The sequence below is a fragment of the Dromiciops gliroides genome, chromosome 4 (genome assembly GCF_019393635.1).
Source record: "Dromiciops gliroides isolate mDroGli1 chromosome 4, mDroGli1.pri, whole genome shotgun sequence".
Lineage (NCBI taxonomy): Eukaryota > Metazoa > Chordata > Mammalia > Microbiotheria > Microbiotheriidae > Dromiciops > Dromiciops gliroides.
The window spans coordinates 189,514,628-189,649,790 of record NC_057864.1 but is presented as its reverse complement, the minus strand read 5'-3'; the positions used below and the strand labels follow the sequence as shown (position 1 = coordinate 189,649,790).

The window sequence follows — 135,163 nt, the reverse complement described above, 5'->3', positions numbered from 1 at the left end:
ATATACACATACAAATTTGTGTCTAATGTAGCTCTCTCTAGGGTGGAGCGAGGAGGGAAGGAGAAAAAGAAATAAAAAGGGTACAGCAGAGAACAAAAGAAAACTTAGAAGGAGGAATAGAAAAGCAGTATAGCTTTGAAAATTATGTCTAGTATTTATTACATATTTTTTTAAAGTAATCAGTGTGAAATGGAAATGCATGGTTTTCTATTGAATCCTCTTTTATGTTGTGCTGTATACATGGAAATGTTCTCTTTTTTGTCTTTTTGTATTTGAGTTCAAAATGAATAAATTTTTAAAAAAGAAGTTTATACTGAGTCAGTAGGTGACAGGAGTCAATGAAGATAATTGAATAGAGGAATAACATCACCAGAGAGATCTGAATTAAGAAGATTGCCCAGGTAGGCAGCAGTGTGTAAAGGATGGATTGCAGAGGAGATAAGCTAGATGAAAGAAGACCAATTAGGAGGCTATTACAATATTGTAGCCTAGAAGAAATGAGTTCCTGGGTAGAGGTGCTGCAGTAGGAATTAAAAGGAGAATCTAGCATTGAACTCTGCAAATGCTCAATACTCACTGGTTGACTGAAACAACTGAGACCAACCATGTGTATGGTTGTGTGTATATGAGTGTGTGTATATGAGTGTGTGTGTGTGTGTGTGTGTGTATGTGTGTGTGTGTGACTATGTTTGAGGAGAAGGAGATAGAATAGAATAGAGCAGGGCTTCTTTTTTTTTTAATAAAGTATTTTATTTTTTCCCGTTACATGTAAAGATAGTTCTCAACTTTTGTTTATACAAGCTTTCCAATTTCAGATTTTTCTCCCTCCCTCCCCTCCCTCCCCCCTCCCCTAGACAGCAGGTAATCTGATATAGGTTATATATATACAAACACATAATTACATTAAACATTTTTCTGCATTAGTCATGTTATAAGAGAAAAATCAGAGCAATGACGAAAAACCTCAAAATAGAAAAACAACAGCATCAAAAACAAAAGAAATAGTATGGTTCATTCAGTATCTATACTCCGCAGTTCTTTTTTTTTTTTTCTTGGATTTGGAGATCCTCTTCTATCATGAGTTCCCTGGAACTCTTCTGTACCATTGCATTGGTGAGAAGAATATAGTCCATCACAGTAGATCAACACACAATGTTGATGATACTGTGTACAATGTTCTTCTGGTTCTGCTCATCTCACTCATCATCAGCCCTCGCAGGACCCTCCAGGTTTCTCTGAATTCCTCCTGCTCATCGTTTCTTACAGCACAATAGTATTCCATTGCATTCACATACCACAACTTGTCCAGCCATTCCCCAGTTGAGGGGCATCCCCTCAACTTCCAATTCCTTGCCACCACATACAGAGAAGCTATATTTTTGTACATGTGGGTCCCTCTCCCTAGAGCAGGGATTCTTAAACTTTTTACTTTTGCAACCCCTTTTTGTCAGAGAAATTTTTTTTCATGATCTGGGTATCTAGGTATATAAACTAGGTGTACATAACCTTTTACCGTTGCCAAACTTTTTGCAATCCCCACATTCAGTTATACGACCCCATATGGGATCATAACCCACAGTTTAAGAAGCTTTTTATTTTTCTGGTGAGGCAATGAGGGTTAAGTGACTTGCCCAGGGTCACACAGCCAGTAAGTGTTAAGTGTCTGAGGCCAGATTTGAACTCAGGTCCTCCTGATTCCAGGGCCAGTGCTCTATCCACTACACCACCTAGCTGCCCCTAAGAAGCTTTGATGTAGAAGGTTAAAAAAGATAGAGTCTAAAGATTTTCCAATATCCAATCAGTTGCCAAGTCTTGTCAATTCCATCTTCTCAGCATTTCTCACATCTACCCCCTTCTTTCTACAAGGCTATCACCCTCCTTAAGTCCTGCATTAAATCTCACTTAGCAGGGCAGCTAGGTGGCACAGTGGATAAAGCACTGGCCCTGGAGTCAGGAGTACCTGAGTTCAAATCCAGCCTCAGATGCTTAACATTTACTGGCTGTGTGATCCTAGGCAAGTCACTTAACCCTCATTGCCCCACCAAAAAAAAAAATCTCACTTAGCTCAAGGATTCTTTTTTTTTTTTCTGATAAAAGTATTTTATTTTTTTCCAGTTACATGTAAAGATAGTTCTCAAGCTCAAGGGTTCTTAATGTAGGATCTAGGGGTCTGTGGATAGATTTCAGGAGGTCTGTGAACTTGGATGGGAAAACCAAAGTATATCTTTATTTTCATTAACCTTTGATTTCCTTCATAACTATGTATTTTATTTTAGTTATTTAGATATTTAAAGACATTATTCCAAAAAGAGGTCCATAGGATTCACTAGACTGCCCAACCAGAAAAGGTTAAGAACTTCTGCATTTGCACTAGGGCAATAGTCTCATAGCTGGGTGGTGCAGTGGACAGAGTACTGGAAGTAAACTCAGGAAGATTCAACTTTCTGAGTTCAAATTTTACCTCAGACACTTACTAGCTTTGTGACCCTGGGCAAGTCACTTAACCCTGTTTGCCTCAGTTTTCTCATCTATAAAATGATCTGGAGAAGGAAATGGCAAGCCACTCCAGTATTTTTTCCAAGAAAACCCCAAATGGAGTCACAGAGAATCAGGCATGACTGAAAATGACTGAATAACAACTAGTTGCATAATTTGTCTCCCTGCTTCAAGTCTCTCACCACTCCAATCTGTTTTCCACACATCTGCCAAACTGATATTCCAAAACACAGCACTGACCATGTCACTCCTCTGCACAACATACTTTGATGGCTCCCCATTCATTTCTACCAGAAATACACACTTTGTTTTACATTTAAAGGCCTTCACAACCTGGCTCCAGTTTATCTTTTCCTTTTTATTCCTTCTTATCATGCACTAAATCAACAAATATTACAACATACAAAAAACAAAAAAAGAGAATTATTTAAACAATTCTAAACTTTGGCTATATAGTTTTTTGGTTTTTTTGTTTTGTTTTGTTTTTTTAGTGAGGCATTTGGGGTTAAGTGACTTGCCCAGGGTCACACAGCTAGTATGTGTTAAGTGTCTGAGGCCGGATTTGAACTCAGGTACTCCTGACTCCAGGGCTGGTGCTCTATCCATATAGTTGGTTTTTTTAAAAAGAATATATATCTTTATTTCAAGCACATAGGGGGTACAGTGGATAGAGTGATGGGCCTGGAGTCAGGAAGACTCACCTTCTTGAGTTCAAATGTGACCTCAGACACTTTCTAGCAGTGTGACCCTGAGCAAGTCACTTAACCCTGTTTGGCTTTGTTTCCTCATCTGTAAAATGAGCTAGAAAAGGAAATAGCAAACCAATCCAGTATCTTTGCCAAGAAAAATCCAAATGGGGTCATAATGAATTAGACAGGACTGAAAAATAACTGAAATACTTTTATACAATTTAAAGAAATGCATTATGCAACATTTAACAAGGTAGCCACAAAATTCCTCCGTCTATGCTTCCTTCCACACATTTTTGTTTTCCTTTATGCTTTTTACTCTTTTATTTTTCTTTGTGGGGCAATGAGGGTTAAGTGACTTGCCCAGGGTCACACAGCTATTAAGTGTCAAGTGTCTGAGGCCAAATTTGAACTCAGGTCTTCCTGAATCCAGGGCTGGTGCTTTATCCACTGCGCCACCTAGCTGCCCCTCCTTTATGCTTTTAAAGGAATGTTTCAGGGGCAACTAGGTGATGCAGGGGATAGAGCGCTGGCCTTGGAGTCAGGAGGCCTGACTTATTAGCTATATGACCCTGGGTAAGTCACTTAACTCTGATTCCCTCAAATAAAATAAAGAGAGGGCAGCTAGGTATCACAGTGGATAAAGCACCAACCCTGGATTCAGGAGGACCTGAGTTCAAATTCGGCCTCAGACACTTGACACTTACTAACTGTGTGACCCTGGGCAAGTCACTTAACCCTCATTGCCCTGGGGTGGGGGGAACCCAAATAAAATAAAGAAATGTTTCAGTGATGCTCTCTTTTGATTGCATGTTTATCACTGCCCACAGAGAGAAACAATTACTTGTAACAAATATGTATCATTAAGAAAAACAAATCAACATATTAGCCATGTTTTTAAAATCCAACCTATCTTTCCCCAGATAATTGCTTATTAATCTTTCTCACTCACATTACAGGTAGAAGCATTCCATCTCCTGTACCTACATATGGTACGTGGGCTCTTATCTAGACCTGGATACTCTTCATCCTTCTAAAAGACTTTCCTGATTTCCTCAGTGCTCCTGGTTCCCTGACTTCATCACTTTGGATTTATTTTGTATATGAAAGGATAGCTGATTAAGCTCAGAGGTGTTTGCTGTCTTGCAACCTGTTTATGAGAGCTGATGGTTAAATTTTCGATGTAAGTATTTATGCCTCGGCAAAATGCTACTGATATATTATTTGGTTCACTATTTAGACTTAAGAAAGTGATGGAGAAAATGTTAATAGTGCAAACTAAAAGTGTGTCACGCCTTATATTTTCCCCCGGAGAGCCAGTTGTTAAACATTGACCAGAACACACATAATTAAGTCTATGATGAACTTGATGAAATTCCCCAGTCTACTTGATAAGATTATGGGGCATGAACTATGCCTGTGGACATCTGAGAAGCATCTTCCATGGAGGGAGGCATACAAACTGTCAAGATACTTAGAGGACATAGGAAACCCTTCAATTCTCTCTCTCTCTCTCTCTCTTTTTTTTTTTCGGGGCAATGGGGGTTAAGTGACTTGCCCAGGGTCACACAGCTGGTAAGTGTCAAGTGTCTGAGGCTGGATGTGAACTCAGGTACTCCTGAATCCATGGCCAGTGCTTTATCCACTGTGCCACCTAGCTGCCCCACCCTTCTAATTCTTTACCAGTTATTGGGGCTGCCTTCAACATGATTGGCGACTTGGAATCAGGAGGATAGACTCTTTTTGAAAGAGTGGAATTCTCCCTTCATGGACTGTCTCTCTCTCTAAAGTAAACCAGTGGTAGTATTTTCTCTCTCTCTCTCTCTCTCTCTTTTGGGGGGGATAAGTGATAGGTAAGAGGCAATGTGGTTAAGAAACATGCTTCTGGGGGGCAGCTAGGTGGCGTAGTGGATAGACCACCGGCCCTGGATTCAGGAGTACCTGAGTTCAAATCCGGCCTCAGACACTTAACACTTATTGGCTGTGTGACCTTGGGCAAGTCACTTAACCCCAATTGCCTCACCAAAAAAAAAAAAGAAAAAAAAAGAAACATGCTTCTGGACTTGAACTCAGGTCCTCCTGACTCTAGGGACACTATAACTTTTCTCTGTCTCTGTCTCTGTTTCTTTCTCCCCACCCCTACCCCCTCACCTTTTAGGACTTTCCTTTTGATTTTCCCTTGTGTCTCCTGAAGTATGAGTGGAGGGTGAAGCAGATTTCCACACATACACTAGCAATTAATGGAGATCCACAGGAAAAATTTTACATATGGCAAGTTGCATGTATTTCCTTTCTGGACTCTGACCCTGACTCTCTGGTCTTCTTTCTTCACCATGTCACAATTGACTTTTCACCCTAGAAGGTCCCTCTTCCTAAAGCTCCTTATTCTTATTGGTTATTTCCTCCCCCAAACCGCCATTTTAAGGAAGTGCCTAGGCCAGCCATGCCCACTCCTTCATTCCTCTCTGTGATTCATTCCTAATTTACTGAACTTCTTTCTTTACTTCCCCTAGCTTTTTAGCTTTCTTTTATGGGTTGTCTTTCTCTTTTAGAATGTAAACTCCTTGAGGGCAGGGGCTGTCTTTTTTTTTTTTTCTGGCTTATATTTGTATTCCCAATGCTTAGTACACACTGCCTGACACATAGTAAACAATTAACATATTCCTGTTATACTGGGAGAGGCAACTTGGTCTAGTGGATAGTTACCTTTAAACTCAGCAAGATCTGGGTTTAAATCCCAACTCTGTATAAACCCAAGCAAGGCCTCTCCTGCAAGATTATAAATTGCAGAAAAGTTGTTAATCTGCCTTACAAGAAGTTCCTCTCTTTTGCTAATGCAATCACAAGTACTGCTGGAAAAAACCCAAACAAACCTCAAAACAAATGTACAAATCTGCTTTCCATGGAACTAATAATTTGCCTCATACATATGTAAATTATGAATTTTCAAATGTATGTAAATGGGGGCAGCTAGGTAGCACAGTGGATAAAGCACCAGCCCTGGATTCAGGAGGATCTGAGTTCAAATCCTGCCTCAGACACATGACACTTACTTGCTGTGTGACCCTGGGCAAGTCATTTAACCCTCATTGCCCTGGGAAGAAAAAAAGGTAACAAAAAAAAAAAAAGAGGAGGAAGTTATAAGGCCATTCAGGTAATAATAATAATAATAATAATAATAATAACTGACATTATGATCATAAATTTAAAGCTGGAGGAACCTCAGAAGGCTGTTAGTTTAGTTAGTGGTCCCCAAAGTGGGGGTCCTTAAACCAGTAATGGGCCATGGCATGACTCCAAGGGTAACCAATCCGAGGATAAGAAAATGTGTCCCATCCCACCGTCCCCATGATAGCTAGTTGAAGGGTTTGTCTTCAACTCAACTCCACCTAATCTTTGGATATTATTTCCCCAGATTTTCACATTTCACCTTCTCCTGTCATTGGCCTCTAATGAATGGCTAAGCAAACTCTTAACCTCTCCCCTTCTGCTCCGGGCCCTTTAGGGCATTTCTAACCTAACCTTTATCAGATACCTGCAGCATCAGCTAAAAACCAAAATTCCCCAGGATCCATCTCAGCCACCACCCCTGTATCCCCCCTATCCCCAATCACTTGGTGAAGGCATCAGGCAGCCCCCAGCAAGCATGAGCAGTGACTGATGAGTAAGAGCCTTGACCCACCCCTACATCTTCCTTTCCATTTTTTGGTGGATCAGAAGGAGTGCTTGGATGAGCACAAAGTGAGTAGGCCTGGATAGGTTCTCATGTTTTTCTTTTCCCTCTCAAACCCAGATTTTTTCCAGAACTTCCCTGTTTCTGTCTGGGGCATCCCCATCCTTCCAATCATCCAGGTGCCAAATGTCAGTATCATCCTCGCTGTTGATTCTGTTTCCATACCTCTTCGTACCCAAACCCTTCTCTCCACTCCCCTGGACTGTTGTAATAGTTTTCTAACTGGTCTCCCTGCTTTAAATCTCTTCCCACTCCAATACATCCTTTTCAAAGCTGACAAATTGATACTCCTAAAGCACAGGGCTGACCATGTCAATCTCTCCTCAATAAAGTCCAGTGACACTTTACTAATTCTGGGATCAAACATTATTTCATTCTTTTCTAATCCTTTTAAAATATCTATTTTGTGTACATTTTTACAATGTGCATTACTTATATAATAGCCCATGTATATAATTTATAAGTAAATATACACATACACATGTCCCAAAAAGTCTTAGTGAAGTTTTAAGCTTTAAAAGCTTAAGACCCTCGAGTCATCCTGTTTACTGGGGGGGATACAAGGAAATGTTCCATTTTTGTTTGTGTGTTTGTTTGTTTTGGGTTTTTTGCTGGGCATTGCTTGGGCAATGATTTGCCCAAGGTCACACAGCTAGTGTCAAGTGTCTGAAGCTGGATTTTGTAATGATCGGAATGACGCCACCTGCTGGAGACTTACTGTAGCAAAGCTCTACCATGAGGAGAAGGCGTCTGAGGGCAAGGCTCTTTGGCGTAAGGAAGTGACATTTGCTTGTGGGAGGAAGAGGGGGGGAGGCTGGGGCTCTCGCTCTCTTTATTCAGGACTCTGGTGGAGAAGGGAACTAGAAATGTGCTCTCCCTTTAATAGATAGATGAATCTAGGCCTTTTTCTCTCTCTTTACCAAATTCTTATTCTCCTTAATAAATGCTTAAAAGTCTAACTCTTGCTAAAGCTTATAATTTATTGGCGACCACTCATTAGATATTTTAGACAGACTAGCTAGAATTTTAGCCCCTTACAATTTGAACTCAGGTCCTCCTGAATCCAGGGCTGGTACTTGATCCACTGTGCCACCTAGCTGCCCCCTGTTCCATTTCTTTTTTAACTGATAGGGGTATGTGATCAGAAAACATAGTCAAGATAAGAAACCAGAGCCAGTGTCCTTTCCAAGGCATCACACTGCTACCTACTGGAGTGAAGACCCCAGACCTTGATCCTAACCCTTGCTGACATTACTGCTATAGGAAGCATGAGGGTCAGTGACTGAATTCTGGCTTCTTAATTTCTAGGAGCTGGGGCTAAATAGTGACCAGCAGTTCTGTTCTGTTCTGCCGCCTCTGTTAACTGCTTTCTTGTGGTCTGCTCTGCCTTCACTCAATACTGGCACTCAATTACTCTTTGGAGACCTGGGATCTGGGGGACAGGGTTGCTGAGGCTATCCTTTGCTTTATATATTTATGCTGGATATATATTTTATTTGTCCTTGTTATCTACTCCATTAGAATGGAGTGTAGAGATTGCTTGTAGTTGTTTTGCTAACACTCAACACAGTGCCTGGCAGATAGTTGGCACTAACTGAATACTTGCTGATTGATTTATATGAATTATGCATAATATGTATATGTATATACACACATATACATATATACATATATATACATACATATATATATATATATACAGATATCCATGTATACACACAGACACGTGAATGTATATGTATGTATATATAATTTTGCTTTTCTCCCCCCAGGGCAATGAGGGTTAAGTGACTTGCCCAGGGTCACACAGCTAGTGTCAAGTGTCTGAGACTGGATTTGAACTCAGGTCCTCCTGAATCCAGGGCTGGTGCTTTATCCACTGTGCCACCTAGCTGCCCCCTATATATATAAAATTTTAAAAGCTATCCTGAATATCCAGACCCAGAATAGATTTTATTTTTAAACAAATTCACAAACTTTTCTGGAAGCCCAATTGAAAAGCAGCCTCCTTTTCATCTCTGGGATGTGGATGGTGAGTAAGGTAGATAAGCTTGGATGAAGCAAGCATATTGGTGAGTAAAGGACTTGCGTAATGATTCCTGCTCCTGCTCCACTCTGTTGTTTGTCATTAGTAATTTCAGATATATAGAGATAGAAAGGATCAAATATTCCCAGGGTTCTTAACCTGGGGTTTGTGGACCTCTAAACTTGGTTGGGGGTAGGTGGGAAATGACATCCTTGGTCTCTTTTGTAATCCAATATATTTTATCTGATACATTTAAAAACATTCTTCTGAAAATTACATGTAATAAAGAGCCACAGAAAGACCGAAAATTAATTGGAAACAAAATAATCCCATCCTAAAGAATGAGTGGGTCAAACAACAAATCATGGAAACAATCAATAACTTCATCCGAGAGAATGACAATAATGAGACAACATACCAAAACTTATGGTATGCAGCCAAAGCAGTTCTTAGGGGAAATTTCATATCTCTTACTGCTTACATGAATAAAACAGAGAAAGAGACCAATGAATTGGGCATGGGACTAAAAAAGCTAGAAAAAGAACAAATTAAAAATCCCCAATTAAATACTAAATTAGAAATCCTGAAAATCAAAGGGGAGATTAATAAAATTGAAAGTAAGAAAACAATAGAATTAAGTAAAAATAAGAGCTGGTTTTATGAAAAAAATCAATAAAAATATTCTTCTGAGAAGAGGTCCATAGACCTCATTAGATCATCAAAGGGGTCCATGACATACAAAAAAAAGTTAAAAACACTTGTTTCTAGTCTAATTTTCTTGTTTTTCAGAGAAGAAACCAAGACCCAGGGAATGATAGGAACTTCCCAAGGTTTTAAACCAGGACTGGAATTCAAATCCTCTGACACCGACTTCCCCATCCCCCTACTCCAGGCCAGTGCTGTCCCATTATACTAATTTTGCCCTGAAGGTTCCTACCGCTGGGAAATAGCTGAAGAGGGAAATTTCAGACTGGTTGAGGAGAAGCAGTAACAGCATCTGGGAGTGAAATGCCAGAGCTGATGTGTTTCTGCTTCTAACCCAAAGATGATCTTGGGTAGTGGTCCTATGGTGGGGACAGACATAAATCCTTGCTGACAGTTCATCATTGAATGATCCCCTCTGTTTGTTCTCCCCCATCCCAATGTTGCCCAGAAAAAAATTTTCATTATGCCAGGCTTAGGCCACCAGATAGAATCTTCAAATACTGTCAGTCACTGTTGTTCCCCTTCTTTACCTCTCCTTCCAGAGTCCAAACAGTTCAGGATACCTGGCAAGCCACAAGTTAAATACCAGATTCTCCTGTGGCAGTCTCTGATCCACCAAAAAGCCAAATTCACCCATTGATTTCCAAGGTCAGAAATTCTCCAGCCAAACAAGAAGTTCAATCTGTTGGTCTTGTCTTTAGATGCAGGAGTTCTTAAGCTGGGGATCATTAAACTTGTTTCTTAAATAGTTTGGTGACTATTTCCATATGATTGGTTTCCTATGTATTTTATTTTATGTATTTAAAACATTATTCTAGGGGCAGCTAGGTGGTGCAGTGGATAAAGCATGGGCCCTGGATTCAGGAGGGCCTAAGTTCAAATCTGGCCTCAGATACTTGACACAGGGTCACCTGTGTGACCCTGCGCAAGTCACTTAACCCTCATCACCCCTCAAAAAACCAAACCAAACCATAAACATTCTGAGAAGAAGCTTCATCAGACTGACAAAGGAGTCTATGACACAAAATGTGAAAAACCCTTGCCTTAGAGGTTTTTTTTGTTTGTTTTTTTGCAGGCAATGGGGGTTAAGTGACTTGCCCAGGATCACACAGCTAGTAAGTGTCAAGTGTCTGAGGTCGAATTTGAACTCAGGTACTCCTGAATTCAGGGCCGGTGCTTTAACCACTGCGCCATCTACCTGCCCGTGCCTTAGAGTTTTTGAAGGAAAAGATCCAAGTTATCAATAGCTATATGAGAACATGCTCTAAAGTACTAATAATTAGAGAAATGCAAATTAAAATAACTCTGAGGTACCACCTCATACCCATAAGATTGTCTAAGGTGACAAAAATGAAAAATAACAAATGCTGGGGGAACTGTGGCAAAACAGGTACACTATTGGAGTAGCTGTGAACTAGTCCAATCATTCTGAAAAGCAACTTGGAACTATGCCCAAAAAGCTATTAAATTGTGCATACCCTTTGACCTAGCAATTCTGCTACTAGGCCTCTATGCCCCACTCCCCCCAAAAAATCAAAGAAAAAGAGAAAGGAGACGTGTACAAAAATATTTGTAGAAGATCTTTTTTTGTAGCAGCAAAGAACTGGAGCCTATCAATTGGGTAATGGTTGAACGTTATGGTAAATGAAATATGATTTAATACTATTGTGCTGTAAGAAATGATGAAAAACCTGAAAAGATTTATATGAACTGATGCAAAGTAAAAGGATCAAAACCAGGATAACAATCTATGCAAATGATAGCAATATTATAAGGATAATCTACTTTCCTTTTTTTTTGTGGGGCAATGAAGGTTAAGTGACTTGCCCAGAGTCACACAGCTAGTAAGTATCAAGTGTCTGAGACTGGATTTGAACTCAGGTCCTCCTGAATCCAGGGATAGTGCTTTATCCACTGCGCCACCTACCTGCCCCAAGATAATCTAGTTTCAAAAACAGTAACCCTGATCAATACAACCGACCACATGAATTCCAAAGGAACCCACAGATAGCTGATGGACTCAGATTGCAGAATAAAGCACATTGTCTTCTTTTACTTTTGGGGGGGGGACTTGCTTAATGTGGGAATTTATTTTGCATGACCATATATATTTGTAATGGGTTTTGTTTTTCTTGACTTCTCAATGAGTGATATGACTTAAGAGGAGGATTTCATTCAGAACTGAAACTAAACTAAAATTGAATTTAACAAAAAGATCCCCCTGACTTAGAATGTGGAGACTGAAGTTTTTATTGGAAATGCAGACTTTTGTAGTACAAAGTCAGAGGAGGGGAGGCCTTGTGGCTTTGGATGGTCACTTAGCTACTCTGGCCCTCATTTTCTTCATCTGTAAAACTAGATCTGTAAGATTCCCCTTCTTCTATAACTCTGATTCTATGATATTCTGACATAGAATAGGCTTTCATTTTGCCAGAGGTTGTGGGGAGAGGGACTGTTATGATATGTACAGAGATAAACATAAGACAGTACAAGAGCTAATAATAACATAATTACTAGCATTTATATGATATTTTAAGGTTTTCCAAGACTCATTTGATCCTCCCAATAACCCTGGGTGGAAGGTGCTATTATTTTACAGTGAGAAAACTGAGCCTGACTAAGGTTAAGTGACTTGCCCAGGGTCTTAACATTAGTGTCTTACAAGGTTAATCACCAAACCATTAGTATAGACAATAGAGGCCAGATGGACTGACCATTATAACTGAAGTGAACTATGAAGGCTTCATGGAGGAAGTGGAATATATTAGTTTACTCACCTGTAAAAGGGGATAATACTATCTCCCTTAGAGAGTTGTTCAGGAGGACCAAATGAGATAACAGATGTGAAACTTCAAAGTGCTATATAAATGCTAGCTATTATTATTATAATAAAGACTTTATGTCCCATTCCCTTTAGGAAGTAGTTTCCTGAGTATTTATTTCTCTTTGTATCTTAAACTCCTTTCCTTTTTTTTTTTCCTGTGCTCTGTGGAAAGGGAGAAAGCTTACAGTGTCAGAGAGTAAAAGCCGTTTTTAATATTGGGAGAGAGAGAGAGAGAGAGAGAGAGAGAGAGAGAGAGAGAGAGAGAGAGAGAGAGAGAGAGAGAGAGAGAGAGAGAGAGAGAACGAGAACTTGGATTGGCAAATTCGACTTTAACTCTGGCTAACCTGAAAGCCTTGTTTCTTTGGGAGGGTCAGGAATGTAAGGGATTGCAGACTTTGCTGATTCTTTCAGACTGTTGGTCAATGTCAGGCTAAGGCTAGGGCTTAGTCGGATGCATAGAGGATTCAAAACTGGGTGGCGATCCCCCCTCCCCCCAAGTCACACAGGATGGCAGAATTTAAGGGATGGAAGTTACTTCGGTGGCCATCCCACAGCCGAGGCTCCTCAGAATCTCCAAGCTTTCATGCTATAGCCTTTGACTCTATTTCCTTCATGAGGGGGTGATTGCAGGTTTTGCAGAGAGGGCTGAGTAGACAGAAAAGGGGTCCGGACTTGGGAGTCAGTAAAATTTGGGTTCAGATCTGGGTTCTGAGCAACTCCAACAATTCTGTGATTTAAAAAGGGAGTGTGGGGGGAGGTGCAGGACTAATGCAATGATCTAGTCCTATGTCCTCATTTGACAGTGGAGGAAACTGAGGCCCAGAGAACTTCAGTAGCTTGCTTTAGGTCATGCAGCTTGGAAAGAAGCAAAGGCGGGATTCAAAACCACGCACCCTCTAAAGTCTGATTGTACCCCAAAGGAGGAGTCTCAAAGGCAGGCCCGTGAGTCCCGCCCTCGACCTCTGGGCCTAGTCCTTTAAGAGCTCACTCCTCTCCCCCCCCCCCCAACCCCGCCTTGTTGCCTACGCAGGACCGTGGGCTTCTGGACCTTTAAGAAGCTGTCCCGGTGGCGCCCCAGGCCCCGCCCGACGGCGAAGGGGAGGGGGGAATGGAGGGTGGAAAGGAGAGCGGGTCTATTTTTAGCTCGGGGCCAGGTCACGTGACGGGAGTGACGTCTCCGAATGTTGTTGTTGGTGGCGGCGGCGGCGAGCGGAGCCGGAGGAGCCGCCGCAAAGATGGAGGAGCCGTCGAGGAGGAGCCGCCGCCGTCGCTGCTGCTGCCGCTGCTGTCGCCGCCGCTGCTGCCACCGCCCGAGGAGCCGGAGCTCCTGCCCCTGGGGGTGAGCGCGCCCCCTCCCCTGCCCCTCTCCACGACCTGGGGGAACTAGGCGATTTTCCCCCCCTTTTGCCCCCCCCCCCGCTTCCCGGGCGCGAGACACGCTCAGCCCTCGCTCCCTCCCCTGCCCGGCCCCCGTTCCCTTCCCTTCTCTTCCCGTTCTTTCCCCTGCTTCCCCCCCCTGGCGCTCGGCCCCTCCCGTCCCTCCTGCCGGCGCGGGGCCGCCTGCCCGCGAGCCCGCGAGCCCCCGGCGCGAGCCCGACCCTAGGGGGAGGAAAAGAGGGAGGGGTGGGAAAGGGAGGACCAGGAGGGGAGGAGAGCTCCTCTTGGGCGCGCGCCTCGCCCCGCCCTTCCGCAGCCGCCGCCCCTGCAGGTAAGGGAGAGGACCCCCCCCCCCCAGACACACACACACACACACACACACACACACACACACACACACACACACACACACACACACACACACACACACACACACACACACACACACACACACACACACACACACACACACACACACACACACGTAACCAGTACTCCAAGGGGAGGCTGCCTGACCGGCTGGCTGATTTGCGAAGACCCTCCCCGCCTTGTAGTCAGCTGGAGCAAGTACCTTACAGCATCCTTTCCTCCTGCCCTGCACTCTCCCCCTTCCCAAGCGGGGCAGACCTTTCTTGATAGCCTATGGGGGGAGGAAGAAGAGATATTGCCGTCCCTGGAACCTAACCTCAACAACTAAAGACAGTCTCAGTTCTGTGCTCCCTAGCTTGTGCATGGGGAGCCTAGCCTAATTTCTGCCCCTGTCCATTAGACTGGGAACTCCTTGGGAGTAGGGACTGTTTTTTTTGCCCCCCCCTTTTCGGTATCCCCAGTTCTTTGCCCAGGGCCTGGTACATAGTAGGTGCTTAGTAAGTATTTATTGACTGATTGTCCCCAGTGGGTCCCCCCTTCCCCTTCTCCAACTTGGGGAAAGTTACAGTCTCCATTCGCACTTCCCATCCTACCACTTCAGGGAGCTGGGATGAAATGTAGACACCCCCACTCCCCGTTCTGGATTGGGTAGCTTCAATCCCCATATTCCCCTTGGTACTTGACTCTATCCTCTATCACGAACCCAGAGAATGGGTTGCCTATTAGCCTCACAGGTCGGAAGTTCCTGCATTGTCTAGAGTTGGGGGGAGACGGACAACTTTCCTCCCCAAAGGCACAACTAACTCAACCAGTAGAGAGTAGCTAGTATATAGTCCCTGGGGTGGGGAGTGAGAGGAGGTGGGCTTGGAGAGCTTTGTTGGGAGGAGAAGGCAACTGTGACTTAAGTGATTCCACTTTCTGAAGGGAGGTGGTTAATAGTATCTCTTTAAGGGGAAGAGTATCAGGCTCTGGGGCTACTTTAGGGGTTATCCCTTTCCCCTTCAGATGCCCACCTTGCTTCTGGGGATCCAGAATTTGCTCTGGAGCATTCTGGGAGGCCATAGGGGTAAATAGGTATGATGGAGGAGGGCAGAATCCAGCTTGTGACCCTGGAATAAGAGACACTGGGATCTTTGTCAGAAAGAAGGCCCTTGCCTTCCTTATGTGCAGGTGGGGGATAGGAGGCCTCTGTACAATGTGAGAGATAAGAGGATGGCATTCTTGGGGGACCCTGTCAGCCTGGGCACCTTGAGCACAGGCTAGCAGGGAAATCCATTGAGGTGGGGCATATTGGTGTGCTTGGTAAGAGGCCAAAAGGGTGGAATTGAGAAGGGGGTTATTAGGGGCAGTGGCTCTCCATTCCCCTGTTAGAAATGGTTCAGGTAGTTTGAATCTGTTCAGCATCCATTCCCACCTCTCCCCCTCTGTTTCCCCAAATGCACATAGCTTTGTGTGTGTTGGGGGGAAGCTCATCCTGTCTTTTCATTCATTGCACCCACTTTTCCCATGGAACTGGTTTGGTTTGTCTGTGTGCTTCAGCTGCTGAACCAGCTTGGGGAGATGGGAAGGTACCTTTGAATGGGTGGGGGGGCTCACCTCTTCTCCCTGTCATGAGTTGAATCATCACAGAGAACAAGGAAGCCCATATCTGGTGGGACACCTCCCCTTAGGGAAAAAGGATACACTCAAGTGGGAGTGGGAAGAAGCTCCAAAAAGATCTCTCCTTACTTAGGTCCTTGCCTCCTAGTATGCCCCAGTCACTGGGTCACCTTTTTGGTAGTCTTGGTAGGGGAAGAGGGAAAGAGGGAAGGTACCATGAGCTGTGTTATTGCTGAGACAAAGGTTTGCTTTTCCTGCCCAATGGGGGATTTGTTAGTTGTGCATTTAGAAAATGGGGAGGGAGGATGGGGTGAGGGTAATTCATGTGTATGTGGGGGAGGGGGCTCAGTCCTGAAGTACCAGCTGCTCTTTAATAATGAATTCTTCCTACTCACATCCTTTTGAGGCGGGATGTCTGGAACACTGCAATGGGAGCAGCCAGCTTGGTAGAGGATACACTCCTTGCTGAGGGCTGGGGGGGGGGGGAGAGGGAAGAGACAGAAACAGAGATGGCAAGGACTGGGGGTGGGCGATTCCTGACAGTTTGGGAGCCATGTTTCTTGCTCACAAGTCATTCACTAAAGCCTAGGCTGGCTGCCTGTTGTAGCTGACTTTGATTAATTCAACTTTTGATGCTTTTTCAATTCCTCCCCCCACAGATTGGTCCTTATTGTTATTTTATTGTGCATCTCTAGGGGCACTAGGAAAGGTGAGGAAGAGAGGGTATTTTCCAAGCAATTTCAGGGCAGAAGAATCCAGCCTTAGTCCCTCCTCCTTCCCCCTCCCTTAACACCCCCCCCCTTTTTTTTTTCTAGAAATAGCAGCCTCCTCCATCTGGCCCATGCAGATGCCTGGATCTGCATTTCAGCAGACAAACAGAAATGGGCTTGTTGCAAAAATGAACTTGTCAGCCTGGTGCCTTCTTTTCTCTTTTCCTGTGTGCCATTACCCCCACCCCCCAGCCCCAAGATGAGGAGGAATTATGCCATATCAGTTCTAACTATCTCTGTTGGTGATCGATCCCCGGTTACAGGGCAAGTGGAGGGACAAGAAGGGAGTCTACTGTTGGCATAGGGCAGGAGAGTTCCACAGGTGCCCCTGTAATCAGGACATTTGCCATTATGGCCTTTCGAGGGTGATGTTGAGGTTCCTGAGTGTGGGGGAGTGGGCAGAGGAGCATCTTGAGTCTAGCTGTAGCCTTCTCAGTGCCCTCCTGTGTGGGACCCAGGTGATTGATTATCTTTTGAATCTCTTTCCCTGCTGTGAATGACAGCCTCCTCCCCCCAAGTACTTTGAAATCTTCCAAGGGCAGAGTCCTTAGCTGATAGCTTGGAGGGATAGGGAGGGGAAAGGAAGGGGAACCTGTGCAGCCTGGTGCTGGATAGCAGGTCTAGTGATGGAGACCAAGGTGATAGATTTAGGGCTCTAGGGACTTTCTTTGGAAAGTCTGCCTCCTCTGAAATCCAGGGTTTATTGTTTAAGGGGGAGGAAATCACTATAGGGCTAGATTTGCATTCAGAGTCATTGGTTTCTTTCTCTTTTGGGTGAGGCAATGGGGGTTAAGTGACTTGCCCAGGGTCACACAGCTAGTAAGTGTCAAGCATCTGAGGCTGCATTTGAACTCAAGTCCTCCTGAATCCAGGGCTGGTGCTCTATCCACTGTACCACCTAGCTGCCCCAGAGTCATTGGTTTCTTATTTGTAGAAGCTGCTGTTTTCATTTTTCTGGTTTCCTCTTCCTATCTTCTCCTGGAGTTGTCATTGTATGAGTTGGGCGTTTATTCAGGGATCCCCCTCATCCCTTCCAGGCCTGCCCAACAACTTGAATCTCTATTGATGAACTATCCCCTCTGATGCCCATGTGTTGGTGGAGCTTAGAGCTGAGGTTATATCAGGGAATATGTATATTCTTAGGCTAGAGTGCTAGTGAGAGGTGGGACTCTGGGATTCTGTACATCCATTGACTTAAGACTCAGGAAGAGTCTCTCCCCATCTGGTTTGGTGTCTGAATGTTGGGTTCCAACCGGTTGGCTACTCTGAAGGTGTAGCCTGGCTGCTGGTCTTGCCTTCTCCCTTTCCAGCAAAGATTGGCATAGTTTTCCCTCAGAAGGGCTTTGAAACTAGCACAGGTCCTAACCATCAGGCAGCCTTCTTCCTATCCTTTCTTGCCTCACCCTAGACAGGAATCTCCACTTGATTCAGCCATGAAAACTGCTGTGTTTCCCAAGTGAGGCTCTGGCCAGTGGCCCTTATTCATTATGGAGACTTGCTATTGAGTGCTAAAGTGCTGTGTGTGGGAGTGGTCAATACTTTACCATTTGTTGGTAAAGTAGTAACAGTAGTTTATATAGTGCTTTACAAGGTTACAAAGTGTTTTTCTCATAACAACCCCATGAGATCTGTAGTGTAAACACAGTCCTGATTTTACAGATGAGGAAACTGAGGAATAGAGAGGCGATGGCCCAGGGTCATGGACCTAGTAAGTGGCAGAGTCAGGCCTTGGATCCAGATTTGGACTCAAAAGTTCAGGGTTCTTTGTGCTTTATAACATTGCCTCAAACAAAGCAGCAGCAAACAGGTAAAGAAAGGCTAAGATACTTTACTTATTTCTGCAAAGCTGAGGGACACTGGAAAATATACAAAATGGGTATTTAGTCTCGTAAGCACACCCTGCCATAGGATAGGGGGGTGATTTTAGTGTTGGCTTGGGGGCAAAATTAGCCAGTGATGGGCTGCCCTTACTAACCCCAAGGGAATCCATCCATCATGGCTCAGGTTGAACTCCAGGGGAGGGGAGTGAGAGAGAACAATTGCTCACCAAGGCTTAAGTTCATTGATGGGATGACAGCTGTGTGCCCCCAGTGGATGAGGAATTGTGCTTTGAAGTATTGGGGGGCAGGAATGGGAATGGGTCCATACATAGTTTATGGTAGCACTGAACCTTTAGTATCTCTTGTCTTCCTATCTTCATGGTCTTTGGAGGTCCTTTTAATTGAGAGGGAGCCTGATACATTCAAGTGGCTGAGGATCGTGGGAATTTCTGAACTTATGTTCCTCAGCCCACGGGAAAGGGTGTGAGCAGGACAGGACGCCAGTCCCCATGTGGGCATAGGCTGTGCTACCTTCCCACACAGGCCTCTGCCAGTGCCCCACCAGCCCCACCTGCAGCATTCCTGGGCTCTTCCCCAACGCTTGCTTAGGCCTTTATCTCCTTTCCCCACTCATTCTAATGGCAGTTTGATGCCTTCCTCCACGCCTTTCCCTCATTATCCCTTTCCTAGATTCAGTGTTATTTTTCCTTTAGCCTTAAGGACCTGAAATGCCTAAGGGAATGAAAAGGGTGAGTGTAGAGCAGGCTGGGTCTGAGATCCTTGTGCCTGCAGTCTTAGCTTCTCTGTGTACATTCGGGGTATCTCTGTCCCGTGCCTCCAGCTCTTTTCCTAGCCTTCCTTGGTGCTTCCACTTTCTTCAGATATTTTTCACCCTAGGTACTCCTTGAAAAGAAATCAATACATTTTACTTTAAAATAACACTAAGAGGTAAGGGTTATCTAAGGAATGGAGTGAATTTCCTTGCTTAGGTTTGATGAATGAGGTTGGAGCTTAAATTCCTGTATTATCTCTGCAACTTTTCCTGTGGCATGACTTAGCCTGATCTCATTGCTTCTCACTGCCTTGGTTTCCCTGGTGTCAGAGCATCTGTTTTGTTGTGGAGGAGGAGTATAACCAGGTCTGGGATGGGTTGGGTGGTCAGTGTTGGGGAGCTAAGAACTAGCCAAATCAGTAGAGAACCAGATTCTAGGTAACAGAAAACTCATAGTATTATGACTATAGCTTGTCAATCATGGTAGCAACATGTGTCTTAATTGAGAAAATGGTCCCCTTCTTGCCTTCAGCCTGTTTTGGCTTCAGGAAGTCATGGCAAGGACATGTTATGCTTATATACTTGTGTATGTAGCTAAAGCTATGTACCTGTCATTGGGCTCAGCATAGAATGTTTCTATCATAGAAAGATCCCTAGGGTCTGTCTAGGCCAACAAAGAAATTGACGGATGGGGAAACGATTGGCTCCAGGCCACATAGTTACCTAGTAGAAAGGCTGGGGTTGGAAAGTGTGGGGCAGAAAAGTTGTTCTCTGCCTGTATGTCCTGATGGAGCTTTCTTCAGGTGAGCTGGGCCAGGGTCTCTGTCCTTTAATCCCTGACCAGTGTTTGCCAGAAAGTCAGCCTCCACATGGAAACCCTGCTCAAGGCAGAATGGGATTCCTTGGTCAGTCAACAAGCATTAATCACTCACTGTCTGCCAAGCATTGCACTAGCTACATAGAGACAACCTGTAAAGGTATATGGAAGATAGCAGGTAGACGAGTGGGACTTCCAGAGTGGAAGGCACCAACAAGTGGGGGGGCCCAAAAGGGCCTCCTTCAGAAGGTGGGATTGGACCTGAGACCTGTGCTTAACAGTCATTTATTCATGGCCAGCTGCTGATCTGGGTACCCTTTTGGTCTTGTCTCCTCATTCTCTCTTCTTCCCCAAAATGAAAGATTGTTACCTACAATGGAATTTGTTTAGGGGTGACCCTGATGGCAGCTTTGGCTCTTGTGCTTTTAGGATATAGCACAGCATGGGGTCAAAGCTGAGTTCTAGACCCTGATCTGCCACTAGCTGGCTTTGGGATTTGGGGTAAGTCACTTCCCCTCTCTGTGCCTCAGTTTCCTCATCTGACAATGAGGAAGTTGAGCTAATTTCTCGGGTCCTTTTCAGACCTAACATTCTATGAGTCTGTTAAGTGGGTGGAGGGTTGGCTAACCCCACCTTCATCTCTTCCCCCAGGGATGCTACTCTGAGTGCCTGACTGCTTCACCTTGAAGGATGGCTGCGGACGGGCGGTAGAGTTGTAGAAGTCCTGGGCTCCGTCTGTCCATCTCTTTTGACACTTCTACAGCTCCCCATCCCTCCCCCCCCTTGCCCCAGCCACCAGCCCCTAGTGCCAGCTTCCCACGGGGCTTAGAGCCGGCATGAACTCTCCTAATGAGTCTGGTAAGAGGCTGTATTCCTTGTAGGATGGTTGGGGGTGGGGGTGGGGCCCTTAGGTTTATTGTGCTCTTATGGGGTAGAGTGATTTCTGAGCCAAGCTGAGCAACTTTCATGGCCTTGGAGCCACAGGGTGACTGGGGTTTGGGTTGGGTAGAGGAATGATAGGGTAGAAAATGTGGAGGAAGGGGAACATAAGAATTTGACTGAATCATTAATTTGACCATCTTTATGATCAGGTCTTATGGAACTGCCAATAAATTAGTCTAATCCCTGTCCAACAGAGGGTTACTAGTCTCTACCTCCAGTCTTGTACTGTGTGTGTGTGTATGTGTGTGTGTGTGTGTGTGTGTGTGTGTGTGTATGTGTGTGTGTGTGTGTGTGTGTGTGTGTGTGTAGAGTAGTCGCATCCTACCAGCTACAGAGCCTAGCCAGAGTCCTGGACAGATCTGGAGAATCTAGTGGACACTAACCACTACTATGCTCCTCCTCCCTCCTTACCACAATTACTCCCCTACTCCAGCCTCCTGGAGATGTTAGATTCCTGATCTGGGGTCTGTGTGACTGAGGTTTCCTGGTACTCCCTGCCCCCACCCCAGATCACCATGGCTTGGCTGCTTTCACCTGTGGGAACCTGGGTGTGTCTGCATGTATCCTTGGGTCTGTGTGCATGTTTGTGGGTGTGTAGCCATGTGGTCTGGGCTGGTCCCCTAGAAGTTTCTCAGAAGGGTTATGTTTCACTGTGGTCAGAGTAATAACTGCAGTCATTCCTTGGCTGTCCCTTGTGCCTTCTGTAGAACTCGAAAGCTTATGAGAATCTTGCTCAACTTCTCCCTTGTTTCTCTTACTTCCTTTTCCCTGTAGAGAATGGGAATTCCATTTCCTGTGTGCCAGGCCTAGATGTGAAGTCTCTTGCTTATGGTTTTGCAGAGACAGGTTTAGGAATGAACCCAGCAATCTTTTTCCTCCTCCTTCCCCTGGTTTCATAGTTCCAATTTAGTCTAAGAAATGGGAGGTGAAGACACCTATTTGAGTCAGCTGGCAGGAAGGTGCTCTGGGAAAATGGCAGCATGCTGGTGGAATTCCCTCAGCTTATTACAGAACTATGCCATGAGATGATGGATGTGGTGGGAGGCTGCTTATGGTAGGATGCAGTAGAGTCATTGGGAGCAGAGGGAGGAGTGATGCCTGCCTTCCTCTTCTGGGCATGTGAGGGTCTTAGTCCCTGAGCACTGACTCCAGCATAAGGAGGTTGTAGGCTCAGGGGTGGTAGTTGTATTTCCTGATGAGGGATGGAACTCCTCTATGTCTAACACTTTCTGACAGCCTTTTGGCTTTCTTTCTTTCTTTCTTTTTGGTGGGGCGGTGAAGGTTAAGTGGCTTGCCTAGGGTCACACAGCTAGTTAAGTGTCAAGTGTCTGAGGCCAGATTTGAACTCAGGTCCTCCTGAATCCAAGGCCAGTGCTTTATCCACTGCACCACCTAGCTACCCTGTCTTGGCTTTCTTTCTACCAAAACTGAACTCCCTGAAGGGGGGTGGGGTTGATGGAATCAGCTGGGGGTTCCAGTTATCTGGCCTTTTACTTCCTCCCCTCCTGGGAAGGGGTAGAGAAGATCCATTGTTTTCTCTGGATTTGATGAAGACCTGATCTCTTGCTAGGGAAGGGGAATGCCAGTGTGGGAACTGTCAGATTTAAGGTGGTATCTGTGAGAGTCCTCCCCATTGGTCAAAAAGCCTTACTCATATCTCCCTATAACTCCCACCAGAGGCTTTGCTTGGGTGAAAGTTTCTTTTTGGTTCCTGGACAGCATTGGCATTGTGGCTATGATTAATTGCTCTGGCCCTGCAGAGAAGGACCCAGCACTTCTGCCTTTTGTGGAAACCTCGAGGTCCACTCTTACCAGAGCCTCCTCTGGCATTTTGTGGATAAGCTGTTAATACCCACTCTCTGACTTGTCAGGGAATTCCAAGTCTCAGTTTCCTCATCTATGAAATAAGAAGAGTGGGCTAGGGGATCTTTAAGGTCCCTTCCAAGACTGGCATTCTGTGCTTCTATGATTGCATAGAAATAAAATGAGATCACTCAGTTGCTTTAGTTTTCTCAGTACCTCTTTTTCTATCTGCCCCCAAATGGAGCAGTTTATTAAACAAACAAATAAGTAAACAGGCATTTATTAAAACATTTCCCATGTGCTAAAGGTGCTAGATACTATGGGGCAGCTAGATGGCGCAGTGGATAGAGCACCAGCCCTGGAGTCAGGAGTACTCAGTCTCAGACACTTAACACTTACTAGCTGTGTGACCCTGGGCAAGTCACTTAACCCCAATTGCCTCACTAAAAAAAAAATAAAATAAAATAAAATAAAGATGCTAGATACTAAATGTCCGCAGTGTGTAGGGTTTCCTGAAGAGTAGTCAAGCAGTCACAAATGCCCGAAAGTCCTCTTTTTCATTGAAGTCCCATTTTTTCCTCTGAAAGATTAGACTCAGTTTTGCTGGGTAGGTGATTCTTGGCTGTATTCCTAGTTCCTTTGCCTTTTGGAGTATCATATTCCATGCCCTCTGGTCCTTTAATGTAGATGCTGCTAGATCTTGTATTATCCTTATTGGAGCTCCACAGTATTTGAATTCCTTTTTTCTAGCTGCTTGCAATGTTTTCTCCTTGACCTGTGAACTCTGGAATTGGCTATAATATTCCTGGAGGTTTTCCTTTTGGGATCTCTTTCAGGAGCCGATTGGTGGAATAGTCAAGCCATCAACAGGTATTCATTGTCTGCTTTTTATCAGGCACTGAGGATACAAAGACAAAATGAAACAGCTCCTGCCCTCTAGAAGCTTACATTCTATCAAGGGAGTGAACATGTCCACAGACAAAATAAAATCCAAGCCATTTTTGAGGAGGAGGTGCTGGTAGTTGAGAGGGTATGGGGCAGTAGCTATCCAGATAGGCCTCATGAGGAGGTGGAATTCGAGTTGAGCTTTGAGACTCAGAGGTGACCTTAATTGTGCCAAGCATTTGGAAGGGGAGAGGAATGGGGGGATGGGCTGTTAAAAGAGCAAGCTATGATTTGACCCCTGCCTCAAGGAGTATATGACCTTTATAAGAGGTAGACCTTTATTGTACTTAGAGTGGGATGGACTCCTAAGTTTTCTGTTTTGGTTGCCTCCCCTAGAGCATTTGAAAATAATCTTTTAACCTTTGGGCTCCAGGAAAACCAGGGTCTCAACTCCATTCCCCTAATTGCCCTGTTTTCTGGGCCTGGCTGAGAGGCAGCAAATAAAGCCATATGTGCTTCTTTCAGGAGCCCCCCCTCCCTTTGGGAGTACATCTCTGCCTCGGGCAGCCAGGGCTCCAGGATTTAGCTCTCCTTTGAGGATTTCAGCTTGTTATTGAAGCGGAGATTCTTAAGGGTCAGTACCTGATCCCCTGCCTTATGGGTTTTGATTAGCAGAGTTGAGGAACTCAGGGTCAGTGGAACTGAATCCTGACCTCAGGCTGGTTCCAGCTTCTGCCCTTTTCCCTCTAGCACTGCCCAGAGAGGACAGGAGCCAGGCCTTTGTAGTGTGAGTCAGCCCTAGAACTGGGAACTTGGGGGAAGGAGGTGGACAGGGCTCTCTGTCCCCTGTGGAGGCGGGAGACAGGCATCACAGCAACACCTTGTGTTTATGCAGGAGGCCTCTCTACTCAAGCTCCTTGAGCACTGCACACTTTCTCTCCTTCCTCCTCCCAAGAGTCAGGGATGGAAGAGCATTCCTCTCTTCTCTTTTGGACAGCAAGAGAAACTGGGGCATGAAGGTAGGGTAGAGTAGAGAACCTGAGAGTCTGGCTTCCCTACCTCAGGCTCTGCTTATTAGGCCTCGATGCCTCTCCTGGAAAAGGAAGCCAGCTGCATGGCAGAAGCAGAAAGTGGCTGGGCATTGTGGTTGAGCAGGGGTCTGCGAACCTGGGCTCCTCATGTTGGCTGCTAAACACCAGCATCTTCCTATGTTCACAGCAGATGAGAATATGCCTCAGTCTTCCTTTCCCTTCTCTAACTTCTACACTATTGGAGAACTTTCTACCCAAAGGCTCTAAGACCACTATGGCCTTTGTGTGCAGGTGTATGTGCTCGTGAGTGGGTTGTGTGAGCGTGTGTGGTGCCTCTTCAATTATTAGCTTCTTTGGAATAGACTGAGCTTTCAGATCTCTTTATTTTTCCTTGGATTTAACATCACATAAGAATCTTAAGCCTAGGTACTGGGCATGATGCTGGTGAAAGGTAGATGATGTAGTGAGGGTAGGATGTTGACTACCTCAGGGACTGTAAAGGAAGAGCCAAAATCTCCTAGGCTTCCCTGCCTGGAGGGGGGCGGGGCAGGAGGGTGGGGAGAGAGAGAGAGAGTTAGTGAGTGTGAGAGTTCTGACCTTTTTTGTGAAACACAATTGTGGTTTGATTACTTGCCTTTGAGGTTTAGGATATATTGCATATTGGTGTTCTTACCCCTTCCTTAGTCCCATTCTCCCTTTCCCCCCTCTTCCCCTGCAATGTTTCACCCCAGGAATTTGAAAACTAAAATTCCTTGGAGAGCTAGGCTGTAGATTGTTCCACTCTACATTCCAAAGTGGAGGGGCTGATGGTGCCAGAACCTCAGATGAGGGGGACTAGAGCAAAGTTGTTTTTGTCTGGGAGGGTGGAGCCAGCGTGGGCAGCTTCTTGAGTGGGAGGTAGGAAGACTTATATGGCAAGAAAGAGAAAACACCACATGGACAAGTGAAGGGGTGAAATTAGACATCAAGAACTTCCAGCTTTCCTTGGAGATGTCTGAAAAAGAGAGCTTTGTCCACTCAAATGTCTGAATTGGGTTAGATGGGCCCCCTGAAAGCAGGTGGAAGGAGAATGACCTCCTCCGGGTTGTCCCAACTCAAGGATCCAGAGAACTGTACTTGGCTTAAGTAGGATCCACCTTCCCCTGAAATAGGGAGCATCAGGGTGCTAGCCCCAGGCCTCTGGGTCCCACTTCTTTATTTAGTGGCCATGTGCTTGTGAGAAGACCAGTGGCTACTGCTAGAGCAGTGTTTCCCTTCTCAAAGTGGGAGTATTCTTACTCTTTTTTTTTTTTTTAGTGAGGCAATTGGGGTTAAGTGACTTGCCCAGGGTCACACAGCTAGTAAGTGTTAAGTGTCTGAGGCCGGATTTGAACTCAGGTACTCCTGACTCCAGGGCTGGTGCTCTTATCCACTGTGCCACCTAGCTGCCCCTTCTCTTACTCTTTTTTTCTTTTCTTTTCTTTTTCTTTTTTTTTTTTTTTTTGCAGAGCAATTGGGGGTTAAGTGACTTGCCCAGGGTCACACAGCTAGTAAGTGTCAAGTGTCTGAGGCCAGATTTGAACTCAGGTACTCCTGAATCCAGGGCTGGTGCTTTTTATCCACTGCGCCACCTAGCTGCCCCCCCTTCTCTTACTCTTGATAGTAAGCTGGACAAGGTTGGAGTGGGATAGGGGGATGAGAACTGGGTGACTTGGCATACCTTTTGAGATGTGGAAATTCATCCAACTCTCCTCCTCCCCACTCCCCTGAATTAGTAGAGATTCCCACTTGGAAATTCCCTTGGCATGCAGCACCCAGCTCTTCCTTGCTCCCAAAGCAGGGCAGGGGATAGCCGGCTCTTCTGGTTGTTCCTAGCTTGGGTGGGTGGAGTCCTGGGTTGGGAGGCAGGACTTTTTTATTTAGGTCTTGCTTAGTGACCTATAGTTAACTCTTCTTTCTTCTGTGTTCCTCATATAGGGGGACATTATGCTGCCCTCCCTCTTGTCCATACAGTGAGGGATATTATATTAGGATAAACCTTGAAGGGAGGACGTGGAAAATGGGTGATGAAAATTGAATGCTTGGTATCTTTTCCCTTTTCCTTTGCTGCCTCTTCCCTGTCAAGAGAGACCTTAGACATCTCTTTTCCTAAATCGGCAAAAGCCAAGGAGCAGAACCAGTCTCCAACTCCTCAGGAGACCAGGGAAATTGACTTCTATCTCATATCACGTGTTAGTTTCCTCTCTTGAGCCTCTTTCTCCATCCTCTGTCCCAGCTCTATCCTAATGTCAGGTGCCTTCAAATTTCCAGATGGTGGATTCTGGAGCAGGGATTTATAGGTAGTACAGAGCAGGTGGGCCCTGGGGATTTCTCCTTGGCCTTGGTTGTCCAGTTCTCCCTCCTGGCCCTTGACATGAGCATGAGGTCATTCTGTCCAGCAGGGAGGACGGGTGTCATTGGCCTTGTGCCCAAGGGGGGAGGGGGCTTAAAATAGCAGCAGTGACATCAGGCAGGGGGAGGGGGCAGCCCAGAAATAATCTGGCTATTAAAAGGCCTCATCGAGGTCAGGGGGACAGAGCGGCCGGGCACATTGGAAGGCACAAATTGAGGGGAAGGGTTGGGTTGACAGGCACTATTCCTGACCATGCCTCGGGCCCTGCCATCTCAACATCTGGCCAGCTATATGACATCTATCTATGACTGTCACAGCAGAATAGTAGACTCTGCTCTGCCTGATTTTTGCCCTGCTGGACCTGGCTGGTGCCCCAAGCTAGGGCAGTGGGCTCTCTGCCTGGGAACCTCTTGTCTATGTTCTGGGAGGGGAAACTGAGCCCTCTGCTGCCAGGCACATCAAGGGATCAAACCAAAGGATCCTGGCTACATCATCTGGGTCCTTTCTTGGAGACGAGGGAATGGCTGATGATTTTTGTCTTTTTCTGGGACTGTTGCTAGAAGCACTAAAGCATGTGTGTAGGCCCCTGCTCTCAGGGAATGTGAAGCTGCCAAGTTGAGTGCCTTCCTTGGGACAAAGACCTTAGGATGAGTTGGGGCGATGGTGCTGGGGTAGGGTTGCAGAAGAGGACCCTGTGAGGAGCTGGGGAAGATGACCCCATCCTCCTTCGCTTCCCCTCAGCCCTCTTCTCTTCCCCCTTCCTTCTCCAGTGGCTTGGGGTGGGGAGGAGGAGCCACTGAGCCCTGAAGGGCAATGAAAACCAAACAGATCTAACCCAGTCAGTCTCCCAGTTGTTGGAAACTGGAGCAGTTGTTGCAGATGTTCCCTGCAGCCTCCAGGGGAAGCCTCGTATTCCTGAGCTGGGCTGGCCAGGCCCTACCTGCTGCCCTTTCTCCAGGCCTTTTCAGTTTCCTTACCTGTTCCATCTTGGGGGCGGGGTAGGGTGAAGGAAACGTGGTAGAGGATCAAGTCTGGCTTCATTGTCTTCAGCGTCACTCCCACCTGGAGAGCCAGACAGGGAGCCAGACTTGCAGACACACACTGCACACAGGATCCCTTCTTCCTGTTCCTTTCCCCATCTCCAGCCCACCCTCCCAGCCGAGCTGAGCTCTTTGTGGTCTTAGCCTTCGGCACTAGGCCCTCCCCCCTCCCCCATTTGGTGCTTCCTCCCAGAGTGGAACGCCTCCCTTCCCCCTCCCCCCCTTGGGGCCTCCGCCAGGCCCAGGCTCCTGGCAGCCGGCCTGAGGCTCCCTGAGCATGCTCCACCTATTTATAGCTTGGGCCCTCCCCCCATTGCTATTTCAGTCTTCTGCCAGCTGCCGGCTCATTTGGGAAGGAGCGGGGGAGCCGGGCCCAGAGCTGTCACCCAGGGACTGGGCATGCAGAAATCCCGGCCCCTGAGCTCCCCTCCTTGCCCCGGAGCTCTTGGCTCTCCAGCCTGTGATATTCCTGTTCTCCAGGCTTGGGAGTGACTGACTTTCCCTGCCTTTCTCTCTCCCAGATCCATTCCCAGAGTCTGAAAAAGGGCTAGATAGGGTCGATTGCTAGTTTTGAGTTAGGCTGACAGGATCTGGAGCCTCCTGACTTCTGCTGGATGTGGTAAAGGAGCTGGAGGACCACGGGAGCCGTGGAGCAGTGAGGGCCTTAGTTTGGCCCGTGTTTTGGCCCACTGCTTCCCCCTTCCCACAGCCTTGGCATGCTGCTGATGCCCAAGGCCCAGGGGCTGGTCAAGATGCTGCAGACCATATATGAGACGGAATCCTGTTTCTCTTCAGATGGGATGTCGGGCCGGGAGCAGTCCTTGGAAATCCTGTCTCGGACTCCTCTCCACAGCATCCCTGTGGCAGGTAAGCTCCATGGCTTGTCCAGTTGGCTTCTTGTTCTGGGAAGGTAGCCGAGGCTCGTGGCTCCGATGCCTGCCTCGGACTTCATATCTGACCTTGGGGAGAGGTGCTTCTGGACCTCAGTTTCTTCTTGGCAGACATTCGGGTGAGGGGTGGGAGGGGCCTGTAAGCCATAGTTTCTCCTGGATTTGGTTTCCTTTCTTTGTGTTTGTTGGAGTCTTCCAGCTGCTCCAGTGCAAGAGAGCGAGGGGAACAAAAATGCCCTGGATTTGGGTTCAAGTCCTGGTTCTGGCACTGATTGATTAGCTGGGGGATCTTGGGCAAGTCCCTTAAGTTCTCTGGGCTCCAGTTTCCTCCCCTGTAAACTGAGGGTGACACTTGCACTGCCTACTTCACAGAGTGAGGATGAGGAAAGCCTTCAAGCACTTATATATAAATACAAGTTGTTGTTATCCCCTGATCTCTTCCCTTCCCCACTGCCTTCCAGAGTCTGTAGTATCCTGGGGGAGACTGGATCACTGGGAGAGGCCAGGGCCAGTTGGCACCATCTTCCTCTGGGATTGCAGGGGGCAGAGAGAGACAGAGACAGTTTTGGGAAAATGGGAAGAAACACTGCTTTGCTGTCACTTAGCTCTTCTGTATGGGTACAGGTGAGCATGCAGTATGCTGGCATCTGGCAAGGGGAGGAGGCTGAGCAGTGTGGGAGTCAAGTGAGAGGACTGGCATCCGAGGTTCCTGGGCTCTGCTGGGTCAGCTTCACACTCAGGATGCTGCCATCTCTAGTTTCTTCCCTCTTCAGTTTCTTTCTCTTTAGGGACCAGAGGATGAAACGGTTATTCCCTTCTGGTTACATGGGAGTCTATGTGCAGGGATTTCATAGATAGTCCTACCATCTAAGTACATTTTGGCAACAGGAAATTATTTTGTCTTTGGTTAGCCACTCCCTCCCCCACTCTTAGGTACCGGTTGGCAGAGTCTGGGGCCTCCCTGGCACAGCCTTCCTACCAGTCCGGCACCACAAGATGCTTCCTTCAGGGAGTGGCTTTCCTGGCACAATGCCTACCCCACCCCTCCTGGCAGTGGCTTGGCACTCAGGAGTGTGTGTGTGTGTGTGTGTGTGTGTGTGTGTGTGTGTGTGTGTGGTGGTGAGGAGGACGAGTGTCCTTGTTTTAGGATGTATGTGTTTTGAGAGGAACATCCCTAGTCACAAGAGAGGTGGTTGGAATCTGTGCATATGTGACTGGCATTGAATTGTTGGGCAGGGCACCTAGAAGAGGGAGGCATGGGGCCATAGGGTTATCTTTGTTGTGGAGTGTGGGAGGGAGGACTTAGTGCTTCATGGGGAGTTGTTGGGAAAAAGTCGTGGCACAAAACTGCCATCTGCCTAGATAAGGAAGCCCTCATAGTCCTACTGGGAGCCCTGAAATCCCAGATGTTACCATCCCTGAAGCTGCTAAGTGCAGCTGGGTGTGTGGGGACTAACCTACTGCCTGCAGCCTCCTGGGCTTCTCTGCAGCATGCTGTTCTAAAAGTGGCCCTTGGTGATCTTGCTCCCCATGGCAGGGGAAGGGGCTCCGGCTGGGGCAGGCCCCTCTGATGTCTTTGCTGCTGTGTCTTCCTTCCCTTGCCACCTAGAGAGTGGCAGCCAAACCAGGTACCTCTGCAAGTCTCCTTCCCGCAGCCTGGCCTGGGCCATTTAAAAGGTCAGAGCCTCTGCATATCACACCCTCAGTTTCCTAGAAAATCCCCATAGTATTGGCCCTGTTTCTCCTCTTGAAGTTGCCTGGTCTACCCAGCCCCCTATTCCTAGTTGTGCTACCTTAGTTACTCCATTTCTCCTGGCCCCTTAAAAGTGTGGTCCATGTGTTGGCAGTCTGGAGGTGTGAGTCACCTCAGCAACCCAGCGAGAGGGTTAAGAATGTTCCCCCTGCAAGGCTCTGGTGTTGTCGCTGTGACGTGGGCTGGGGACGGATATAGGACTGGAGCTTGGGGTTGTTTTTTTTTTTGGACTCTGGAATGTAAACAGATGTTTCAAATAGAAACGCTTTAACCTTCAAGTTTGAAAAAAAGACTCCACTCCAGATAAACATGGGTCTGCAAGAGCCTGCTGTTCTCTTCCCTCTTCCACCGAGCCCCCTTCCCTTTCCCCCTGCCCCATATCCCTTCATGTGCCTCCAGACATGAGCAAAAGGCCTGATTGGAAAGAGGTTGGGGAGCTTTATTGGGGCAGCCTCCTCAGGCCTTTCCTTCTCCTTGCCTCTTTGCAGTGATAGCCTTTTCTGTCTCCCTAGGCTTTTCAGAGCTGGCTTATCTGTCAGCCTCCCCTCCAGGCAGCAGGACTTCAAGTTTGATTCAAGTTTGCTGACCTTGATGGATTCCACAGGCTTTTTTTGTCTGCTTGCCCCATTAAAGAGGGGGAGCATCCCCTGCTTTCTGACTGGAGCCTCAGGTGGATGGGGAAGGCAGGTAGTGGTGAGAGGCCCTTCCCAGTGTATAGCCAGAATGGGGTGGGGGGAAGGAACGCAGCCTGAAAGTGCTGGCTGAAAGTCAGATAGACTTTCTGCTATTCCTATTTGGGGCATGGCATCTTCATTGGAGCTTGTGGACAGAGTCCGGACGAGGGATTTGTGCATCCTAGGCAAGGTTTCAAAATTGCCCACAGCAGATGTGTCTCTTCCCCACCCCCCCCAAACAACCATCAGGGATATTATAAGTACAATTTAACCTCTTAAAATAGTCCATGCATTGCTGTCCTACAGGGGCTTTTAGCCTCCCCTCTCTCTCATGTGACTTGTCAATAAATAAATACCTACATGCCAGAGAGGAGACTTTTTACAGCACTTAGGATGTGTGCTAATATGGAGGTAGCCCTTGTTGTGCTCTTCCTGCCTGGTGAATTCCAGTTGTCTACTTTGCCTGTCCCTAGTCCTGCTTCTGCTAATGTCTCTTAAGTGGCTTTGTCTCACTGCACAGACAGCTCTATGGCCCCCAGCAGGTAGTCTGTCATTATAGCAGTCATTGCTCTGAGCTTGGAGCCCCTAGTATGTTCACATCTTTGCTTGGGCAGTGGGAACTACTATCACCAAGAGAGTCAGTCTAGGGCAGCAAGGAGGCTGAAGATCTAAGAACTGCACGTTGCTTCTGAGGTCTAACCCAAACCCACACTGGGGTTTGGAGTCTCTTCTCCTCTGTGGCTCTCAGTTTCTCCCTCTGTACTCTGGGGAGTACCAGTCCTCCTGGTTTTGAGGAATGTTGGGAGACAGGGTATGTTATAAAAGGGGACTGCTGGTATTATTACAGTGCAGGTGTTTATGAAAGTGCTGTGGCCTCTGAAGGAAGAAGACATGTTAGTGCCTTCTCCCCACGGTTCAAGTGTGAATTCTACTTACCCTTATTGAATGAATACCCAGGAAGGGAAGGGTATGTGTGCATGTGAGAATGAGAACCCAGGGGATTGGAAAATGTTAGTTGGAATTCCCCAGGCTACCCATCTTCTGTGTGTTCCTTAAAACTGTTTACTGCCAAGCTATATGTGTCCGTGTGTGTGTGTGTGTGTGTGTGTGTGTGTGTGTGTGTGTTTGAGTAGGTGGGGATGAGGAGGGAGAGAATAAAGGGAAGGGCAGGGGTATATTAGAAAAGTTTTGCTTTGTATTTACAAATACTCGCCACTTGGCCTTGGTAAAGACTTTCATCTTCTACTGGGAGCTTCTGTTCAGGGGCTCTGCCCCTGAGGGGATGATCCAAGAAGGAAGCTGTGCACCAACACTTTACCCTCCCACTCCCAATCCCAGTAACCTCCTCTTGTGTTTGTAGCTCTCAGCTGTTCTCTTCCCTGCTCAGCAGCTGCCAGACCGGAAATCAGATTAGCTGTGTCCACACAGCTGGAACAGCTGTCTGGTCACTAGTAGAAGACAGTGGGGGCAGCCTAGGGTCACTGTGCTGGCAATGTGGAGTAGGGACTGGGGCAGGATGAGGGGGATAGAGGTTGAAAAGATCATCCTGCCAAAGGAATGACACCAACAGTTATGGTGGGTGCCCTTAATGGAACTAGATCGTTCTAAAGTGCATTGGTTTAAAATCCCCTGAGGCTTCAGGGAGAATTAGCCTTCACTGTCCTTGGGGGAGGACAAAGAAGGAACAGAGGTAGGTAGTGTTCTCAAGGTGTGGATTGTCGGAAGGCTACAGGTGCCCTATTGAATAGCAGGGGGAAGGGGAGGGAGGGTTCAGTCTAGGTAGCTAGTTGGGCAATGTTTACAGGAAAGTAATCCATACTATTAGCATAACTAGCTGGAGGTATGGCCAGGGATTATAATGTAGATAACTTTTGATCCCCTGGTGGAGAGAGTAATTTCTAGTGACATAGCTATAAACTTCTAATGGTTAATGATCCTTTAATATCTGGGTCTAGGTTTTAAACTAATAATTATTATAATTTATATAGATTTATAATTATATAGCTCTTTAGAATTTATATAGCTTTCTTCACAGCAACCCTGTGAAGTAGCAAGTGTTGTTATCCCTAATTTATCGATGGGGAAACTGAGGCTCAGAAATTGGGTTACTTACCTGTCATCACAACTATTGTTGAGCTAGGATGAAAACACAAGTGTCCTGACTACAGGTTGAATACTTTCCCCATTATACCATGATGCCTGTTAGCCTTTAAGTTTAAGTGTTGGAAATGGGCTGGGAGAGGGAAGGTGACCTGTGTAATCTTTGGCTTACCCCCTCTTGTCCACCGTATCTTCTACTCCAGATTGGAAGCCTATGTTCACTGCTTCCTTTTTCCATCCTCTCAGATTTTCCCTCCAAATCCATATATGTGAGGTAAGAAGGGAAGAGGGGGTCCCTCCAACCTGGCTTCCCCTTTTCTTTGGTCTCTACCTCCACCTGATTGGGAGCTGCTTGAGTTCTCCTGAATTTACTTTCTGGTTTGGGATCCCTGTGTCCTTAAATATGAACCCATTCCCTTTCTTCCCTTGCACTGGGAAATTCTCTCATCATTTTATCCTTTAGATACATTTTATTTTTCTCTTTGCTGGAGAAAAGGGAGGCTCTGGCTCTCCCAAGGTTCTTTTCACTGGTACACGAGGAGCATTTGTGATCCAGCTACCACACTGGGTACAGTGTACCCCAGAGCATCTGCTTTGGGATCCTCAGTCACTACCTGTATGCCTGTAGGCAAATCTTCCACCTTTCCTGAGCCTCAGTTTCTTCATCTGTAAAGCAAGGAGGTTGGATTAGGTGATCTTGCTCTGTGTGAATTGATTGCAGTAGGATCGAGTGACCTTGCCTGAGGTGTCATGGAGGAGTAAGTGAGGAATCGGGGCTGTATGAGGGAGCAGGGATGGCCTCTGGTGGAATGGCTGAAGATGAGGGGGCACCCCACCAGTCTGGGCTGCTGGGGGATGGGAGCAGGACTTCTGAGAACAGCCTCCTTTGCTTTGCTCTCACCTGTTTTCTTTTTTTTTTTTTTTTGCGGGGCAATGGGGGTTAAGTGATTTGCCCAGCCTGGGTCACACAGCTGGTAAGTGTCAAGTGTCTGAGGTCGGATTTGAACTCAGGTACTCCTGAATCCAGGGCCGGTGCTTTAACCACTGCGCCACCTAGCCGCCCCCTCTCACCTGTTTTCTTGATCCTTCCATCTCCCCGAGAGAATAGATCCACATCGAAGTAAAACTTCTTGGTCTTTGTTTAGTCCGAGGGTCATGGACTCAGAGCTAGTTCTCCAGTCCAGTCCAGTTCAGTCCAGGCCCCTTATTTTCCAGGTGACAATGCTGAGGCCCAGAAGCTCAGTGATTTCCCCTTGCTCACACATGTAGGGAGTGGCAGGACTTTTCCCTTAAGAACACAGAAACAGATGACGGAGAAAAGACTTACTCTGTAGGGGGTGCTTTAGTGTGTTTTTCCATGTGGGGAACCCAAAGCAGTGTTGTTGGTTCCACACTTTCCCCTCCCAACCTTCTCAGTGCAGGGAAGGGCTCTACTTTTCATTTTCCAGATAACCAAGGCAGCTAGTGCCATATCACTTAGATGATGCTGCCACTTCAGCCTGGCAAGAGAAAGTCTTGGGGAATTGCTGCTTGTTGGGGGAGGCCCTTTTCTTTGGCTCGTCATCAGCTCCCTTTCCCTCGAAGGATCCCATCTCCCTGCGTGGGCCCACTTCAGGGCAGGCTGCCCCTCTTTGGCCCAGTCGCCCATGTCTGAACCTGGCACTGGGTAAGGTGGGGTGTTGCATGTGTGTGATGTGGCAAAGAGCAGCCCATACTGAGGAGCAGAAAGCAGTGGTTTCATGGAGGGGGACCCAGCTGGGAATGTCGGCTCACTTGTCCAGCTGTGAACACGAGCGGTGACTTGTCTCCGAGCCTCAGTGTATCCCTCTGTAAAATAGAGGAGCCGAACGAGATGATCTCTGAGGTTCCTTCTAACTCTGAGTAGGTCACCAGTCAGGTATGAAGCCGCGGCTGTGTGCCCGGCACTGCCCGAGGTGCTGGGGGGCTGGACAGGCAGGGACAACAAGCCATGTTTTACCCTGGATTCTGGTCATTAACACGCTGTGTGACTGCTAAAGTCACATGGCCTTCCTGGATCTCAGAATCCCCCCTCCAGCTGTAAGCTCCTGAATCTTCTTGCAAGTTCCTGGTCAGGGTCTGGTAGTCATGGCCGGGGGTGGGGTGAGGGGGAATTTTTCTGTGTCCCTGGTTTTTCCAACACCAGACAGTTTCTTATATTTGGATGAGCCTGTTCTCTGCTTCCCCCTAGTGCTTACACCTCGCAGCCCTCCCCAGCTCCTAGTCCCACCAGCTCCAAGATTTTGTGGCTGCTGGCTCCTTTCAGAACCAGGTGCCCTCCAGACTGACCCTTGTCCTGGGCCAATCCATTCCCCGGGGCTACTTCTGGCCAGCAGTGGGTCATAAAGCGTCAAGGGTTAGTGGTGGCTTATCCTGAAAAAGGATCTGGGGCCCAGGATACCTTGGTCTATTGTGCTTATTGGGAGAAGAGATGGCTTTGGTCTTGCTTAGGCAGAGGTCCATCTGGGATAGTATTTCTCATATTCCATAGCTCTCGGCCTATCTGACTCTAGTATTCTTTCCTGAACAACTCCTCTTGACCACACCAACCTGTAACAAAATTCTGCTGATGTTGACTGAGGCCAAAGAAGTGGTCATTTGCCACCTTCCCCTTTTGGGGGGTTGCTGCCATCTTTTATAGCTTCATTTCCAACTCTCCTCAGAATTCCAAGCATCAAAAAGATGACAGGGGTGCCCTCTTTAGAGTAATGGGCCTATGGAGCTGAGGTGAATAGGTTGGAAGTCTCGTTGTGGGGTGTGGGGATTGTTCATGGGTGTTGACAGTGTCTCTTGCTGACAGTGATTTGTGGCAGGGCACACTTCTGTATCATCTACCACAGTCAGTTATCTACCAAGTTCTCTGGATTCTCCCTCCAGGATATCTCTTGCATCTGTCCCATGCTCCTTTCTGTTCCTAGAATTATTCTAGAAACCCCACTTATCACCTCTTGCATGGGCTGTTGTATTGCAGAGGACAAAGCACTGGTCCTGGAGTTAGGAAGACTCAAGATTGAAATCAACTCTTGTCTCAGACACCTACTAGTTGTGTGAACCTGGGCAAGTCAATTAACCTCTTCCAGACTCAGTTTCCTCTTCTGTAAAATGGGGGATAATAGAACCTACCTCACTGGATGGGGATCAAATGAGGTAATAGATTTAAAGACTTTTAACATTCTTCTTCTTTTTTTTTTTTTTCTAGTGAGGCAGTTGGGGTTAAGTGACTTGCCCAGGGTCACACAGCTAGTAAGTGTTAAGTGTCTGAGGCCGGATTTAAACTCAGGTACTCCTGACTCCAGGGCCGGTGCTCTATGCACTGCGCCACCTAGCTGCCCCAACAGATTTAAAGACTTAAAAGTGCTATTAGCTATGGTTGTTGTACAAGAAGCTCCCCTTTGCCTACTGAATGTAAAACCAGCTTCTAGGACTGCCATTGGGAGCCTTTCATCATCTGGCTTCAGCATACCTTGGCAGTCTTTTGTGTGCTCTATGCTGTACCCATGCTAGGCTGGTCACCATGCATTGGTGGCGGCCTTCTGTCTGCTAACTCCATCTATTTGCACATACATCTCTGCCTTCTCCAAGGCCTAGTTTAGGTGCTGGGCCTTCTAGGAAGCCTTTCCTGATTGGCCCCACCTGTCCCCTGTAGTTAGAAGTGCTCTCTCCCTCCCTGTCTCTCTCAGGACCCTGTTTGATCTCTCATATGCTCAGTTATTTTCTAACTTCTCTACTAGGCTGAGAGCAGGGATTCTGCCTTCTTTTATCTTCTCTATACCCCAAGGACCTACCACAGTGCCTTCCACATTTTGTGAATTCGGGGCACTCTGCACAGTCCTATGGCATGAGTAGGGACTGTGGAGGTGTGAAGGGCCCAAGTGGCTATGAGGCCTCCCTCATGGGGCTCCCTCCGTTTTGCTCTGTTCCCTTGCTCTTAGGTATCTTGCTCTGGGCCTCATCACTGATGGCAGGCACTGGGGAGCATAACAGAGTTCCTTCCACTAGCTAGTTCCTCCTGGGGAAAAGGGTCAGAATCCTTGGGGAGGAGAAGAGAGAAAATAAGAGCAAAAGAAAAACGGGTCAGGGTTTGATTGTGTTATTCCCCCTTGTTATTGTCTTTCCTTCTCTGAGGGGGCCCGGAGGAGAGAGAGCTAAGAAGAAAGGGAATTGGACCCAGGCAGTCTGGGGTCTTCTGTTGACCACACCTCCCTTCTCTGAGCAGAGTGCAAGTATCAAGGAACTTGAGGCCAGGCTGCCTCTTGGCTCTATCCCCCTAGAGGCCCTCTCTGTCTCCTTTCTTAGCTGTGGGTCATCAGTCTGGCCCTTGGGAAGGGCAGTGATTTTACTCACACCCTAGTTTCCTTTCTTTGGGCTCTCTAACCCTCCCCTCTCATTACTGTGTGGGTCATAGGGTAAAAGGCTCCCCTTCTCTGGTAAGAAACACCTACTTCCCCTCCCAGGATACCTTGTTCCAGCAGCAATCGCTGCCATCTCCTTTCCTTTTATAATAGGCTGGGCACAGGGCATGGACTTTGGGTGACTGTCTCAGGGCTCGGGGCAAGCTGGTTGCTAGGTTTTTTGGTCTGGTAGGCACTGAAACCTTTCATACCTCCTTTTCCTCTGACTCCAGTGCCCAAGGAGGGCAGATTGCCCCCCAGAAAACAGGTTCCAGAGCCTTTGCATCTTTCCTGGGTTAGGCATTTTTTCCTTTCCTTGTCCATAGGAATCTGGCTTCTGAAATGAGTATTCTCTGGTCCTGTTTATATAAGAACAAAGTTGTGTGTATAGGCTTGGGCAGACCACTGTTGCTTGCATACCAGTGGGCCCTTTTGCCTCCCAAACCAGGCTTGGGGAGTAGACTTCCCCTCCACTATTCTTTATTTTTTTTTGTTTTTTTGGTTTTTTAGTGAGGCAGTTGGGGTTAAGTGACTTGCCCAGGGTCACACAGCTAGTAAGTGTTAAGTGTCTGAGGTCGGATTTGAACTCAGGTCCTCCTGACTCCAGGACCAGTGCTCTATCCACTGTGCCACCTAGTTGCCCCCCACTCACTGCTTTGTGAAGCAGTTGGTATTGGTGCTGTGTGGGAGGCTGCTTGAACCTAGGGCCTACCTACCCTTTGGCAGTACAAGACCTTTGGAAGAACAGAGGGGCTCTGAATTGGATTAGGAGTGTGGAAAAAGTGGAGTTCCCTCTTTGAGGCGGTTCTGACATTGCCAAGAGCTAGAAGAAGCCAAGGGAAGTCTGTAGTTTGGCCTCTCCACCTCTCCAGAACCAGTGTGCCCCTCCCCTTCCAACTCATTTACAGACTTGGGGGCAGCAAATAAGACAGTCTCTGCCCCTGAGCTCTGTGGAATCTAATAGACACATATCAGGCAGTGCCAAGGAAGGCTGGGGGAAGGGGGTGTGGTTAAGGAGAAGTAAGAGAGAGAAGGAGAGTGGGGGAAGGGAGGGGAGGGAAGGAGAGAGGGAGGGAGGGAGGGAGAGAGACACAGAGAGGAAGAGAGACACAGAGAGAGAGGGAGAGACAGACAGAGAAGGGGGAGAGAGGGAGAGACAGAGAGAGAAAGAGACACAGAGAGAGACAGAGAATTTGTAACCCCACCCTCTTAGCCACATCTGGCCTTTACTGCAGATGTGGCTCTTGAGTTGTGGCCGCAAAGTCGTCAGTGTGGCAACTTGAGGAATGTGGCCTTTGGGGGAGGGGGTAAAGTGGGGGTTGGCCTCCAGGAGTTAACTTGGGGCACTCTGGAGAGTGAAGAGATGCCCAGGCCACAAAGGGGTGGGCTGCTGAGGTAGGGCAGAGAGACTGTGTCGTCTCTAGGTTCTGACAGGATTCCACTTATCCTTCTGTTCCTGCTCTGGGGTAGTCATTATTTCTGCTCTTGCCTTAGTTGAGGAGAGGCTGCACTATGGAGTGGTGGAAGAGGGGCCTTGGGGCAGAATGGAGAGGAGACACTAATCCTGGGTGGAATTCGGTTGGGATCAGGATCTGGGCTGCATCTTTGTAGCCTTGGTCTATTGTTTCCTACTTTGTTTTGGGAATGTCACCCTAGCTCCCTGCCTCCTTTTCTCAGCAGGAAAGAGAAATCTGGTCTGTTAAAGTGCTTTGAGAACTATGGAGAAAGGAGCCAAATAAATGATGTGAGGGTAAATCCCTACCTCTTCTAGTTCCTTTACCACTGACTGGCAACCTTCCCTTTTGGCTGAAAGAGGGAGGCTTCTAACAGTATGGACAGGGGCTTGGGGTGTGTGTGTGCACGTGTGTGCGTGTACATATGTGTGCGTGTGTGTGTGTGTACAAGTGTGCATGTGTACACCTGCCTGCCTATTCCTGTCTATGTTCTCATGATTCCCAAGGTACCAGAAGTGGATAAAACAGTTATTTTAGGACAGTGTGGGGGGCCCAGGAGGTCATAACCCTTCTCTAGTAGAACTGTTGGAGCCATCTTTCTCTCCCCTTGGGACCACCTTGGGCCCGCTGCTAAGTGTAAGGCTTTACCCTCCCACCTCCCTCTTCCCTTCCCCCCAGGTGTTCCTGGCTTCATGGCTGGGTGTCTTTTCTTTAATCCTTAGCTCCACCTTCCCTCTTGCCATCCTGTTTCATCCCTTTTCCTTCCCTGTCTCTCCTCCCACCTTCCTTCTTCAGCCTTTCCTTCCATTCTCTCATCCTCCCTCCGCCCCCCTCACCCTTCTTTCCTTCTCTCTCAGCAGCACAGCTGCTGTTTGGCTCACTCTATATATAGCGGCATTTTCGGGGTAATTACAATAAAACTGTTGAAAGGAGATAATCCAGCAAAGGAAGCAGACTTTGGCTCCCAAGCTCAGCCCTCCCCTTCCAGACAGGCCCAGCCCAACCCCACTGTGTTCCCTGCTGCCTCCAGTTCTGTTCTACCCTGTCCCCCTCCTACTTTGTAACTCTGGAATTTTGGTGAGGAGAGGTCTTCTTCCTGATCTCTTTAGCCTGCCTGTCTGTGTGCTTCTCCTGCTTCTCCCACTTGGACTTAACCCAAGGTGGCTCAGGGGAATGGGATGCTAGGGCTTGCTGAGTCTCCACAGGCCATTTGGTTGAGGTTTAGATGGTTCCTGAAGCTCAGCCTTCTCTCTTGTGCACACTGAGGGTGGTGCTGGAGAGCTCAGGCTGATGGAATATGCCAGACTGCTTTGGGGGACACGACTAGGCCATTTGCCTCACCTGACCCTTTAGGGATTGTATTTTAGCTTTTTGAGTACAGATGATTTCTCTTAAGATCCTGGCGAGGACTGTGAGTGCTTTGAGATCTGAGAAGTAGAGGACCCATAAATGGGCTTTTCCTTTTAGTCTCCTTCTCTTCCAGTAGGATAGTACCGTGCCTCTTTTTACCCCCTTCCCTGAGGCTGGCTACACACTAGTATTGTCAGTGATGAGGAGAATGAGAAAATCCCTTGGTTGATTATTACAGATTTAGAGCTAGAAGGGAGATCATCTTGTCAACAAGCCCTTCATTTTATAGAAGGCGAAACTGAGACCAAGAACAGGGGAAATGACTCAGCTAAGGTCACACAGCCATTCCAACCTAGGTCCTGACTCACTACACCAAAGTGTATAGAGGCTGAAGAGTGGGGTTGACTGGGAGCTGGGTTCTCTTCCATTGTCATCGGTGCCTGGAGCTGATGAGCCGTCATACACCTGTCTCTTTCCCCTCCTCTTCCCTCCTCCCCTTGAGCAGTGGAGGTGAAGCCAGTGCTGTGTGGGGCCATGCCAGGTTCTGTTGGGGGCGGCAGGGGCGGAGGCAGCCCTGGTCCAACAGAGCTTCGGGGAGTGGGCCCGGCCGCCATCGACCCCGTGCTGCGTGAGCAGCAGCTGCAGCAAGAGCTCCTGGCCCTCAAGCAGCAGCAGCAGCTCCAGAAGCAGCTCCTCTTTGCCGAGTTCCAGAAACAGCACGACCACCTGACCCGGCAGCATGAGGTCCAGCTGCAGAAGCATCTTAAGGTGAGAGCCTCCTCCTCGCTGCCTCCCAGGACATGCAGGGTAAGCTGTGGCTTCCAGTGCTTCTGTCTGCGGTGGGTCCTATTTTGGACCTTAGGCCTCACTGAACCTTCTGAGCAGCTCCTCTTAGGAATGGGCCAGGGGGCCTTACCTCTGGCCCAGGGCACTTTCTTTAACCGTTACTTCCTAAATCTGCCTGATCCCTGAATCCCAGCCCTGGGCACTGAACCTTGTGGAGCATCCTGGCCCCTGAGCCTGCTTGGCTCTGTCTCTCTTCTGCTCTTGCCACCCTGGTACTTGGCTGGCACCTCTTCCCTTTGCCCCTTTTATGCCCTTTCTCCACAGACTCCATACCATGGCAGTGGGTTTTCTAGGGTTAATTTTCTAGGACCAGTTGCCATGGCAGGAGGTAGTGTGGTGTGGGGGATGGAGAACTGTCCTTGGAGTCTGGAAGATATGGCTTCCTTTCTTGCTCTGGACATGCACTGGCTGTGCCGTTCTGGGCGAGCTGGCAGACCTCTCACAGGCTTACACCCAGACGACAACCTCTCAGTGGCAGAGCAGGTGCAAGCCTGCATTGGCAGAGGGAATTCCTGATGCTGATACAATTGTGGGCCCCATACAAAAAACGCTTGTACAAAGGCAGCAAGATGATTAGTGGCTAGAGAGATGGCCTTGGATAGAAAGATTTGGACTGAGATCCTGCTGTTTGGCTACCGGCAACTCAAGGCTCAAAGTTATAGCTGAACGGCTGGTGGGTATTGTTGGAGGGACTTTCTATACCAGGAGTTCCCTATACTGGTGAAATGGTAGGTCCTGACCAAAAAGAACTCCTTTACGAGGTCAAAGAGAGTAGCCAATGCTGTTGCCAGGCCATGACTCTATGGGCCTGTAAGGCCCATAGCAATGTGGCCCCTTGTGGCCTCTTTAGAAATGATATCTTCGGAGGTGGGGGGGCAGCTAGGTGGCGCAGTGGATAAAACACAGGCCCTGGATTCAGGAGGACCTGAGTTCAAATTTGGCCTCAGACACTTGGCACTTACTAGCTGTGTGACCCTGGGCAAGTCACTTAACCCTCATTGCCCCGCAAAAAAAGAAAGAAAGAAAGAAAGAAAGGACATCTTCCTGGGAACATCCTTCCCCCATTGAGGGTTTGGCCAGCTGAGCTTGGAGAGTCACAGACTCCTTCTTAGCCATTCAGGAAGCCTGTTTTCCTGATGATCCATTGATTGCTGACTAGCTTTCCTTCCTCTGACCAAGCGAAAACCAAGCAAGTAGGGGACATGGGCAGAGTTCTTCCCATTTTGACAATAAGAATAATTAAAACCCAACACACAGTTCAGCCTCAAAGTTCACAGAAGACATTCCCTTTCCTTACACTCTTTACTTTTATTTATTTATTTATTTTTGCCAGGCAATGAGGTTTAAGTGATTTGCCCAGGGTCACACAGCTAGTAAATGTCTAGGGTCTGAGGCTAGATTTGAACTCAGGTCTTCCTGAATCCAGGGCTGGTACTTTATCCACTGTGCCACCTAGCTGTCCCCCCTTTCCTTGCAGTGGGAGAGGATGTGGTGCTTCTCTCAGACTGTTTCTTGGCTTTCTGCTCCATTCTCCTTTCGAGACCCTAGTCTTTTCCCCCTTTTCTGCCTTTCTTTCACCTTCTGTCCTTCCAGAATCCAGGCTCCTTCTAGACTCTGCCATCAGCCACTTAGGACCAGGGAATGAAGACCTGTCGCCTGTGGCTTCTGTCCTGTCCCTTGCTTTCCCTCTTGTGGCCTCCTCAACTCTTTTAGCTGATGTGGTACCCTCTCCCCTCTGTAGCAGCAGCAGGAGATGCTGGCTGCCAAGAGGCAGCAGGAGCTGGAGCAGCAGCGTAAGCGGGAGCAGCAGCGGCAAGAGGAGCTGGAGAAGCAGAGGCTGGAACAGCAGCTGCTCATCCTCCGGAACAAAGAGAAAAGCAAAGAGAGTGAGGCTCCCTCTTGCCCCTCCTGGTGCCCAGGGCCTCTGGCTTGGGCTGCAGTGCCTGTTTCCTCCCAGACCCCACCTGCTGGGCACACATGCTTCTCCATCTCATTGAGACATGGCTTATGGTGTCCATGTGGGTTTCGGCTCCTCTGTCCAGTCCTAGGACCCACAGAGGGGGGACGGAGCCGTTGTCGGGGTGCTTTGGCCTCGATGGCTGCCAATAGCTGCTACCTCTCTCCTGTGCTACAGGTGCCATTGCCAGCACTGAGGTAAAACTGAAGCTCCAAGAGTTTCTCCTGAGCAAATCGAAAGAGCCGACGCCAGGCGGCCTCAACCATTCCCTCCCGCAGCACCCCAAATGCTGGTAGGTGGCAGAAAAGTGAAAGGACATGACACAGCGGGTGGTGTGTGTGTACACGTGTAACTCCGAATAGGGCAGATCTTTTGCAGACGTGTTCTCCCATTCAGATAGCCATTTATGAGGAGGGGGAAGGGGATCCTTCTACTCAGGCATGGAGCAATATTAATATTGTGTTAGCCTGGACGGTTTTGTCCCTACATGGTACAGGTGTCCCAAAAGTCTGGGTGTGGATGTTTGAGATGCTCTCTGTATTGTCCTTAACTCAGACCTGAGGCAGAGGCTAAGGTTCCCTTCTTTCATGTCAGTGGGCGTCCTCTTTCCTCTATCCATTTCAGGGTTTTCTGCATTAAGATTGACAACAGGCTTGACTAATGACTCACTGATTCGACCTCTTTTTGTCCTGATTCCTTCCTTTCCCTTCCCTTTCTAGGGGAGCCCATCACGCTTCATTGGACCAGAGTTCCCCTCCCCAGAGTGGCCCCCCTGGAACTCCCCCCTCCTACAAGCTTCCTCTGCTTGGGCCCTATGATAGCCGGGATGACTTCCCACTTCGAAAAACAGGTGAGCTCGTGCCATCTACACCATTGGTGTCTTGTACTCAGCGTCTGGGAACGATACTCCTAGAGGGAATCAGGGATGTTGCTAGAAATCAGTTACTGCAGCCTGGTCACCTGCTTAGAATTCTACTTGGGAGAGCCAGAGGGCTCAGTGAGACTAGGAGTGTGTTATCGAGGAGGGATCTGAGTCACGTTCCCTTCCCCACAGCCTCGGAACCCAATTTGAAGGTGCGTTCCAGGCTAAAGCAGAAGGTGGCAGAGCGGAGGAGCAGCCCCCTCCTGCGAAGAAAGGATGGGACTGTCATCAGCACCTTTAAGAAGAGAGCTATTGAGATCACAGGTGCCTAGGGGCTGGTGGAGGCTGGAGTGTGGGACTACTGGCGGGGATGAGCACAGGCCCCAGGGTGATACTTGTGTCCTTGTGCAGTGTCATCTGTGTGTAACAGTGCCCCAGGCTCTGGCCCCAGTTCCCCCAACAGCTCCAACAGCACCATTGCTGAGAATGGCTTCACCGGCTCCGTCCCTAACATCCCCACTGAGGTATGTGCCCCTGCCCCACCCCAGATGAGGTGGGAAGACCTCCCCCAGGTTGGCTGAACTAGTCCCTCTAATGGTGGGCCACTGAGCAAAGTTTTCAGGAATCAAACCAATTCTTTTTTTTTTTTTTGCGGGGCAATGGGGGTTAAGTGACTTGCCCAGGGTCACACAGCTAGTAAGTGTCTGAGGCCGGATCTGAACTCAGGTACTACTGAATCCAGGGCCGGTGCTTTATCCACTGCACCACCTAGCCGCCCCCCAAACCAATTCTTGTCATTTTTTTCCCCTCTAAAAAGCACAAATCGTTTTCTCCTTGTTCTGTGCAGATAATCAGTTGTCCTCTGGGTTAGGGAGCTCCTCTCCGTCTTTTCCATGAAAAGGCCTGACCCCCTTGCCCCTACAATAGTGGGATCCTCCTCACTAGATCACTACTGCTCTTGTGCCTTTCACCAGCACCTCAGTTTTCCCATGAAAATGACTGTCCTGAGGGGCAGCTAGGTGGTGCAGTGGATAGAGCACTGGCCCTGGAGTCAGGAGGACCTGAGTTCAAATCCAGCCTCAGACACTTAACGCTTACTAGCTGTCTGACCCTAGGCAAGTCATTTAACCCCAATTGCCCTGCCAAAAAAAAAAAGAAATGGCTTTCCTGGGATTGCTGGATTCTCTCCCCTTCCATCCCCCCACTAATTACTGCTCTGCTTAATTCTTTTCTCTGCCTGCCTTGCAGATGCTTCCTCAGCACCGGCCCCTTACTTTGGACAGCTCCCCAAACCAGTTCAGTCTCTACACATCCCCCTCCCTGCCCAACATTTCCTTAGGACTACAGGCCACGGTCACAGTCACCAATTCGCACCTAACTGTGAGTATGGGCTGCAGACCCCTCGCCTTTCTTTGTCAGGAGGCCCCCAGGGCTGTTCTCCATCAGTCACAGTGGTGAGGGTATGTGGTATCGTGGCCCCTGAACGTGAGGCTCCCATCGAGCTGAGGCCTGGCTGTCAGGCCCCAAGGGGACTTCACAGAGCCTCAGGTGGCATGGCCTAGGTGAACACAGTGGGCTGAACAGACAGGGGAGGCGAGGGTGGAGTCAACAGTGGGGATGGCAGCCGGGATTTAGGTGGCGTTGGGGCAAGTAGGGCCCAAAGAAGTGGAGTTGGCGCCTCACCCTCCTGGCCTCCCCACCCCAGGCCCCCCAGAAGCTGTCAGCGCAGCAGGAGGCAGAGAGACAGGCCATCCAGCCCCTCCGGCAGGGAGGGGCACTGACGGGCAAGTTCATGAGCACGTCCTCGATCCCAGGTTGTCTGCTGGGCGTAGCGCTGGAGGGCGATGTCAACCCCCACGGGCACGCCTCTCTGCTGCAGCATGTGCTGCTCCTGGAGCAGGCCCGGCAGCAGAGCACCCTCATAGCTGGTGAGCCATGGAAGCCCGGAGCCGGCACGAGCTGGTTCCTTTGCCCAGGGTGGGAAGGAAGCAGGTGGGGAACACCAGAAAGCCAGGGCACCTCGCTTGGTTTTCTGGCTCTGCCGCACTTTAGAATCTCGCCGGGGTCATTCTCTCTGGAAACCTTTCTTGAGCCATCAGGGGACATTGTGCTTATACTAGGCCTCTGAAGCATCCCTGAAAGATGCCCAGGTTCCCTGTCTTCTCGGTCTTCTGAGGTCAGCTCAGCAGCCCTGGCCCTCAGGGAGCTCTTACTCGCACGGGGACGCTGTACCTGTCCTCGTGACCTTTGCAGTCTGATTTGAGGGAGATGGCATAGCAAAGGAACTGGGACAGAAGGTGATGGAATCTGTAGAAATAGAAAGTTAGGAAAGTGAATTGGAGGAAGGAAGTGCGTTAGAGACTGCATTAATGCCCTTACAACCATGGAGAGACAAGAGCCATCTAGCCAGACTGCTAAGAGTGGATTTGGGTTGTGCACAGGAGGGGAGTTTGTGTGCTGGGCAGGGGGCGGTCAGTCCTTTGGAACAACTGCCTCTGGGGTTTTCCCTTGATGCCCCGGTGCTGAGAGACCAGGAACTGATGCTGACTTTCCCTCCTTGAGCAGTGCCGCTCCATGGCCACTCCCCACTGGTGACCGGCGAGCGCATTGCCGCCAACATGCGGACGGTGGGCAAGCTGCCCCGACACCGCCCGCTGAGCCGAACACAGTCGTCCCCACTGCCACAGAGCCCCCAGGCCCTGCAGCAGCTTGTGATGCAGCAGCAGCACCAGCAGTTTTTGGAAAAACAGAAGCAACAGCAGCTGCAGCTAGGCAAGGTGGGCTTGGGAGAAGAGAAGGAGGAATAACTGGCAGCAGAGCCAGCTCCTCCCTTTCCCCCCAGATGGAGTCCAGAATTTGTGGGGCCCTGGCTGTCCTGGGATCAGTTTAAGAGGGCAGGGAGGCCGAACATGGTGGTCTCTGTCCATCTTTCTGCTCCCTGCACCCCCAACCTTTGTGCTCTTCTTGGAGACCTCTGCCTCGGGTACTAGCAGATAACGGATGACCCCGCTTTCCATGTGCCTGCACCTAGATCCTCACCAAGACAGGAGAGTTACCACGGCAGCCCACTACACACCCTGAGGAGACAGAAGAAGAGTTAACGGAGCATCAGGAAGGGCTGCTGGGACAGGGTGCCCCACCTGGGCCTGGGGACGGCTCCACAGAAAGTGAAAGCCCACAAGAGGACCTGGAGGAGGAGGATGAAGAGGAGGATGAAGAGGACGACGACTGCATTCAGGTCAAGGATGAGGGCAGTGAAATTGGCCTGGATGAGAGTCCTCTACTAGAAGAGTCCAGTGGGGACCGCACGCAGGTGACAGTCCTCTCCTTCCTCACTGTGCACATCCTGACCCTCCGCCTCCCTCCTTCCTCAGCCTCCCTCCCTCCTCACCTCCCCCAGTTTGCTGCTGTTTAGTTGGCAAAATCAGCTTTATTATAAATTTGCAAAGGGTCCGAGGGGAGTGAGAAAGGAGTCAGAGGGACATTTCCTTTCGTTTGTTTGCCAGTCTCCTTGCTTTGGTCTGTGTTTATCCTTGTGACTGTCTGGCTTCCTACATCTCTCTGCCTACCTAGCTGCCCGCACCCGTGTCTGTCAGCACGTGGCTGCATGTGTCTCTCTGCGTCTGTTCCTGCGTCTGTCCCTGTGCGTGCGTGCATGCCTGTGTGTGTACACACCCACTCTTACTACGACTTGTCTTGCACCGTTCGCTTCATTCATTGCGGACTGCAGCAGAGCTGCCTCATCAGACTGACTCATCCCGCCCCCTCAGTGCCATCTCCTTTCCCCCTCCTTTCTTCTTACCTCAATGCTATTCCCCTAGCGTGACTCATCAACCCCTATCCCTTCCCCCCTCTCCCCTCAGAGGCGATGGCGTAGGCAAAAGCATCTCCTATCCTAGGGATAAGTGGGGGTAGGGTGGTGGGTGGGAATCGAAGCAAGGCCTAGACATGGAGAGTTTTCCTAGCTTCCCAGCCCTTTCTAAAACTGCACTTCACTGCATTGTAGGTGCCCCTCTTTATCCCTCTGTAAGACTGACAGAGGAGAAACTGCCCTCCCTGCTGCAGCCTTCCTTTCTCAGGCTCAGCCACTCTTTGCCTGTCCCTCACCAGGTGTTCACAGATGTTCAGCAGCTGCAGTCCCTGCAAGTTTACCAGGCCCCTCTCAGCCTGGCTTCTGTGCCCCATCAGGCCCTGGGCCGAACCCAGTCCTTACCCGCTGCCCCTCTAGGCATGAAGAGTGCCCCTGAACTGCCCACCAAACACCTCTTTACTACAGGTGAGTCCTAACAGCCAGCCAGCTAGATCCTGGGCAGAGTCCCCAAGCCTGTGAAAGGGTGTATTCTTGCTTCTGGTGGGAGGAGAAATAATCCCCAGTCTAATCCTTAGGGTACTGTTGCTGGGGAAGAAAATGAACCCATTCAACACCAGTACATTATTGGACTTTGCATAGTACCTTCCACTTCTTTTTTTTTTTTTAAAGTGAGGCGATTGGGGTTAAGTGACTTGCCCAGGGTCACACAGCTAGTAAGTGTTAAGTGTCTGAGGCCGCATTTGAACTCAGGTACTCCTGACTCCAGGGCCGGTGCTCTATCCACTGTGCCATCTAGCTGCCCCGTACCTTCCACTTCTGCTAAGGTAGTGAGAAGTTTGAGTTTAGAGTCAGAAACATGGCTTCTGTTTCTTGATCTCTAATCCTAGGCCTTTAATTCACTTTGCCCTTCTGGGCTTCAGTTTCTTCCTCTGTAAAATGAGATGGGACTAGGTGTCCCTTCTAGCTTTGGATCTGATGGTAACAAGAACTCCCTTCCCTGTCTCACACTCAGCCTCCCATGCATCAGAATCCTTCAGGTCCAGGTGAGAGAGAGGACATAAACACCTAGACTCCCTTGACTGACAAGGGACCCTTTTTGCTGTAGTTAAATCCTCTCTTCATCATGGTCCCGCCAACTGCCAAACCTGCTCCCCCCATTCCCCCTCCTTTGAAAGAGGAGAAACCTCCCTACTGTAGGTCCCAGGTAGTCAAGTTGAAAGGTCATTGGGCAGCTAGGTGGCGCAGTGGATAGAGCACTGGCCCTGGAGTCAGGAGGACCTGAGTTCAAATCCGGCCCCAGACACTTAACACTTACTAGTTGTGTGACCCTGGGCAAGTCACTTAACCCCAATTGCCTCACCAAAAAAAAAAAAAAAGTGCCATGTAAGTTGAAAGGTTATATTATGGGAGGATCAGGGACAAAGGCTATAAGACTCAGTAGCTCTTTCTGCTTTCCAGGAGTAGTTTATGACACATTTATGCTGAAGCACCAGTGCATGTGTGGGAATACCCACATCCACCCTGAGCATGCAGGCCGTATCCAGAGCATTTGGTCTAGGCTGCAAGAGACAGGTCTGCTCAGCAAGTGTGAGGTAAGGGTATGTCTTAGGTACTGTCCAGTGCCATCCCCTTTCCTCTGAATTATCTGTTAACCTGACAACTTTACCCATATCTGAGGGTCTAGGGTCTTTCTTTGTCCTTTCCCTGGGGACCCAGTCTGCCATTTTGTTCCCTCTTACTTTCCCTGTCCCTAACCCACAGGGGTCATTCCTTTTTTCTCCCATCTTCCTATGAATCCAAGTCCTGATCTCCATCCGTAGCCTCCTCTACCAAGTAGGGCAGGGGTGCTCAGGGTCTTATGGCAGCAGATCACTTCTGTGGTCTCGACTCTCTAGGCAGCCTGGATTGAGAGTATGCTCCCTTTTCTGGAGCTCTGGAGAAGGGCGTAGGCCAGGATGGGAGAGGGCGAGGAAGGGTATAACACCCTATCCACTACACCCTATCCACTTATTCTTCCTGTCTTCTGCTATTTAGCGAATTCGGGGGCGTAAGGCTACGCTGGATGAGATCCAGACAGTACACTCAGAGCACCACACCCTGCTGTATGGGACCAGCCCCCTCAACCGGCAGAAGCTTGATAGCAAGAAGCTGCTGGGTGAGCTTGGGAGCACGTTCACTCCTCTACTTGGGGGGCGCTTTTCAGTCCATCTCCTCTTTATATGGGACAGAAGAGTGGCAGTGTCCTGATGTGCTCACAATAGGCTATGGCCAGTGTGCGGAGGTACTAAGAGATAGAGATTGTAGAGATCAAGAGAATTTGTGTGGGCATGGAGGAAGATGTTCCATCCTAAAAGCTCAGCCCTTTCCCACCGTCCCCAAGCTGGGAGACAAAGCCAGCAGCTATCTGGGCCAAGCTAAAGGAACTTAAAGGTACACTTGCCCCTTGGATTGGGTATATACGTAGTATCCCTGCATGGGCCAAAGCACTTCTTTCTCCTCCATAGGCCCAATCAGCCAGAAGATGTATGCGGTGCTGCCCTGCGGGGGCATAGGGGTAAGTGGACTACAGAAGGGGGCAAGGCTTATTCCTGTCCTTCATTCTCCGTTCCCAAAGCCACTGTATTCCTCCCCATGGGAGACACCCTGATGCCCTTATGCTCTTCTCCCCAGGTGGACAGTGACACAGTGTGGAATGAAATGCATTCTTCTAGTGCTGTTCGCATGGCTGTAGGCTGCCTGGTGGAGCTGGCCTTCAAGGTAGCTTCAGGGGAGCTCAAGGTGAGTGCAGGTTAGCGAGAAGTGGGGAAACTGCTCCTGGGGCCTGTCCTTTACTCTCAGGACTGGAGGGGAAGCGGAGGGGAGCCAGGGAAGGTTTGTTCTGTCTTCTCCCTGGTGTCTCTGGGCTCCTCATTCAGGAGGGAGGGGTCGATGGTCCCAGAAACAGAAAGAAAAGAAAAGGAAAGGAACCGGGCAAGCTTTGAAGAAACAAGGGACTCCTGGTTGCCCGGTTGTTCTTTCTGAGGCTGGTCTCAGCATCTCTGGTCTTCCTTCCTTTTTCTTTGTCCTTGTCTGTCTCTTATGTCTCTCTTTCCATTCTATAGAATGGATTTGCCATTATCCGGCCTCCTGGACACCATGCTGAGGAATCCACAGCCATGTGAGTGCCTTACCCTGTCACCAGAAGGGGAGTGTCCTGCTGAGCCAGCCTTCCCCTGACTCTCTTACCCTTTAAAAACGGAGACCCGGCCACGCACACTTAAGCTAACTGTGACTCCCTGTCGCCTTTTACCCTCGCCTTGCTTCCCAGGGGATTTTGCTTCTTCAACTCTGTGGCCATCACAGCCAAACTCCTACAACAGAAGCTGAGTGTGGGCAAGGTCCTCATTGTGGACTGGGTGAGGAGGACTGGGGAAGGGGCGGGGCAGGCTGGGAGGGGAGGGAAGAGAATGGCAGTGGAGGGATTGCATCCTTGAAGTCAGGAGGGATGAATGGATGGGGGTGGGCGTGGGGGAGAAACGCTCTCTTCTCAATCCTGGAGCTGAGCCCCTTCTCTGCCCTACATATATACCATCCATAGGCTTGCCTTGGGGCAGGACCAGTGCCTGTTCTAGTCCAACCTGATAGGGACACTGGTCTGAAAATTCTCCAAGCTTTCAGAGTCAGTAGACTCCTTCACTCTCTTATTCCCATATCTCTTACCTAGTGATTTGAGAAGTCCTCCCTGATGTCTTGTCTTGAATCCCTCCTGCTGCAGTGTCAGGTCATTTCCTCATCATCTGTCATCAGTTGGGATGAAGAATAATAGGTTCCTTTCCTCTACGTCAAAGCCCTTTAGTTCATCCTGTTTTTACCCCCCACTCCCTTCTTTCAGACTGAGTCATGCCATTGGGTTTAACCTTAGGAGCTGAACACTTATAACATGCCAGGATCCCTGCAGGCCAGTCTGGGGTGGTAGGCCCTGCCCCTGGGAGTTCCTTCTGCAGGGGGAGGATTGTGGGGCTTTTTTTGCATCTCCTGTGAGGTTGCTGGTCCTTCTCCTTGACTCCCTTCTTGTTCTCCCCCCCCCCCCAGGATATTCACCATGGCAACGGCACCCAGCAGGCCTTCTACAGTGACCCCTCTGTCCTTTATATCTCCTTGCATCGTTATGACAATGGGAACTTTTTCCCAGGCAGTGGTGCCCCTGAGGAGGTAAGGATCCCAGTTCCAGTGAGAAGTCCTTGGTGGGGCCCCCCAGTAAGTAGCAAAAACAAGGGATGTGCCTAGGCAAGCTGAAGTGCTGGTGACTTGGAATTGTGAGCTCTGGACAGGGGCGTCACTAGGCCTTCTCTCTAGAATGGCTGGAAATCAATGAATTGGGGTCTAGAGAGGGAGGGCAATGCCTGGGATTCCTCAAGACATGAGTACCATCCCCTGCTTCTTTCCTTGGTGCCAGGTTGGTGGAGGACCAGGTGTGGGGTACAATGTGAATGTGGCATGGACAGGAGGTGTGGACCCCCCTATCGGAGACGTGGAGTACTTGACAGCATTCAGGTGGGGCTAGTAAAGAAGGGAACACTGGAGGGTGGAGGGACCCACTGCACTGAGGGAGAAGAGAGTAGGTGCAGAGATGGAATAGAAAGGGTGGGGAAGATACTGCTTCTGGAGGTGAGTGGGGAGGTGTTGGTAGAGAGTGGAGGGGATCAGCCTGGCATGTTCCTCTCCTCCGGCAGGACGGTGGTGATGCCCATTGCCCAGGAATTCTGTCCAGATGTGGTTCTAGTGTCTGCTGGCTTTGATGCTGTTGAGGGGCATCTCTCTCCACTGGGTGGCTACTCTGTCACTGCCAGATGTGAGCTCGGTGTTGGGAGCAAGAGGGGAAGTGCTAAGGAAAGAGGAGATAGGAATGAAGAGGGAAATTGGTGGTGGCAGAGGTGGGGGGCGGGTTACCCTTCCAGAATGGGAAGACTTGAAGGGATTTGGGGTAATTCATGTCAAGACAGGGAAATGTGGGGGAGAAGAGGTGGGAGGTCTAATTATGGGGAGGGGAGAGAAGAGGAAGGAGAAAACGTTGGGTGGTGGAACAGGGGAAAGAGTAAGAGAAACCCAGAGGACCAAGGGGCAGGTGCCAACCTTGGGGTACTGGCAGCCTCCAGCTCTGCCATCCATGTGTCCCTGAGGGAGGAGGCAGGTTGGGGACAGCTCTGGCCGTGCCTCCTGGTCCGAGCAGCAGGCTCTCTCCCCACTGCAGGCTTTGGCCACTTGACCAGGCAGCTGATGAAGCTGGCAGGGGGCCGAGTAGTGCTGGCTCTAGAAGGAGGCCATGACCTCACCGCCATCTGTGATGCCTCTGAGGCCTGCGTTTCTGCCTTGCTCAGTGTGGAGGTGAGGACTCCAGAGAACATAAAGGACCCATTGAGCAGCACGGCCAAAGAGGCAAAGTTTAGGCCCTGGCTCCCAAGTTAAGGTGGAGCGGAGCTCCTCTATTCTAGCTCAGAGGGGGACAGTAGAGAGAACCTTAGGAGGAGGACCATGAGAAGTGTGGAGAAGCCTAGGAGCAGGGGAGTTAGAAGAGAGGTGCTAGGACCTTCTGTTATATTAAGCTTGACCAGGGGGTCAGAGGGCATCTTGTCATCGGGGTCCCAGAGAGACTAAATCCTGAGGCAGTGAGGGTGACTTCAGGATTACAGTGCCAACTGAAGTGGCCTTTGGCAAGCTGGCTGGGGTCTGGGGGGGCGGGGTGGAGGTTGCCCTTTCCCATTCCAGTCCTTCTTTACCACCCCTATAGCTTGAGCCCTTGGATGAGGCCGTCTTACAAAAAAAGCCCAATCTGAATGCAGTGGCCACACTGGAGAAAGTCATCGAGATCCAGAGTAAGTGAGCGTGACTAAAGCAGAGGGGGCTGTGCTCTGCACAGTTGTGTAAGGCAGAGCAGGGAGGATAGGGAAATGGGGTTCCTGAAGAAGAGCCAGGCATACCTGGAGCTTGTATTGGGAGGGTGCTGTTGGATGGGGGAGAAGCTGCAGGGGCAAGAGAGAAGATAAAGGCCAGCCTTGAGCACCCAGAGACAGGCAGCACTGGGAACTTTCCCCGGAGAGATGTTGCTGAGGTGGTCATTGACCCCCCCACACCGGCAGGTAAACACTGGAGCTGTGTGCAGCAGAACTCGGCTGGCGTGGGGCGCTCTCTGCAGGAAGCCCAGGCAGGGGAAGTGGAAGAGGCAGAGACCCTGAGCGCCATGGCCTTGCTGTCAGTGGGGGCAGAGCAGGCTGGCCCCAGCCACACCCCGAGGTAACCCTCTTCCTCCCACACCTCCCTCTTTCTCCCCCTCACATACGTGGGTGGGCACTTATGTGCCTGTGTCCCTATCTTTGTCCCCACAGGCCGCTGGAGGAACCCATGGAGCAGGAACCTGCCGTGTGATGCCCAGGCCCCTGGGCTTCATCATTGTGATTTTGTTTATTTTTTCTATTAAAAACAAAAAGTCACACATCTAACATCGTGTGCCGTGTCCATCTCTCAGCCTCGACCCTCCTGCTACCCCAAGCTGGCTCGGATTTCTTCCCTTCACCCTGCCTCCCCCATCAGTAGTACCTCCCATCCCATGAGTAGGAGAGGTCATCTCACCTGTTCCCTTCCCATCTTGTACACCCATGTTCCCTGTTTTCCTGTCCTTTTCCTCCACTGTGGGCCTTGTGCCTGGTGGACCCTGGGACTAGGGCAGTATCCTCAGTGGCCCCTCCAACCCCTCTTGGTCCTCTCAGCAAGGAGGAGGCAGTGAGTTTGGTGCCTTGGATCCAGGAGATTTTGGGAGGCAATGCCTTAATTTCTCTGTGCCCCTCCCTCTCCCTCTTCAGCATTAGGGGAGGGCCCTGGGATGCCCTCCCACTCCCTAACACTTTTCTCCAAACAGTTCAGGGTGAAGAGAAGGGGGTCCCAACTTGGTACTTCCCATACTTTAATTTCTTCTCTGTTGTTGCCATCTCTGTATAAAGGCATCTATCTGTATCCTATGCCCCTTTTTGTCCATTTCACTGGTGGAGACCTGGCCATCAGAACTGAGAGAGGGGGGAGGGAAGAGTCATGTTCTCCATGTCACTTAGTGGCCCTTTCTGCCTTCCCTCCCCTCTGATTTAAGAGGATGGAGAATGGTCTGTGTTTGGGGGCTGGGCATCGGACTCCTGGGTTCTCTGATTGATCTGCCCTAGGCTTTGTGTCTATTTCCCTAGGGAAGCCAGGGGAGGAACCAAGGAAAGACTTGCACTCCAGCCTTCTCTACCTGTCCTGTCTGAGCTAGAGGGCATGGTCCTCCAGCCTTCCTGACTGGCACAGCTTGGCACTGGGGGTAACTGGGGTGGCCTGGACTGGTGCTCAGGATGCCAGGTGAAGTAGGACGCTGTCCTTCCTGATAGGTGCCCCTACCGCTTGGGCCCCAGTCAGTGTCCTGCCTGCTTTAGGTCAGTAGACCTTCGAGATTGTGGGGGGAGGCAGTCAGGAACTGAAGGCGTGGCTGGGACTGGAGAGGGGAGGCTTGGGTGAGAAGGAAGAAGTCCGATTCCCAGTGCTCCTCCCTACCCTCGCTCAGACCAGCTGCTGGGGACAAGGAACAGCTTCTCTTCCTGCCTGTTAGCTCCTCCTCGTGTTGCCCTCTGCTGGCAGGCAGGCCCGAGGTGGACAGAACAGGAAAGGAACCAAGAAGCTGCTCCCACCCCCCAGCCTCCTACCTTTGGTCCCAGGCCTCTCAGCTCCCTAGACAAGGGGGCAGGGGAGGGATGCACTTCTGGGGCCAGTGCCCCTGAGGTGTCTGGGAAAGCCGTTGGCCTGGAGGAAACCAAAGAGTGGAGTGGTTGATGAGGATGGGGTTTCTTTCCCTTGCCCCTTCCACCTCCTGGACCCCACCAATCTGTTTACATATTTATTGCCATGGGGAAGAGGATCTAAGAGGGGGGTGTCCCTACAACCACTGGTTCATCTTGCCACTTGGTGTGTGTGTGTGTGTGTGTGTGTGTGTGTGTGTGTGTGTGTGTGTGGTGTTGGTCACACAGGCTAAGTGACCAGGCTAAGTGTAACGGAGTCTTCTTATGGCAGGTAGGAGAGCCACAAGCCCACAGGTGGTTCTCCTCCCCTTTTCCGACCTTGTCTAGTTCTCATGTTACCCTCCCCACTCTTGCTCTGTCCCTCTCTCTCTCTGGGTATGGATTTCAGTTGAGTATTTTGTAACCTGTTACACTGTGTGTCTTTGTGTAAATAAACTTGTTTCTGGCAGTGCCCCCTGGGGGCTTGTGTCTCTTGTTCTCTGGTCCCCCAACTAAGGGTTGAAGCCTTCTTTCCATCTTCTACCCAGCCTCTGCCTGAAAACATGACATCTCTACAGTAGAGTGCTGGACTTCAAGAAAAACCAAAGTGAACCCTGCATCTTATGACCTTTGTGACCCTGTGCAAGTCAGGATACTGTGTGTCCCCCCCCATGAGGCTCAAATGAGATAATGTATGTAAATGACTTAGCCAATCTTAGTGCTATATGAGATGCCTCAGCTCTTAGAAATGAGAGGCAAGGCTTGGCTCAAGAAGCCAGATTAGGAAATAGGGGTGAGGAGAGAAGAGCATTGAGGTAGCACGGCCTTCAAAGAACTCTGAGAGTGTCAAGTCCATGATAACAGACTGTGGTCCTGCCTAAACTTATTAGCTTTGCACCGAGTAAGCACACAAAGGTTCAATCTGAATTGAAATCAGAACATGAAAAGTCAATAGAAGGGGCAGCTAAGTGGCGCAGTGGATAAAGCACCGGCCCTGGATTCAAGAGGACCTGAGTTCAAACCCGGCCTCAGACACTTGACACTTACTAGCTGTGTGACCCTGGGCAAGTCACTTAACCCCCACTGCCCCGCAAAAAAAAAAAAAGTCAATAGAAGGACTTGAATGATTTTTAGCCAATAGTTAAAAGAGAGAGGTGTAGTTACATAGCCCTCTGAAAAAGATGTGGGGCTTAGGAACTGTAAGAGTAAAGAACAGAAGCAGATTTTGGCTTGTCCTTAGTAAGAAAGTTGCTAACGAGCTATTTACTAGTGGGATGAGACTGTCTCATGAGATAGCAGGTTCCCCCCAAGTCCCAAAAAACAAAAAAACCCAAAATGGTAGCAGCTAGGTGGTGCAGTGGATAAAGCACTGGCTCTGGATTCAGGAGGACCTGAGTTCAAATCTGGCCTCAGACACTTAACACTTACTAGCTGTGTGACCCTGGGCAAGTCACTTAACCCTCATTGCCCCTCAAAAACCAAAAAAACAAGAGATAGTAGGTTTCCCCTCATTTTGTTTTCAAAATCTAAATGACCATTTGTTGGATATGCAGGGAGTTCTTGCTTAGGTAGAAGTTGGGCTAATGGGGCAGCTAGGTGGCGCAGTGGATAGAGCACCGGCCCTGGATTCAGGAGGACCTGAGTTCAAATCCGGCCTCAGGCACTTAACACTTACTAGCTGTGTGACCCTGGGCAAGTCACTTAACCCCAATTGCCTCACTTAAAAAAAAAAAAAGAAGTTGGGCTAGTTCTTGGTACCTTCTGATACTTGAGAAGATGGGGGTTGAGGAAGAGGTAGAGGAATAATAGGTCACACTCCAGAAACATCTTTTTAATTTGACAAACACATTTTTAGAGCACCTACTATGACATGCAAGATACTGGGAATATCTCAGACACTTGATGCTAGCTGTGTGACCCTGGGCAGGCCACTTAACCCCAATTGCCTCACCAAAAAAAAAAAAAAATCCACCTGCCCTGAAGATACTGGGAATATATGGATACAAAATGACCTTAATAAGTTGGGGTGTAACATATGGAGTCAATTAGAGTAGTCTATGAGTTTCAAAGACAAAAGTCTCCCTTCTGGCTGGGAAGATCATGGGAGGTATGGCACCTGATCTGGGCTCTGAGAGGACTTGGATGTCAGTAGGTTAGAGATGGGGGAAGGTTAAAGGGAAGGAAGTTGGGCTGTATAAAGTCAAGGGGGTGGGAGGGCCAGATGAACTGAGAACAGTGAGCGAGCCAGCCATTTTCTCTGGAGCAGTTTGTGAAGTGGAATAACATGAAATATAGCCCAAAAGGTAAGTTGGAGACAGATGGTGGGTTTTAAATTCCAGGTCAGGAAGTCTCTTTTACTCTATAGACAACAGGGTGCCAAGAAGTAGAAAGTGCCATCAAGGCATCAAGAGTTAGGGGACATAAACACCTGAGTCTAATTCCTCCCTCTGACGCTTTTTAGCCCCAATGACCCTAACCAAGTCACTTAACCTCCAGAAGCCTCCAAGAACTACCCCTGCTTGGGCTTCCCTTTCTTCCCTTCCCAGTCTCCATCTTGTAGTTGACTATTTCTACTCCATACAATTCTCTACTCTTGAGTCTACTGTCTTATGTCCTGCCAATCCCCAGGCCTGGATTGTTCCCACCCTCCCACTCTGCTTCTACTCATGCCGCTGAATGGACTTGGAAGTTGCCCACCAGTGGGGAATGGGCCCACGCTAGAGCAATGCAATATTTTTACTCCATCCTAATCAGTTCTCTAGTCCATTCCCCACACCATCTGTTCAGTTGAATTCTCTTCCACACCACCCCCTCTCCCTATCTTCCAAGCTGAAGACCTCCATTTTATTGAGAAAATAGCTGGGAAATGGCTGAGCTCCCTCTCTGCTTCTGTTCATTTCATACCGCCTCTACATACTCTTTTCCTTTATTCCAGCCTTCAATAAGCAGTGGCCCTTTTTCTTTGTTAAGATCAAACCCTCCCTTGTGATGGAAAATGCTCTCCACATCCAGAAAAAAAGATCTAGATGCAGATTGAACCACACATACTGTGTTTCTACTTTTTTTGTTTTTTGAGGTTTCCCCCTTTTTTTTCTGATTCTTCTTTCACGACATGACTAATGCAGAGATTGTACCTGTATAACCTGTATGTATCAGATTGTTTGCTGTCTTGGGGAGAGGGGAGGGAAGGGAGAAAAATCTGGAACTAGAAATCTTATCAAAACAAATGTCGAAAACTATCTTTACATGTAACTAGAAAATAATACAATACTTTTATAATTATAAAAAAAAAAGACGAAACCCTTTCTCTGTATCTTTGATCCTAGTCCACCCTATCCTTTCCTAAGGGTCTTCTCTAGCAGAGCCTCCTCCCTGTGATCCCCACCCCTTCTCCCATCTTCAGCCTCTTCCTCTTTACTGGTTCCTTCCCTGTTGTCTACCAACACGTCCAAATCTCCATGTTTAAAAAACCTTCATATTCTCAAAAGCTACATCCTCTATTTTTTTCTCCCTTTCTCAGCCAAACTCCTAGAAAAACCTGTTTTCCCTCAGTGCCTTCACTCCTTTCCTTCTCATTATCTTCTAATCCCTCTACAATCTGGATTCCAACGTCATCACTCAACTCAAACTGCTTTCTCCAAAGCCATCAGTTATTTTTCTAAAGTGACAAGTCTTTTTGCAGTTCTCATCCTTGACTTCTCTGAAGTAGGCAACACTGTTTGAACCCCGTTGTCTCCTCTGGATACTCTTTCCTCTTTGGGCGAGGCTGTTCTCTCTTAGTGTGCCTACCTATTTGGTAGCTTCTCAGTCTCCTTGACCGGCTTGCCTAACTATAGATATACTCCAGTAGTTTGTTCTTGGCCCTCTTCTGCCTAACCCCAGTGACCCCAGCAGTTTCCATAGGCTCAATTACTTCAGTGCTAATGACTCTCACATCTATATACCCAGACTTAAATCTCTCTTGAACTCCACGCTCACATCACCAACTTTTCATCAAATGTCCCATAGACCCCACAAATTGAACTGTGCCACCAAACTGAACTCATTATTGTTCCCCATATTCCCTTCTGAATGTCTCTCTGTTGATTACAACCATCCATTTCAGTCACCTACGTTTGCAGCCTCAGTGTCATTCGGAACTCTTCAGTCTCATCCCTTGACCACACTGAGGTCCAACCAGACTCATCTTCTGGCTGTTTCTAATACATGGCAAGTCCCATCTCTCCCCAGCAGGTTTTGTCCCAGCTGTCCCCCATGTCTAGAATGCCCGCCCTGCCCCCCTCACTTCTGTCTCTCTGCTTGGGGTCATCATTGACAGGAGGCCTCTCCCAATCCTCTCAAGTGCTGCTCACCCTCGAAATCCCCTTGTATCTAATTTGTATGTATACTCACACGTCTATGCATGCACATATGTGTGTACATGTACATTGTTTCCACCTACTCAACTGTAAACTCCAGGGCCAGCACTGTTTGCTTTTGTGTCTGTACCTATCCCCAGCACCTAGCAGTGGGCATCTAATAGGTGGTTAATAAATGCTTGTTGACTGACAGCTAGTAGGTAAAACTCAGGTTATAATCTGCAGTGTGGGAGAACATTTCTTCACTTTGACAAAATCACAGACCCTTTGACTATATAAAAAGAGACTTTTTGACGTGGAACATGCATTAGGGAGGTTATTTTGGTGGCTGTATGAAGGATGGACTGAGGAGAGATTGAATGTTAGTTTAGGCTCAAAGTGATAAGAGCTTGAAGTAGGGTATTAGCAATGGGATTGGACAGTGGTCCCATAATTAGAATTCGCAGCAGTAAGAGCTGTTCAAAACCACAATGGTCGGGGCAGCTAGGTGGCACAGTGGATAGAGCACCAGCCCTGGATTCAGGAGGACCTGAGTTCAAATCCAGCCTCAGACACTTAATACTTACTAGCTGTGTGACCCTGGGCAAGTCATTTAACCCTCATTTCCCCACCAAAAAAAAAAAAAAAAAAGAAAAAGAAAAAAGTAGTGAGCTATATCCTGAGCACTGAAGGTTTTCCAGCAGAAGGTGGATGACTCCCTGTCAGGGAGGAGGAAATAAGCACTTGTTAAGCACCTACTATATACTGGGCACAGTGCTAAGTGCTTTTTACAAATATTGTCTTATTTGATCCTTACAACAACACTGTGAAGTAGGTGCTGTTAGGAAAACAGAAGCAGGCAGTGGTAAAGTGGTTGAGAAAATAATAGGGTTTTGGGAACACCCAAAGGCCCCCTCTCAAGGGGATTGATTGGATTGGGGCAGCTAGGTGGCACAGTGGATAAAGCACTGGCCCTGGATTCAGGAGGACCTGAATTCAAATCAGACCTCAGACACTTGACACTAGCCCCACCCACCCCCCCAAAAATAATAAAAATAAGATTGATTGGATTGACTGACTGCTGATTAACTCACTTAAAGTTAATCAAATTAAAACCACACCTGCCTGGCCCTCAAGAGGGTGTTAACTCTGACCTCAACACGGGACCACCCTCAAGTCCAGTGAACCAATGGATTTGGTGGATGCTAGCCAATTAGCTTGAAGCTGTGTGTAAGGACTGCCTCTCCTCTGGACCCATAAAAAGCTTCCACAAGCAGTTACTTGGAGTTAGGCTCTCTGAGGTGCTAGTGGTGGCAGAGGACTTGGAGGAAGAAGCAGGCCAGGCTGAGCTCTATTCTCTCCTCTAGGCTAGATAGGCCTTTTCTTTCTTTTTTTTTTTAGTGAGGCAATTGGGATTAAGTGACTTGCCCAGGGTCACACAGCTAGTAAGTGTTAAGTGTCTGAGGCCGGATTTGAACCCAGGCATTCCTGACTCCAGGGCCGGTGCTCTATCCACTGCGCCACCTAGCTGCCCCAGATAGGCCTTTTCTTAACTTTCTGATCCAGGTGTTCTCTTTTTACTAATACTTGGTATACTTTAATAAATGCTTAATGCCCCCAAACTGGTGCTAAAGCTTCTAATTTATAAGTAACAACTATTTTAGAAACCCCAGCTAATTTTCCCCAAACTGGGACAGAAATAAGGCGACCATACATCTAATTTTACTCGCTGCAAGTGACTTGCCCAAGGTTACACAGCTAGTAAGGGATGTCTGAGGGTTGCATGCCTCAGAAATGGGTTGGACTCTATGATGTCTTTGCTCCCTCATGGCTCTGAGAATCTGTAATTCTATGAAGTTGGAAAAGAGGACTGGATGGGAAAGATATTTAATCTTTTGGGTGGGAGATACTTGGTCATGTGGTTTCAAGTTGTCAAAGCATTGCTACCCTAGGGCTTCAAGAATGGATAGACCCTTCTGCCCCAACCCCTATCCATGTTCTAGGGGCAAGAGCTCAACTGGAAAAAGCCATGGGGAGTGCCAAGAGCTGTAATCCTTCATGCTTTCATTAATCCAGAATTTAATTTGATTCCACCATCCTTTAATGACAGAGGAGGGCAGGGGTAATCACAGGTAACTCATTCGGAGTCCAAAGCCCTCCCCCAGCTTGGCTGTGGGTAGGTAGCCATCCCCTCCACATGGAGCAGGAGAGGAGAACCAAGGGACCAAGATACCATCTGATTGTCTTAAACTTGGTCTATTTCCGGGGTCCATTCTTCACATGCAGAAAAACCCCCAGAGAATTGCCGCTACACTTTACTGGAGCCTTTGTGGACTGGCTCCTCACAGTGTCCAAAGTCAGTTCTTTCATCCCTTTTATTTCCAGTGCTCTTAAAAAATGCAAAGTTTTGGTAGAGGGGGGAAAGGGTAGGGTTTTGACAAAGCAGGGAAGGGGAAAGGTTGACCGGGCCAGTCTTCTTCCAGACTGACATACCCCTCTCTAAGGCTAAGTTCAAGTCATTAGGGGTGGGATAGGCACGTTGGGAGCACAGAAGAGTCTCCAGAGGAGTCAAGTGGAAGGAAGCCTGTCTTCAGCAGGGGCAAACAGCAGTCACAATGGCACAGTGAGGTGGGAGTGAGGGGCAGGGAATGAACAGAAGAGGTCTCTTGCAGTGATAAGTGAGGACTCCTTGGCAGGAGGTAGAAGTCATCTGGAGTGTTGGGGGAAGGGAAGGTGGGGGGGGTCATTTGGATTTGGTGGGTGGGGCCTCCTGGGCACCGAGGGAGTGGACCACCCAAGGCACCAGGGCAGTGACCAGGCAGGGCCAAAGGGTAAACTTGAGAAAGTTAAAGATGTAGAATAGACTCAGCTGGGGTGGGTTGCCCAGCCAGTTAAGGACCCCTAAAAGCCCTACAACCAAGAACAGGCAAGCAGCTTGCTGTAGGGTTCCCAGTTGGGCCCGCCTCACCTGAGCATAATAGGGTGAGTGCAAGGCAATGCCCAGGCCCAAGGCAGCTCCAGAATCCCGACTCAGGGAAGCAAAAGGTCGAGTTTCCATGTGTACCCACTCTGGACGCTCACACCACTTGGAAGCCAAGTGAATGGACCTGGGAAAGAGCAGGAAACTTTGTATAAAAGTTATTCTTCTGAACCATACTATTTCTTTTGTTTTTGGTTCTGTTGTTTTTCTATTTTGAGGTTTTTCATCATTGCTCTGATTTTTCTCTTATAACATGACTAATGCAGAAATGTTTAATGTTATTATATGTGTGTATACATACATACATACACACATACATACATATATATGTATGTGTATATATAAATATAAATATATATATGTATGTATGTATATAACCTATATCAGATTACCTGCTGTCTAGGGGAGGGGCAAGGGAGGGGAGGGAGGGAGAAAAATCTGAAATTAGAAAGCTTGTATAAACAAAAGTTGAGAACTATCTTTACATGTAACGGGAAAAAAAATACTTTATTTAAAAAAAAAGTTATTCTACTTCAATTGGGGGCACCTCTAGGGTGCTTTTCTGGCCTCAAGCAGGGCTGTATGCCATAGCAGAATCACCTTCTCTCTACTGGTTTATTGGTGTTCTAGGGACCTCAGGGCCCAAAGATGATGACTAGGGCTAGGAAGGGTCCCAGCCTGCCTCAGGGGGGCAGGCTGGGGCAAAGGCTTACCAAGTCAGGTCTATTCCCAGGGAGATGAGGCTCCAGTAAATGAGGCTGGCACCCAGCAGAAGTGCCAGTGCTGTCAGCCCATAAAAGCTGACTGGCCGATCGACAGGTACACGCGGAGTTATCAACCATCCCAGGAGAGCACCTGTTGGGAAAACGCTATGGCAACAACTTCAAGGAATTTGAGGGTGCAGTTCCTGGGCCAAGGACCAAAATGCAAAAGAGGGCTCAAGGGACAGTCTGGGGTGGACAGGTGGGCCAGGATAGGCCAAGGATCACATGGCAAAGGGCCCAAATGACATTTTAGGATTGAGAGGGAGGTGATAGGCCTACGGAATCAAACTTTCCTGTCTTTGGCTTTGTCATCCCCAAAGGAAGTATGATCACTGGCCACCCTCCTTGCTCCAGTGGCTTACCAGCTATCAGGCCACCTAGCACCTGGTGGGGGAAATGTGCAAGGATGAAGATCCGGGAGAGTCCAACTGCCAAGAGGAATGTGCTGTAAGCCAGGCTAGGCATCAACTTCATCCAGCGGCTGGAGAAGGAAGAAGAGAAGTGGGTCAGGGTGGGTACCCAATTATTTTGAACAAGAGGAGATTTGGGAAGACATGATGGCTATGACATGGAAGATATTGGAATAGATTTGTTCTGTCTGGACACAGAAATCAGAATTAAGCGTGATGGCTGGAAGATGGGGAGAGAAATCTTTAGATGTGACTCATGGAAATATTTCCTTTTTTTTTTTTTCCAGGGCAATGAGGGTCAAGTGACTTGCCCAGGGTCACACAGCTAGTACGTGTCAAGTGTCTGAGGCCAGATTTGAACTCAGGTCCTCCTGAATCTAGGGCCAGTGCTTTATCCACTGTGCCACCTAGCTGCCTCCATATGGAAAGATTTCCTAAAGATCAGAGTTACCCCAAAGTAGAATGGGCTGCCTCTGGAAATAGGGCGTTTCCCACTTAAGATTTGAAAGTAAAGAGCGAATGACAATTTTGGGAGATGTAGAAGAGATTATTGGTCAGGTATGAGTCCCTTCCAAATCAAATTACGTCGAGCCATTTCCATCCCATGATATGATTAGGTGGCTAAATAACACCAATGATTGGGCTCCCAGTCTCCAGGATGATATGGACACTGGGCTAGGAGTCTATCCCTTCCCCCATGCCCGTGGAAGGAAATTCTGTACACACTAGCCCTCTTGGACTCACCTGCGACTTCGTTTTGCAATCTGGCCTGAGGTGGCAATCATGATGGGCCACAGGGCAGCTCCTGTGATCATGCAGTGACCCGAGGGACTACCTGCCAGGAAATACAACTACTTGTGGTGGGATGTGTGTGGGAGGGGCTGTAAGTTGGGGTGTTGGGGGGAAGGGGTCAGGGCGGCACTTAAGAGTTTGGGTATTCATGGTGTTTACGGGGCCAGATGCCTTCTCAGATTCAAGTAGAATACGCTTAACTAGTAGCCCTTTCAAGTCTCCTTCCCCAAGAAGTTACAGCTTCCCTCTCTCTGGAAGTAGGAGTGAAAGTGTGGGGGGCATGTTTGAGCACCAGGGAGGTAGGCGAGGGTTATTTGTTCCTTTGGGTCTTTCTTCTCACTTAATGCTACAGATGGGCCTTTATGTGTAGGCTTCTTCATCTTCTCCTAGTAGGACGTGACTAATGGGCAATGAGATACATCAGCACGAGGCATCCTTCAGTTGGTACCAACATATGAACCAACCCAAAGCCCTTCACTTCTCTACTCTCTAGTTTTGTAAGTGAGAGAGATGAAGTGTTAAGTCCTGCAAGCCCTCAAAGGCTGGGAAGGACTTCTAGATCATCAATGTGGGGGGGAAAAGGAAAGGGATAACACATGAGGATATGTTAAAAGGATCACCTACCTGGGCCAGTTTCACAAGATACAGGGAACTGGTGAACCTGGGCGGGTACTTCACTGTAGTATCCAGATTCATGAACCCACCAAAAGGGCCGGTCTCCAAAAAGAAACCTGGAGGAGAGAAGGCAGTGAGATTTTCCATTCCTGCTGTCTCTCCCCTACTTTGGGCCTAAGAAAGACAGGGAAAGGGGGCAGCTAGGTGGCGCAGTGGATAGAGCACTGGCCCTGGATTCAGGAGGACCTGAGTTCAAATCCTGCCTCAGACACTTGACACTTACTAGCTGTGTGACTGGGCAAGTCACTTAACCCTCATTGCCAACAAAAAACAAAAAAAGAAAAGAAAGAAAGACAAGGAAAACTTGCAGAAGAGTTACTCTGCAAATGAGAGGTACCCTCTAATTCTACCTCCAGTACCCTATATCCTATTTCAGCTTCAGTTACAATTGCCCATGTGTATCCTGCAGAAGACACAAGAGGATTTTTCCCCGCACTTCATATGCTTCAGTTCTTCTCTGGAAAAATTGGGAAGTGTACACTCTTCTTTATGTGTAGGGGAATGGAGGGGCCTTTTACAGGCACCTTGAGATCTTTCTAAAGGCACTTCTCAACCCTTTACAATCTGGTTTCTGGCCTCATCACTCAACTGAAATTGTTCTGTCTAAAGTTACCAATGATCTTTTGTTTGTTGAATTCGATTTTCTTCCCACTCTGATTTACTTCATATTCATATTTATGTTGAATATATTTATGGATCTCTCTACATTACTTGACACTGTTGACCACACTCTCCTTCTGGATACTCTCTGCTCTTTGGGTTTTCATGACACTGCTTTCTCAGTCCCCTCCCACCTGTATAAACAATCTTTTTGTTTTTTGTTTTTTTGTGGGGCAATGGGGGTTAAGTGACTTGCCCAGGGTCACACAGCTAGTAAGCGTCAAGTGTCTGAGGCCGCATTTGAACTCAGGTACTCCTGAATCCAGGGCCGGTGCTTTACCCACTGTGCCACCTAGCTGCCCCTAAACAATCTTTCTTAATGTCCTTTATTAGTTATCATCCATATCATATCTCCTCATTGTGGGAGTACCGCTAGGCTTGGCCCTCCCTGGGGCTTCTTTTCTTCTATTTTATACTTTGACTTGGTGACCTTACTAGCACCCATGGGTTTAATGATCATTTTTGTACAAGTGATACCCAACTCTCCAGACCCAGTTCTAGTCTCTTTCCTGAGTTCTGGACCCATGCATTTTAAACTGGATATGTCATAAGAACCTCAAATTCAACATGTCCCACTATCTTTTCCTATCAAACCAGTCCTTTTGCCAAACTTCTCTAACTTCTGCTCCTATCATCTTTCCATTCATCTAGGTTCACCACCTTGGTGTTATCCTTGACCCTACAATTTCCCTTTCCTTTACCCAACATATCCAACCAGTTGCCAAATTGAAGTCATTTTTACCTCTACATTTCTTGAATCTTCTCTCTACTCATGAAGCCCTCACACTTCAACTCCTCAAAGAGCCCCCGACTTTACCTCCCTGCCTCATCTCTCTCCATGCTGATCCATCCAACAAATAGCTGCTGACTGTATTACAAACAGCTCTGACCATATTATTCCCTTACCAATAAACTCCATTGACTCTCTATTACCTCTAGGATCATATATAAAGTCCTTGGTTTGGTTTTTAAAGCCCATTTCACACTGGTCCTGGCCTTTCCGACATTATTATATATTAGACCCCTGCCTGAACTCTTCAGTCTAATAAAACTGTTTTTTGTTTGTTTGTTTGTTTGTTTGTTTTTTGCTATTCCTCACACACAAAACTCCAGTCCTCATCCCCATGCCTAGAATGCCCATCCTCCTTATTCCTGTCACTTGGAATACTTGTTTCTTTCAAAACCACACCAGGGCCACCATCTACAGGAAACCTTTTCTGAATCCCCCCAGCTGCTAGGGCACTACCCTCCAAACAACTCTGTATTTATTTTTTCTAGATATATACGTATATGTTGTCTTCCCTTTATCTTTGTATTCTCAGTGCCTAGCACATAGTAGGTCCTTAATTAATGCTCTATGGTCTTTTATCCAAAGTAGACAGAGTGCAGCTGCTGCTCCACTTCTCCTTACTAAATAATAATGATGGTTATTACTAAATAATAATAATGATTATATCACTTTAAGGAATGTAAACTGCTTGACATGTATCATCTCATTTGATCTGATCTGCTCTTCAGGACAGCCATATGTGGTAGGTGCCATTACTATCCCCATTTTAGATGAGGAAACTGAGGTTGAGAGAGGTAAGGTGACTTCATCAGAATCACACATCGAAGTGCCTGAACTGGGATTTGAACCCAGGCCTTCCCAATTTTATATCCAGCACTCTATTCACTATGCCTCTAAAACAGCACTTCTTTCCAGAGGGGTCACTATAACTTACTCCTCCTAGTAGTTACCTAATCTGCAATCATTGTTCCTTCTGATTTTCAATTAGCATTTCATCCCATCTCTTCTCTCTTAAATTCTGGTGCTTTTTGGGGCAGCTAGGTGGCGCAGTGGATAGAGCACCAGCCCTGGAGTCAGGAGTACCTGAGTTCAAATCCGGCCTCAGACACTTAACACTTACTAGCTGTGTGACCCTGGGCAAGTCACTTAACCCCAATTGCCTCACTAAAAAAAAAAAAAAAATTCTGGTTGCTTTTAAGTCTAAAATGGTAACACTAAAAGAAGTTCCCCAGAAGCCCTTTGATAGAGGGAGGCAGCTGAGAGGCTATAGGGAGAGTGAGAACATTCAAATCCTATCCCATCAGACTTTTGGCTTGCATATTACTAAAAAAGAAAAACTGCCTAATTAGGAAGAGGGGGAAGGCAGGGGCAGCCTAGACAGAGAGCTTCTGGTATAAAAGAGAAGGGTGGCATGGCTCTAAAGGAAGTCTACCTGGAAGAAGTGTAGTGGGGAGAGGGAAGGAGGAGGTGATTGGCCCTATGGGGAAGAAGTTCACAGCATCTACACAGAGCTTTACCAGGTTCAAAAATCGATTCAGGGGACAGTCACCAAGGTGATCTGTTCCCTGGCCATATTTTTCTCTCTTAATAAATCTCTTTTTATTTTACAAAAAAAAAAATCGATTCGATTCAATTCAAAGGAGTTACTGTGTTTGGCCCTAAGGATACAAAGGCATAAGAAACAGCTCCTGTCCTCAAGGAGTTTACATTGTGTGTGTGTGTGTGTGTGTGTGTGTATGTTTACCAACTTGTAAAGAGATAAGTAAATCCAAAGTTGATACAGGATGGAGAGAGCACTGAGCAATGAGGGGTATGGTAAAGGTCTTCTGTGGGTAGTGGTACATGTGCCATCCTTTGGAGAACGAGGGATTCTAAGAAACAGAGGTTAGGTGGAAGAGCATTCCAGGTAAGGGGGCAGCTGGTGCAGGAGATGGCATGTAGAGCTCAGGAAACCATTGGAAGAAGACAGATGATGGAGTATGTGGTGGTAAAATAAGGATATGGGAAGTGAAGTGATAGGCAATGTCCGGAAAAGAAGGTGGATGCCAGATTGTGGAGAGCTTTAAATGCCAAACAGAGGAGTTCATCATTTACTCTAGGGGCAACAGAGAGTCATGGAAGATCTGTGAGAAGGATAGTGGCACAGCCAGATTTATTATGTAGAGATACTAATTTGGTGGTTGTGTGAAAGTTGGACTGGAGACAGAAGAATGTGGAAACAGGTGAACCAATCTGTAGGTTATTACAGTAGTTCAGGTGAGAAGTAGTGATAACCACTTGAACCAGGGCAGTGGCTCTGTGAGTGAAGTGGCCAGTTGCCAGAGGTGTAGGGGAGATTGGAGTCTTTGCAACAGATGAGGGAAGATTCAAGGGTGGCTCTGAGGTTATAAACTTGGGTGAATGGAAGAAAAGTCATTGCCCTCAATGGAAATAGAGAAGTTTGGAGGAGGGAGAGGTTTGTTTGTTTTGGGGTGGGGGGAGATACAAATGGAGAAATCCAACAGGCAGGCAGCAGTGTGGAGCTGGAGTTCACCATATTAGGGTTGAATATCTCAATCAGGAGCAATGACGGAAATGAAGCCAGGTTGCAAAGTGAGAGGAATGAGAGCAAAGAGTTTCGAAGACCCTTTTTAGGAGTTTGGCTTTGCAAGACAACAGACAGAGAAAGAGAGCTGGAGGGGGATGTCAGGGTCAAATGAAAGTTCAGGATGAAGGAGGCAAGAAAGGAGCCAGAAGATAAGGAGGGACCGAAGATGAGAGAAGGAAAAGGAGTGATTGAGGAGGCAAGAGAAGACAGGAAGGGATGGGGTCAAGAGAACAAATGGAGGATTTGGCCTTGGCAAGGAAAGTGACCACTTCTTAGAACAAAGGAAGAATGAATCAGGATGATATGGACTTTTGTGGTGTGAAGTAGGGGAGACTATTTTCTTCCATTTTCTCAGTAAAATAGGAGGTGAAGTCCCCTGATGAAAGAAAGGAAAAGAGGTGTTATAGGTAACTTGGTACAGTGCCAGACCTGGAATCAGGAAGGAGTCCTTCCTGAGTTAAAACCTAACCGTAGACACTTCCTACCTGTGTGACCCTGGCCAAGTCACTTCACCCTGTTTGCCTCAGTTTCCTCATCTGTAAAATGAGTTAGAGAAGGAAATGGCAAACCACTCCAATATCTTTGCCAAGAAAACCACAATGGGGTCATGGAGAGATGGGCAGGACTGAAACAATGCAACAACAAAACTAAGGGAGAGAAGAGATTTGGGATAGTTACCATGGGATAGTCAATCACAGACAAATAAAAGGGCAGCAATGAGAGTCCAGTTAAGATAATATATAGGCTTACAGTGGACCTGACTGGCATGATTGTGTGACTTTCTCCCATAGCATTCTGCAACATGAGAGTAGGAGCAGAGAAGAAAGATGTTAGGAATAGCTCTGGGTGGGGGTTCAGCATGACATGAGAAGTAATAGGTATGGCTGCTAGGAAGGCACAGCCTGGCAGAGTGTACGACCTGGAGTTAGGAAGACAAGTTCAAATCCAACCTAAGATACCTACCAACCATGTGACCCTAAGCAAATCAGTTAATCTCAATCAATCTCTCTCTCTCAGCATTTGTTTTCTCAGCTGCACAAGGGGGATAATAATAACTACCTCCCAGAGTTGTTGTGAGGATAAAATGAGATAGTATCTGTAAAGTGCCTTGCACTTTATACTATGGATAAAGCATGATGTAAATGCAAGCTACTAGTAGGAGAAGGAGGAGGAGGAGGAGGAGGAGGAGGAGGAGGAGGAGGAGGAGGACAACAGGGCAAGAGATTCTAAGGTAAAAGATAATAAGCAGTTGAACTGGTCAACCATGGTGAAAGGAGGGAAGTGAGACCAGATCAAGGGGGATAAATTGAGAGGAACAGAGAGAAATGGAGGGTCTGGGCGTCATAGTTAGAATGAAGAATAAATTTAGGAGGAATGAAGCAGGGGAAGAGATGGGGGAAAAAGGAAGCTGTAATTAATTGGAAAGAGAAATTTTTGTGTTCTGGAACCTGGAGGTAGTATAGTCATATGGTGAAGGTGGCATTGAGGGCACAACCACTGGTAGCTGGCCAAGAGAGAAAGACCATGGGAGTTGAGGAAGGAGGGCCGGTATTTGAGGAGACACTGACATATATTTAAGTCCCCTTGGGGCTCAGAGTAGAGAGGAAGACAGTGATCCAGGTACTGAACTATCTCAGAAAGAATGATCTTCAGGCAGGTAGATGACTTACATAAGGATTTGGACACAGTAATAAAGGCTCACTAGAGGAACCCATAGCACCTAGCACCAACCCCTGCTCATGGTTGTAAGGGATCAACAAATGCTTGTTGAATTACTGAATGTTTCAAGTGAGTAGGATGAGAGAGAGAAAGAGAAAGAAAGAGAGAGAGAGAGAGAGAGAGAGAGAGAGAGAGAGAGAGAGAGAGAGAGAGAATGTGCTCTAGCTGTTGCAAGCAACAGATTTGAGGAAGGAAGCCGACTTGGTCTGGAGATAAGAGGTAGAGGAAAAAGAGAATTGGCTAAGAAGATAGCTTAGGTGTTGTAATGGTACAGCCCTGGACTTGGAGTCAAAAAGATGTACAGATACTGTCTCAGACACTCCCTAGGTGTGTGACTATGGACAAATCACTTAATCCAGGTGGGCTTCAGTTTTTTTATCTGTAAAATGTAGGTGTAATAACCCCTACTTTCCAGAGTTGTTGTGAGAATCAAATGAGATAACATATATACAGTGATTTGTCAACCTTAAAGTGCTATGAAGACTAGCATTAAAAGGCAAGTCCCCAAGGGATACTTGTGGTAGAACTGTCTGAAAACAGCCATTTTCCCCACAACACTTCCTCCAAAAGACCCTGCCTCCTTCTTCCTGTGATGGTTCACACTAATAGAGGCAGAGGGAGAAGGACTGAGGGACCTAGGCAGTCCTTCTTTCTCACCTTTTCTTTTTTTTTTTTAGTGAGGCAATTGGGGTTAAGTGACTTGCCCAGGGTCACACAGCTAGTAAGTGTGTGTTAAGTGTCTGAGACCAGATTTGAACTCAGGTACTCCTGACTCCAGGGCCGGTGCTCTATCCACTGCGCCACCTAGCTGCCCCTCACCTTTTCTTAATCCTCCAGTGTGGGTAACTTGTACTTTGTCTCCTGGAGAACATTTTTCATCACTGCTCCTTCTATTTCTTTCCCAGGTTGGCCATGTGGCATCCCTTTGTGGGGTGATCAGGAGGGGAAGGCTGAATGCCCAGTTAGAGGCAGATCAATGCCCTTGTGAATCAAACAGGAAAATGCAGATCGCACAGAGAGAGGCCCTTAAAAAGCGCCTACAGAGAATTTCTGGGATGTCATTCATGGTGATACTTTACTTCTTTTGTGGGGTTGTATCCCTCATCCCTAGGTTTTTCCTGCTGAAGAAGAAAGGGAGGCATAGCGGAAATAACTCTATTCAGGAGTCCCTCCTCTTTGTCTGGGAAGCACTTAGTTGTGGGGGTGGGATGGGAACTCATAATGACTCAGAGCAAAGGGTGACACTGGGTGGAAAGAGGTGGGGACTGATTATGAGTACGTATGGGGTAGCTGTGGTTTAAATATCTACAGTTTGGGGATGGATGATGATATCCATAGACATGATGTGAGAGAGAGGTCAGTGTATGAGATGACCATTGGTATGTTTCTATGGTGGGGTGTGTTTGTTGACATGTCCTCAGGAATGAAAAATAGGGATTAATGTGTAGGGTGACAGTTGGTGAATCTCTGTGGTGGGGTGTGTGTCTAACCAATGGATAGCTATCTAATTGGATGTCTTCTGGCATCTCAAACTCAACATATTAAAATTAAAATAGCTCATTCTATTTCCACCAACCTCACTCCTCTTTTGAATTTCCCTCTACGTTTAGAGCACCACCCTCATGCCAATCACCCAGCTGCATTTAGGTTTACTTCATATTTTATATATGTACATGTTGATTCCTCTGAGGCAAAGGCTGTTTTTTTGAGCATGACCTTGGCGTAGGGATGGTAAGGGTTTTTGTCTCACCACTTGGAGATGAGGTTGAGCCATTCAGAGAGCAGGGCGATCCAGAGCACAGAAATGCCCACATGGCGACAGGTATAGTAGGCCAGGGGGAAGTAGAAAAAAAAGATGCACTTGGGGTCACCCAGGAAGGTGACCCAGAGCCAGACGTCCTCGAGCCAGGGCAGCTGTCTCTGTAGAGTTTCCGCCACCACGATGCCTGCTCCCAGAGCTGAATCCATGCCAGGAAGACACAGGCCCTGGAGGTCCTGACCTTAGGTTGATGGGGGTAACGCTGCTTCTAAAGGGAAGGAAGCTGAGGAAGGCGGCGGGGTAAGAGGAAGGTGCACCCCATTGCCCCCACCACTTCCTTCCACCAGCCCGTCTAACCCGACCTCACCCAGGGTATCATTAAAATCAGCCCCCGACATGCACGGGTCTGGTCTCCGCCCTCAGCCCCGCCCCCTCTGCCCTTTGAGCGTCCCAGGCCCCGCCCCCCTCTGCCCCAGCGCTCCGGAGACCCCGCCATCCCTGCGCCTGCTCGTGGGCCTCGCCCCCCGGCCCTGAGCTTCCCTTCAGGTCCCGCCCCCTCTGTGTCCCTCATACCACAGACCTCGCCCCTGCTTTATTCCAGGACTCCCCCCCCCCACCCGCCGCAGGCCAGGCTTTCGGTTTCCAGAGCACCCCAAGCTCCGCCTCCAAGCCACGCGCGCGATTCCCAGACCCCGCCCCTATCCCAGCTGGACTGCATTTCCCCATTCCTCCTGCCCTCGGCTTCATTCTGCCCCCTCCCCCCGGTCCACAAGCTCGAGCTTTGCCCCCAAAGTACCGTTTTTTTTTCCACCTCCCTGGTTTGTGACTTTCGCTAGGTCTTCCTTATACGGGTCAGCATAGGGGACAAACCTCTCGCGAGGGCGTTTTCCCCTAGACCCACGTGTCCCCACCTCGCGTCCGGTCCGCAGCGGACGTGGGGCGGTGGCTACTTCTGCGGTCTCGGGTCAGAGCGTAACAGGCGGGCTTTGAAGCTTGATGGCTGAGGAGGCTGATAGCTAATTCTCCAAGTGAGGTTTCCTTTCCGCCTCCTCCCCTTACTGAAAGAATGCTCCGTGGTCTTTTCTGAGTATAGGGACAGGGAAGTTCAAGGATGTAGTAGCCCTAGGATCCCAGGTGTGTTCTGAAAGCGGACAGCAGTTACATACACCTACTCTCCCGTGGACCGCATCTTGAGAACAAGGGTCCCCATTCTGTCTGACCCTCTTGTAGGCAATCCTCCCCCCTTCTTGTCATGCCGAATTGTTAATCCAATTGGAAGATGGTGCTACACATGTCTTGATAGGACACTCCCATACAGGAGCACTGTTAGACATTGCATTCTCACTTTGGAAGACTTCTTGGTTCCAGCTCCCTTGTTTTGATGTACCTCAGGGGTGGGAGGGAGGAGGAAAGGGTTTAATTTTTATTTTTTATTTATTAATTTTTTTTTGGTGGGGCAATTGCGGTTAAATGACTTGCCCAGGGTCACACAGCTAGTAAGTGTCAAGTGTCTGAGGCTGGATTTGAACTCAGGTCTTCCTGAATCCAGGGCCGGTGCTCTATCCACTGCCTCTAAGAGTTTAATTTTTAAAACTCTAAAATCTATCCCCCCCCCCCCCAATCTACCATGTAATCCAGTGTTGTTTTTGTATATATAAGTGTGGGTGAGAGCTAGAGTGAAACCGTGTTCAAGTGCCCACCCTCCATATCTAAAGTTCACTAGGATTTGGAGTAATTCGAGAAAGCAATTTATGGAAACCTGAGATTATCATTTGTTTTAGATGAGGTCTAGGCCACAGGACCTGGAGGTAGAGGAAGGGGGGAGGGAAATAATAACCCCCTAAAGCCATTTCTAGACTGCGATATTTTTGTCCTTGGTTAGATTTGTTGGGAGGAAAGGAAGAAATGAGCATGGAAAAATGGACTCCAATGAAGAAACAGCAATTTTTATAGTGAAATGATAAAGCTACCTCATTTATAAAGTGAAGTGATAAATTGGTAATTTATATTTTGTTAAATGATAAAACAACTAATTTATATAGTGAAAAAGGTGTTAAGGGTGGCTGGAATGCAGGCATGTTGACATGGGTATGATTAGAAGAATATTGTTTCTAGTCTCATGAGGAGATATAGTCCATTAATTCGTTGTCTTAAATTTACCTTCTTCCAGGATGGGGCAAGAATAAAATGAAATAATACACATGAAAAGACTGCAAAAGAGACTTTATATAATCAGGTAGTTCCACTTGATTTTGCCAAGGTGCTGCAGAGGGCAGGGAGGTTTGTGCCCCTTGCTTGGCAATAGCAATGCTTTTCCTGCCTTTTTTTCATATTAAGGGCTGGATCATGTCCTTTTCCTGTCTTCTTCTATATTGACTCTGATCCAAATGAATTTATCAAGAGATTTAGGGTCAATAAAAGCAAATCCATCCCTTTCACTCAGACTTTTGGTTTTCGACCTAGGATTGGATCAGCTTGAGATGGGAGTTTTAGACTAAAAGAGGCCAAATTGCAAAATTTGTAGGAAGTAATAGGAAATGACAATCACCAGGGTTTTGATTCAGTTCACTTCCAGATAAATAAATTCAACAACTATGTGCAAGATACTAGGTCCTGGGCATAAAAAGCTAAAAAATTAAAGTCCCTGTTCTCAAGGAGTTTATTCATTTAATTGGATTATTTTAACTTGAGCAGGTTTTGCTCCCAATCTGTTTTTCCTCTTTCACTTTGCGAAAGGACAGGAGAGCAAATTGTGCAGTAAAAGTTATTTGGGGAGAAGTTTAAGCACAACTCTGTCTCAGGTTGAGATTTCTTTGGGTAAAACCCCCCAACCCCCCCCCCACACACACACCCCAACCCTTCAAAACAAAATAAAAGCTGAGGGTCTAGCTTCAATTTAAGCAAATTGTGTGTTAGCGGGGAGAAGGGTTGGAGAAATGGATGAAGATCCATTAGCTCAGTGGAGAGGGTCATATTTCACTTAGCGCAAGATCCTTTTCCTAGGTTAGCACCTCTACATTTCTCTCGGGCCAGGCTTTTGATCGCTAGTTCCCAAACCTATCCTGGCTGCCAGGTTCCTGCTCCCTTCTCTTTTCTCTCCGGGTTCCTGGGAGCCCCTCCCTCCCAGTTTGTCCTGTAGCCCCGCCCCCGGTATGTTGACGCCATCGCGCCGCGCGTGCGTGCCGGCGCACTGAGGGGGCCGGCCTCGCCGCTGCCCTGCCGCCCGCCGCTGCTCTCCCAAGATGGCGGCTCCTCCGGGCGAGTACTTCAGCGTTGGGAGCCAGGTTTCATGCCGAACGTGCCAAGAGCAGCGGCTGCAGGGCGAAGTGGTAGCCTTTGACTACCAGTCCAAGATGCTGGCGCTCAGTATCCTTTTCATCGAGGGCCTGCTGGGACTCCAGGCCCGGCTGGCACGGGTGGGGGGGCGGCGGCGGCTGGGGCCGGGCCGGGCCGGGCCGGGTCCGGGGCCTAAGGGGCGACCGGCGACCGCGGCGCCAAGGACGCATGCGCGTGGTCAACCCTAGTTCCTTCTTCCCCCTCCTGCTGCCTCCCCCTTCCTTTCCCCATTGGGGTCTCAGTTCCCTCGCGGGAGCTGGGCCTGAAGGAAGGAAGGCAGGGGTGGTGGGCGGAGGGGTTCGACACGCGGGTGGCTGTTCTGGCTGAGTCTTCTGGGGAGGGGACAGTGTTTGAGGAAAGGGCAAGTGGAAGGAAGGGAGGGGCTGTGAGGTAGGGGTCTGCGGACCCCAGATGAAAGAGGGGGCTGTAGTCACGTGGGGGAGGGGGTGTGTAGGTTAGGGGGAAGTGCTTGTACCCGAGGGAAGAGGCTCCTGAATGGGGGGACGATGGGGGGAGGAGGGAGGGAGAGGGAGAGGGAGAGGGAGAGAGAGAGAGTGTGTGTGTGTGTGTGTGTGTGTGTCCCCGTTCCAATGAAGGAGACATGGGCACAGAAAATGAAACTAGGGACAGCGTGGTTGGTATTCTCTTTCGAGGGAAGGATCCCTTTAACTTTATTGTTTTGCGTGTTCGTTCTTGGGGGGCTTGTTGGAAGCTGATATTTTAGCTGGAAAATTTCTAGTTTGCGGTGTACTCATTGAGTATCTCAGACAAAAGAATAACAAAGTTTTATTCTGGGGGAGGGGTGCTGATAGAAGATATGTTAAATTGGGGAAAAGCTTCTTTGTGGGGTGGGAACAATCGTAGTAATAATAACACTTATAGAGTGATTTGAAGTTTTTTAAGGGATTTAGAAATATTGTATTTGATCCTCAAAGTGGCTTTGTGTGAGGTAGGTCCTGTTAGTCCCATTTCACAGCTGAAGAGCCTGAGGCTGAAGAGGTGTAAGTGACTTGCTCCCTGTTACCTAGCTAGTAAGTAACTGAGTTAAGATGTGAATGTGGGTCTTCCTGGCTCCAACTCTGGTACACTACCCACTGTACCATCTACTACACCTAAAATGTCTAGTTTGTTTAAACATGGGCACTTTTTTTTTCTTCTTAGAAGTGGTTTCCCCTACAATTGTTTCCTTGATCATTTTTTGATATCTTCCAGAGTAAAAGCACATTGAGTCTAACTGAGCCTGCTGATCTGGAGTGGCAAGCATTTAAATTCCAAATAACAATTCAGATAACCACTTGTTTCACCCTTACAGCATAGGAAAGTGATTTTTTTTGAGACTACTTTGAATAGTATAGTCACTTTTTCTAGATCAGGTACTGCCAAGGGCAGAATGGGACCTATAAAATTAGCAACCTAGTCAAAGGATTCCTGGGATGCAAGTCTGGCTGATTGAAGGTAGGAGCAGCTCTAGTCTGAAGTATACCAATAGCTATATGCCGTAAATAACTTTCTTTTGTAATCTCCTTTGCATTTACTAGAATATTACCTATGTAATAGGTGCCTAATGAATTCTTGTTAAGTAAATAAATGAACTGGCAGAATTACCTTGGACAGCCCAATTTCCCATCAAGGTGGGGATAATACCTCTCTTTCATCCAAGTTTCCTCATTTACAAGGTGGAGATAACACCTCTCTTTTATCTTCAGTAACCTGGTGATGAAATAAGAAATGAGATGATGAGAAAGTACCTTGCAAAAATAAAAAGTACTTTATAAACAATGATTATTATGCTAGAAACTACATTGGAATAGAAATAGTAAGGTGTGGTGTCTTAGAGTTTAAAGACAAAGTAATGTCCATATTGCAGGAAAATTACATAGAGTTTTTGTGCAAAAAAATAGCAGGGAAGAAATGATGAAAACATGTCAGGTATTCCAAATTTAGTCCTGTTTGTAGAGCCTGAAATCCTTTGGGTTTTGGGGCGAAGCATGGGAAGAATGAGATTTTGAAACTCTTAACTCCTTACTGTGTTTCTTGTGAGGCCTCCTCACCACTTGCTTTTGACGGGCATTTTCCCTTAGCGTTCCTTGAATCATATTTTCCAGTCCCATCAGGATTTGTTGATGCCTTTGCCTGCTTGTTTTCCTTAACTTTATTTTCTGTCTAGAATGTCCCTCTTCCAGTGGAAAGCCTAACCATGCAGACATCCTGCTTATAAATCTACAGTTTGTCTCGGAAATTGAAATAATTAATGACCGCACAGAAACCCCTCCTCCCCTAGCTTCTCTCAATGTTAGCAAGGTAAGGATGATAGACCAAGTCTGGCTCAGTAGAATGGTGGGAAGGGCTGGGTCTTAGACTATTTACTCAGAGTGACTTTTGTCTTAAATCTTGTCAGCTGTACTTTTTTCATTATCTCCTGGTCCCTTGTATTCATGCCTCTTTCCTTTTCTAAGAGGCTTATTTTTTCTTTGAATTAGCTGAATGCTATTAAGTCTTAATGCAATTAGACCCTCAAAGAGAGTTGACATTTTAAGTACTTTTCTTGTCTGAAAAGTTAAAAGCCACTGTATACTTTGAGAAGACCCAATGAATTCACTGGCTATCTCATGGAAAGACAGTATGGATTTCCCCTGCTGTAGAGTTTTTAGGACAAAGTTTCAGCTTAGGCTGGGTTCTTGGAGGCAGGGGGACAGAGGAGGTGACTTCCTGAAAGGGAGGAACAGCTGGTATTCCTCAGTCACACCAAAGGCCTTTAGGGCAAAGCAGTCTCATTATAGTTACTGAATTCCACTTTTGTTCTAGGTGCTTTGGGAGTATGTAATCTCTTGCCCTCAATGAGCTTCTAGTCTAGCTGGGAAGGCAAGGTTTAGATTTATTGTAAAATTGAAGATGGTATTCTTATAGTTGAGGGATTAACATTGTTTTGTTTGGCCTCAGGCCAAGAACTATGTACTGAGAAGTAGATTTATTTAGGCTTGGCTTTAGTAAAAACCCGTTTACAATTAGAACTATCTAAAAGGGGAAGGGGCTGCCCCGGGAGATAGTGGATTCCCCTCCACTGGAGGTTTTGGCTATAAGACCACTTTTTTTTTTTTTATGAGGCAATTGGGGTTAAGTGACTTGCCCAGGGTCACACAGCTAGTAAGTGTTAAGTGTCTGAGGCCGGATTTGAACTCAGGTTCTCCTGACTCCAGGGCCGGTGCTCTATCCACTGCGCCACCTAGCTGCCCCTAAGACCACTTTTTAAAGATGTTATCGAAGGGATTCTTGGTTAGGTATTGGATTAGATGGCATCTGAATGTCTTTCAACCCTGAGATACTAGCATTTTGCCATGATCTACATTTAGGATATAAGAAATATTAGGATAGCCCTAAGTACATTTGCTTTAAAATGTATGTATTTGTCTAGGTGGTATTATGTCATGCTTTAGTACTTTATATTTTTTCTTTCGTTAAAATTGAAGGCACCTTCCATAGAACTATATGGATACATACATTAGGCACATGTCTAGCTTTCTTTTTGCTGTACCCAAAGCAAAAAAAGGGAAGTGTAGATTTTCATAGGCACAATTTAAATCAGGCTGTTGGGCTGAGTGGCTTGTAACAGGACATAAACACTGGAGCACCTTTGCCCTTGACTTCAAGGTGACTGATTCATAGCAGAATCCCTTAAATTGGCCCTAGGGGCTCTTAACTTTTTTTTTTGGCGGGGTGACTTGGCCCAGGGTCACAGCTAGTAAGTGTCAAGTGTATGAGGTTGGATTTGAACTCAGGTCCTCCTGAATACAGGGCCAGTGCTCTATCCACTGCACCACCTAGCTGCCCTGGGGCTCTTTACTTTTTGACTGAAAAGCAAAAGGATTGTCTAGAGATTTGTGTTAACTTTAATAACTTGGGCCATTGGCATATACATAAAAGAACACAGGGGCCTGAGCTTTCAGCATGTTGTATATTATATGATTTAAGTAAATGGCTCAGGGTTCTCTCTCTCTCTCTCTCTCTCTCTTTTTTTTTTTTTTTGGGTGGGGGGGGAACAGGCCAGTGAGGGTTAAGTGACTTGCTCAGGGTCACACAGCTAGTAAGTATTAAGTGTCTGAGGTTGGATTTGAACTCAGGCCCTCCTGAATCCAGGGCTGGTGCTTTATCCACTGTGCCACCTAGCTGCCCTTCTATCTAGCTGTCCCTTCTCTTTTGGTATTCTAATTGGTTATTTAAAGTTTTATTTATGTCTGCTTGAAATCTGATATCAGAATTATATACCTATGTTAAAACCATTCAAAAACCTATCTGTAATCTACCTCTCCAGGCATATGTATATATAAATAATACTTCATTTCATGTACTGGCCTTCTTGGCTATTCTTTACATAGAACATTCCCATCCATGTCTTGCATAGACTGTTCCTCATCTGTGAAATATGCTCCCTTCTCACCTCTGCCTCTTAGAATCCCTCGTTTCCTTTAAAATTCAGCTTAAGGTCTGTCTCTTAGTGTGAGAATTAGTTGGGACAAAATAAAATCTTTTTGGCTTGTATGATAGACCTTAAAATTTTTTTTTATCTTTTAAAAAAAGTTTTAATATGCATTCTATTGTTCTTTTTGCAGTCACTTGTATGTGATTTAGCAGTGTATTTAAGATTTTGACATTCTGTAATTCTTCATTATGAAACTACACTTTTATCACATTCGATATTCAGCAAATATTTGAGGAGACAGTCCAAGGGGTTTAAAACAAGTGAGTTTCCATTTCATAGAAACATGTTTATCTCCATCTCTTAGATATATTTCTTAACCTTATGTGATACATGGCACAGTGTAAGGCTGTATTGCAGTATTCCATCTCCATTTGTGAATTTCTGTAATTCCGAATAGTTTGTCTCTTCAGTATATCAGTATATTCTTTCCTCAATGGAGATAAGACTTTCAGACCCAATGGAAGTAAAGAAAAGCTTAAGAAGATTTTTTGGGGTAGATGGTTTATAGTCTGATGGAGATGGTGAGATCTTAGACTAACATGGATTTTTAGAGACAATGATTTTGTTTGCATAGCCTTAATGTTAATCATCAATAGAAAGGACCTTTTTTCAGTTTTCAGTACTCTAGTCTTTATATTGTCTTGCCCATGACAAGCATTTTTTTCTTCATAGGAGATTAGCTGTTTTTTGCTGGTCTTCTTGCTGTTCTTCCCAGTTTCAAGAAACCTTCATCTCACTCTAGAAGAATCAGTAACAGCCCCATCATTTGCCAGGTCCCTCTGAAGGTCTTTGATTGTTTGCTGAGGTTGTTTTATAGGAATAGTTAGCCACTTCTTTGGCATCATTTTTTTGTTTTCAGCTGCACTTTGACATGCACTTTTGTGCCTTGGTGGGACTGAGCTTATTTCATTATGGGCTTGAATGATCCTTGAAACTCTTGATTTCCTGACACCAAGAGCTGCTGCAATATTTCTCATAGTCATTGAAGTGTGCTCTTTAAGAGCAATGACTTTTGGAGGTTTTCTTGGAGTAATATCCTTTCTTAAAAACTACAGAATAAAAGAGAGCAATGAAACAACGTGCAAGAGATCCAGCACTCCACTGACAGAACTAAAGATGGGGAAACCAGCCCAATCCAGGTTCATCTGGTCAAGGTCAGCCATTCCGAGTCAGCCTACTGTCAGTAGAAGCACAGACAAATGACCACTGTTGTCACAAAGTGAAACCATACCAAAGTCATTCCTAGTCTTGGGCATTTCTCACACCACACTATAGCTGAGTCCCTCTACCCAGCTGCCTCGTGCCTTTCTCTTGATGACCTTGTATTTATCTTGTATATACTTATTTATACACGTTATTTCCACCTAAAGAACATAAATTCAATAAGGACTGTGACTGTTTAATTTTTGGTTTTGTATTTCCAATGCCTAGTAGAACAGTGCCTGGCACACAGTAGGTGTTTAATAAATGGTTGCTTGATTTTATCCTTTGTTATATAATAGCTGGTATTTATCTAATGCTTTCAGGTTTGCAAAGCTCTGGTTTCCGCATGTTAACTCACTTGATTCTTACAACAGCTCTGTGAGGTAGTAGGTACTATTATTATTCCCATTTTGCTGATGAAGAAATTGAGGCTGAGAGAACACATATAGTGTCTGAGCAAGGATTTGAGCTCCGGTCTTTCTGATGCCACAGTACAATACTATCCATTGTGCCACCTGGCTGCCTCATTGTATCATTTCCTTTGTTAATAGATAATATATTTCAAACCACTTTAAAATCCTGTATGAATGTACATTCTCAATGCTGCCAGATTATTTGTTTGATACATTAGTTGGCCAAATCAGTCAGCAAGCATGCGCTAAATACCTACTGTGTGCTGAAGGCCGTGCCAGTTTCTGGGCATCAGAATACCCAAAATGAAACAATTCCTGTTCACCAGGAGCGGGAGGAAACAAGGACACACATAAGAATAAGAGAATAAGTAGAAGTAAATACTCAGTAGTTGGATAAAAGGCATTGTGAGAGGGAGGGCATTAGCCTTTGGAGGGATCAGGAAAGTGTTTACATAGAAGGTGATGCTTGAGCTGCTTCTTGAAGGCAGAAGGTTCCTTTATGAGGCAGAAGTGAGGAGGTAATGAATTCAATGGCCAAAGTTAATTTAATTAATAGGTGTAAGAAATGCCCAGGTAGCACTTTTTTCTTCTAAGGAATGTTTAAATGTGTTCTAATTCACTTGGAAACCAAACCATAGTAAGGTGTATCTTCCTATCTCTTTAGGGAATGTGGGGAAATTCCATCAGCAATTGGGGGAGCAAGGATGGGCTCTGCCTTTTGAAACAGTATACAGTAACTGAGACATAGTTTCCCTGAAGTGACATGGACTTGAAACCCTTGTCCCACCAAAATGCTATAAAGGTTTGCAAATCAAGGGTCTGAAGTTTCAGTTCCAAGGCTACAGTTGCATGTAGTCAGTTGCATGTACTTATGAAATGTTTCATCTAGCCAGTCTTTGGACTCCTGCTGTTTGAGGCTTTGCACCTCCTACTGAAGTTACCAGTTAAGGGTGCCCTTAATAAGATAGTTCTGATTCACAACATTTTATTAGAGAGGACACCTTCTTTGTGATTTCCTTGGTCTTTTTTAAGAGGTTTGAAGAGCCATTCTCTAAACTTGTAGCATGTATTTAGAGTAATGTCTTGGTACTTAGAGAGGGATGTTCTCAAATTTACTGTTGAGTAGACCATAGCCAATGTGTGGTGTCATGGGGACATCATACCACACCTTTCCTCAAAGTTATTTCTGTTAAGATACCTGTTATTTTAGGGGCTAGTTGTTATGCAGGTTGGCAGACTGTTGCTGTCCCTTTAGGTTCTGCTAATCATGTCTTAGACTACATTTTATCTCTTCCTCAGAATGAGGGGATGAGTAAACCTCCAAAAGCCCAATGCATCTCTGGGAGTTGAAACTCATGGCTAAAATGAGGTTGGAAGGTTCTCTGGATTCATTTATTAGTTTTTCACATTACCATGTGAAGCTGTTTTAAATTTTCTCTTCCTAGCAGCCACCTAGGAAAGACCTTTTAAGATACTTTGGGGTTTTTTCCTTTATTTGAATTAGAATTGAGGGCTGGGAGGAGAGAAGACTTTTTTGTGCAGCACAGCTGGAGTTTACAGGCATCTAGAACAGTAATGAAGTCATTTTATTTATGGTTAGTGAACTTGGGGTCCTCTTTAGTGGGTAGACAGAACAGGAGGGTATACAAGGTGATGTTTAAATGCTTTAAGATACTTAGAAGAAAGATGTTGGCAAATAGTATGTTCTCTTGATATTACCTATCAGCCTTTCTACCAGTGGAAGATAATCACACTTTGGCTAATCTTGCTGGCATTGTAACTATTCTGCTTAACTTTGTTGTCAGAGACAAGATCTTTGTTTATTCTAGCCCCTTAGGAAATGGAGAAAAAGGCATTTTAAAAGAAACATTTAATAACGTAATTATTTTTTCTACACCTAGAGAAAGTACCTGCTGCCATTTAGGGGTGAGCTAGGTCTCTTGGAGGTGGTATTTTATATTACTTTGGGAGTGATGCTATCCATTCCCAGTAATGGAAAGGGGAAATCAGGAGGGGACAGACAAGGGAAAAGGAGCATTTTTTTTTTTTAGTTTCTCCAGTCAGATGATCATAATCTGCATATTATTACTAAAAATTTTCTGAACATAAGGCATTCATTCAAATGAAAATCTGAAAACCTTCCAAAGCTAATGATAAATGATTTGGATCTTAGCTTTTACAATATCCTAGCCTAGTGTTCAGCTCCATTAGTACAAATAACGAATTTACTCAAAAAAGGATATACCAGGAATGAGCTATTTTTGATCTTGGGATCAGAGTGGGGAGCAGGTGATAATTTCACTTTAATTGAAATTGACTATTGATATCCCATGGTAAGGGGAATAAGGATTGTCCACGGGTCTTTTGTCTCTGGATCATATGAATAGAGTAAATTAATCCATGTCTCCTTTCTGTGTTAAGGAAATGCTTTGAGTATGTTCAAAACGGGGGTGGGGGGGTGCTTTTTGGTATATTACATATGACAAGCCCTTTTTGCATGGTAGGGAAAAGTTATAGTCAAGTAGGGTAAATAAAAGTGCATGGGGAGGAAAAGTATCAATATATTTGCCCTGAGCTAAATGTGTATTACCAGTTAATACCTCATCAGGAAACTAGGAAATATTGATACCAGTACTTTCTCACATCTTAGGTAAAGAGAGACTTTTCCCTTTAATGTTGTTATACATAGTACCTTGAGTCTTATAATGAATCAAGTATTATGTGGTGAATTGTCAGAATGTATCATGATAGTATTGGCAATATCATCACAATCTTATTGGATACCAAAATAAAACTTTAAATTCCAGGACCATGTTATTAACATCTTGATGAATTAATGAGTATTTGCTAGGTATTAGATACTAAACTTCTGTTCCCAATACCTGGTTAGAGACAAGAATCAGTCAAAAAAACATTTAAGGACCTTTGTGCCAGCCTCTGAGGATACAAAGACATAAATGAAACAGTCACAGAGCTTCAGGTTTACTGGAAAAGCAACATGTATAGAGATAAATATATACTAAGTAATACAAGCTGATGTAAGGGGAGAGGCCCTAGCAAAAGGGGGCAGAGAAAAGACTGCATGTAGGAATTTGAACTGAGCTTCGAAAGAAGGTTACTAGAAAAGATTCTAGTAATCTAGTAAAAGTGTGCAAGTGAAAAGACAGTGACTTCCAGGAACGGAGGATGGTCTATGTAAAGACTTAGTGTAGGAGGAATACCAAGAAGCCCAGTTTGGCCAAACCTAAAGGCATTTGGAAGGGAGTAATATGTAATAAGCCTGGAAAGGTACAATGATAGATTCCTTAAATGTCAGAGCTAAAAAGGGACTTTAGATGTAATCTAGCTCAACCTCTCATTTTAGTATACATTCACCTGTTGAGATAAGTGAAGTGTACTCTATGCATTTGGAACAGATAGGACTGTAAACCAGTTTTCCCAGTTAGAGAACACTTTCTGAAGAATGGAAAGGGATATGTAAAGTTAAATTTGGATAATTTCTGAGGAAATGGACCAAAATCTATTATCTAAGAATTTAATTTAAGCAAGGGTATCATTTTTCCCTATCATATATTTTAACAGGACTGCCAACAAGCAAATGACTTGTTCTTTTTAGTTCCCTTTGGTCATTTCAAGGAGGAGGCAATGCAAAGAATGGAGTTGACTATCAGTAAATGAAAGATGGCATCTGGAATTTGCAGGGAAGGTGAAAGAAATTTTGCTTTTGAAAGGAGCTAATTTCTGTGTCCATCTCTTCTGATATTTGGTTACTTAAGAAAGAAGTTGACTTTAGTTAATTGAAGATCACTACTTTCAGAATTTAGATAGATGGGAGATTAAAAATAATCTCAGTTCATTTTTGGTGTTTAAAGATTTGACCATGTTCTTAAAGGTTAAGACTTTTCTAGCTATTGAATTTAGATAGGTGGTATATGCCCATTGAGCTCTATTTTGGTGAAGCAAATATGAGGCACACGAGGGTCCCAACATATCTTGGCTACCCATTCTTAGGTACTGTCACTATGTGCTCTGAAAATGGCATAGTCACCAAGTACTCTGGCATGTGCATTTGGGGTGTCAAGATAATGGAATGTGATAGATGAGATTTGGCAGATACTCAGGAGCCCACCTGAGTGGATTACTGGCTGATTTGACTGGATTAGTAGTTGACTAGATTCTAAGCACACCTGGCTGGTACTTGAGAGTATTTAAGAAAGCATGGTTCTCAGAATCTAAAAAAACTTTGAACTTCCAGCCCAGTCAACCAACCAGCTTGAAGAACTTCCCCATTCTGGGAGGGGACAGGAAGGAGGAAAGGGGAGCCTGGAAAGAGCGCTGTCTTTTTGGTTCCTGACTTGGTGGTGACTGCAGGGAAAGACAGAGAGGAGCTGAGTAAAGATAGGATTGTGAGGTTGTAAGAATTCTGTTCTCAATCTTTCTCTTTCTATATTTCAATAAACCCTTAAAAATCTAAACTCATTTTATCAGTGATTTTAGTCAGTTTCCCCCAGAACTGGGGAACAGATTAGAACCCACATTTAGAATTTTAAATTACACTGGGGTAGGGTAGGGAAAAAGGGAACTTCCTGTCTGCGTGAGATTTACAATAATATGACTTTTTTTTTTTAACCAAACAAATAGAAATTAATTTAAATTAAACGTCTTCCTACTACAGAATTTTAGTGGATAAGATGCTGGATTTGGAGTCAGGAATGAGGTATTAAGTAGCTATTGGAAACTAATGCAGGGGATACAAATACGAAAGCAAAGACAGATATTGCTCTCTAAAAGCTTATGTTTTAGTGATGGAGACAACACACTTGGGAAGCGATAACCAGAGCTAGAAACTTCAGTCCAAAAAATTACAGGGATGGTGAATGCTGCCATAGGGGAGTACATAAGACACTTTATTCAGGATCACTGGCAGAATTGATTTGATAATGATTGCATTTCCAGAATTGAAAGTTGGTGGGATTGAGAAAGGGGCCCTGTCGGAAGGGGGACACTGCAAATGAGGCAGGGAAAGGGTATATGCATCTGAAAGGCAGCTAGGCAATTGGTGATGATGTGGTGGAGGTGACTGGAGAGAAGAGAATGAAATGAATCATGGTGACTGGGACTCTCCTGAAGTAGTGATCTAGGAGAGACAGTCACCAATCAAGAATAGGCCCCCCAGGTGAAAGTTCCTCTAAAGCAGTAGTTCTCAAACTCTTTGGTCTCAGGACCCTTTTCTACACTTAAAAAGGATTGAAGACCATCCCCAAAAGGTTTTATGACTTATGTTGGTATTTTTTGCATTAAAAATTAAAATCTTAGTATTATTATGAAAATAGTTTTGACCTCCCAGACTACCCCCTGGGTTCCCTGGACCATACTTTGAGAAACATTGTGTTATTTTTGAGGAGACGAATAAGAGGGAGTGAAGGAAGACTTGGTTTCAAATTATATCTTTGATACCTACTCATTGTGTAATAATGGGCAAGCCGTTTAACCTCCTTTTCTATAATACTGGCATAATAATACCTGAATACTGTAAAATGCTCTGTAAAGATGTCAGTTGTTATACTGATAGGAATCAGCCTAACCTGTACACTGGTCAGGACCAGAGTGGTACATTGGACCATTAGCTCAGTAGATAGTTGGTTTACTTCCTATGGGGAGACACATTTATTCAGTGGGAAAAAAACTTTGGCCTTTAAGAGACTGGCAGGTGACTATCTTACAAATGGATATTGTTGGTCACCCTAGGAGCCTGGTTGTAAAATCATTGAAGTACATATAGAGAGAGCTGGAAGGAACCATTGATCGAGTTCAGTCTTTTCATTTTATAGATGAGGAAATTGAGGCTCTGGATGGTAAAAAGACTTGTCCAAGGTCAAACATGCAGTAAAGCAATGGAGCTGACATTTGAATCCAGGTCCTTATATTCCAGGTCCAGCACTTTTCCCACTATTCTGGATTGTGCCATTTTCCTGTCTCTCTTGCTAGAAGCATAACTCAAAATGTTACAGCACATATGAAGGATGTAAGTTTTGACCTGTATTCCCTATGAGATGAGGGCCAGATGGATGGGAAAATGTGGTGTGGTAAAATTTTAGTCCTGGGCTCTCCACAAGTCTGGCCAAGATAAAGACTTGTAGAGTGAAAAAACTTGCTTCTGGCCTGGAGAATCTGAGGATTAAGAATTAAAATAAAAGTTACTGTGTGCTGTGGTGGAAAGAATACTGGGCTGGAAGCCAGAAGACTTGGGTTTTAGTCACAAATCTGCTATAGGTCACTCACTCATTGTGTGATCACTTGGTGTTTTTGAACTAGATGATCTTTAAAGTCCTGTCTTTTTGGGGCAATGAGGGTTAAGTGACTTGCCCAGGGTCACACAGCTAGTAAGTGTCAAAGTGTCTGAGGTCCTGTCTTTTTTTTTTTTTTTTTGGCAGGGCAATGAGGGTTAAGTGACTTGCCCAGGGTGGTCCTGTCTTTTTTAAAGGGAAAGAAAAAGGTCTGATTAGGTTGGCAGAAATGGTAGCCACCTGTCCATGTGGCTCTCCCTTTTCCCTTTCCTTTTAGTTCTCCAGAATTGTGAGAATATTAACTATTATATTATAAATATTATAGTTACTTGATCCATCTCTATAATTCAGAGATTCTGTTCTGCTCCCTGACTCTAAGCAGATGACCAGGTATGTCTTCAGAGCTCTAGACACAGCCAGCACCTGTTGAGGTTTTTAACGATGTGCTTCATTGGATATAAATCCCCCCTGTATGTGATTGATGGCCCTTTCCCCCGCCCCAATAACGTGATCATTTCCATGCTTATTTTAGTACCTTTGGAAGGTACTAACATAAGAGTGTTTGGTTTTGTTCTTAGGGGCTCTGGCTAAAATTGGTGGGGGAAAAACTGAGTATTTTAGCCTAAGAATCATTAGTGCCATCCCCTCAATTGCCCCAAGCCACCTTTTGATCTTTTGATATGATTTAGCATCAGTTTGTTGATTCAGTCATATTTCAACCTGGTTGCCAGCCTAGTTTTCACTCTTGCAGGTTTACATGATTGATTTCAAAGTGATGCTTGATTTCAGTGGTAGATGAAATAAGAAATGACCCTTGTATACAGCAGGGGCATGAATTCAAGCAGAGATGAGATGTTGTCAACATCAGGTACAAAAGCTTTTTTATTTGACAGCACAGTTATGTTTTTTTTTTTTTAAGTGAGGCAATTGGGGTTAAGTGACTTGTCCAGGGTCACACAGTAAGTGTCAAGCGTCTGAGGCCTGATTTGAGCTCAGGTATTCCTGACTCTGGGGCCGGTGCTTTATCCACTGTGCCACCTAGCTGCCCCCAATCAAAGCTTTTAAAACTGATTGTAACATGCAGTTTTTCTTTTAAGCTATGTGAAAAAGCAAAGTGTTTGTGGCCTGGCTGATTGTATCTTGGATTTGATTATTTATTGCATTATGGAAATATGATAGTGTTTAGATATACTTATCATATAGGAAATCTGAAGATTGGTTTTTAGTGGGGGAGGTAATGATTATGTACCCTGGAATTTTATAACATCTTTCATGCCCAAAGCACTCATGTTTGCGTATTCTCTTCATAGCATTCCTGGGAGGCTAAGAAGAGGTGAGTTGAGATCCTCTTTTATAGATAGAGAAACAGGGTTTAGGGCAGTTAAGTGACTTGTTTAAAGTATCCTGATTAGTGATGGAGCTAGTCCTCAAGCCAGATTTCCTTACTCCTAGCTCTCCACTTAAATGGCCATCACCCTAGTTCAGGCCCTTCTCTTTCCTCCTGTATTATGGCTACAGCCTCCTGTCTTCCAGTCTCTTCCCTCTCACACCATCATCTACACAGCTGCCAAAGTAATCTTACTATAAAGCATGAATCTAACTATATAATTCCCTTACTTACAAACCTTCAGTGTCTCCACATTGCTTCTAGGATAAAAAGGATTCCTTAACTTGGCATTGAAAGTTTTTTAAAAATCTGGCTGCAATCTTTTTGTGTGTGTGTGTTTATTGATGAGGATTATGAAATTAATCAACAGACACTTTGTGTACTTCAGTACACAAAGAAAAAAAAGAGAGTTGTATATGAAACTCTAAACTGTTACAATTTGGTATTTAAAAAGTGTATATTAAAAAGTAAAAATAATTGCCCTGTGTTTCTTCTGAACTTTTTGTTTTGTGTATTTTAATGTTATTGATTTTTTTTTTTGGCATTTCTTACTGCTCACTAACTCAACATTGCTCTTCCCTCCTTCCCAAAAGAAGGCTAGTCAAGCAAAAGATATCAACAGACTGACTGTCTGAATATGTAGATATCAGTTGCAGCCGATTTTTCAGCCTTATTGCTTATTATTCCTTTTTAAAAATTCTACATTCTAGCCAAAGTGGCCCCCAAACTTTGTATTCTGTCTCCTATCTGCATGCTTTTGCACAAGATGTTTGTTCCCCCAAGCCTGGAATGCAGTCCTCTTCCACTTAGAATTGCTTAGCCATCTTCATTGAAAACTTAGTACTCAAAGCCTTTCCTGATCTCTTCAGATCCTAGCCCCTTCCCCTGAAACTACCTTGTTATTTACTTTGTATATATTTTGTCAGAGAGGTGGTGTGGTGTAGTGGATGGCGAGCCAGCCTAGCCTTAGAAGATCTGAATTTTCTGACATATCCTGGCTGAGGGACTGGGCAGATAGATCTCTGAATGAATCTCTGTGTTCCAGGCAACTCTCTAAGGCTAAATTGTAGAGAAGCTTCTGATCTACATTGGTTTAGGAATATCTTTACTGGTAGTTTCCTCCACTTAATACAGGTTTTGTGTCTGTCCCCCATCTCCGCCCCCCAACCAACCAATCAACCAAATTGTATATGCTTATATTGGTGCATTGGTCCCTTAATAGTTCTTGAGGGAAAGGACAGTTTCATTTGTTGTAGGGCCTGGCATATAGTAGGTACTTAATAATACTTATTGATCAATTCTTTTCTCTCTCTCTGCTTTTTTTTTTTTTAATTTTTGCAGGGCAGTAAGAGTTTTGTGACTTGCTTAGGGTCACACAGCTAGTAAGTGTCAAGTGTCTGAAGTCAGATTTGAACTCAGGTCTTCCTGAATCCAGGGCTGGTGCTTTATCTACTGTGCCACCTAGCTGCCCTTCTCTTTCTGTGCTTTTACACAGGCTGCTGTCTCCCCCATTCCTGGAATTTACTCTCTCTATCTCTGCATCTTAGAGTTCCTAGCTTTTTTGAAGTTAAGTTCATGGGTCTTCTCTAGTCTGGGATCATTAGGAAATAGTTTAGTCAAATGAACATCTTTGTAATCTATTACTCTCACAACATTTCCTGCACATTTCCCTCTATGGATGAAGCTGAGGCTTGGAAAGAAGGGAACCCTAAATGCTAACATAGTTAATGACCAAAAAATCCTTTTTTTTTAAAAATAAAACAAAGTTGCTAGTAGATTTTTTTTTGGTGAGAAAATACTACCTTTTTGATCAGTTTGCATTATTAACTACTTTAAAAGATAAGTGCATTTACAGTTTATAAGATTGGTAGAAATGCAAAAGAACATATAGAAAGAGATTACTGAAAGTGGCATGGAAGAGTTGACACTTTTGAGGCACTTAAAAAGGAATTTTGTAGGAAAAAATAAGAGCAGAGCTGTAGCAAGTAACTACAGCCCCAAGGTACTTGAAACTAGAGTTTAATGTCTTGAAAAAGTTGTGAGATTTTTATATTTATGAAGAGACCCTTGAGATAACCCACATGTTGTAAACTTGGATCGAGGGGACAATTGGTGCTCTTCCTGGAATTGAAACAGCAGGTCATATTTAGAATTGAGGATGCTTTAGTCACCCTAAGGTTTTTTTTCCCTGAGTTATAGCAGCTTTTAGTGCCTTTATCTGAGGACTGTTGGTTGCAAGGCCCATAATATATTGAAGAAAAAGGAGTTGAGTTGCTTTTGTGGGTGAGGAAATCACAATCAACAGGTTTCCTTGAACTGGGAGGCCTGTGGTTTCCTTGAAGCTTGATGGGATGTAGGTTTGAAAATGGGGAACCTTAAAAGCTAGCTGCTTCAACCCCTTCAAATTTAGAACAAACCCAGAGAGATTAAAGGACTCATCTGAGTTAATACTGTCAGCAAGAGTCAGGACCAGGATTTGAACTATGGTCCTTTGCCTCTAAATTGAAGATACCTTTCCGCTTTGCCATGCTATCTGCCTTCCCGTTGCTTCTGGGACTGCTGAAATAATTTAGTCATCAATTAATGACCATCTTTTTTGGGGGTGGGGTAGGGATGGGGCAATGAAGGTTAAGTGACTTGCCCAGGGTCACACAGCTAGTAAGTGCAAAGTGTGAGTCCAGATTTGAACTCAGCTCCTCCTGAATCTAGGGCCAGTGCTTTATCCACTGTATACCACCTTGCTGCCCCCCATGACCATATTTAAAAAACAACTTACATGGGCTGCTAGGTGGCGCAGTGGATAGAGCACCGGCCCTGGAGTCAGGAGTACCTGAGTTCAAATCCTGCCTCAGACACTTAACACTTACTAGCTGTGTGACCCTGGGCAAGTCACTTAACCCCAACTGCCTCACTAAAAAACAAAAACAAACCAAAAAAACAATTTACTAGTGGGATGTATTTTGTTATTTTCTCCCAGTTACTGAATAGAACAAGAGATCATTTAGTTTTAAATGACTGCAAGTATGACTAAGAATCTTTATTAAAATGCCATGGTATCAAGTTCCTGCCCTCCCTTTGCTACTAAAAGAAGGGTTGGTTAGCAGAAAAGGAAGAAGATTCTTAAATGGTATCTCAGGGATTCCTGCAAAATGAAAGGAAGCTTCAGGTTAAATTAAACTCCAGGTGTTTAGGGATTAACGGCAATTAAGATGTGAGTCTGCCAGTAACAAACATTTTACATTTCTCAGATGGCTGGGCCCACAGTGCTCATTCTCTGAAGTTGCTGGTACATTTTTTGTGTATGGATATTATTTAGGAATTGACATAAGCCAGAAGGTTGGCATTGAAAAATATGCCAAGAATTGGTCAATCAAATCCTGATACATGTAGTGTTATAGAAGGCACACTGGATCTGGAGTCAGTTTCCTCAATTGTTAAATAAGAAGGGTGCACTGGATGGCCTCTTAGGTTTCTTCCAGGTCTATATCTATGATCCCATGTTCTGGGTTTAAATACCAGGTTTGTCACTGCGTAATCTTTGGCAAGTCACTTAATCTCTTTGCGCCTGTTTCCTCATCTGTAACATGAAGGTGGTAGACTAGATAATCCCCCAAGGTCCCTTCTAGCTTTATATCTATGAGCCTATGATCTGGTTTGTGTGAAGCTTTTCCTTACCAAGTTGTAACTAAATCAAATAACTGCCCTTCTAAGGGCAAGTTTTTCCCATCTCCCTATTAGTTTGGCAATATCTCTGAGTTAAGCTAGTGAACTGAGGGAATCATAGAGGTATATTTCAACCTAGGAAAATCCTGAATTTATAAACACAAAAATTAGGTGGTAATTATTTACTTCATAATAGGATGTATTTACAGAAGCAACTGAGTCACAACTTATTTTTGTTTTTGTTTTTGGTAAGGCAATTGGGGTTAAGTGACTTGCCCAGGGTCACACAGCTGGTAAGTGTCAAGTGTCTGAGGCCGGATTTGAACTCAGGTCCTCCTGAATCCAGGGCCAGTGTTCTATCCATTGCGCCACCTAGCTGCCCCCACAACCTATTTTTAATATTAATTTTTTATGACCTTAACCTGTAGCAATACACGAATATTTACATATACAAAAAAACTCCAACAGAAAAAGGATGTCTGAAACTGTGTGCATACCACTTGGTTTTATCACTATCATTCCTTTCTCCTATAAAAGCTTTCTCTTGTAAACAATCAAGTATAGTCACACAAAACAAATTAACATTGACTGTGTCTCATAATATAATGCTTCATTCTGTATCTTCAGTCTATCACCCCTCTGCCAAGAGGGGGGAAGCATCATTAGTCATCAGTTTTGTGGAGTTGCAATTGATCATTGCATTGATTGGAGCTGCTTTCTGTCTTTTTTGTTTTGTTTGTTTTTTTGGGTGAGGCAATTGGGGTCAAGTGACCCCAGGGTCATAGCTAGTAAGTGTTAAATGTCTGAGGCCGGATTTGAACTCAGGTCCTCCTGAATCCAGGGCCGGTGCTCTATCCACTGTGCCACCTAGGTGCCCTGGAGCTGCTGTCTTTCAAAGTTGTTTTCATTTTTGTTATTGTAGTCATTGAATACATTTTTCTTGTGTGTGTGTTTTTTTAATCAGTTCACACAAATCTTCATAGCTTTTTTTGAATCTCTCCCATTTGTGGTTTCCTATGTTGCAATACTTAGGTACAATTTTTCAAGAACAGGTATACCTGTGTAATATTGTTTACAACAGACTCATTCTTGGGAACCAGTTATTTTTTTCTATATGGAGATTTTCCTTGTCCCTTGATCATTGGTAGTAAACTCTAAATAGTAGAAATTTACTTCATACTAGGGTTATTGATAATTGCTCTCAGTTATCTTGGAGGAGAAGGGAGAAAGGGAACTTAGTAGTGTTCTTGAAAGTATTAAAAGGAAGACATTGCTGATGTAGCAACTTGTATTTTTCAGATTTCCATCAAAATAAACTTGGACCAGAGGCTGCTGGAGGTTTCTGAATTAACAACTAATCTGAACCTCTTGTTTCCCTTAGTATTATTTTAGCTGGTGATCAGAAAGAGGACTGATTTGTAGCAGTAAAATGAAAGAAAACCTCTTCCCATTTTCTCTCTGCCTTTTTTTTTTTTTTTTGGAAGCAGTTGGGGTTAAGTGACTTGCCCAGGGTCACACAGCTAGTAAGTATCAAGTGTCTGAGGCCGGATTTGAACTCAGGTACTCCTGACTCCAGGGCTGGTGCTTTATCCACTGCGCCGCCTAGCAGCCCCATAAACCTCTTCCCATTTTAACTATTATTTGGGTGGGATACTTCGATGGATTGATGTTGAATCATGGTATGGCTGTTTGTTTTATAAAATCAGGCAAGAGAAGATAGTCTCCAAGTGTGGAACCTCTCCAAGGTTTCTTCCAGTTCTTAGTATTTGATAGCTTTGATATCAAGTTGGAGTTGGGATAAGTCCAGGTGTCTTGAAAACCAGTGAAGTTTTTGGATGCTGAGCATGCAGCCCCAGAAGTCATGAATCTATAAGCATTTAATTAGTGTGTAGGCATTAATTAGGCATTATGTTGGTGTGAAGATTCAAAGGAAAAAATGAAAGCCATCTCTGCGATCAAGGAGTTTACATTACTTTTGGGTGTGTGTGGGGGGGTTATTTTCATTTTATTTAGAATTTTCCCCAAGTTACATGTAAAAAAAATTTTTTTTTACATTGATTTTTTTAAACTTTGTTCTAAATTTTCTTCTTCCTTCTTCAACCTCCTACGAAATCAAGCAATTCAATATAAGTCATACATGTGCAGTTATGCAGAACATCTTCAACTTAGGTTGTGAAAGAAAATAGACAAAATAACTTTAGAAAGAGGAGCTAACAAATAAAATTATACTTCAGTCTGTATTCAGATACCATCAGTTCTTCCTCTGTTGATGGTGTGCATTTTTTGTACGTCCTTTTGATATCATCCTGCTTATCATTTCTTTCACAGTTACTGTTGCTAACTTTATTACCCTCCATCTTCTTCCCTCCCCTTGATATTCACTCTTTTCTGTCTTCCTTCACCCTCTCCTTACTTGAAAGTGTTTTGCTTTTTACTGCCCCCTTCTCCAATCTGCCCTTTCTTCCTTCGCCTCTCCCCCCCCCAACTCCCTTATCTCCTTCCTCTCCCACTAGGAGATTACATTCCTTCAGTAGAGAGAGAGAGATTGAGATTGAGATTGAGATTTTCTCTTGTTGGAGAGCACTAGCAACTGGGATGGAATCAGTAAAGTCTTCATGTAGAAGGCAGCTCCACGGCACAGTTTTGAAGGAAATTGTAGATTCTAAGAGGCGAGGGTGAGGAAGAAGTGCATTACAGGTATCGAGATGGGAGATGGAGTGTTAAGTTGTGGAGGAACAGCAAGAAGTCAATTTTTACTGGATTGTAGAGTGCAAGTAGGGAAGTAATGTCCAGTAAGCCTAGAAAAGTTGGTTGGGGCCAGGTTGTGAAGGACTGAAAGGTGAAACAGTTTTCATTTGATCATAGGGGCAGTAAAGGGAGCCATTGGAGTAGTTTTAGGATCATGGATTGGAGTGGGGAGAGACTTGTGGCAGGAAGACCAATTAGAAGGGTTTTTTTTTGTTTTTGTTTTTAAAGTGAGGCAGTTGGGGTTAAGTGACTTGCCCAGGGTCACACAGCTAGTAAGTGTCTGAGGCTGGATTTGAATTCAGGTCCTCCTGACTCCAGGGCTGGTGCTCTATCCACTTCGCCATTTAGAAGCTATTTTTAATAGTCAGGACAAGGCGTGACAATGAACTGAACTAGGATAGTGGTAGTGTGAGAAGAGAGAAAGGGATGAAGGTAAAAAATGTTGTAGAGGTAAAAATGACAAAGAGTTGGCAACCAATAAAATATGTATGAGTCTGGTGAGGGAGTTAGGAATTGAAGAAAATAGTGAAGTGGTGAGCCTGGATGACTGGAGGGATGGTGCTACCCTCAGCAGAAACAGGGAAATCAAGATGAGTGAATTTAGCAGGGAAGATAATGACACCCACGGGATATCCATTTGATGATAGGACACTAGAGCTCAGGGAAGAGACTAGGGATGGATATATAGATCTGGGAGTCATCTGCACAGAGGTGATAATTAAACACATGGGAACTGTTGATGTCAGAGAGAGGAGCTGTCAGACAGGTAGGAGAGAACCAAGATCGAGAGTATTCAGGAAGAGAGTGTGGTCAGTAATATCAAAGACTGCAGAAAGTTCAAGAATACAGACTGAGAAAAAACCATCAGATTAGGCAAAAATATTTATAATTTTGGAGATGGCAGATTAGTAAATTTGATTCTGTCTGCTAGTGTGTCAGACGCTTGCACACATTCTCAGTTGATTGCTCAGGTCAGAAGCAAAGGGTTGAGAAATGAGTCCTAGAGAAAGTGAAGCCAATGAGTATAGACAACTCTTTCTAGGAGTTTGGATTTGAAAGGGATTAGAAGTTACAGGGCAAGTAGAGTAGTGGGATCATAAAAATCCAGTGAAGGCTTTTTTGAATATATTTGTAGGCGACAGCAGATAGGGAAAGACTGAAGATGGGTGGAGCAGTTTCCAGGAGAATAGAGAAAGGGAAAACACAAATAAGCCCAAATAGTCCTTGTTTTAGGTGGTTTTTCATAGTTCTTCCAGGGACCCCATTACCTACCAGTATTAGGATGAATTCAAATGCTGGGGCTAGAAAAGAATAGAAAGATCATTTAGTCTGTTTCTAGCAGGGCTTTGTTTAAACTCTCACAGATACTTGCTTTTTCTTTAAAAATCTCTGGAGATATGGCTATGCACCTAGTTTGTCAGAATGCTATTCTTAAATGCCTAATCTAAAGCCCTTTTGAGATTTAAACTCATTTTATCCATTCCCTGGTAGAAATAGAAAAGCAGCTCATTATGCTACTCCTCTTCACCCCCAAAACACCCTTTCTTATATTTGAAGACTCTCTACCCCCAGCCTTTGCTTCTTTAGACTAAACTGACAGAAGTTTATTATTAGACATTTTTTGCAAGTGTTCTTAAACTTGCTTGGGATGGAGTCTCAGAACAGACTGGGTTCTAGTGGTTTCAAGCTGCTAAATGGTCTCTGCAGACTACATACATTTTAGTCTGAACACTCAAATTATATAGTCAGCATAATCTTGTCAGAAACAGCTTTCATCTGGTCCAATATTGGGTGATTTTATTTCACTGCAGTAAACATTTTTGAAGGAAGTTTGGACTGTTGAAAATGAGAGACTTGATTCTGCTTGCTAATGTGGCAGACATCTGTACGGCCGTCCTTCACCCCTCCCCCCCCTTCTAGCTGTGCTGGGGTCTCATTAGGGAGCCTGAATATGGAGCTTTGCAGCCCTTTTATTCTTCCCCTTCCTGAAGTCTTTATTCCCCTTATTGAAGTCTTCTGGCTCCAAGACGCTGGTTGGAAAGTCCAGCCGAATGGTTCTCCCTCTCTGAAGAGGGTTGTCTTAGCGACTAAAGACTAGACTACTTCAACTGCTGCTGCTTAAAATATGCCACCAGCGTCTCTTCCATAGAGACTGTTTCCGAGGCCAGGAGCCTCTCTTACTGCTGTTTTTGCCAAGGCCCTGTGCAATGATGTCTGCCATATTGGCTTGTTTCTTGAAAGTGGGGTCAAAGATATGTCCAGCATTGCCAGGTCTTTGACCACCCAGGTGTTTTAAGTACTGTGTGAAAAGCCTGAGAACTACTGTAGTATTTGTCCTCATTTTTCTTCCTCGTCTATTTCTTTCAATGTGTGTGTGTCCCCAGATTGACAAGGCAAGGAGTAGCTTCAAGTTTTTTGGCAGAATTTCTTATTTTGCTCTGGATTGCAATAAATTGCCACCGAAACTCAGATCGGGGGCAGTGGGGCAGCGTATTTAGTTCTTCAAATCTGAGGGTGACTGTTTTCTTCAGGGATCTCCATGTCAAATAGCCGTAACATATTACCACTACTAAATTTTTGTATTGCTATGAAAAATGAGATATTTTAGTTGATTTTTTGGACTCTTTGTGTCAGATTTGAACTTTTGAAGAAAGACTGACTGCTATAATGAAATTGTATTCCCAGTTATACCTTGTGATGTTTGGAGGTTGTAATCTCTGAGGCACAGTATTCACAATGCAGATACAGCATTCTCTGTCTTTAAGAAGTTGACATTCAGGAGATGAGAAGGAGCAATCTTTGCACGCCTACTAGGCTTACCAGCATCAGTAGTTAACAATATTAGTCCAGTTAACTATTACTTAGCCATATTAATGGGAAGGAAAAAAGTATTTATTAAGGGCCTAAATGTGCCAGGCACCATACTAAGTGCTTTATAAATATGGAGGGAGGAGTAGTGAGGAGAGTAATGCAAAATCAGAAATAATCTAAAATTATTTGTTTTTAAAAACCTTCTAGATCTGTTTTGATATATTAAAGTGAATTTTTGCACCGTTTGGACTTGCACTACACGCTGATAGTATGGAGTTGGGTCCAAAATGTTTTTGGTGTTTAGGGAAAGTTATCCTTGGATTGAAAATATCTATAATTCAGATATAGATAGAACTGTCCCAAGAGGTCATTAAATGTTTTTTCTTCTCTAGTTTCTATTCCACCAGAATATAGACATATGTAGAAATAGTGGGATTCAAGCCATTTATTTTACTGTTTAAGGATTTTTGTTTGTCTTATAAACCAGCATTTATAATGTAAGTGGGGAATAATAGTTTCTTGGACTCAGGCCTCTTCATGTGAATACAAGTTATGGAGCTGATCAGAAGGGGACTTCGTAGACCCCAGTTTTTACATCTCAAGGTTACTGTATTATTACACCACAACTTTAAGTATCAAAACTGAAAAGGAACTAATATTTCTGGCTTAAGCATGAAGGTTTTTTGTTTTTCTTCTTTGCAAGGTTGCCTGATGAGGTTTTCTTTGTTGGGGGAAATAGGCCCCCTGAGCCAGTCTTTCTTAGCCTCTCTTCTTTAGTCTAGTTACAACTTTTGTCAGCATGTTACTTGTCTCTAGTGAGAAGAGCTGAACCAAATGCCTTCCTAAATTTTCTGTTCTTTCTGTCTCTCAGCTTGCCAGCAAAGCCCGAACAGAGAAAGAGGAGAAGCTGAGCCAGGCCTATGCAATTAGTGCTGGTGTCTCTCTGGAGGGACAACAGCTTTTCCAGACCATTCATAAGACGTAAGTAGTTGCAGGAGGGGAGTGGGTGGAGACTGATTGTCTTCTCTGTTTCTTTCCTCTTTCCCAGAGGTGATCACTGTCAAATGCTTAGCCATGCCATCTGTTTGCAGTCTTTTAGGTTATCCTGATCTTAAAAGACCCACAGGGCAGGTTCTGGGGATCTAAGGTTTTTTTTTTTCTAGGGTGCCTTTCCCCAAAAGGACAAAAGAAGCTCTTGGTTTTCTTTTGTTAAATCATAACCCACCCACCCCCCCCCCCCCGCCCCCATTATTACTTTCTCATGATGAGCACAGGGAGGAGAGGAGTACAGATTTTGCTATAATTGCTCCATCAAGGAGCAATTGTTACTACTCCTCAAGACCTTTTGTCATAGCATAAGTCATTTGACATTCCAGTGGGTCCCCTGGCTGTTGAAAAGATGAAACATATCATGCCTTCTCCTTTTTTCTTTTCTTTTTGGGTGGGGCAGTGAGGGTTAAGTGACTTGCCCAGGGTCACACAGCTAGTAAGTGTCAAGTGTCTGAGGTTGGATTTGAACTCAGGTCCTCCTGAATCCAGGGCTGGTGCTTTATCCACTGTGCCACTTAGCTGCCCCATGCCTTCTTCTTTCATGCTATCTTCACCTGCCCCTTTTAAATGCCAGGGCTTGAACTCACAGATGGCAGCTGGCATCACTGTTGTCATGAGGCCAAGCTTTAAGAATCTGAGCATTTACAGGTATGTGAAAGAGCTTCTGTTAGGATTCTCATGTAGCCCTGGTGCATTGTCCAGCTATCTGATACACAAGAGGGGCCTGGTCATAGGGCAAGGTGGCCACACTAGCTAGAGTTTATCAAGGTATGAGTTATAGTTCTTTTGCTCTGAGAGGAATTGTCTCCCTCCAGGACTCCCTGGACTGCTAAGTTGGATCCAGCAGCTCAAGTCTAGCTTTTGTTTGAACATGAGCTTGGTTTGGAATTCTGAATCTACAACCATCAGGCAAGTGAGTCTCTCTGGGGAACACGATTTTCTAACACTCTTCACGTCACTCAAGACTGTAGAGTGACTCCCCTGAGCCTCACTTTTGTTTGTTTGGTGTTACCTTTGTTCATTTTAAGTGCATATCCCCTGTAAAAGGAATCTGAATGTATAGTGATGAGCAAGTGTTTGATAGCTATCCCTTTCTTTATGTGTTTGTAGCTTGTACCCTGGCATCTCTTGGGCCCATTCCTTTAGGGTGCTGTCCTTGGGAATAGAATGTGGTATGCTTGAGACCACGAAGTGGGATTTCACCTTTTCTCTTCTCCCTCTCCCAGCATTAAGGACTGTAAATGGCAAGAAAAAAACATTGTAGTAATGGAAGAAGTTGTTATTGCACCTCCCTATCAAGTGGAAAACTGTAAAGGCAAAGAAGGGAGTGCACTGAGCCACGTACGAAAAATAGTAAGTACAAGGAACGCAGCCCTGGGTGGAGGATTCTTCAGCACTCACCTTCCCACTTCATGGCAGAATCATGCAGTAAAAATCGACTGCTGCTTTTGCATGTTTTCCAGCATGTCCTACAGCTTAAGACCAACTTCTTGCTATGCCTGTTACTGTCATGTCACAGATTCTTAATAAACATTCAGGGTGGTTAGCAGCTCTTAAGGGGTACAGTGAGAAGTGGCGAAGAGGATTCTTTGTCTCCTTAACCAGCTCTATGGTATCTACTTTTGTGTGGAACTAGGATCAGACCATCTGCCATTAAACCTTTCTTCATTCATTCATTTATTCAGTAAGTGTTTAGTGGCTGCTGTGTGCAATGCTCTGTGCTAGCTGCTGTGTGGAGATGTAGAAGGAAGAGCCTTATCTTACTCTCTTTACAAAGCTTATTGTTTAGTAGTGGAGATCAGACATGTACACAAATGGTGGTAATGTAGGGCATGAGCGTATAATTAGAGGTGTGAATGAAGTGCTATAGGATTTCAGAATTCAGATACAGGAGAATCTGGCCAGCTGGGGAAGTCAGGTCTTCATGAGCAGGCTTTGAAGAGGAGGGAGGAACTAAACAGTCACCCAGGCTTGCAGCCTCCGTGTCATCTTGGGCACATCTTGTATAATTATTCCATACATATGTAATCTGTTGCCAAGTGTTGTTCCTATCTGCACAACATCTCTTGTATATTTCCCTTTCGCTCCACTCATGCAGCTACCACCCTTGTGTAGTCTCCATCACTTCAACCCAGTCTAGTGCAGTAGCCCTTTGTTTGGTCTCCCTACTTCAAACCTCTGGATTCTAGTCCACACTCCACTTGGCTCCCAAAGTGATTTTCTTAAAAAGCAAATGTTACCATATCAGCATCTCCTGCAGTAAACCCCCAATGTCTCCCTGTTACTGTGAGGATCAAATATAAAATCCACTGTTTGGTCTTTAAAGCCCTTCATAACCTGACCATTTCTACCTTTCCAGTCCTTTTTACACCTTACTTCTCTCTGTTGATTCTATGATTCAGTTACAGTCAATTCTATTATAACAGTTATTTTGAAAATGTGAATTTGTTCCAATGTGAGTGATATATCAGGGAGCATTTTGAGTGTAACTCAAATTTCGAGTTTTATACATGAGGAATAGCAAGAATGAAGAAAACTACACCACTTCACAGTTACTCACAAGCTGCAACCCTTCCAATGCCCACTTCCCCAAACAAGCATCAGGTCTTTTTAAGGTAAGGTATCATATTTATTGTATATCTTTTGGTATACTAGGAACTGGGTGGAATAGGTCTGGTCCTCAATCCCCCTATGCCCCACTGTTATGTCATGGCCTCTGGGTCATTCCCACTCTTAGATTTTTGCCTTGTAGGAATGGGTCACATAGCAGCAGTGGAAGGCTAAGGACAGATGGCAGCCATTGACATTACCACTATTGTAGTATTTTTGCTTTTCTTAACCACTTAATATATCCAAAACTGTGCTACCATTTTTATTAGGTTTCTATTCTTTTATTATGGATAACTTTTTTGAGCATTGTGCCCCTAAAACCATTTTTTTCCCATAAGCCCTGTGGTTTTTATTGCTTGATTTTTTTCATAGCACAATGCTTTTTAGAGCACATATATTGAGTTGTAGCAGAACTGACTGTATAATAGTCTACTTGCTATAGGTCCATTTCTTGACTTCGTGCCTTTTTAACTGGAACTTTAACCTCTTGCTCCTGGCTTCCTTGGCCTCCTTCAGGACTTTGCTGAAATCCCATCCTCTGCAAGAGACCTTTCCTGGTCCCATCCATTTATGCTGTATATATCTTGTATGTATATAGTTATTTGCATGTTGTCTCCCTCATTGGAATACGGGTTCTTTGAGGTAAAGCATTTCTGCTAAGCACAGTACCTGGAACATGGTAAATGCTTAATAAATCTTTATTGACTGTCAGTATTAGTTGTTACTCCTTGACATTAGATTAACTTTCCCATATACTATCACATTAGTGTTCTAACTGGTTTCCTCTTCCCCCTACCTTCTGATATGAACTGAATTCTGTTGCCAAAGTAATTTTCCCAGTATAGTTGATCACTCTCAAAAATTTCAGTGGCTTTCCATTGCCAGTTGGAGTCCAAATTCCTTCAGCCTTCTTTCTATTCAAGACTTTTCTAGCCTCATCTCTTATTAGTATTCTTTTAAATGCTCTTTACTTGATTTCCAGTTGGGCTACTGTTCCCTGATGTGTCCTCCCTGTTCCGAATACTATTCCTGTCCCATGTTCCAGTGGAAATAATCCTTTCCTCTTTAGTTCTCTCGTAGCACTTTGTATACCTCTCCTTTGTACTTGCATATGACTTCTAGTTTGTATTCTAGTGGTTTGTCTACCTGTCATCTTCTGTGCTATTTAGAATCCACTAGAAATAAGCCTGTATCTGTCAGTGCCTAACACAGAGCCTTGCACAGAGTCACCTGCATAATAAATGTCTGTTAAATTGAATTGAACAGTCAGCATTGTTCTAAGTTATGTTCTTTTGCTTCCTGAATTGACACTGTTACTTTGGTGTGGGGGTGGGTACAGAATATTGAGAAGACCTGGAATGGCAGTATGAAGTTTTAGTCACTGCTGTGCTGACGGCTTGTCATGTGACCTAGGACAAGTCTCTGCCCAACTTCTCTTGGCTGTTGTTATGCTTTTTGCAAAGAACTCCTGCCCCTCCTTAGAAGGAGGTCAAATGAAATGTTGGATGTAAAAAGCATGATAGAAATATAAGACACTGCTAATTCTTGAGTATCTACAATGGTGGCAATGAGAGCATGTATTTCCCATTTGAAGGTTGATCTTCCCAAATTTCAGTAGCTTATAGATTCAGATTCTTCTCTATGAAATTGCATACTCGATTGAACTGGTTTCCCTTTTTCCTGCTCACCTTGGGGTTAAAGGGAGGTAGGAATCAATCCATCTGATTAAGCAGTTGCTGTCCAAGTCCAGAATGGGCGGCAACAGTATTTAAGTTGAATCTGTGGGAGGTGTTGCCTCTTTCCATCCCCTTCCTTATTGCTGGTTTCTTGCAGGTTGAGAAACATTTTAGAGATGTGGAAAGCCAAAAGGTAATGCAGCGTTCACAAGCACAGCAGACACAGAAGGAGGCCGCTCTGTCATCCTGAGTCCCCACACCCCGCACACTTGGGGGACTCTTTCAACATCCAGCAGAGGAGGGAGGCGACATTGGCGTCTTCATCGGAGGCAGGCCGGGGGAGGGGAGGGAATTCCTTATTTCCCGTTAGCTCTTTTTAATGAAGGGCTAACAATTCCAAACCTTAGACTTGAACAAAAAACAACAAAAGAACGAGAGAATAATTTAAAAGTTGAATCATTACTTGACTAACAGACTTGTTTTGTCTACCATGTTTTTTTTTTCTTTTTTTCTCTCCTGGAACAGTCATCTTGTTAATTTTATTTTTGAAAATACTCTGTACCCTTCCCTCTTTGTCCTTTCACCCATGACTTTCTTCTCCTACTCTGTTCTCTGCCATTCAGTTTTTATAAGTGGTTATACTTGCCTTCTGAGCAAATGGGAGAAACTTTGACATCTTCCGTTCTGAAATAAAAATAACAAGCTGACTGTGATATTTGTGTTGAGGCCAGAACAGCAAATAGGTGCCTCACTTTAATTTTTTTTTTTTTGCACAGGGCATGGCTTGAATTAGTTTTATTTTTCTTATCTTTAAATATATATATGAAAATATATATTAAAATGTTCTCTAAATATTTTCTGCTTCTTGCAGGTCTCTATATTAGATCATGGCCCAACCCACCTCTATTTCCCTTCACCCCCACCCCCCAAAAAAGGAAAAAAAAAGCCCATCAGCAATGCAACCAACTTGGTCTAGTCCCAGAATCTCTTGCCAGCCTTTGGAGAGTCAGGTGTATGTAGATGGAATGCAGGGTTTGATGGAAGGGGAGGACTCATAGTATCTTACCTTTTTAACTGTGTGTGCTTTAGCTGGTTCTTTGGGCTGGAATTTTTCATGTGTCCTAAAACTCAAGGGTTCTTTCCCTTTACTCCCACTTCATGGTACTAGAAATAAATCTCAGCATTCCCTGGTAGACTGGAGATTACAACTATTCATTCTCTTGTCCTCTGCAAGGATCATCTTGCATGACATATCTCATCTCCTGCTTGAATGACAAGCTCTCTCTTCCAAGTGACCTGGGATATTAGCCTCTTGATCCTATTTCAGTCCACCTTAGATTATCCCTACCCCTCTGGTTTCTCTCTTCCTGACTTTGCACCCAAATTTTCTGGTCCAGGCAAATCTTGAGTAATTTCCAGACTCCCTCTTTCCTTCCCTTTACCTAGTTGGTGACAGTTTGTGCTCAGCAAATAGGCTAAAAAACCCAGTAGTTTCTGGAATTTAGCTCACCAGTTTGGCTGGCTCTGTTTAACCTGCTGAGAATTAACTATCATTCCCTTCCTCATGTGCCTCAGGGCGATGATATTGGGTAGAATATGCTGTCATTCTTCTAAGGCACAGAATGGGTTGAGGATAGCACCCATGAAACTGGCTAGAGTCTGGGGGTTAAACTAGTTTAAAAAAATTTTTTTTTGGCCGTGATCTCTTCCCTTCCTCCCCCTCTTTTTTTTTTTTAAATAAATGGATCAAAACTAAGTAATTCAAGCCCTGCCTTCAAAAATAATTTTTTTTAGTATTGTTTAGCAAAAACAATAAAACCCAAATTTTTTAACCATCAGCTATGTCTCAGTGGGTTTGCGTGTGCCATGGGTTAGGGAGGGGATTGGAGTAAAGGGAATGGGATTTATAACAAGGTATAGTAACCCCTTCCCCCCACACCCCCCAACTTTGCCAGAATCTTTCTGGATATTCATGACATAATGTTTGATTATAAGGAGAAAGTGATTTGAGAGCATTTCACAAGTTTATTGTGTATATACACACAAATATAGCTGTTTTGTTTAAGTTGTTTAACAGAGTGTTGTATTTATGTGTCTTAGACGGATCAAGAAATCATTTTCCAAGTGTAATTGCTCTTAGGTATTTAAGAGCTTAGCTTGGAGCCTCCATTTTGAATTCCACAATAGAAACACGAGAAAGTTGATAGAAGGGCCAAAAAACCCAGTAAGAGTAAAAGGGGAAGAGAAAATTTTAGTTCAGAGAAGCAAAATTAGAGGTAATGCCATTTAGGAGAGTTAGGACCAACTGATTTTTCATTTTCTTGGAGGAAGTATAAAGAATTGTTCAGCAAGAAAGATTTAGAGCTGAACTAAGGAAATACCTCTGCGAGGGTTATATTAGGGTTATATTAGGCATTATGAGTCGGTGACCAAGGTAGATTGTGGGATCTTTCTTCCTAAGGATTGTAGATCCTCCTGTGATGGAGGATCAGTGCATACTTTTCTAAAGATAGGGATTAGATTTCCAGAGAGGTCTAGCCTGAGGTAAGTAATCATTTACAACTTTTCTTTTTGAAATTGTAGAGTTGTAGTCAGGAAGGGAGAGACTGAACTGGAAAATGGGGTCTCAGCCCCTTGAGGAATAATTTGAAACTGATACCATTTTTCAACCATTCCTTTAAAAAGTCAGAAAGGAAGGAATTTGGTACTTCTTAGTCCTTCTTTCTCACCAGAGAATATTTTTTCACTCAGCAAGTATTATGATGTGTTATGTGTTCTATCATTGTGGTACTTTGGAAGAAATCAGGAAGTGGGTCTTTTCCCTCCACCAACAAACCATTTTACGTTACATCAGGGAGACAAGATATATTAACAGGTTTTAATGCAGTATATTATGATTTCAAATAATGAAACACATAGTACCATCTGTACTTGATGAGGAATAGGAAGGAGAAATTAATTGATTACCAAGTTCAGATGGAACTTGAGAATCTTGAAGTAAGGCTTGGAATCTGAGTAAGCTTTGTTTGGAGTAGAGGAGAGAGGGAGTATTTGATGGAAATGCTGCTTACTGAATGATTGGTGATTGAAAGAAGTATGATGTTTTAATGGATGCTTCAGAAAATTCCTTTAATTCTTCTAATTCCTCCTCTTGACTTGGTGGTGGCCCTGGGGCCCTGAAGTACAGCTATACCTTTGAACTTGAAACTCTGGCAGGCCTGCTAGACTCCAGAGGCTTCAAGTTTGGGTCCTGTTAAAAGACTACATATTTCAAGGACCATTGAGCTTCTAAACTCAGGCTCATCATTAGGCTGGCCACTGACTAATGAATTCTTTGGTCACAGCCACCTTGAAGACTGCTTTATAGAGAGGTTAGGTTGTAAGTTACTTTGGGGGAGGGAGTATCCACATAAAAATCATGGATATTCAAGTCCCGAAGATAAACCTTGATAGGGAGAGAAGAGGGGGTTCACTTTGGGTCATAGTTGAAGATATAAGGTATGTCTGGCTTCTAGATTGTCAGTGTTTAAATATCACACAGAGGAGTTTTGACTTGAGCCAACAGATTACAGGCAGTGATTGGAGGGTTTTGTGTAGGGCACTGAAAGAAGCAACCCTTTGAAATGTTATATTGTTGCTTTTTTGTTTTCTGTACCACTGTACTTCCCACTGTCTTTCCCCACACTTCCCCCACCACAGAGTCCCTCTCTTGCAACAAAGAAATCTTAAGGAAAACATTGTCGCATTGGCCACATTCAACAGTTTTGGTAACATTCTGCAACTATAGTCCCCACTTTTTTTTTTTTTTTTTTGCAGGGCAATGGGGGTTAAGTGACTTGCCCAGGGTCACACAGCTAGTAAGTGTCAAGTGTCTGAGGCCGGATCAGGTACTCCTGAATCCAGGGCCAGTGCTTTATCCACTGCGCCACCTAGCCACCCCTGTCCCCACCTCTTTAATGAGATTTGGAGAGGGGAGGCATTTTCATCTGTGGTTCATTGTAACTGATATTGGTCCTTGCATTTAATCTATTTTTAAAAAATTTTATTTTTTAGTGTGGTTTCAATTACATCGTTCTAGGTATTTTCTTGGTTCAGTTAGCAATATTTTAGGGGATGTAAGAAGAAAGGTTACGCAAACTTGAGGCAAGATAATCATAGAGTATAGGAGATTAGTGGGGGGAAAAATCAGGTCATGTCGATCGATGACTAGGGGAAAGACAGGTCTGATAAATGTTAAAAAGGAATAGTGGATGATACCTTATTCTTTCTTTGGAGTTAGAGGGTTAGGGAAAGACATTCAAATAGGTTTTAAGCCTCAGTTATTGAGAGCATGCTTCACCATAGACAAAATCATCAAGGAAAATTTGGGTGGGAAACATTTTATACATGTGAAATTTGAGGTCATGGTGAGATCCTTTAGCATTTAATGTCTAGTTGGCACTCTGAAGCAATGGGATTTGAATTTGGGTTACAAGATAAGACTAATGAAAATTGCAGGCATTAGGATGGAAAGGAAGAGTGAAAGCCATGAGTGATGGCACCGTGGGGAATGTCCATAGGGTTTAAAAGGAGGAGATGGAAATGTGGAACATCTGATCTTAGGCTGGGAAGTAGCAGGAATGGTAAACAGTATCCTGTCTGAGAATAACCTCCCACTGCACTCCAAATCAGATGAATTGAATTAGAGATGTGCTTATTTGTTTTTTAAGCTTAAACTAAAATGTAAGAGAAAGATATCCTTCTGTCTGCTTGACCTTGAATTTTCCAACCCATTTTCTACCCCTGCATCCTTACCCCAGCTTCCCTCCCTTGCTGGAGATACCTCCAGTGATGGCCATGGGTAAATATAAGACCATTTACTGAAGTTGCTGTATTGGGGAAACATGGGTATTTGACTGCCTCCTCATGATAGATAATGCTGCAGAATGATTTCTGAAACCACTTCTCAAAGGGGAGAAAGCTGTGAAAGGGGCCTGCTTTGGTGTGTTTAATTTTAATATGGAGGATTTGGTTGGTGAAACAAAATTTATGGAAACCTTGGGACAATATGATTGTCATCTTAGAGGTCATGGTAGTAAAGGAACAAAATGTTAGATGTAGTTAATGTGTCCCCAGCTAGAAGCAGATTCTAGAACTTCAGAGAATGTGAACTTGTGATTGGAGACTTGAAGAAGGAAGAAGGCTGGAGATAGGTGTGAGCCACCGATAAACAAAATTCTCCTGATTGCAGTCATGAATGGTCCTGATAAAGAAGAAAAGGAGCAAACATTTAAAGAAACTGAAGTGACTGCACAGGGAGCTCTTGGGATTTTAAAAAGATGCACAAAGATGAAAGGAACACATAACTAAGGTTTAGTAAGGCCAGGATGATTTGGGGCCTATGAAAAATGTCTAAGGCGACAAAAGGACTTGAAGGGTATATTGTGGTCAAGAAGATCAAGAGAGGGATAAGGCTACTACTTGGGCCAGAAGATGGAATGTTAACAGATAATGGAGATGCTCTGTGTGTGTGTGTGTGTGTGTGTGTGTGTGTGTGTGTGTGTGTGTGTGTGTGTGTGTGTGTGTGTGTGTGTGTGTGTGTGTGTGAGAGAGAGAGAGAGAGAGAGAGAGAGAGAGAGAGAGAAAGAGAGAGAGAGAAGGAAATCATCTTCAAACTAGAAAAGATAAAAATAAACATAATGAGTTGGGCCTTGAAACCCAAGGTAAGTGAGGGGAGAAGAAGACACCTGGCTGCTCTAAATGTATTTGAATCATTGCATCTGTGATTCTTATGTATTCTATCCCAGGACACTAAAAGAACTTTCTACAGCTGTGATTTTGAACATGTCCTCTGTACCTTTTGAGGCATCATGGAGATTAGGATTATATTTTGAGGAAGGGGTTCTAGAAACGGAGCTTGATGCTTAACCTCTTTGGAATTCTGAGGTAGATTTTTAAAAAGATGTTTTTTGACAACTCAGGAAGAATACTAAGAACTGACACCTGGCATGGTTTCCTTAAGAATAAATCATACCAAATTTCCTTTAGTTACAGAATGGATTGACTGGCTGTTCATAAAATAATAGATTTAGAGCTAGAAGGTACTGAGAGGTCAACAAGTTTAATCTCTTCATTTTTCAGATGAAGAAACAGACCCAGCGAGGAGAGGTGACTTGCTCCAGGGCCACACTGAGCTACATTGATTCCCATATTATACAGACCTAGTAAATACGTGGATTTTAATAAAACATTGGACATACTTTTAAAGATGTCTTTGTGAAAAAGACTCAGAAATGTTCACTAGTGACCAAACCTGAAGAGTCATTAATGGCTAGATGTCCATCTGGAGGAAGATGTCTATTTTTGACCCTGTTTTGTTCAACTATGTTTGTAATTAGTGACTTGGATAACAATGTGAATATACAGGTAGAGAGGGCTCTTCTATATGTTATTCAAATTAGTGGATGACAGTACCAGGACTCAGAAGGATCTGAACAGACCCAGAGTGATGGGACCTAGATTGAAGAAGATGAATGTTTTAGAGTCTTAGTTCTGATTATAAAAGGTTTGGGGGGAAATGTTCAAGATGAGCCAGAGGCCTGGCCTGATGGCAGCTCAAAGGAAAAAGGCTCTATGGTTTTGGTTAACATGAGCCAACTGGTTAATGGCAACATCATGAAAGGACCCCAGATTTCCTGACATAGAGCCCAAATGTAGCTTTCTGCTAGAAATAAGAGAGCTGGTAGTTAGGGATAGATTTTTAGTTGTAAAAGATCTTAGAGGATATGGTTCAACCCCCTCATTCTCTAATTGGGGAAAAAGCTTCAGAGATAAAAGGACCAACCCAAGGTCACATAAGTAGAGAGCTGCAGAACCCAGTGCTCAAACAAGTGCTTTTTCCAATATTATGGCTACTGGTTTGAGAGCCATTATATATAGTAGAGAAATTTACACTGGAGTCATGGGTTCTGGTTCTGACTGCTCTAAAATAATTGTGTGACCTTGGCCTCTAGGCCTTTCCTCATTTATAAAAGGAGGAAGTGGGATTAGATGACTTCCAAGTTTCAGTTTTAATGTAGGATTTTATTTCTTCCACATGAGCCAGATATTTGTAGACAGTTATCTTTTAAGTTAAAAAAATTTATGACTTGTGTGGAGGATATAGATCCGACCTTGGAGCCAGGAAAACCTGAGTTCAAGTTTCTACCTCTGACACAAAGTGTGTGTATTGCCGGGTAAGTTGGTTAGCTTTTTAAGAGAGTTGCAGAAAAGGTGCTGACCTGCATTGGTAAATAGTTTCTTCATCTGGGAGTTCCCATGAAAGCACAGGTCCAATTCCTTTCCTCCCATAAACAAAAACAAATATTCCATTACACAAATAACAACAACAAAAAAATAGGAACTGTGAACTTATTTTTTTAAGTATATGTTACATTTAACATAGTAAGAAAAATTGCCCTGATTATATCCCCTTATGAACTTTAATAACAAATAGTTGAGCTAAACAAATGTCTTGCTCTGCACCTCTAGTCCATCTATATCAAGCAGTGAGAGGTATTTCATCTTCATTCTGCTGAAGTCAAAACTGATCATTGATTCACTACATTGATCAGTTTTGGACTTTTTTGAAATTATACTCTTTATACTCTTCTGATCATCTTGTAAATTTTTTCCTGGTTCTGCCAATTCCACTCAACATCTGTTGATTCTTACCTTTTCAAGTTCCTCTGAATTCATATGTATCGTATCTTAAGGCTCAATACAATCCAGTTACATTTATACTGAGATTCACACTGAGATAAAGTGATCTGCCTAAAGGCAAATTAACATCACTGATCCACAAGATCAGAGTGAAGCAAGTATATAAGTTATAACTGAAATGAGAAAGCTAGAACCTTGACTTTTTTGCCTGAAAGCCATGGGAAAATTCATTGAGAGGCAGAGGCCACAATCCCTGGAAAGGATCAAGATCCTCCTTTACTAACTTTAATCATGAAGACGTGGAGCTAATTTAAAATTTTAAAATTCCAAATTTAATTAAATACCAAAAAAATTATAAGCATTTTCATGTGTGCAAAAGCACAAAAAATGGTTGTATATGAAAGTTAACCTCTATTTTGTACCACTTGCTTTTTCTCAATGAATTTTTTTGCTGATTCCATAGGATCAGTAAACCATGTCATCAGCAGATCTGCCTGCTTTTTTTTTTAAGCATGTAATAAATTCCACTTGCTGACTTTTAAAACTGTCTTGCTGTCCGTGTTTCCTTATACATATATTTGGTTTTGGGTTTTTGTTGTTGTTTTTTTTTTTTTTTGCAGAGCAATGAGGGTTAAGTGACTTGCCCAGGGTCACACAGCTAGTAAGTCTGTCAAGGGTCTGACAAATCTGTTTGAACTCAGGTCCTCCTGAATCCAGGGCTGGTGCTTTATCCACTGTACCACCCAGCAGCCACTCCGTGTTTCCTTCTGAACTTCATTTACTTCTCTATGTTTTAAAAAATATCAATGGCTCTGTTTTTGGCATCATTGTTACTACTCCTTTTCATACCATCCCCAATTAAAAACAAAAAAAGCCCTGCAACAAGTAAGCAAACAAAATTAATCCATGCAGTTGCCATGTCCAAAAATGTATGCAATTTATTAGGAGGTAACATACTTCATAGTAGGCCCTCTAGAATTCTTAAGTCTTTGAAATTTGTTTTTCTTTACAATGTTGCTTTTATACTGATTGCTCTGTCTTTGTTTTGCATATGTTCATTCTCCCTAGGATTCTCTGAAGTCATCTCTTTTTATCATTGCTTACTGCTTAATAATAGCCCTTAATTACTTAGTTAATGCAAGTTAATAGTTTTTAATAATTGTTCTTTTGGTTTTAATTTCCTCATATCATGAGTTTGTTTTCCTTTCAGCTATTCCCTCTCAGGTATTATCCTCTTAACTTCCCCCTCACCCCCGATACTTTCATCAATTTTTCTCCTTGCTGAGTTTGACATATTTCTGAACCCACACTGTGTGTATGCATGTGTGCAGCCATACTTTGTCTATTTCAGATAATAAGGAAATTCATCTAATGTGATGTCCCCATATCCCTTCTTCTTCGTTTGTTTACTCTTCTCACACTTTGCATTTTTGAAAAATAGCCAGTTCCAGCCCTTCTTCCTTCTTTCTCCACATCCATGTTTCTTTAAAACCCTAAGAACACAATTGATGTATCCTCAAGTCCTCTGTTTTCTTCTTTAACTCTGTCACTGCTCTTTGAATACATTAAGATTGTGAAGGGACACTTGTTTCTTCTCCATTAGAATGTTAGCACTATATCATACAGCTCTTTTCAATTGTTCAACGAAATTTGCCTTTCTAGGTTTCTAACTCTTGCATTTGTATTTCAAAGTACCTCTCAGCTCTGATCTTTTCATCAGAAGAGCTTGAAAGTCCTCTAATGTATTAAAAGTTCATCTTCCTCCCCCTGACCCCCAGACACACAGGATTATATTTAGTCATGCTGGCTAAGTTATACTTGTTTGTAAGCCTGTATCATTTGCCTTTTCAAATACTGTATTCTAAGTTCTTTGGTTTTTAGTAGAAATTGCCTGTTTTTTTGGGGGGGGGGTGATCTTAACTGGTTATTTGGTACTTGACATATTTCTTTCTAGATGCTTAACAGCATTTTTTCTTTGACATGAGAGTTCTGGATTTTGGCTGTGATCTTCCTGGGACTTTCCCTTTTGTTTCCATCAAGAGGTGATAAATGAATTTTTTTGTCTTCACTTTGCCCTCTGTTTCTAGGTAAATTTGGGCAGTTTTCATTTATGGCTTCTTGAAATGTATTTAAGTTTATTTTTTTTAGAGAATCCAGTGATTCTTAATTTATCTCCTTAACCTGGTGGTCAGTTATTTAATTTTTTTTATATCCGGTAATTCACATTTTTTTTCCAGTCTTTTGACTTTGTTCTAATATTTCTTGCTGTTTTGTGGTGTCATTGGTTTTTTTTGATGCATTCTAGTTTTATCATTTGTAAATTTGATGAGTATGCCCCTTTAACCCTTAACCCACCTTATTGATAAAAATATTGTATGCAGAACAAAGACAGTGTATTACTAAAAAACAACCTTGAGGTTCGATTGCTTCATTAAGGAACACTTTCGGGTACAGTTTATCAAGTTATAACTCCACTTGACTCCTGTCATGCAGTCCAAAGGGATAAGAGTTGTCAGATTGCTTTGCTGAAATTGATGCATTATATCTGTGACATTGCTGTTTTACTAGTCTGACAGTAATTCTCTAAGAAAAGGAAATAAGATTAGTTTGACATGACTTGTTCCCATTAAGTCCATGCTGGATTGTAGTGTTTTTCTTTATGTGGTCCAGCCTTTTCATTTGCCAAGGATTATTAAACTAGTTTTTAAGTTTCCAGAATTGTTCTTTGATCATTTTTGAAAAGAACATTTACCTTTCTGTCCTGCATGTTATTTCAGAGATGGTTTTGCCATCACATCTGTACTTTCTTCTTTTTTTGTGTACTTCTAATTCTCTGCAGTGTAATTTGTCTTGGTCTTCAGGATCTGTACTAATTGAAAGGGGCAAGGTGCACTTTTATTCTCTTTTATTCAGCTTCAGGCTCCCTGAAAACTCATAGCATCATACTACTTGAAACTAGAAGATGCTTTGGAGATCATCTAGTTCAGTCCCTTTATTTCACTGTTGGAACTCAGAAAAAAACAGATTTGAGAAGGTAGGTCACATAATAAGTAGAGCCAGAATTAGAACTCAGGTACTCTGATTCCAAATCCATTATTTTAGTAAGAGATCTGTACAAATGCTCAGTACTCATTAAAATGTCTGGCGGTTAGCTAGTGGTAGAGCTGTTCTTTCTACCTTAGAAATTCTTTATGCTCAAATCTGGGTCTTCCACAGGAGGCAGTGCTTATTTCACAGTAAACTCTTCTGCTTTGACTTTTTCCTGGTTGGTAGGGGATGTGATATTCTCTGAGGATATTTATTAAAGGTTGGGGTGTGGGAGATTTTTAGCTGATTTTGAGAAACTGTTCTAAGCTGAATGAGATACTATAGGATAGGAACATAAAGAAATTTAGAAAAGGGAAGATGTAAAGGAAATATAAAGGAAACAAATGGATTTATGTCCCAGGGCAAGGCAGAGATGCTACCTGGTCATAGCTTAAGCACCCAGACTGCTCCATACAAGGGATGTTGCTCCCATTTAAGGTGTAGTGTAGCTGGATCACTTCCTTTGGTCCTGAAAGAATATGGGGACAGAACAGTTCCTAACCCTACTTCCTCTCCCTAGTTACCCATACCAAGATGTAGGGCAATAATTTGGCCTGGTGAATGGTAGATGGTGATGGATTTTTTGTGTATTTTAAATGGATGTTCCCAATCAGAGAAGCCTCGATCCTTCCAAGGAATGAGTCTGGGTTCTACAGAAACAAGGCAGTTGACCTTCCCTGCCAGTACTTATCCATCTCTCCTGTGATTCACTGTCTTTTTGTTTTGTTTTGTTTTGTTTTTGTTTTTTTACAGGGCAATGAAGGTTAAGTGACTTGCTCAGGGTCACACAGCTAGTAAGTGTCAAGTGTCTGAGGCTGGATTTGAACTCAGGTCCTCCTGAATCCAGGGCTGGTGCTTTATCCACTGTGCCACCTAGCTGCCCCCAATTCATTGTCTTTTGACTTGAAATTAGACTTTCAATAAGAAAGGAGTGGGGTAAAGAGGATTGATAAGAATTTTAATGGCAATAGCCACGGCCCTTCTATTGTAAACCTTTGGAGTTTACAAAATGTTTTCCTCAACATAATTCTGTGTTGTAAGTTGTTTATGCATTTTACAGGACTATAATTGTTTAGAGACATTTAGTGTTGTGCTTAGGATCACACAACTAGGATTTGGGTCCAGGCCTTCTAATTCCCAAGTTCAGTGCTCTTTCTATTATGCTACAACTGCCTTTCACAGAATGTGGCAGAATGGAGATAGCACTAGATTTAGCTACTTATTACCTTTGTGACTTTGGGCAGTTCATTCCCTTTTGGGGTCGAAGTTTCCCTCTTTAAAATGAGGGGGAGGACTAGATAATCTTAGAGTCAGGTAGGAAGACGTTTTTAGCATGTTGGCCTGTCTGAACTTGTCTCCCCTTCTTTCTTGTCACTGTATTTTGTTTTCTCTACTGAATTCCCCTCTTTGCCTATGTAGTCAGTTATTCCTGCCAGGAGGTAGGGATCTTGCTAAAGTCCAAAGAGGCTGGTGGTCATAAGAGCTACTATTCTGCTTTTCCCCTTGAAGTGGGTGGGTGAGTGTGAGTTGTCAGTAAAGAGATGGAGAAGGGGCTGCTGCTGGATCCTGAAACATGTTGCTGAAATAGGCAGAAGTGATGGCACCAGGTAGGACTGAAAGAACGTCAGCATGAATGGGGCGGGGGGGAGTCTCTGCTTGTCTCTTTGAACCAAAGAAAGAGGTTTTCAATTCCCCCTGGAAATCTGACTAGCATCAGGTCACTGAGGCCATCGAGGAGGGGAGGATACACAGGAAAAGTTCATTGATGCTTCTTTCCCTTCTTTTCCATCAGAGCCCTGTAGGAACCAGCAAACTAGCAGAATCTTCAGAAGATGGAAACAAGGAATCCTGAACCAGGGTGTCTAGAAGTCAGTGCCTGGATCTCATTACTTTTCTTGTTGCCTTGGTTTCTCCTTTATAATGACAAATTTTTCCTAATTTAGGCCAGACTGGGCAGCTAGGTAGTGTGGGGCTGAAGTCAGGAGGATCTGAGTTCAAATCTAGCCTTAGACACTAGATTACTAACCAGTGTGACCCTAGGCAACTTACTTGTTTGCCTCAGTTTCCTCATCTCTTAACTGAGGATAATAATAGCAGCTACCTCCCAGAGTTGTAAGGATCAAATGAGATCATATTTGTTAAGTGCTTAGCTTACAGGGCCTGGGATATAACAGGCTATGCTGTGCTATGTAATGCTAGCTATATCATCATCATCATTAGCTTATTATAAGTTACCATTATTTTTATAGGTTGATAGTGTGGTTGTTAGGAAGTGTGGTTCGGGGTAGGGATCGCTAGTTTATTACTGATGATAATCTCTTATTTTGTTCCCTAGTGTCAACAAACATTTTGAGGGCCAAGGTGGATAGGTGAGATGTTCAAGTCCCTCCACTTCCCAGGCAATATATTGATAACCATCTAGGCAGTGGGGTCCTGATTGTATTTCTTTCCCCTTCCCCCAGGGAGCTTGGAAACTGGTGTTGCCATGGTGATGAACTAACTCCTTTTTCTTGGGGTGACAGCAAGGCTCCATATTGGGGGTGGCTGTCTCACTCAGGGCTATAGCAGCAACCTTTCCACTTCTCTGCCCTTGCTAAGCTCCTAGCCCTGTATTGGAAAATTGTCAGGGACATGGCTTCCTTAGCCCTTCCCCAGGAGTCACTCTGATGGGCCCTGGCTCTTGAAGCTGAGCTACAACAACTTTCAACAACCTGACCGGGAGGTCTTTTGAGGGGCTGTGGAGACTTTGGATGCTGCTGCCCTGCACTGCTCTGTAGTGCTCAGCCCCAGAGGCCTCTGACTTGGGTTTCTTGGATCAGCTCCTCAGCCATTATTAGCTCACCTGTTTCCTACCTGACTTTTCTGAGGTTCTGGGTTCCTTTGAAAGAGCTGGACCTTGCGTACAGTCTCCTCAAAGTCCCGACCTCTGAGCATTGAGTATTTAGAGACCCTGGAACTTCTTGATCTGAGCCATAACTACTTGGTTGTATTGGAACAGGGCACGTTAAGGAGTATAGGCTGAGGCCTTGACCTTGAAATAGGTGCTTTTACTCCTTTCCCTGAACTAGTTGGAATACTCCATTTCAAGAAAGTGGTGGACAACTATCCCAGGCATCTGGCTCCTGTTTGTAAACAACCCCTGCTCATACAAATGTGACTTGTAGAGTTTTTGGAATGTTGGGCTACAATTGCAAGTAGCAAATTTTAGGTAACTTAACTGGGGCCTTGACCTCTGGCAGGATTAGCACTGATGGGTCTATTGTGCTGGACTCTATAATCCAAAGAAGGCTCCCTAAGGTTTTAGGTTAGTCAGAGGCTAGGGGTAGGGAGGCTGGGAGTACCCAGAAGTCAGATGTGGGTAGGAAGGTGTGTCAGAGGCACAATCCTCTTTTACCTTTCTCTAGTTCAGTTCTGTTGGTTGTCAAGCAATAAGCACTTAATAAGCACCTACTACAGGGTGGGCCAAAAGTCACAAAGGGGTCTGATATTTTAATAATAACTTTCTGAAATTTTTTTCTGTATTCTCTATTTCCCATATATTGTTATATGTGATGCTATGGTATTGTAAATTAAAAACAATAAATGGGGTTATTAAATATTGAAACTCCTTTGTGACTTTGGCTTCCCCACCCTGTATGTCCCTGTGCTGAGTGCTTGGGATACAAAGGAAGGCAAGACAGTCCCTGCTCTGGAGTTTAGTCTAATGAGAGACAATGTGAAAAGAGCCAAGTAGAGATAGAGACAGGAGAAATTGCAGATAATCAGTAGAGAGAAGGGACTGGTGGCAAGGGAGAGCAGGAAAGGCTAAGAGTGGCAGAGGCTGCTTTCTCATGAGTGTCCTAAGAGATGATTCCCTCAATTCCTTCCTTACTCTCCACTTCTGATCCAGTGAATGACTAGTATAAAATGCTAAAATCTGTCTCAAAACTGGAAAAGTCTCGACTGGGTTTTATCTCCTAGGGATATGAGGAGGGGGGCAGAGGAGAGTTGGGGAGATGGTATGCTACAGATTTGGGATGGGGTACCAAGAGAGCCTATATTAACACTCCCCACTGCAGCCCTACAGATCCTAGTGTTTCGTGGGTCAAAGTTCCCTGGCCTCCATTAAGGGTCCTATGATTTGGGGGCCAGTCTGATCTTGTAGATGATGTCCAAAGAAAAGTGCTTTAAGTTCTATTGATTTGCAAGTTAATAACTTCCCCACTGATCTTCAATTCTGTCCTCCAGATCTGAATTGGGGATGGAGTTGGAGAGAAATAAACTTTTGGAGAATGGTTTCTTTTTGTAGTGCCTTTTTTAGGTGGGAGAGGGGGGATATCCTGAGTTTGGGAAGTGCTTGTTATGTCATCATTCCCAGCTAAAGTGCCCTCCATCTTCCTCTATCCCCTTGCGTCTCCAGTTGTCTTACATAGTCATACCCCTAGGGCCCCAAATGTCCAAACTATATAACCTAGTGATTTAGATAAAAAAATAACAGCTTATTCTCCATCTGATGATCTATACTGTGCAAGACATTGGACTAGAAACTGAGGAGTACAAAGGAAAAAGTGGAGTCACTACTGTTGTGTATCTTGCAGCCTTGGGGAGATAATACCTCTAAACAGATATAAAGCAGGATCTAAGTGCCAGGGAAAGGCATAGAGGAAACAGCAGGGATAAAGGTACAGAAGTAGGAAAACTTGGGGACATGAACAGTGAATACAATTTGGCAAAAGCATGGGACATACAAAGGGAGATCAATTTGAAAGAGGAGTACTACATATATAACCTGTATCAAATGGATTATCCATCTTAGGGGAGGTTTGGCTTTATATGTAATTGGAAAAAACTTAAAAAAAAAAAGATGAGTTCTAGGCTGATGAAGATTTTTGAACAAGGAAGTAATGTGATATGAGAACTTTGGGAAAATCTGTAAGATCATACTTGAAGAGATTTTAGAGGTTATCTAGTTCAACTTCATTTTATGGGTAAGAAAACTTCAGAAGCCCAAAGAGGTTGAGTTGCTCAAGGTCACAGAGGCATTGAATGGGTTGGAACTCAAGTCAAATACAGCCCATTTCCACTGTACTGTGCTACTGATCTGTCTTGCAACTGTCAGGAATGGATTGGAGGCAGGGACATTAGGAAATGTTACTAGAATAGTCCCAGAAAGATGCCCCGTACTCAAGCAACAATAGCAATGTTAACAAAATTGTAGTGAAATAGAAGCAAGATTGTGGGGGAGAGGTGGTTAAGGAAAGGGTGATAAGAAAGTAGAAACAGTGTATATTACTCTTAAAAAATAGATTTGTACTAACATCTTTTGTTTTTATGCCTATATTTTCCCCCTAGATCTTTTCCCTTTCTCAGCCATCCCTTAGAAAAGGTGTTTTTGGGTTTTTTTAAGGAGAAAAAATGGAAACAAATTAGTACATTAGAAAAATATGGGGGGCAGCTACGTGGCATAGTGGATATAGCACTGGCCCTGGATTCAGGAGGACCTGAGTTCGAATTTGACCTTAGACACTTGACACTTTACTAGCTGTGTGACCCTGGGCAAGTCACTTAACCCCCATTGCCCAGCAAAAAAGAAAAGAAAAAAATTTATGACATGCAATATTCCACACTGGTGGACTGTCTCCTTCATACCCCACCCCTCCCCACATACTTCTACAAAGAAGTGGAACTAATGTGACTACTATAGATATGTATATAAAATTTGGCTCCTAGAGATTAGGGAGATGGCTTCAGCTGCCAGGTGGTGAAGTGACTAGAAGACTGGGCCTTGGAATCTGGAAAATTTGATTTTAAACTGCTGCCTCAGACACTTTTTAGCTCTGACCTTGGGCAGGTCACAACTTGTGCCTCAGTTCCTCACCTGTAAATTGGGAATAACAGTAGCACCTAGTTTTCTAGGTTAGGACTAAATAGATATCTGTAAAACACTTAGCACGGTGCATGGCAGATGTTAGATGTGATAGGAATGCTTATTTCCTTCCCTTCTCCTTTCTTCTTTACTCATTATTTTGTTTTGCTGTACAAATAGGGGAAGATCTGAAAGTGTTAGAAGGGAAGGGGCTGACAGCTCTGAGAAGCTCATAGTGAGGCTATAAGTGTTTTTATCACTTTCATTTTACATCTCCCAGAGAAAGAGAATACAAAGCTATTCAACAAAACTAACCACACCAGCTGAGTCACATTCACAGTACCCCTCCTCTAAAAAGAAAGGAGTCTCTTGGTCATACCTTTTCTTCAGAACTAAATTTGGGTGCTTATAGTTGCTTTTTTCTTTTCACTTTTATACTGTGTATATTGTATGTAGTTATAGTCATTGTGCATGTTGCTTATCTAGTTCTGCTTATTTGACTGCATCATGCTTCTAGTCTTCAGCCATCCTTTTTTATGGAGCAGCAATAATTCCATTACATTTATGTATCACAATTTGTTTACCTATTCCTCAATTGATGGACACCTATTTTCAGTTCTTTATTGCTTGCCCCAAAAGTTTTGGTGTGTATTGGAACATGTCTATTTTTGATCTCCTTGGGGTATAAAGCCTAGTGATGGCATATGGGTATTTTGGACATTCTTAGCAAATTCAAAAGTACTTTCCTGAATGGTTGGGCTAATTCAAAGATCGGCTGACAAATTTATTAGTGTGCCTGTATTTCCACAACTAAGAACTATAATTGATAAAGAATCTGGAGGGGGTGGGAAAAAGTGAGATTGAATGGTCCGGTGGAGGTTAGTCTCCAGGGAGGGATGCAAGGAAGCAGAACACTTCTTCCTCTGAGTCAGAGAGGTTGAGTAAAAACGGCTGCATTTTGTAGTGGCGAGTGCAATGGTCTGGAAGGTCCTTCCTCTTCCAACTTTGCCTGTTTCAGTTATACCTATCCTTTGAAACCCAACATAATATCTCTTCTACGAATCTTTCCTTAGGCAGGCAAGGTTCCATCCTACCCCCAGCCTTGGGTGTGAACAGCGCCCCAGACAAGGAAATTGTTGGACCAACCTTTGAGGGGCATGAGGGCGGGATCAGGCAAAGCAGGATGAGTTAAGTTACCGAACAAATGAAAAGGCTGCTGCTTAGCACTGCTAGTGTGGCCTGCCCCAGGGGACTCTCCTGCTCCCTTGTAGGATTCGGTGCTCCTGGAAGGGACCTTGGAGGCCGCCTGTAATCCCACCCCCTCATTAGACTGGGGACTGAGGACGAGAGAGGGTAATTATGCCCAGCATCCTGCCTGCTTATCAAATTTTCAAAAGACTACTGGAAGAGAGGGAAATTTGACTATAGGATCACGGCATTTAGATCTGAAAGGACCATAAGCGGTCCTCTTTTCCCAAACCCCTCATTTTACAGATGGGGAAACTGAGGCTCAGAGAAGTGCCGTACATCCCTCCTTCCAATGTACATTGCTGAATTTATTTGCATTCCTGAATCTGGATTTAAACTGGCCGAAATAGGCAGCAACCAGCTGCCCAAAACAAAACACACGAAAACTGACAGCGTGGGAAGGACGGGAAGCCGAGTTGCGCTTTGTCTCCGCAGACGGACGTCCCAGACGCGCCTCCCCGCGCCAGCCGGAACCACGTGTTGCCCGATGTGGGTCGGGGCTGGGTTCGGTTTCCGGTCGGAAGAGAGAAGCCGGCGGCCCCGGAAGCCTCCGTTCGCGTTCCCCCGTCACCCTTTCCTGCCCGCCCCCGCTGCTCGCTCCGGAGAGAGGCAGAGGCCGGGGTGGAGGCCAGGTGCCGACTGTCTTTCCCCAAGATGGCGGCGGGGCCGGGCCGGCGGCGGCGACTGTTGCAGTTACTCATGCAGTTCGGTTCGGTGCTGCTCACGCGGTGTCCGTTCTGGGGCTGCTTTAGTCAGCTCATGCTGTATGCCGAACGGGCCGACGCGCGCCGGTGAGCGAGTCCGCTCGGCCACCGTAGGCGGGCGGGCGGGCGGGGGGAGAGGGGGCGGTGCGGGGAGGCGGGGGGAGGGGCGAGATGGGGCGGAGCAGGATGGGCACGGAGGAGGCGGGCGGCCCACCTGCTTCTGGGGCGGGGTGGGGGGGGCGGGGGAGGAAGAGACACCGCCTTGGGGATATGTTCTGGGGACCGCAGCAGGTGGGATGGGGAGGGTAGCACTTCCTGAATGCTGGAAGAGGCATTCCTGCCCCATGAGATTTGGGTCAATGTTTGGTGCCTTGGGGTGGGGGTGGGGGGTGGCAGTGCAAGGCTTCCAGCAAGGGAGTAAGCAGTTAATGGGATCCTATATTTAAAGCGGGAAGCCTTTCTTTGTATCCCTCTCCGCCCCGACCTTACCACCGTGTCGACCTACTAGGTGCTTAATGCTTGTTAAGTTGATTTGAAAGGCGCTTTACTCATGGATCATCTAGCCCAACCTCATCTTAGTTTGTGCAACTCAGGTCTTCTTCAAACTCAGGGCTTCTGACTCCAAATACAGGGTGCTGTGGTGCCCAGTAGCAACTTGGCATGGGCACTGCGTCTGCTGGGCATCCTGCAGGACCCCACATTACTGCTCTGCTTCCACTTCAGGAAGCCGGACATCCCCGTGCCCTACCTGTACTTTGACATGGGGGCCGCTGTCCTCTGTGCCAGCTTCATGTCGTTCGGAGTGAAGCGCCGCTGGTTTGCGCTGGGAGCTGCCCTCCAGCTGGCTGTCAGCACCTATGCAGCCTATGTCGGGGGCTATGTCCACTATGGAGACTGGCTGAAGGTGAGTGATGTCCTTCTCTGGCTGGGGTTGTAGCAGCCTGAGAGGGGAGGGGAAGAGATTGGCAGAAGGCTAGAGTTTCTATGCTAAAGCCAATCATGACAAGCAGTGGTCATCTTCCATTCATGGTATCTAGGGGAGTGGGTATGGGGCCTGGTCAGTCCTTGTGGGGATGATGCTGGGGCCCCTGAGAATTGAGCAGGGTATCTGTAGTTAGTACCATTGGTGGTGTCAGTGGGAGGGAAGCTGGCTTTAGGAATCATTTTGGGAGAACTGGAGAGAGGGATGAGGAAGGGGAGAAGAGGGCATCAAGAAAGACTTCCCGGGGAGGAAGATTTGTGTTGTCAAATAGAAGGACAGAACTAGAGCTCTGCTCTGCTCTTTGGATGAGCTGTTTCTGATAGAGGCTTTTCTCCCATTTCTAGGTCCGAATGTACTCCAGAACCATTGCCATTATTGGTGGCTTTCTGGTGTTGGCTAGTGGGGCAGGTGAGCTCTATCGCCAGAAACCACGAAGCCGTTCTCTGCAGTCTACAGGCCAAGTGTTCTTGGGCATCTACCTCATCTGTGTGGTAGGTCTGGAGGGCCTGAAGGGTTGGTTTGGGTCTTCCCATCAATATTCAGTCTTTGGAGAGAGCAGAGGGGTGCTGGCATAGTGTGCTTTTCCAGGAGAGGAAGGACATTCCTAAATGCCTGAAGCCTCTCTGCTCAGCAGCTTGGCCTTACTAATAGGCATGTTTCTGGGTGTTCAGGGAAAGGTTTGCTTACTTGCTGGGCTCCCTTTGTTCCTCAGGTCAGGCTGGCTCTGTTTAGGGATTTCTCTTATATCAGCACTGACTCCTGGGAAAGGGTTGGAGTTAACTCTACAAATCCCAGTCTTGCTTGAGAAGCCTGGGTTAAAAGTTTGCTTCCTATCCTTATCCTAGCCCCAGCTTGGATTGTACTATAGAGAGTTTCCATTCAGTTCAGGGGCCCACATGACTGAGCTGGGGTGGTAAGGGGGGTAATTCCAGACTGACTCTCTCCTCTGGGGCAATTATTGCTAATGGAAAATGGGTCAGCCTTAGAATCCTACACCTTACACTCAGTAAAGCTGGACTATCCAATTCAGCAATTCAATAAACATATTTTAAGGACCTGATCTGTGGAGTGCCCTGCAGTAGACACTGAACAAGACCAAAAAAGAACTCAGGCCTGGTCCCCAATGGCTCGGATCTTATGGCCTAGGAGGGAGACAGAACATGTACACAGTTAGCTGGAAGACAAAGTAAAGCACTAGCCTAAGCTTTTCAGTGGGTGCGTCAAGAAAAGTTTCATTGAGCGGCAGGAGCCCTTGAGCTGAGCCTTGAGGAAGGGGTGAGTTATCAAGGGCCCTCTAGGCTTGACTGGTATGGGGGTGGGTGAGAGGGATCGCTTGTGTGTACTGGACAAAGTGAGAACAAAGGCAAAGGGGTGGAGATGGGAAGACATGGCATGTATCTGAGCCATCCAGTTATGTTGAAATAGTTTGTGGAGGAGTTCAGACCTGTGATTTCATCAGCATCAGGAATTCTTGGTGTGGAGACTCACTCCACCTATGCATATCATCAACTCACCTGTAATTTATAGCCTTAGTGGAGTGTCTGGGACACAGGGATAGCTAGTATCAAAAGCAAGACTTGAAACCAAGTCTCCTCGGTTCGTTCTCCACTTTGCTCTGCTGTTTCTCTTGGCTGACATCAAATTTTGTATACGAGATAGTTCCTGTTTTTGTAGAATGCACACGTACAGTTTGGTTTGGTGATGAGGCACAAACAATGCAACAAGCCATGCTTCAGGGACATCTGGTTTCCCCAGCAATCAGATTATTGCCTCATCTGGCCTGCAGGAGCTCTTCTGTGGCCTGGCAGAAGGTGTATTGGTGAGTCCCTGGTGAAAGCTCCATCCTACCCTTCGCAGGATGAATTTCTTCATACTCAGCTAGGCTGGGTCCATGGCCATCCATCCCCAGGCCCGTGAAGGCCTCCTTTCTGCTGGGGTAGTTCAGTGATGTTTCAAGATTTTCTTTTTTAAAGAGTGTTTTATTTTTTCCCCAATTACATGTAAAAATAATTTTTAACTTTTGTGTGTGTGTGTGAGGCAATTGGGGTTAAGTGACTAGCCCAGGATCACACAGCTAGTAAGTGTCAAGTGTCTGAGGCTGGATCTGAACTCAGGTCCTCCTGACTCCAGGGCCGGTGCTCTATCCACTGCGCCACCTAGCTGCCCTAGTAACTTACATTAAAAAAAAAATTTGAGTTCCAAATTTTCTCTCTCCTCTTCACCTTCCCCTTCCTTAAGATGGTGAGGACTTTGATATATAGGTTATATATGTGCAATCACATAAAACATTTCCATATTAGTCATGTTATGAAAGAAGAGACAGCCTAAAAGGAAAAAAAATCCCACAAAACAAAAATGACATGAAAAATAGTATGCTTCGATTTGCATCCAGACTTCATCAGTTCTTTCTCTGGATGTGGAGAGCATTTTTCATCATGAGTCCTTTTTTCCCCAAGATTTTCTGATTCCTTGAGACTTCTCTGTCAGACTGTGTCAGAGAAGGCACTGATTGGCATTGGTTGGGGAATCCCCTTCTGGGGAGACTCCTCCACTGATGGAGCCACAGGTCTGGCTTAAAAGACAAAGTGTGCACATGTGTGTGTTTGGTCCCATCTCCTGCCTCTGTGCCTTTGCCACTATGCTTGGGATAGACACCCTACTCAGCTGTCCCACCTGATTCTCTGTCTTCTTGAGGGAACAGCTCAAGGTCTACCTTCTACAGGACACTTTTGCTTGTCTAGCACTGTCTCCCTCTTAAAATGACTGTTCATGGCTTTTTTCTATACTTTGTATTGACATATCTGGGTGCATGTTGTGTCCCCCACCCAGGAGGGATGAAAGCTTCTTTTGGTCTTTGTAACTTCAGTGCCTGACACAGGAGACACTTAGTACATGTTTGTTGAATTGAATTGAAATATGTGAAGGGGAATAGTAATGTAGGACAGCATTGGAAAAAGAAGGGGTGGCAAGTGCCAGGCTAAGAACGTGTGGCCTGATTCATCTGCCAGTGGAAAACCATCAAGGTTTTTTGGGCAGCAAGTGAGGTCAGTTTTGTACATTAGGTTGATTGCTATGGCAGGGACATGTAAGATAGATTGAAGGAGATCGACACCAGAGGCAAAGATACCTTTTCAGAGAATATTAGTAACCCAGTACCTGTTACATAGTTGGTGCTTACTAAATGCTTATTGATTGAGGTAAGGATTGTTGGAAAAAGTGTCAGATCAGTTTTTAATATAAATGATTAGGAAAAAACCCAGCAGTTATGAAGTACCCACTGGGGGTAGTTGTCAGTAAGGTCATGCTGTTGAGATGTTGAGGAGGAAGACTCAGGTGCCATTTAATTGGGCAATTATGAGATTATTAGTGACCCTAAGAAAGTAGTTTTGGGAAGAGTAGGGAAGAAGCAACTCCATCTGCAAGGAGTTGAATGAATTGTGGGGCAGTTAAGACTTTAAATAAATAAAACTGGTCTTTTTGGAGGTTTGTAGGTGGAAAGGGGGAGAGATATGGGCTGGCAGTTGGAGGGAGTATCAGGGTGGTTTATTAGGAGAGAGAAAACCTTCCCCAGAAGGGAAGGAGTGAGTGGAGAGAGGGATCCAGCATGCAAGGTCGTGGGTGGGGGCATAGGATTAAAAGGCTTTGCATTGAGGAAGGTTAGTTTGCAAGGGATTGCAGAGTGAAATGGGAGTTGAGTACCAGTGACACCAGATCTAAATTACTCTTTGGAGAGGTTTGTCATTGGAAGCAAGGACAGATGAGTGTGAAATGGCAGGGGCAGGAGGCAGCATAATTTGAGAATACTGTCAAGATACTGCAAATGAAGGCATGAACTGGGTGAATCAGTGACTCTCTACAGGGGTGCTCAGTGGTTGAATTTAATCGATATAGAGGGGAAAGTATTCCAGTTGGGGTAATACTGTGTCCTAGGGACCACTGACCTCCCCCTGCCCTCGCCCCAGGCTTACTCCCTCCAGCACAGCAAAGAAGACCGGCTGGCATATCTGAACCACATTCCGGGAGGGGAGCTTACACTTCAGCTGCTCTTCATCCTTTATGGTGTCCTGGCGCTGGCCTTCCTCTCTGGCTACTATGTGGCCCTGGCTGCTCAGATCCTGGCTGTGCTGCTACCCCTCATCATCCTCCTCATTGATGGAAACATCGTTTATTGGCACAACACTCGGCGAGTGGAGTTCTGGAATCAGATGAAGCTCATTGGCGAGAATGTGGGCATCTTTGGGGCTGCAGTGATCCTGGCCACGGATGGCTGAATGGCACCCATTAGGGATGGGGTGAGAGGGGCAGATTTTTGTGGGGGTAGGGGTGGGGTGGGGAATTTCCTTCCACAGGCTGTTTATTTATGTTTTAAAAAAAAACAACAAAACAAACCAAAAAACTTTCTTTTGTAATGATTGGCATGAAAAAGGTCTTTACCTTTCCCCTAGACCAGGGCTTCTTAAACTTTTTCTATTCACATCCCCCTTTCACCTGAGAAATTTTTACGAGCCCCCGGGTGTATGGGTATATAAAATAGGTATACAAATCGAACATTTACTGCCAAATTTTTTTCGACCCCCACATTCAGTTATGCAACCCACAGTTTAAGAAGCTTTGCCCTAGGAAATGCACTTTGCAGCTGGGATGGGGTGGGGGTGATGAACTCTTCTAGGGCTTCTCTGACTGTGGCAGGGAGGATTCATTTCAGGAGAGGAACCTCTGGGAAGATCAGGGAAGAATTGTGGTGGGGGTTGGGGTGGGTAGAGGAAGGGAGAAGCTGGATGGAATGAAGCAGATCAGGAGAGAGGCAAAGACATAGAGGAAGACAAGGACCAGATGCGTATATTTGTACAGTGTCCATGTCCAGTACTGTTAAGCTCTTGATGAAAGCATTTGGATAACATTTTGTGGTTGGTGCATGCGTGCATGTGTGCGTGTGTGTGTGTGGGGGGGGGGGGGGGGCGGGCAGCATGGACCAGCATGGACCAGCATATGTTCTCTGGGTTTCCACAGGACAGGGGCACTGCTAGTCTGTTCCTGTCAGTCCCCTTCACCAATTTGCTTAACATTCCTCCTTGACCAGGGCCCGGGGTAAGGTATTTCAGAGCATGGCTGTTCTCTGACCATCATCCCCACTCTGGTTGAAGCCTTCTCCAGGCTCTTTTACCTTTGCCCCAAGCTTCCCAAGGATAAGAGCACCTCTCTTGTACACTTAGGGGTTTGCTTTTCTAGTTTCCCTGCAGGTATCTTTGACATGAACTGGGGTTTTTACCCTAGGTCATCTCTTCTAGCACTTGCCTCCCACTTTGCCCTCTGTTTTGGAGGTTCCACTTCCAAGACCCCCTACTTACAAGCTTTGATTCTGTTCTCTTCTTGTTCACCAGTTCTTCCTGATGGGTCACTTTATTTTTTCCTGCTTCAACTCAAACTGATTTCCTACCCCATACTCCTCAGACTTTTTTTAAAAAAATGATCATTTATGAAGACATATGTAGATACCTGATTTTGTGTGTAACCAAAGAGTAAGGGACTTATTTCCATCCAAATGTGCGGAAAAGGATGCTGGTGGCTGGGATGGATTCATGGTCCCTGGCTCCCCAGTGTCTGCTCACTAGAGCTTGGGCACCTGCTTCTGCTTTGGCCTGGCTTGTACATATTGGCAAATAGCCCCACTCCCCCAAACCCAGCCTGTCATCTGAGCTTTTAAAATCAAATGTAGATAGGTGTGGTGCTTCCTTTCTCTTTCAGCTGATGCTGGCAGCTGATGTTACCTTAGCAGCTCTTAAAGGATAAGTGTTGCTTTCTGTGCTTAATGGAGCTGAGCTTTTGGCTTTACAGGAGGGGAGGGCAGGACAGGGCAGGGAAGGGAAGGGAGGATTCCTCCAGAGGCTTGGTTTGCTCATTTTCCCAGTTTGGATCAGGAAGGTGAGTTGTGTAGGTGGTGAGAGAGAGAGTAGGCCTTGGGAGAGGTGCTGAGGCTTCTGCTGGCCCAACTTGGATGGATGGGCAGTGACTGTTCCTTGGCCCGAAGGTCCCCAGGAACTGTAGACGGGATCACATCTACTCTTCCTTGTCCCACTATGACTTCTTTTTCTTCCTTGTGCTTTTATAGAAGGTAGGAGTAGAGTCTTTCAGCGAGGGGGAAAGTCTTGGTCAGCAGAATCTGGCTTTGAAAATGCTCCCAACTTTGCTATTTTTCTCCCCAACGCCAGGACCCTCTTCTGTGCCCTGTTGTCTCAGGAATTTGCTCTCATTGTCAACTCACTCTTCTCTTCCCCCCCCCCCCCCCCCAGGTCTGAGAGCTAAAAAGGGCTAGCATTTAAGTGGGAGACTCAAGAAAAACCTAAGACCTGAAGAAACTCATCTTAAATGGTGAATTTTAGGAGTAGCGAGAGGCGAGGGTGATATTTGGGGACAGGAAACCTCAAATAACACATGGAGGTGGCCATGTATTTCACCCACACATTGGTTGACCCTGGGTAGGAGCCCTGACGGGATGAAGAGATAGATATTAGTTGCTTTGAAACAGCTGGCAGACTTCTGGACAGCTGGTTCCAAGTACCCATACTCCATCCAGCTGAGCCAGCCTTCCTGTTTCTACCAATTCATTGGCTCCCTTCCCTCCCCGGAATCCAAGGGCCTCAAGGCCCTCCCATCTTCCCTTCTATGCAAGTTTCTCAGGCAGAAAGCCCAGGCCTGCCTCTCGACTTCCCTGGGACCACCACCTCAGCATGGCTCTTGGGTATGCACTCAGTTGGGCTGGAGTGAAGGGTGCATGGTTCCTATCAGCTGCCTGGGTCAGAGGCAGGTTTGCAGAAGGAGTCAGGCAGCCCCTTGGCATGGTTAACAAGCTCATAGGAGTCCCGGATGTCAGCCAGGCCAAACCAGAAGAAGATCCACTGTTTGTTGGAGAAGCTGCCATCACAGTTCTTAAAGTACCTGGGGTAGGAAAGGAGCAGTGGATGAGCATATCAGTGCATAGGGCCACTGGCTTCCTCCAATCCCAGCGTTCCAAGTTGCCCCAGGTTGTGGGAAGGATTCTTGAACTTGGATTCTAAGAGGTCTATGCTCCCCTCTTGATGGGTAGTGCCATGCCTTCTCCAACCAAGGGGCAGATTCTTGTTTTGAAATGCTGGCTAATGGCCCCTTGGTATCTTCTTGGCCTAGCCTGAATGCCCCCCTCCCAGCTGGGCAGGGTCCTCTTCCCTTGAACAATAATCCTCAGCTTATTGCCCACGAGAGGAGAATCCTGCAGGGCACAGCTGGGAGGGAGGGCCAGGCAATGGCAAGATGAAGGTGGGAGAGCCACAGCCTATGTCTAGCCTAGGGAGTCTTTGCCTTTTTTGGTGCCAAGGACTCCGTCAGCAGCAGTCTGGGGAAGCCTGTGGACCCCTTCTCAGAATCATGTTTTTAAATGCATAAAATAAAATACATCAGATTACAGAGGAAACCTACTGTGTTGGAATGCAGTTGTCAATTTCATTTTGTTTTGTTTTAAAGAATCCACAGACTCCTGGTCCAGAGGGATGCAGAGGAGTCTATTGGGTGGAGGAAACCATTGCATTAGGATAAAGAAAAGCCTTCTGGGGGCTGTAAGTTTGTGTATCTGCTAATTAACTGTGCTTATCTGTGCTGCCCGTATATAGTATCCTCAGTGAGGAGGAAGAGATTGGGTGTCGCAGATAAGCCTAAGGTAGGAGGAAATCCTGGGGAGTCAGAGGTGCACTCCTCTGCTTTCTGAGAGGGTAAGTGGTGGGCTTGGGGAACGTTTAGCTTGGCCTGAAGCAGGGAGAGGCTTGGAGCAGAATCCAGACTTCATAGGAGGCCAGAGTAGAGATCAAGCTGGGAACAGGCTGACCCAAAGTGACTGGATTTAGGTGCGTAGGCTTAAGGGACCACATTTGTTACTATCCTGTGAGCACTAATCAATATAAAGCCTGCCCCTTCAGAAATCTTACACCTCGACAGGTCTATGAATATGTTGTTCCTCACCAGCAGGGATGAGAAAAAGAAAGGGTTTGGGTAGATGCTATGATCTCTGGAGAACCCCAGAGCTGGTGGCCTTTTTTGGCACATGCAAATGACACCAGGGTACCTGGAGGTGATGAAGTCTAGGCCACAGGGTCAAGATGATAGAGTTGCCAGTTCTCTGATGGCAATAGCACCTGCTGCTTGAAGCCTGGACTTGGAATGTTATGGGCACGGTAGCCCAGGGTGCCACTCACACAGCTGTGGTGTGGTACATTGGGTCCAGAGGCAGGAAACCCTGATTCTCTTCCCCAATCAGCCATTAACTTGCCTTGTGACCGTGGGCTTCAGGTTTTGGGGAGTTCTTCTTGGTCAAATAATGGATCCAGACTGAACGATCTATCTAGTAGCTTTCATTTAAGAGTTAAAGTATAGACAATACCTACCAGGGGTTGATGGGATTGGTGACACGAGATCTCCAGAAAAGTCTATGCAGGTCCTGCCGCATGCACTCCCATAGCATCTGGCCTGAGCCCTGGCCCTTCCGGCCTGAGTTCACCACAAACTTGTCCAGGTATGGGGTGCCTCCCAGCACAGGTTCAGTGGTCACGATGGCTGCAGCATTGTACCTAGAGCCAGGGTGAGTGGGATAAGATCAGGCTTTCTACTCTTCCCAACCCCAACCTCTCCAGCAGTTTCCTGGCCCTCTCTTTCCACTGGCTCAGAGACATGTGGGGCTTGTTAACATTTCCCGGGATTCCCTCAGGTCAGATTCTTTGTTCCCTGTCTCTTGCCTCAGCCTCTCTCTGACACCTCCAGGAGCCAGAGATGCTACCCTTGGCATAGGTTCTGCTTCTGGGCCAGCACTGCCTTGGCTCACCCTTCAGAATAGTAAATGGAGTGCAGCCGTGGGTGAAGAGAGGCCAAATAGTCATCCCGAAGTTTCTTGCCAAAACTCGCATTTACAAGGTCCACCAGCCGCTTCTGATCCAGCTTCTCGAGGCTGTCTACTCGAAGCATTTGCTCAGCATTCTTAAAGAGGGTCCCTGACCCTAGAACAGGGGGATAGCAGGGCAATTAAATTGTCTGCTCTCCACCACTACCCCTGCCCCTCCATGGAAAGTTAATAGGAATTCCACAGTTACTTTCTTCCCCTAATACTCCCAAGGCTGCCCCCTTACCCAGGATTATCTATCCCTCAGGTGTCTACCCATTTTTTCCAAACTCTCCCAGGAAACAAATGGAATGTGGTGCTCCACCTGAGCTGAAAAAGCATCTTCACATAATTCCATTTCCAGTCTCCCCATGCTGGTGTCACCACCCTCCCATTGGAACCCACAGGAACTAAGTAGGGGGAAAATTGAGTAACCAAACGGATATTGCAATGAGCCTGCCTGGTGTGTAGCTATACATCTTTGGTTGCCAATCTTACATGCCCACTGGCATCCTGCAAATAGCATTCATACCTGTATTTGGTAAATCCCTTCCCACTGGCTAGGCTCACCCTTGTTGCTGAAGAGTTCTGTAAGCAAGGTATTGGCAGATGTTATAACAGCTGAAGAGTCATGGGATAGTCGGCCCAGCACATCCACAATAAGCCTCATTTGCTGCCTCTCCTTGCTGCTCACCCACTGGGCATTTGTCACTAGGTCCAGGTCCGCTGGCAGGTTCACATTACTCAGAACCTAGGGGCAGGAGGAGAGTGTGACAATGAGCCTATCACTAGCCCCTTTCTCAGGAACTTCCCACACTGGTCCCTCCTCTCAGTGATTTCCCAGCCATCTTCTTGATTCCCCTTTCCATGGTGTACCCCCAAATTCAAGGGCTGGTGGCATGAAATGACACAATGAAGAGAACAGAACCAAAAATATACATGGACAAGTATAAGAATCTTGGAGAACTGATAAAACAAGTGCCCTCCCCCTTGGGGGAGAGTTGTGGACTTTATGGTCTTGGGCAAATCCTTTCCTTTTGTTATCAGACATTCAGACATGGTTGCCTTGTCAGTTATTGGCTTTGCATATTATCTTTCTTTGTTAACAGAAGGGTTTGACGGGGGAAGGGGGGTAGAATAAGAAAAAGGAAATGACTAGAATAAAAACAAAAGGCAATAATTAAACTTTAAACAAAAATATCAGAGGCTGGTCTGACCATACCAGGTTCCCTACATATCAACCTGACTTCTCCAGTCTGAGGTCCTGGGCATCCCTGAACCCAGAGGGAAGAAGTGCAGAGTGAGACGTCGGAGGTAAACAAAGTGGGCTAGACGGGACAACTGAATTTAGCTGTTGACTTGGATGAAACCGAGCCCAGGTTCAAGACCCAAGTTCCTGGGGTCGAGGTGGGATGAACAGTTAGGAAAACAGGATTGGCAAGAGGGATACTATCTACCTTCTGATTGGCATCCCGGAGGCCCCCGGTGGTGTTGAGGAAGATGATCTTGGTGGGCAGCAGAACCTTGGCCAGAGCAGCAGTGACCTCTAAGGAATTGAGTAGCACAGAGCGCCGGGCACCTGTCTCGCCAATAGGACACAGGATGGGGATGCTACCCGACTCCAGGCACCACTT

The 135,163-nt window shown here is 45.5% G+C and overlaps 5 protein-coding genes across 13 annotated transcripts in view; 3 read left to right on the top strand and 2 right to left on the bottom strand.

Annotated features, from left to right (window-relative positions):
• Positions 1 to 13,643: 13,643 nt before the first annotated feature.
• HDAC5 (histone deacetylase 5) lies at positions 13,644 to 54,651 on the top strand. 6 transcript variants are annotated; one of them, XM_044001211.1, is made up of 27 exons: positions 13,644 to 13,812; positions 20,649 to 20,855; positions 28,865 to 28,936; positions 41,205 to 41,467; positions 43,287 to 43,431; positions 43,680 to 43,794; positions 44,222 to 44,352; positions 44,557 to 44,688; positions 44,776 to 44,888; positions 45,613 to 45,744; positions 46,070 to 46,292; positions 46,930 to 47,141; positions 47,396 to 47,677; positions 48,475 to 48,640; positions 49,634 to 49,767; positions 50,210 to 50,330; positions 50,680 to 50,729; positions 50,846 to 50,953; positions 51,277 to 51,332; positions 51,483 to 51,570; positions 52,247 to 52,366; positions 52,611 to 52,708; positions 52,888 to 53,006; positions 53,406 to 53,539; positions 53,943 to 54,027; positions 54,292 to 54,445; positions 54,538 to 54,651. In XM_044001211.1, exons 2-27 carry the CDS (start codon positions 20,834 to 20,836, stop codon positions 54,575 to 54,577), a joined length of 3,315 nt encoding a protein of 1,104 aa, XP_043857146.1. In that variant the 5' UTR covers positions 13,644 to 13,812; positions 20,649 to 20,833; the 3' UTR covers positions 54,578 to 54,651. The 6 variants fall into 6 exon arrangements, with proteins under 6 accessions (XP_043857146.1, XP_043857145.1, XP_043857147.1 ...); XM_044001210.1 differs by having other exon boundaries at positions 28,779 to 28,936; XM_044001212.1 differs by lacking the exon at positions 20,649 to 20,855.
• Positions 54,652 to 62,644: 7,993 nt separating this feature from the next.
• Positions 62,645 to 74,657, bottom strand: G6PC3 (glucose-6-phosphatase catalytic subunit 3). 3 transcript variants are annotated; one of them, XM_043999674.1, is made up of 7 exons: positions 74,220 to 74,657; positions 73,415 to 73,706; positions 65,858 to 65,964; positions 65,186 to 65,276; positions 64,394 to 64,512; positions 63,981 to 64,122; positions 62,645 to 63,394 (listed from the first exon to the last, which is right to left on the bottom strand). In XM_043999674.1, the coding sequence occupies exons 2-7, from the start codon at positions 73,630 to 73,632 to the stop codon at positions 63,031 to 63,033; spliced, it is 1,041 nt and encodes a 346-aa protein (XP_043855609.1). In that variant the 5' UTR covers positions 73,633 to 73,706; positions 74,220 to 74,657; the 3' UTR covers positions 62,645 to 63,030. The 3 variants fall into 3 exon arrangements, with proteins under 3 accessions (XP_043855609.1, XP_043855610.1, XP_043855611.1); XM_043999675.1 differs by lacking the exon at positions 74,220 to 74,657 and adding an exon at positions 74,004 to 74,069; XM_043999676.1 differs by lacking the exon at positions 74,220 to 74,657 and adding an exon at positions 73,791 to 73,836.
• Positions 74,658 to 76,623: 1,966 nt separating this feature from the next.
• On the top strand, positions 76,624 to 106,922 carry LSM12 (LSM12 homolog). The gene is made up of 5 exons (XM_043963419.1): positions 76,624 to 76,789; positions 78,927 to 79,060; positions 100,620 to 100,729; positions 102,025 to 102,151; positions 105,242 to 106,922. Exons 1-5 carry the CDS (start codon positions 76,666 to 76,668, stop codon positions 105,332 to 105,334), a joined length of 588 nt encoding a protein of 195 aa, XP_043819354.1. The 5' UTR covers positions 76,624 to 76,665; the 3' UTR covers positions 105,335 to 106,922.
• Positions 106,923 to 123,469: 16,547 nt separating this feature from the next.
• TMEM101 (transmembrane protein 101) lies at positions 123,470 to 128,901 on the top strand. Its single transcript, XM_044000325.1, has 4 exons — positions 123,470 to 123,735; positions 124,372 to 124,552; positions 124,975 to 125,121; positions 128,593 to 128,901. The coding sequence occupies exons 1-4, from the start codon at positions 123,599 to 123,601 to the stop codon at positions 128,899 to 128,901; spliced, it is 774 nt and encodes a 257-aa protein (XP_043856260.1). The 5' UTR covers positions 123,470 to 123,598.
• The window catches only part of NAGS (N-acetylglutamate synthase), a 9,683-nt gene continuing 2,354 nt past the window's right edge, over positions 127,835 to 135,163 (bottom strand). Inside the window, exons 3-8 of one of the 2 annotated variants that reach the window (XR_006356255.1) lie at positions 134,987 to 135,163; positions 134,100 to 134,280; positions 133,476 to 133,647; positions 133,042 to 133,224; positions 132,083 to 132,165; positions 131,431 to 131,566 (exon numbers count right to left, since the gene is read on the bottom strand). The exon at positions 134,987 to 135,163 is cut by the window's right edge and continues 37 nt beyond it. Coding sequence is in view for 1 of the 2 variants with exons in the window: in XM_044000324.1 (XP_043856259.1) it covers positions 131,413 to 131,566; positions 133,042 to 133,224; positions 133,476 to 133,647; positions 134,100 to 134,280; positions 134,987 to 135,163 (867 nt within the window). In the remaining variant the exon portion in view is untranslated. Of the gene's footprint in view, positions 131,567 to 132,082; positions 132,166 to 133,041; positions 133,225 to 133,475; positions 133,648 to 134,099; positions 134,281 to 134,986 lie in introns of both variants that reach the window. The other variant, XM_044000324.1, reaches the window with a different exon arrangement.

Excerpts from the sequence above, each read along its gene's own strand:
- HDAC5 (XM_044001210.1), top strand. The coding sequence starts at position 28,786 with ATGCTGCTGATGCCCAAGGCCCAGGGGCTGGTCAAGATGCTGCAGACC. Across the intron at positions 45,745-46,069 it reads TCACCAATTCGCACCTAACT|GCCCCCCAGAAGCTGTCAGC; the intron begins GTGAGTATGGGC and ends TCCCCACCCCAG. Across the intron at positions 52,367-52,610 it reads GCAGTGGTGCCCCTGAGGAG|GTTGGTGGAGGACCAGGTGT; the intron begins GTAAGGATCCCA and ends CCTTGGTGCCAG.
- G6PC3 (XM_043999674.1), bottom strand. The coding sequence starts at position 73,632 with ATGGATTCAGCTCTGGGAGCAGGCATCGTGGTGGCGGAAACTCTACAG. Across the intron at positions 64,513-65,185 it reads ATTGCAAAACGAAGTCGCAG|CCGCTGGATGAAGTTGATGC; the intron begins GTGAGTCCAAGA and ends TTCCTTCTCCAG. Across the intron at positions 63,395-63,980 it reads CTGGGAATAGACCTGACTTG|GTCCATTCACTTGGCTTCCA; the intron begins GTAAGCCTTTGC and ends GCTCTTTCCCAG.
- LSM12 (XM_043963419.1), top strand. The coding sequence starts at position 76,666 with ATGGCGGCTCCTCCGGGCGAGTACTTCAGCGTTGGGAGCCAGGTTTCA. Across the intron at positions 76,790-78,926 it reads GTCCAAGATGCTGGCGCTCA|AATGTCCCTCTTCCAGTGGA; the intron begins GTATCCTTTTCA and ends TTTTCTGTCTAG. Across the intron at positions 79,061-100,619 it reads CTTCTCTCAATGTTAGCAAG|CTTGCCAGCAAAGCCCGAAC; the intron begins GTAAGGATGATA and ends TCTGTCTCTCAG.
- TMEM101 (XM_044000325.1), top strand. The coding sequence starts at position 123,599 with ATGGCGGCGGGGCCGGGCCGGCGGCGGCGACTGTTGCAGTTACTCATG. Across the intron at positions 123,736-124,371 it reads GAACGGGCCGACGCGCGCCG|GAAGCCGGACATCCCCGTGC; the intron begins GTGAGCGAGTCC and ends CTTCCACTTCAG. Across the intron at positions 124,553-124,974 it reads ACTATGGAGACTGGCTGAAG|GTCCGAATGTACTCCAGAAC; the intron begins GTGAGTGATGTC and ends TCCCATTTCTAG.